The following is a 139,361-nucleotide window of genomic DNA, read 5'->3' as shown; positions in this document are numbered from 1 at the left end:
TTGAATAGTGGAAGATAGCTTGGTTTGATAAGTTGCTCGGTCAGTACAAAGTAGTGATGAAGTTTCCAGGACATCCGGGCAAACAAGCGACCCTATAACTTGACCTCTGTCTCTTTTGCTCTAAGTCCAGTAATAAGTTGATCCTCTGGGAGTCCATAGTCGTTGACCGTTTTCAAGAACTCCTGTACATTAATCATTTCGGTTTGCAGGGCGGTCTTGAGGACATCATGGCTTTTTAATGCCTCAGTTTTGTGATGCTGCAAACGTTCAATGAATTCTGTTCTGGAGACGGAATGACTTTTGTCAGAGTGCAACTGACTCGGGTCAACAGACTCTGGAATGGGAAAGCATTGTAGCATAGGCAGTTTATGCCAAACATTTCCCATATCATCAATCTCTGATAACGTCGGCCACATATTCATGTTCACATGATAATACAAGGGATGGGCTTCGGGGAGCAATGTTTTGTCCAGGAACCATTTGCGTCGCTTATCGAATTGAGTTTTTAGGACAAGAAGAGCATGGTCACTAGCCAAGAGTTCAGCATATGCCACATCGATGACTTTCTGTTCCTGGACCCGCTCTTGCAACTTTCGGAGACCCTCCTTGTACTGTAAGGACGGGTGGCCCCAATGTCGAAAAGGGCCGTAGAACAAAAGAACAGCGTCTGGGTCCTTTTGGGTCAAAATGATCTCAAACCACCGTGAACACTGGATTCCTTCCTCTGTGAGAGTGTTGCGGGACTCTGTCAAAAACTTTTCAAATTCGGTGGACACACGAATCTTTGGTCGATATGCCTGACACCGGTGGATTATTCGATGGTTACCATGGGGCTCAATCAACTTGACGGCTCCATAAAACTGATTACCAAAGACATCAACCGGTCTCCTTCGTGGTAGAATTTGTCTAGTTCTATCAACCGTCTCTTCAATATAGATTCGTCCATCCTTCCTAGTAAGGGCAGCTTGGAACACGCCCTAGCAGCATACAGGTCCTTGACCATCAAAGCCATGTTTCGATCCATCAGAACCTTTTCTTGAGGCAATGCGACGTAACCGAGGACACAGTACAATTTTCCTAGGTAAGGCGCCTCTCTGATAGAGATGAAGGAGCCCCCCTTTCGCTCTTTGATGTGCCACCCAAGGTTGGTACGGTTTTGGGTTACCAGGTTGGTCCGTTCTCTGGAATGTGAGCTCTTCATCATCAATGTGATTGTGTGGAAAGTCCAGAACATTTCATCGTCATGATAGATGCTCTCAGACACCCCAACTAGCTCCGGATCTCGCAAGCAGGAGAACTTCTTGAGCAAGTGATAATTAGGAATCCCGATCTTGGCGCAGTTCTTCATGAAGGTTGTTAGGACCTCACAGCAGGGATTCCCAATACGTGGCCGCTCCGGTCATAACTTGCATCTGGCTGTGGGGAATTGTTGGACGTGAGTACAGCATCTTCCCTACACAGTTGTGAAACTGAGTAGAGGGCAGGAAGAGCCTCCCATGCAAGGATATGCTTGAAAGTAGTGTTACTGCTTGAATGGTCTCTCATTTTGACCTGAACCGACTAGGTAGAGGATCACCAGATTTAAGACCAGTCAGGGTGGCATCCACCTCGTCTGAAATCAAGGGCGCATTTAGGTTGTAATCCACAGTGACTATCTCATCATAGTCTTTTTTCAACCGCGAGTAGTCTTCAGTCTTGGAGGTGTACTCGTCTCCTTCTAACGAGTCTTGGTCGGCATCTTGATTGTCAGAGTCCCATTCCAAAATTTCGTCGTCGGGGCACTCATAAAAATCAGACTCAACAAAAAAGCTTGCCATTGTTAGAGCACTAAAACACACACACAGCACGCACATTACACTTGGAAGATGCATGATGGTGGCCGAGGAGCATGGTGCGGCACTGCGTTGGCTGGTTGCGGGGATTTGGGTTACCAGTTTGTTCTCTGACAGGATGGAGTTTTTTTCATGCACAGTGAATTCCCGTCGTGGGATTATTACAGTAAAAATCTACACACAAACACGCATGAAATTAAGATCGTGACGTGCTCGCGGAGGCGGCCGTCGAGTCTGCGTCCGGGACCAACAATGCATCCCAGGTCTGCAAGAGGTCTTTCCAAGTTTCCTGGATTCCTTTGTAAGTCTCATCCGGAGGTATACAGGATTGAGGGTAGGTGGTTATTAGGCGAACCTCCACTGGATGTCTTCCAACGCTCCAGCTGCGGGAAACACAAGTTTCCAAATGGGATGAGTCCATCTCTGATCCACTCTTGATCTCCAATTGCCTTTCTCTATGTCCGTACTCTGCAGTCCACTCCATTTTCCCTTTGGGTAAACTTTGGAGTGGCTGATGTGGTGAAAGGCCCCTAGGGTTCCGTGCAGTGTGAGTTTGTACAATCTGTTGGACTGCGACAGCAGCAGGAGAAGATTGTTGGCTAAGGGTGCGAGCTGGTCTTTTGACACAAGGGAGTAGGGTCTTATAATATACAATCGACAAATAATGTCGATATAAGACGTTCCAGGGGGTGTTGCGTTCTCCGCAGTCATTTTCTACAGCGGGTTGGAAGTTCCCGAGGATCCTATGAATTTGAGTTAGTTTTTTTCATCATCCTGGGGAAGTGGGATGAGAAACACAAGAAGAGTTTTTACTTCTTGAGAAGCTCCATGATTTGTGACATGAAAGTGATGTCAGTGTTCACCAGAATGGAAGTCAGCCCCATTATGGTATACACCAAACCCTGTCGTGAAGCTGCGTCCCCCAATGGTAGGAACAGAGCCATTTTGGATGACAAGAGTTGGCAAATTGTGTCTGACGGTTTGTAAAGAGACAATACTTCCAGTGTTACCACTATGGACATGGGACCTGGCACACCTGTGGGAGGAAGTAGCTTGATCAGTTCCTTTTCTGTCAGAGCTTGACCCGCTCCAGGTCTGCTGTGGGGAGAAGGAGCGCTTTCAGAGCGTGCGGGGCTTTGTGCGGTTGTCTGTCAGTCCCGCTGAGGGGTGGTTTGACTGCTTGCTTGCTTGCTTGGCTTGTCTTTTCATGGGAGGACCAACCTCACTCTCTGATTCTTCACTGTCTTTGACCACTTCTTTTACCAATTTTCCCGACACTGCGGGGGATGCATCCGGTTCCTCCTCTTGCAGGGGCATAAGTGTCAACATTCTGGTTTTGGCATTGTATTCCACATCAGGGGGTGACAGTCCAAATGCAGAGGTGGTTTTCTTGATCACTCCCAGGTACAAGTCAATGGTATCTTTTAGATTAATTGGAATCAGTACGGGCACCTTCCCTTCAGGAGTGGGGAGCCTTGACCCGGAAAGGCGGTGGTCCCGGGTTCGAGTTCCGGAACAGGACGAATGTTTCTTCAATTCTGAAGCTTCCTTTCGAGGAACCCGTATGGGTTTCCTTTGTAGCAATTGCTTCGAACGGGTGGATTTCTGATTTTCAATTTATTCAAGGTTACATAACGTGGGGTTCGCAAGTGATGGTGCCAAGATGTGCTCAAAAGCCACCCCTAATGACGCTTCATGTCAACCACCTTAGAGTTGTGGCAATGAACACTGCAGCACGTGGGCAATTTTGGTGGTCATGCATCTGTTATAGTCCCAGTGCTGCTTTTAGACATAAAACGACACAGATCACAAACAGTAGTTAGGTAAATGTGACATTTTGCGTTTTATAAGTCAAGAGGGCCAACATGAACTATGCAGTGACATATTTTTATCTATCACGCACTTGAAACATAAGCGTATAGATTGAGCTGCAACTAAATTGCTTCTCTCAACATAAAAATGCATGCCACCAGAATAATTGCTTCAACCATAACTGTGTAGGCTTATTCTGACCCACCGTGATGAATCAGTAGCTACTTTTTGCTGTCGATCACAAAGTTGAAGGTTCAGCGCCTGTGCCCCATTTTCAACGGAGGAAGGTATGCGCAAACACCCTTATTGTATTTAGATTTATACTGTGTCCAAGTAGTTTCTAGCAGCAATGTGGAAGCTCCAGAACTAGTTAGCCAATAGGATGACCGAATGCCTCTCAAGACGTGTTCATCCGTGCCACGTCTGCTCATCTTGTGCTGTCTGTTCTGTCAAAAATATGTACGCTTAGGGAACAAATGTTTTGTTGCTGTAACCATAAGCCATATTCTAAACTCGGAACGCCCTTTCTACAAACCACACGGATATTATGTGTGTACACCTCGCACCTTTAACTGGGCTGTATAGTGGCAGCATGAAAGCAACCATCTACAAGGTTACAGTACATGAACAAGAATATATACACACGAACATTCACTCGCGAGTGCACAACATGGTGACATTGCTATCACTTCATCATCTAACAGTGCTTAACGCACGTGCCGCATTTCAGATACCGACACAACACTTCCTTCCTTATTAGATAAAAAATGGTCATAGCCCCAACACTCGGGAGGCTGCCTTTCCCAGCTGCTTCGTCCTAAGGGTATCAGTTCATCGTCGGTTGACAACTGGTCTGACGGTTGTGGTTCAACCTGAGACTGTGGGTGAACAACACGCAGTGGAGGAGAGCCGACCTCGGATGCGTGTGGCAGGCAAATTTCCCTGTTATCTGAGTTTCCGCCGTCAAGCACACAATGGCGTGAATGATCCTCACGTACAAAACGCACTTTGCAGTAACAACGAAATACCTGGTTGGACACTTAATCGTGTAACTTTTCCAGGAAACCACATCGACTGCCTTGCTTTGCGTTGAACGAACGAGCACACGGTCACCAGCTACAAAATATTGTGGTTTCACTCAGCGCTCACCTCCCGACTGTTTCACCCTTTCTGCTTTATCGGTCATGACACTTGTCAGCTTCGGTCTCAACAGAGACAATCTTGGTCTGCAATTTCCTTATAAGAACAATTCGCCGTTGTGTTTCCAGTGAATGTGTGCGGCGTTGATCGATAGCAAAATGTAAAGTGGTCTATTCTGTGCTACAGGGTTCTTCTGCTGCCATTTTCTCTGTCCTCCAGCAACTGCTTGGACAGTGGCGTCTTTGTAGTCTGTACAGCATTCCCCACTGCCTCGTTTGACTGTAGGTCGTACAGAGGCGTGGATGTTTGCTTAACACCATTAGCTTTCAGAAAACTTTGGAATTGATGGCACGGAATTGCGGCCCGTTGCCTGTTACAACTTCTAAAGGCAGACCGTGCACAGCAAACAAGAGATCTAACCACTATTATAGTGGTTAGATCTCTTATAGTGGCCATCGTCGTGCTGCACACTTTAACTTCTAACCACATGCTATAAACATCAATGGCTAAACGGAACATTTTCCCTTCTTTCTCGGCAAAATCAAAATTCACCCTTTCCCGTGGGTGTTCGCACATCTTCCACGAGGTCAGGGGCTTTGGTTGTGCTGCGGTTTGTACGCTTAACAAATGCTGCACTTCTGCGCCGTTTCCTCCAGTGCATCATCAATGCCTGGCCACCAGATCATTGATCTTGCGACCATTTTCATCCTTGCGATTCCCAGGTGTTCTTTGTGCATCCAGTTCAGTACAGCATTCTGCAAACATTCTGGAATGATCACTCTGTTCGTCCAAACAATGCAACCAGTTTCAACTAAAAATTCAAAACGTCGAACCCAGAAAGGTTGCGATTCCCCAGAAACAGACTTTAGCCAGCTATGCCATATGACGCAAATTAGGTTAGTAAATTGTCGTACGTTGTTTCATGCTCCATGTCCTTTGCTGTCAAAGGAAGGTCGTCAAGAGAGGAAAAATAAAAAAATTCTTCAGTTTTCTCTGCCTTTTCTGCCACTGGTAGTCTAGATAAGGATGGCCAATTGTCATATGGAGCTTCTGTGACATCCTATAGCTGTCGTTAGCTAAGAAAGCAAATCATTGGCGTACCCTAGCAGTGGCCACAGCACTGCTTTTCATTTTATGGTCGAAGAGCATGGTTAGGGGTTGATGTTCTGTTAATACATATAAAGCTTGACCATACAGGTGTTTGTGACATCGTTTCACACCGAACACAATGCTGATAGATTCTTTATCGATCTGTCCATATTTGCATTCAGCAGGTGACAGTGACTAGGACGTAGATGCACTTGGTTTGTCTTTTCCGTTCATGGCCTGCAACAAAACAGCACCAAGACAATATTCGGAGGCATCACATTGTTAGCTGTATCTTATTTTTTGACATCATACAGCTTGAGAACGTTTTCGTTGGTAAAGATGTCTTTACAAGCCCTGAATGCATCGTCACATCGACACGACCAATGCCATGCAGTTTCTCTGCTCAACAAGTCATGCAGCGGTTTTAGTTGCACTGTAGCTAGGTAAGACAAAAATTATTGGTAGAAATTAATCAAGCCCAAGAAGGCTTTCAGGTAAGTCACTTTTTTGGTTTTGGCACATGCTCGATGAGTGCTACTTCATCCACAGTGGAATGCCAGCCATTCTTATCACCCTCATGGCCCAAGTATCTTACCGTTGTTGGAACAACTTGCACTTGACAGTGTTGATCCTTATGCCATGTTCTCGTAGGCGTATGAGCATCTCCTCTAACCTGTCATGGCACTGCTTTCAATCTTCGCCAGCGATGACGACGTCATCTAAGTAACAGGCGGTGCCAGACAACCCGTGTAGGATTTGGTCGATCACTACTTGAAACACTGCCAGCGCGCAGACCATGCCGCATGGCAAGCGTTGGAGCCTGAACAGGCCTAAGTGTGTATTGACAGTGAGCAGTTCTTGGGCTCGCTCGTCCAAAAAAAGCTCCAAGTATGCCTTGGATAAATCCGGAATTGAAAAGACTGCTCCACCGTGTAAATTCGCAAAAATGTCCTCTAGCAGAGGGAGCCAATACTGGTCAACCTCAATTGCAGGGTTTACTGTGACACAGTAATCACTGTATAGGCGAAGCTGCTTGCCATTTTTCTTTGGCATAGTCACGAGAGGGTTTGCCCAGCGCTGTGGGGCACCCGGTATATAACTCCAACTCTTTTAAAGTTTGCCAGTTCCTAATCAACCTGTCTGCGCAAAGCATACGGAACTGATCGCGCCTTATAGAATACAGGTAAAGCATTCTCTTTAAGATCCGCTTGCCTTGAAACCTTTAATCACTCCATAACCAGGTTTAAACACTTCGCAATATTTGTCAGTCAAGGGCACTTCCTCTGTCAGTGCGTTCACTAGCATTACTTCATGAACTGTATTTTGACTTTACTGAGCCAGTTGCAGCCAAACAACGTAGGCATTAATGCAGAAAGTTGGGCTAGTTGGAGTTAATGCGTTTGCTTTTACATAGTAGCGTTAAAAAGGCTAACGGAAGAAAAGTTAAGACAGACAGATTGCTAGACTTCAAGTGCTAGACAAGTCTAGCGCTCTGTCCTGTCCCAACATTTCTTTTCGTTAGTCTTGCTAGCGCTAGTAACTATGTCACAGCAAATATAGGCATTCTGACTCCTTCAGTGTTTTTAGCAATTACAAGAGGCAAATGAAAACACTGCTCAGAGTAACTCACTTCAACATAAATTATTCCTTCGGTATCAACCGGCGTGTCATGTTTGATATCAGCTTGCCTGAGATTAGCACTACGTAAATGCTTCGCACATTCTCCCTCCAACATTACGAGAACTGCTGCTCCTTTGTTTAGTTCCATGGGTACCTCTACAATTCAACAATACATTTATTACAATGCCAGGACTGCCCGAACGGTTATCGGTGTGACATAGTTTAAGCAACTCTCTATGCAATGTTTCCGGCTCTAATTGGTGTACCACTCTCGTTTTGCAATTTTTGCGAGATGGCCTTTCTTTTGAAATTTATAACACGTGCTGTTCAAGAACGGACAGCTTACAGGTGCCACATCGATGACACATGGACTTAGCCCTTTGCGTCGAATTTTCAGGGCCATGGTTGCTGCAAGCCCCTGCTTCTGAGCCCGGTCGCAACGTCGACGAGTTGCTCTGCCAGTGGAATTCGCTGCTGCTGTGTGTCTGTTCAGTGCTTTTTTTCGCAACCATTTCCAATGCACCTCTCGCTGCCATCTCCGTCGCAGTAGCGATGTTGCAAACACAGTCCCATGTGAGCTCGGTGTCAATCATGGCCAGCAACCAACAACGTGCGGCCTCGGGATAAAGACCGGCTATCAGGCAGTCCAAAAGTTCTTGTTCCGGGAAGCAGCCGAAATCGCATGAGGCTGCCAGTTTCTTGAGCTGGAACACGAAGTTTGTGATACTTTCTTGAGGTGCTTGCTTCCTTTCATTGAAGTGGTATCTTGCGCTTACTATTGAACGCCTTGGCGAGTAGTGCTTTCGCAGCGTCAACACGACTTTCTTGTACGTCAATGTACGAAGCTTTCGATAAAAACGTCCAAGCTTACGCTGTCGGGATCAAATTCCGGTAGCTTGCCGACCACCGTTGCCATCTTCAGTCCTTGTTCGACCGCACCCTCATCGCCTGTTTGTTGCACCCGTAGAGAGAGGCGTAGACTTCAAGCAACGGCTGTATTGTCCGTGCTGCATACTGGCAGCATGGAAGCAACCATGTACAAGATTACAGTACATGAACAAGAATATATACACGCGAAGATACACTTTTGCGCGCACAACATGGTGACATCGCTATCACTTCGTCATCTAACAGCGGTAAGTGCACATGCGCATTCCAGATACCGACACAACAATGGCCACAAATTGCCAACTACATTTTGCCGTTGCTCTAATGGCATTTTGCCCCTGGCACATTGTACCTTATGCTTCTGCTTAGGGCATGGACTCGGTGCGCTTTTTTTTGTTGGTCGTCCAGCTGGGATCCGTCCTGAACCACTTGGCAAGCCAGGTCGACGCCTTACAAGGCTTGTTGGCTGCACTTTAATTTTTTTGCCGTGCCTCTTTGTTGCCATAGCAGAAGCCTTCAATCTTATCAGGAATTCGTGAATGGCACTTGTGGTGGCGATCTCATCCAAATGTGCGCTAACAGAGTACAGGAGTGCAGCATTATCAGGGTATCTTGCAGCTGCTGTGTAAATGTGCTGCAGGCTCTTGTTGAACGATGAGCGCTCGTACTGTTCGGCCAGGTCCTGCAAAGGATTGTTTTGTCAGCTATCGTCGATCCATTCTAGCACGAACCTGCTAGCTGTGAATTTGCGGTGTTCTTAAAAGAGTGGACACTCATAAGCAAGAACGCATCTTGCCTTTCTATAATATGGCATGCCCAAGAATTGGTCGTGATGGCAAATTTAATTTCTTTTGTATGTGTCCTAAGTTGTTGCAGATCTTAGAGAGCAGATGTCTGCTATTTGACCAATAAATTATACCTGAGTATTGGTCGCAAACAGCCTAGCACTTGCATGCACTTGTAAATGTGTGTGTGTGTGTGTGTGTGTGTGTGTGTGTGTGTGTGTGTGTGTGTGTGTGTGTGTGTGTGTGTGTGCGTGCGTGCGTGCGTGCGTGCGTGCGTGTGAAAGACACTAGAGGTAAAGGTACTAATTTAATCAGCTCTGTCCAGTCAACCAGAAACCAGAAAACCATCTTGCACCAGAAACCAGAAAAGTAATCTTGCAATACCAGCTATGCAGTGATGGGTAGCATGAGAAAACTGACATTGAAAAGACTAAAAATGAAAGAAAACATGGCATCTGTATAAGGTTATCAGCGTGCTGAAACATGGAATGTAACACACCTCGAGCTGTTGGCTGGAGCCAGCATGTGGCTCTTGTGGAATGCACAGTGGCTCAGTGTAGTTGGCACTTTGTTGTGCAGCTGGCTCACTGGCCCCAGGAGAAAGAGAAAGTGCCATGTCATCTTTCTGAGCAGTAAATGGCATGAAAAATTGCTCTGGGGGGCATTGATCCCCAAGTGCCAGATGAGCCAGCTCTCTGCAATCCCCTGGAGCTTCCAGCAGCTGCAGACTCCTATATCAGTCCTTACCTCATACGTCCCATTACCCAAAGAGTTGGGCACATTGGAAACATTCTCTTCAACTTGAACTATGAATTTTGGTGGGATTTCGTGCATTTTTGGAGGAGGTGCTGGAAATCAATTTTGTGTCAATCAATCAATTTGCATGACGAATGAATTTTTGTGGAAATCAATTTACATGACGCAGCAGTCGCGTTTCAAAATATTTCCCCCAATTAGTCATGACAAATTCAATTAGGGCTACTGCGTTGTAAGCTTTGGTCCGGCTGAGAATGACATCCTTGAGGATTCAGACAGATGCCTCAGAATAGTTGTTAGTATTCTGTCTTCGTGTGACAATTCCAGCACGGTACAGAAGCACCCACTCATATTCACGTTGAAGGAATGCCTCAACTCTTTTAGACGTAGCATGGATCAGGCAGGGCATGTAGATACGCTTTGGCTGCCTGAAGTTCACCATCTTTTGCGTAAAGGACCTGAAGCATATGAAACATCGATGTGTATCAGTTCGTTTCCAACATCCTCATTGTCTCCTAGTGGCGTTTTTCATATAGTTGATTGGGAATGTTAAGGAGCCCATTCTTGCCAGAAATTTTAGTATGCAAGAAATAAGTTAGGCCAAATTATTGCTGTATCTTGTGCACAAAGTCTTTGAATGTTACTTCTTTCGTTTTGGTTGAATAACTACATTATACAGTGACTGTCAATTTGTGGCAAATGTCACGCATTATAATTTGTTAGAATTGTTTCAAATAATTGTTCTCAAAACATTTCCTTCACTATGTGTATTATGCAATAGTAACATAGCTAGCTAGCATGATATGAACATTAATGAATGAAAAAAATGGCCATGACAAATGGCACTCACTCGCGCAGTGAAATAATCACTGTGCTAGCATTAAGGACCTGTGTTTGGCCTTGCTTTTTCGCATTCAGAATGGCCAGCAATTACTCATAACTGACATCACAGGGAATAAATCCGTGCATTTTAGAATGAGACCTTGATAAAAAATTCCAGACTTTGCAGTCGCAGTACTGAAGCTTTACTGCAGCTCTAGAAAGCACAAATGAGTAAAAGGAAGGTCAAATTGAAGCTTTTCTCTATCTGTTTTTGGACCGAATGGTACTACAGATATAGAAGAATTTTACGCCTCCAGACTAATCGATGAATCAGTTTTTTACCTGTGACATTCTTTGATGACTTCAAAACAATATATTTCACATATGGCCAGTGATTGCGAAAGCTTTGATGCTGCAGCATGACAGTGTCCCATGTCATGTGGCAATTTCTGTGGTGCAGTTTCTGACACCAAAAATAATATCAGTGACGACTATGGAACCAAGTCGTCGCTGGTCTGATTATCTGATCTGATCATGTGTAAATTTAGGAGAAAAGATACATATATCAAATATGTATACTTTTCCACCGCAAGTTGCAAATCGATTTAGTGAAATGGCATTTTTGAACCGTGGACAGCATCCTCTAGCTCATGATCGACCAAATGACCGACTCCAACAGAGGCTTTCCAGTGCTGCCATATACTGAGTAGATGGAGCAGCTCTGAAAGCATGTGGTTTTGGAAAGAGATTGTTTTTTAAAGGAAATATCGTTACATACATATTGCGTGTTTCTTGAAGGCAATGTACGCGGGCGCCGACAAGTGTGATAAGTCTTCAACTCAGTTACGTCATCATACCTTGCTGGTGAAGCAGCGCACTCACACGGACACAGTAAGGACACACAAGAAAAGACGACACTCGTCTTTTCTTGTGTTTCTTCACTGTCCGTGTCAGTGCGCTGCTTCACCAGCAAGGTATGATGATTAATCACCAACTAGCCCAACTTTCCACGTTACTCAACTCAGTTACAAAATAAGTTGCATTAAGTTTTAGCGCACCTTGTGTATATGTATTGTCCAAAGGTAAAGATTGTTACTAGTCTGCGTCATTTTTTCCCTTAGTCATTTTCTTTTCTTCATTTCGTGTTTCTCTTGGCGTGAAGAGCCTAGCGTGGAAGCTTAACATGAGCATATGCTAGCTAACTTTATTCCTCGCTTTATGTAACCCCTTTGCTCTTTACACCATCCCACTTTGTTGTGTGCTTGCATATGTCCTCAGTCGCTTGTATTCAATCAACATCCATCTGTAAATTGCTCTCTAGTGTGGTGTAATATCCCCAACATGCTGTTGTGTAGCGAGGCAAGTGAAAAAGACAACCAAGGTCATTCTGACCTGATGCGCCGCACCCATTCTTTTTTTGCAATTTTGTAGTTACACCCCTTGGCGGGTCGATGGGAATGCTGTCGCGTTCCACTCTTGAAGGCGAAGCTTAAGCGTCCTCCAATTTTTGCTGTAGTAAATGCATGATCCTTACTTGAAACCCTTTAGCCCACTGCTTGAAGTGTTGAAGCAGTGTTGGCAAGCATGTAGAACAGTAGCAGCGAACTGCAAAGCTTGTTGCATGCTGTATTTGCTGACCATTATCGCAGGTACTTTTTAGTGGATTTCTACGGCAATTGTCCTAACAAACAATACTCGGACGGAACGCTACATAACACAACAAAAAATTGAATCCTAATAGTAAAAACAGTCGCAAGCTATTTCTACTGTTCTAAGTAGGGACACCATCTCATCAGCTTTAACTGTTTCAAGTAATATTTGCCTTGATTTCTGTTATTTCGTTTTTCTGTCATTCTTAAATTTAGTGTAAGCACTTTAAACCTTTTCGTTACCTCCTGAAAGCTTGCCATGAGGTGCCGCAGGTCATCTTTCGGTATCTTGTTGTGCGCCACCAAAAGCCAGTGCCACTCAGCTTGGAGGACATGAAAGGTACACAGCACATGTGTTGCTAAGGGCCAGACGTCACACGGGGCATCCTTCTCCGCCCTGGAGTTGTCGGTCATGAATGCTGCCAGATCCTGCAGGTAAAAAAACAACTTAATGAATTAGCGCTTTAATGGATGAACCCTGCATTTCAATAATATATTACCATGCAATATAATATCATGCAAGAGCATGGTCTCATAAGCAAGGTACAAATGCATTATTTCATGCTATCTTTCGAAAAGAAATATGTAATCTTACGGACATAAAAGGCCTGTTCCTAATCTTTACATATATTTACTATGTATACTCGCATAATGATCTCACTTTTTTGTCAAAAAATGCCGCAAATTTAGGGGTGCGGTCATTCACGAGTTAAAGCGAAAACATTTTTTTCATCCCGAATTTGCTGCAGGATGACAACAGGTAAACAAATGGGTGATTGCCGCTGTTACAGTGTGGGATCCCAAAACAAAAATTGTGGCCGGCGGAGCAAGCCGAACCGGCTGAACGCGATTTTTTTTCTTTTCATGAATACATTACGCACATTGAAACAGTTTCTACCGTATCAGTAATGAATACTATCGTTAATATCGGCAAGTCTGCGGCAATAACGTAGTCATGTCCACTTTGAGGGGACAGAAACACAGATGGGCGTGCTTAGCTGCCAGTGACATAAAAACACATGGCGGGTATGCTGCGGAAACTGCGGCCTTTGTCTTCGCTACTATCCTAATACCACACGTTTCCGCTAAGGGTGGGCGAATATCTCAGCTGTTTTACAAGCATCGGCGTATGAATAGGGTACACTTCTAACGCATCAATGTAAACGTAGCCACTATCGTTGCCACTCGCGCTTTGTTGCAAGCCCACGAGTGCAGACGAGAAGAACCGAAAGGCGCCCTTTATGTTGTTGTTGACCAAAACCGTTACGAAGCCTACAAATTATAAAACCGAGGCAAGTTTGGTTGCAGCTTTTCTTTTTCATGGAAGTGCAGAAAGTGATGAAAAGAATGAAATAGGGCATCCGCTTAAGAATGTTTGGTGCGTGCAGACCGCTTGGTATGTCTTGAACAGTCGTTCGCGTAGCATTCGACAGCATTCAACAGATGGTAAGTGCGATGATCATTAGCCAGACTTGGCACATGATATATCGCTGCGGCAAGTTCGGGGAGCGATCATTACACTGAAATGAAAAAAAATCGAATTTTGACGACAAAATTCAGGGGTACGATCATTACACGAGTGCGATCATTATGCAAGTAAATTAGGCATATATATATATATATATATATATTCTTTTTCAGCCAAATGTTATGAAGGTTTATGGTCCTTTTTGTTAACTCTGTCATTCAGAGCACTGTTCACTGTTTCTGGCACGAAATTTGCTTCTTCCTATATTAATGTTCTTGCTTGTATTGCTTCGATTTTTCATTCACCTATTTTTCTGTACCTACGTATATCATCATATTTGTTGAAGTTCTTATCATTTTATACTCTCTGTGGCATGTGATTTCTGAAATGCCTGCCTGTGTTATTGGGGAGGAAAAACCGTAGCGCGAAGGAAGCAAGGACGAGACGAGTACACAGGACTGGCGCTTAATTCCAACTGAGGTTTACTGAAGGATTGTGATAACTGTAATTGCAGCACGAGACCCGCATAGGCTATCATATTCGTGATAAAACAGCAACATATCAAAGAGTCACCAAGAACACCCTCACTGCACAAAACAACCACATTGTAGCGATGCACCATGTGCAGAACCATGCGGCCCAATATACCACAGGTGTTAGCAGACAATAGATTATTGAACAGCTTCACTCTAAAGAATATGTGAACATAGGTGGAAGCACATTCTCTGACCCACCAACTAATAACGACCTAATACACCTTGAAATAAAGACCTAGAAAAACAAGACTGAAAAGCACATGCTGTGCTGGTAAGCGAGACCTGTAAGGAATACATACCAGAACAAAAAATAAATGAAAAAAATACCTAGGATATCTCACTAAAAACTTATATAAAGCTTGAACTACAATAAAAAATAACAATGTTTAAAGAAGGAGGTGCTGTGCCACTAAACAGGTACACTATACATATGATTCCAGGCAGGCGACCCCTTTGAAAATTAGGTGCTAAAGAAGGCATGTTAATGCACTTGTCACCTCCCTTCGCATATTTTGTTAGAGCCTAGTGTCATATTGTGCAATAATCTCTACTGTCTGTTATCCCCTCTGGTATATCGGGCCCCACTATGCCATCATGATGCATGGCTATGATGTGGTTGTTTTGGGGGCAAGGGTGACTCTTTGATATGTGGTTTTTTTATCATGTGACACCCCATGCTGGTCTCGTGCTCTACTTACAATTATCATATTTCTTCAGTAAACCTTAGTTGGAATTAGGTGCCAGTCCTGTGTACTCGTCTCCTCCTTGTCTCTTTCGTGTTATTGTTTTTCCTTCTCAATTCTGAAAGAATTCACCCAAGAAAATGTTTTACCTCCTCTTATGCAGTCGCTTCTTATATGATTCTTACCAGTGACGATTTTGCTAACAGCCCCAGTTCTAGCTACTAGGTATGGAGCTGCTGATGATGGGTATATTTCCACATTGTGCAACAGGTCAGTAAATGTAACTGAGAATCAAAGTGCTTGTGGCTGTTTTGAGAAAAGCATGGATATGTGTTTCCTGGCAGCCGTAATATACTAGGAAATTCCTGTTTTATAAAACTGGTAAGCCGTTTTAATATTCGTATTATTAAAATTATTGTTATTAAATTCTAGCATTATGAAGATGTCACTGGTTCCTTCAGCAACACTAATGCAGATTCTTTTACAACATGTTTTAATTGCAACATACAATTTGTACCTCTTTGTTGCCGAAGCATGATGGGTGCCTGTCCTTCAGCAGCTGAAAAGCAGCACGGTACCCCTCCCTTGTTTGGGAACTGTGCACAAGCACACCTACAGGCATGCTCCTGCTTTCGTGGCCGTGACCAGCACAGTGGCCGTGCTACCGTCTGCATGACATGGTGAAGTTGAGTCCACGAACACAATGTTTTGTGACGACTCCAAGCTGTGGGCGCGCTGCATAATGGGCGTCACAACAAGCAATGCCCAACAGTCACTGGACGTGCTCGCTGAGCAGACATCAGTGCCTGCATATTCACAGCGCAAAGTGTCAGCTTTTCTACATGAATTGTTGTGTTTCTATTAGTAAAAATTTCAGCATGTGCGGTACATGTGAAACAAGTCTCGCCATCAAGCATTGCAATATGTGTCGTTATTCTAATGGTGAGGACCGCCTTATTCTGGCTCAACGAACAAAGCTTTTTTTTTACATGAGACTACCGAAATGTGCATGGAGCCTTGCTTATCAGTAACAGCCGCATCCACTACTCATTTTTCATTGATGATAATACATGGGTCATGCCAGCCACTACAAAAGTGGAAAATTGTACCTGTATTTCTAGAGAGATACCTTGGAAGGATGCACGCATGCTCGCTCAAGGAGTCAGGTAAACATCACCAGAGCCGCGATAATGTAAAGCTTTTCCAATCTGTTTTAATTTGGACCCCACCATTAGCCCTTCATAATAAGTGAAATTGGCTCAAGCCCCGTCTATGTGGGCGTGGCGGCTGCCCACATAGGTAGTGACCGAGCCATTTTGACCTTTCAAAGGGGGTTAATGGTGCATTTCGGATAAAAACAGTACGAAACAGTTTTATATTATCCCTGTCTTGATTTGCCCTATGTAAAAGTGAGGTTTAGGCCATTCTAAATGCCTTGGTCATTTTAGAGCAAATACGACCTCCATGCCTGCCCTATCTGCCGCCGTCTTGCGATGTCAAGGGAATGCTATAATGCAACCTCCTTGTTAACAAGTTAGCAAATAATGTCAGAACGTTCACCACATAGTTGTTTGCCAAGTTATGCGTAAAGAAACCACAAGTGTGTCTTACAAAAGTTTTCTATTTTTGAAGAAAACTGCTTTGTCTTTGACGTTAGTAGGCTCTGGAAAGAGTATCCTTTACACTAGACCCTACTAGAAAGAAGCTGCATCTTCTTTCTCACATATGACCTCGTTCCTCTCTGAAGGTGGCATCAAAATGCGGCAAATGCCACAAGCTACAATACGTGAATGTCTGTTTCTACAAGGGGCCTGTACAGGGTCGCAAAACCACGAGTTGTTCCTTGAACTTGCAGTTCACAGCACTTAGGCATAGTCACTAATTCCATCACACTTAGAGCACTTCATCCTGAAAGGATCTGGTAAGAACACTGTTAAGCTTAACCCAGTTTATTCGAACAGGCCAGAACACCGCAGACACCTGACCTGCCAAAAGGTTGCTTGGTGAAACAAGTCACTGAGATTACTTAAATGGGTCCTGAAACGCTTTGTTACCTAATAATAAAATGGCCTCACTATGAAATGGCGCTGCCTCAGAAGTCTCACGCCGCAAAAGCTTTTAAAATCCTTCAAATATAGGTGAAGTTATTGCACCGATGCTCGGCTTTCTGTCTCTTCTCCGCTAGTGCACTGGAAGCTACACAGTGGAGAATCCAAGATGGCAAAGGCCCAGTTGAAAGTTTAGTGTCGTGGCAGCAAACGGGCTATTTGTGGCACCTCGTGGTGGCCGCGGTAGACTAACTACGCTACGCAGCATGCCACTGCCATCTTGGAGGCAATGTGCAGCAGACGCAACTACGTCCAGTGCAAGGACGAAATTATTTTGTGGTCTTTTTGAGCTCGCAGTATATATAGTTTACTTAACTCAAAATTAGAAATTATGTATTACTGAGAGTGCTCTCGCGATCACAAAATCAGCCAATGTTGGTGGGCCAACTCCTTTATGATGCCTTTATGATGCTGCTGCATGGTGGCACTGCCGAAGTGAGAGCAAGCAATTTTTCGCTGTTTCTGACATGACATTGCAAGTTCCCTACTTCTTATGTGCAGTAATATTTGACTCACATGTTCGAACAGCCTCTAACAGACCTGCAAATTTTTCTTGCTACGTTAAAGAGTGTCTCAGGGCCCATTTTAAGCCAACTAAATAAAATACTACATTATGTGCTCATGGCATCTATCCTCAACCGAAGGAAGTGGGGGGACAACAGAAGCCAGTAGTGATGTCAGTATTCTCAGTGCCCAGTAAGCATAGTCATCTGTGCACAGAAGTCAGTAGCGATTTCTTCCTTCTGTATGTTCCGACATAGAATGTAGGAGATCGCAAATGTTATTCTGGAAGTATGCACTGAGCTTTAAACCATTGACTTAATATGATTCACCTGCATATTGTTTCGACTGGGATTCCCGCCTTGACTTTAGAATGTGCAATATTGTGAGAATGCAGGGTCGCCTTGAACTGGAAGTATAATTGACACTTCACATGGTTTACTCAATGCTTCTCCACTAGTACACTCCTCCACTAGGTATCATTCAACTTAGGTTTCAGTAACTGTGTTTCAGGGAAATCGCCCTACCATGCCTGAGTCATAACAGCGTTTTCAGGGATATATAATGCCTCCATAAAGACTAAGCAGCAGAGGGAAGTCTTGGAAGTGATTACTTGCCTTCGAAGTCACTGAGAAGCGATATTTCATTGCAGTGAGTGCATATGTCAGGGACTGAGGCTAATTTCCACATCCAGAAATCTAGGTGCTGGCCGACTGTTGAGGAGCAGCTAATGTGCTACATATGCTGTTGCCTAAGAAAAAAACATGTCCATAGAAAACATTGTGCCTACAATGTGATGTTTTGGCCATTTCAATGTGCCAGTTATCTGAAAAGTATGAACTCAATCGCATTTTGTTCATATGTTTTACCTTTGTCAGCTGTTCCTTTGCAGTAATAAAATTATTGTTCATATTGAGCTCCTGTGCACTGCTATTTCTCTCGGATGTTGCTGTTATCTCTGCCGCTTCTCAGCCTCATTGTGAACCATGTTGGCTCACATCAAATATTACTGTAGCACAGAACTTGTCTGTAAAAGACAGTTTGTTATGTATTGTGTTTTTTTTCTCCCTCTCGTGAAAAGTGATTGCATTTCCTCGGTAAACTTCGTGTGTGTGACAAAAAAAAATAGCTACGTTTGCGCGTATGTCTTAATGTGGATGTCAAGTCACCTGCACTTTCCGACGCAAGCCAGTATGCATGGCCAGTAATAAGCATGTCAGCATCTTCTAAGGCTGCACTTTGGTAACTAGAGCTTCTACTGCTTCAGTACTGTCTCATCAGTGAAGCCTGGCATATCGTCTACCTCTGTATGACTACGCACTCTGTACTTAAAGAAATTGGGCTTTATCCATAAGATGTGTATACATCCCAAACGTATGTAACCAGATCCCAAAGCTTCTTTGTGCTAACACTTCGTTCCCTTTTATTTTATTTAGTTTTTTATTTACATCATACTGCATACTATGTGGCCCAAGCGGGAGGGGCAAGGTAACACAAAATATGCGTACAATGAATGAATGAATGTTTATTTTGACAGAAATAAAATACAAATAATCTCTGTCAAAGAGGCTGACAAAAAGGCACGAATGCCTGACTAAGTGTCAGTCCCCTTCCCCGACCCATTCCCAGAGCACAAAACACTCAAGCACGCAGGGTAAGCATGGTACACAAAGTGGATGCATACACAATAAAATGAAAAGTACATGAAATATGTAACATAAATAGTGAATTTGATTTGTGTACAAAAGAATGCACAGTCATACCTGAAGCGACAGCAAATACATGTTCACTTTTTTTTTTGAAAATGTTTAGGGACGGTGATTCATTTATTATAGTGAGTAAGCCAGGGTGATGATTCAAAAAATCTGCAACTATGAATGCCTGCTTTTGCATGCCGTAATTGGTACGGATCTTGCCTTTGGTGTAAGTTAATTGCCTTGTGTTGTATTTATGTTCGTTCGGAAGGTATTTTTAAAAAAAGGCGCTTTCATTGAGTCTTACCTCTTTAAATATTGCAATGGCTCTTTTTTGTTAATAAGGGTTTCTAATGTTAAAATACAATTTTTCTTGAAAAGAGGAGCGGAGTGGCTTCTATAGGGCGCATTCTCAATTACCCGAATCATGCGTTTCTGTAAGGTTAGTAAACTATGGATGTTAGTTGTCGTCGTGGTACACCACACAGATAAACAATATTGGAGGCGCGAATGCACTAGGCTATAGTATAATTGTTTTTTTAATCTAGAAGGTAATAGACGTTTTAATTTATTAATAACACCGATGGATCTTGCAATGCTGGTTTCAATGTTGCCGACATGACTGGACCAATTTAAGTTTTCTTCAAACGTAACACCAAGGAACCTCTGGCACGTAGAGCGTATAATGACTTCATCACGAAATTGTAAGAATAAGCTATCAGCAGTACCTTTGTTACGAGGCCGAAAAATAACGTATTTTGTCTTTTTAGTGTTTAATTCCAATTTATTTGCTCTAAGCCAGTCTGTAAGATTACTGAGCCAAATATTTGCTTCTTCCTCGAGAGTAAGCAAGTTTCCACCAGAAAAGAAGATATTAGTGTCATCAGCATACATGATTATGTCAGGTGTTAGAGGCACGTTTGTGATGTCATTAATGTATAATAAAAAAAGAAGTGGCCCTAGGATGGACCCCTGCGGAACACCGTATTTGATTTCACCCAATGCCGATTTGGAATGACAAATGTATGTGTACTGTAGTCGGTTGGTTAAATAATTTTTTATTAGGTTAAGAGCAGTTCCCCTAATGCCGTACTCACTTAACTTTTTTAACAAGATATCGTGTTTAATGGAATCGAAAGCCTTTTTAAAGTCAAGAAATATTCCTATAGTGTACAGCTTGTCCTCAAAGTTACTTATTATTTTTTCTTTGATCTTTAGCAGCGCCATTTCAGTACATTGGTGTTTTCGGAAACCGTATTGCTTTTCTGTTATAATATTATTTTGAGTACAGAAATTTAAAATTCTTTCGTTAATGACCTGCTCTACTATTTTGGAAAAGATTGGGAGAACTGAAATCGGTCTGTAGTTGTTCACGTCATTCCTGTCTCCCCCTTTAAAAATTACCGATACCCGTGCAATCTTTAATTCATCGGGAAATGCGCCAGTGCACAAAATTAAATTGCATATGTGTGACATCACTTTACAAATATGCAGCGCCACAGCTTTTATTGGTTCTGCCTTTATGTCATCTACACCACATGCTGTGGAATTCTTTAACTTTAGAAATAAGCTACTTATTTCAGCTTCATCTGTTGGTGCAAGAAATAGCGATCTGCTCATGCTACATGGAATATAAGACCTGTAACCTGGGCTATCAGCATCAAACGCATCAGACGCGCCACATTGTAAGAAATGCTGATTAAACTTATCGGCCAGCGCAGTCCCCGTGAAAGATACGCCTTTATCCATAATTTCAAAAACAGGATTACGGTCGCTGTGCGGAAGCAGATCATTAAATGTTTTCCAAAGTTTTTTGGGATCATTAAGAATATGAGTGAACTTATTCTCCTAGTACCTCTCTCTTGCCAGCTTTATATCACGGCCCAATTTATTCCTGATCTTCTTGTAGTTCGTTAAGTACTCTGGTTGCCTTGTCTTTATAAAAGTAGCGAATAGTCTATCACGTTCCTTTATGCGTTTTAGAAGGGTGGTGTCAACCCACGGTTTCCTGCATTTCTTGCTTCTTGTAGCTTCTCTTAGAGGGAAAGCTTTGTGATAAAGGTTTTTGATTACGCCGAGAAAGTGAGTGAATGCCTTGACAGGATCCGTCAATGCGTATAATTTGGACCATTCCACTTTGCTGACTGACGCTTCAAAATCAGCAATCGTGTTCTTGGTTATCAATCTGTACTGTGAGTGTGTGTTATTTTTGCGCTGTTGGTGCACTTTCGTCTCACGTGTAAAAAACAGGAAAATAGGCATGTGATCGCTTACATCAGAGATGAGGACACCCGACACTAATCCAATTAATCGCGTTGTAAAACACAAGTCAAGTAGGCTTTCGGAATTGTTCGTTACCCTGGTTGGAAAATTAATAACACTTTCATAGCCAAACGAAAAAAAAAAACATCCAGAAACGCTTGTTTGGATCGGTCCATTGAAAGCAGGTTAATATTAAAATCACCCATTACAATGAGGGGAGTGCCAAGCTGTGTACAAAGAGGCACAATTGCAAAATATAAAACGTAAGAAATGAAACAAGAATAGCACAAAACAGCAATGTTACTTAGGAACTTATTTTGAGGAGGGATCTAAGTTCTGCAAACAAGCTCAAGTATTTTGACAAAGTTATTGGCACCTTGTTACTCTCACAAGGGGTTATAAAAGGGGTTCGTTGATTGCACAATTTAGGCAAACGTAATCAACATTCAAAGGAAAGAGATAATTTGGGGCTATAGAAATATACTGTTGGGTCTGCATTGATTATTTTCTTTTCATATTCACACTTTCTGCTTTCTTGTCAACTTGTAAGTCTTGTAACCAGTGTGTGCAATTTTGTTTTATTTTCTTACATATCTTATCTTTGAACAAAGCCTGTTGCAACTAATTTCTTGTGTTATAATTCAACTAAGCACACCAGATTTACAGCCCTTGCTTCCACTTTACATTTTACAGTCTCTATGCTTTCTTCCCATGCTATTGCTTTTATTATCACCTAAAGTAAGCATAAAGCTTAAGATCCTTCCACCACCCCACTAATGGAGCATCTGCAGCCCACTTTTAACAATGAGAACTCTGTCCGACACTGTAATTTCCTTTCTATAGCCCCCATTGCTGTTACCCCTACCTGCCTAATTATGGTGCTCCATGCTCCAGAGCAGACAGAGCTGTGTGCTGTATAAAAAGGAGAATATCTGTGTTGACGAAAACGAGTCGTTATACTGAATTGTCGGCCCCAGGCTGTTTTCTTGTTTCCCATTTGTACTTCGTTGATTTATAAATACCAGCTGTGCAATATATGTATATACTTGTAGCTATACCTGCTATCCAAAAATTAATTTGATAAGTAGACGCCGCAGCGCCCAATTTCAGCCTGACCGAAGCCTCCCGGCGGATCTCCGAGGCACTCCAGTGCCGAGGCGAGGCATCAGCCTGAGGAGCACTACCACCGCCATCTTGTCGTGGCTGTTTAGGCATAGCTTTTATACCCTTCGGTTGCCCAGAGGAGGTACTCCCAGTCCCAGAGGCGCCAGCCCGTCCAGAGGTATTTTTATTAACTGATCCCCCATTAGCTCCCTTTATAGTGGAGTGAATCTTTTTACGACACTTCGCGAATTGGGCGTAGGCTGAGTGTGGCCTGGTGTACATTACTTGGGAGCAAGACGAGCACTTCCAATAAACGACGAGACCATGCTTTCCTTTATAATGCTCCTACGCGCTACTCGTGAGGAAACCAGCGCGAGACATTTTACATACTGATTCTTGACTGGCGGATACACCAAAACTATATCCTTATTACAAGCACCCAGAGTGGTATTACAATCGGGTCCTGATCCGGAAGTGGAGTCTTGCGATTTCATAGTGTCTGCAGAAAGGGCAACATTGACAGCTTCATTAAAGGATTCAGCTGAAGAATTCGACTTACGGGCACAATGCCAATGATGGGCAGCTGCGCTACGTGAGCTTCGAAAAATACATCCACAGGCCGAGCATTTCCAGTTGATAATTAGCCCGTGCTCCTGGTCATAGTGGCGTTCCAGGGCTGCCAGCCGACGTTCTATATGTAAACCGAGGTGACATTGTATAATCACCAGAGGCTATTATAAAACATGTACATTGCTGGCCAGGATAAAACTATTGGGGAAGCTGTTAAAAGATAAACAGAGGCATCCATACAAATAGCGCCCTCGTGCCAAGTACCACATCACAGCCGCAACGCCCAGTCGCCCACAAAAAAGGCTCTGAATGGCAGGCTACCTCCTGGTCTGCTTACATTTCCCCGCAGGATCTACCAGTTTACTTGTTCCTTCGCAGTGGAACCAGAAACGTTCCTTGGCTTTGGTATCTACGAGTGGAGGAGCTATTCGTGTGAAGAGCCCCAAGGCCATTTAATGTGAGCTTCGCGCAAGTTCGTCGCACTTCCAGCACATAACCGACGTCCGACAGTTTGGACGTGGGGGTAACCTCTGTTGTTCACCACACCAGGCCTATGCTCAGGATCTGCTGAAATGCACTAACTTTGCCACGCAGCCGTGAGCTCCTTCATCCCTCCATACCTAGCTTGCTGCAAGAGCCTGGTCCGCGGTGTGGACACAAGCTTAAGGCCACCAGAAATCCTAGAGATATTTTCTGCAGCAGGTGTAGTTTGGGTGTACCGCTGTACCAGGCTTGTATATGATAAGAGAGTTCCTACATAAGCAATCAGAGCAACATTTCCAGGCATGGTTCGCCCATAAGAGAGAAGGCGTGGCCGTTGATACACAGTGTATAACCCTTAGCACCACGATCACTGCAATGCCTCAAGTGCTGGCGGTACGAACACAGCGCTAATGACTGTCGATCAAGCACTCGTTGGCGTTTATACGGGGAAGGCCATCTTGCCAACGATTTCAAGTATCACGCTCAGTCATGCCGTTTGTGCAATGGAAATAATACTGCTGACTACTTCAACTGCCCTGCAAAGTCGAAAGAAATCCAAGTAATCGAAATAGTTGACAGGAGGTGGTACTCTCGTCAAGAAGCCCTTGCAGAAGTTCAGACCAGGACCCAAGAGTATGCCGGTGTAATAACTGTTCAATCACTTGGCATGGACTGGTCAATTTCTGAGACAATTGCAACAGTGATAGAAAAAGCGATGGAAAAAGCATTATCAAAGATTCTAGTAAGCTTATCTGGACCTTTGGCTACAGTATTCACGCATTTATATGGTATATCTCAGGCAATAACAAACAGCGTGCAAAATTCGGCCGCCTTATTTACCAAGTTACCTGGGTGTCAGACTGATGATTCCTCTAACAGTGTAGATTTAGCAAGACCGACTACAAAACAGGTTGATCAGGAATGCCATTCTGATGCAGACTATACAGGTAATCGAGATGTGGATATAGACGCTCGAGTTCTTAAACGCAAAGAATCGTCTAACAACAAACTGCCTAATTCTCCTAACTCTAAAGCAAAAAAGTGTGCGAAAGAATCGCTTACGGGGACGGACTTTCTAAAAGGCAATATTCTGGACCGAGCAGTTGCGGCCGCTTGTCTACCGTCAGCATATGGTGCCTAGGAATGCTCCAATGGAACTGCCGATCAGTGCTTTCTGCAGCTACAGATTTATTATATTTAATCTCCCAACAATCTCCAGACTTTATACTATTACAAGAAACTCGTTTGTCCTCTAAGACTTTCATTTAAACAACTACAAGTGTTTTCGATTGGATAGACCTTCCCGAGGTGGTGGATTACCTTTTTTCATTTCGTCTAAACCTTAATATTAGAAATAACTATTCCAGGTTGATCCCCCCTCTCTATACTTAAATCCTACGTTCCCGCCGGGCTACAAGACATACGCTCACTTGATGTCGCAGTGGCCTATTGCAAAAAGAACATGTGGTTTGCGGGAGATTTCAACTCACATCATGTGCCATGGGGATTCCGCACTGTCTCACCTGAAAGAAGGCTTATGGGATTGGACTAATGTCAATGATTTCGCATGTTTGAATTCTAAAGTTGCCACTTTCATGCGTTCGCAGTCGCGATCTGTCCTAGGTTTGACATTTCCTACTTCAGGCGTTTCCATCTCTTTTTGGGCTGCGGTCGATGCCGCCGCGGGTACTAACCGCCACCCGATTGTCGTGTATATTGTCACGAGCTCTCGTAATAAAGGGCAGAATGAGCGGGTATGACCAAAAGGCTGAGGGTGGAGAAAGTTGACGACGACGATCGGCGGGCTGCATTTGGACCGCTCCCTGAATAAATTCCAACCGTCTCCCTTTATATGCCTTGCATTTTTAAGTAAACGGTTGTCGCGTAACATGTGGTGGAGCTGTGCGGGGTAACTCCCACTACCAACAACGGAGCCGTCAGTACAAGACCTCCGTAGAAGCAGCCGCTTTGCCGGACATTTGCCTTCGGCCGACATCATGCCTCAATACGAAGATGCTCCCAGTACTGCATCAGCAGGACCAGCCCCGATTCAGCACTACCGAGAGCCACGTACGTTCTCCGCAAAGGCAGGGGAAGATGTCGAGTAGTGGTTCACCCATTATGAGCGAGTAAGCCAGTGCAATCACTGGAATTCTGCGTTCCAACTGAGGAACGTTGTTTTCTTTTTGACCGACACGGCGACGGTTTGGTATGACAACCACGCAGATGCACGAACTACCTGGGCCTGTTTCGTTGGGGAGATCAAGAAGTGTTTTGGCGATTCGGATGCTAAGAAGAAACGAGCGGAATTAGCGTTAGCTCAGAGGGCTCAAGTCCCCGGGCATTCATCGAGGAAGTTCTGAAACTGTGCAAGGCCGTAAACTCTCGAATGTCAGAAGAAGATAAGATGGGACACCTTTTAAAAGGAATCGCGGAAGACGTATATAACTTCCTCATTGAAAAAGACAATTTGGAAACCGTATCAGACGTGCCGTACCTTCGAAACACTGAAGACTCGTCGAATTACACCTCAATTTGAAAGGTAGCTAACATGACTTCTTACTGTGGCCAGTGTGGACGCGAGTTCTCCATCAGACTTATCATACACCTTTCGTCAGGTTGTCTGTGAGGAGCTTCTTTGACAGAAAGAACAAGCAGGTTGTGTGGCGCCACATTACAGTTCCTGCGCTTTCCGAGACGCAGTTTGTGCAACCCTCTCGACTCCTTGAAAGCACTCGATAAACGCTGCGGTATTGGCAGCTATAGAGACTACCCGCATTATGACTGCAGCGAACCATTTTATAACGATTCTTTTGACCGAAGCCTTGATCAGCGCCCACGCTACGTTCGTTCTCTACGACCAGCTCCTGCCTATGACTTACAAGGCGAGAATATTTCTTACTCTCCATGCACGACCGCGGTAGAGCATTGTCATCAGCATTCTGAAGTTCGCCTTATGCCAGTATACTACAGCTGTGGCACACAAGGTCACATGGCCAGGTTCTGTAACCAACGCCGACCATCGGGCTATTTCCAAACGATGCAGTCTACGTGGCACAGGAGTCGCAACTTGGACACACAGTGGCCAAGGAGCTCTGCTCTAGGAGGCCGCTTCCGATAAGACAGGCCACGTAATTACACCCTAGGAAGCTACTTGGAAGAAGGAAGAACCCGCAACCGTTCGCCTGCTTCCGATCGCACTCTGTCGCCACCACCAGCTTCCTGAGCGTACCGATCACCGTCTCCTCGGCGGCGCATTACGTCATCATCTCCACGGCGCCGCTTCACGTCACCCCCGCCGAAAAACTAGCCAGCGCGGCCGATGGAGGTGAGGTTGCTGGAAAACCTTTCCTGCCGACTGATATGCCTCCATCTATTTTTAAGCTGAATAGATTTCCTGTGCTTATTGACGGTGTCTCCACCATGGCCTTAGTCGACACAGGCGCAACCGCTTCCGTTATGTGTCTGCTGTTTAAAAGCCTTTTGGGACGCAAGGTTTTGTTTCGTTGGGACCAGATCACTAGTTATCGTGGAGTAAGCGGTGACTCGTTATACCCGGTAGGCGTTTGCAATGTGCATGTGTCCTTGAGCGGCCCAGTTTTTAAGAGTGAGTTTACTTTTCCTCCTCGTTCCACTGACGACGTCATTTTAGGGATAGACTTTTTGCAATTGTGTGGTGCCAATGTTGATTGCCGACAGGCCGAAGTCAGTGTGGGTGGGAGTGTTACATCCGTGATCTTGGAAGACTGGCCAAGCCAAGAAAGTGTGCTTTGTGTTTCCGAGGATGCAGTTGTGCCCGCTTTATCCGCGATCCGAGTTTCTGTTGTTTGTTCAACTTGCAAGCCATTTCATGCTGCAGTGGATACTGTACATGTGAACTGCCTAAAGAAAAATGTGTTGGTTCCGCATTGCACGGTAACGGTGGTGAATGGATGCACAGGGCTGTGGGTGATAAATTGTTCTACTGAAACGACGGTGCTGCCTCAAGGCTGAAAGCTTGCCACATTTCAAGAAGAGCCGCCGATGCCCATGGCAGTGCTTACAGAATTTGGGGACACAGGAGAAGCCGGTGAAATGCGCTCTTGGGACTCAAAGATCCTTTGCATGATCGCTAAACCACTCAGTGACCATAAGTGTGAGGCGTTGGTGGCCCTCCTAGCAAAACGCTCCTTAGTATTCGACTTCGCGCAGAATGACAGCCCGCCATCGGTCGCTGTGTCTAGAAATCGTCACTGCATCAACACAGGGTCTGCCCGACCGATTCGACAAAAACCCTATTGTGTGTCGCCCGCAGAGCGCAAGATAATCAGCGATCAAGTCGAAGAGATGCTAAGCAAAAGAGTCATCCAAAAACCATCTAGCCCTTGGGCAGCACCAGTGATATTGGTGAAAAAGAAAGACGGTACATGGCGATCCTGTGTTAATTACCAACGCCTAAACGCCATTACTAAAAAAAGCGTGCACCCGCTTCCCCGAATTGACGACGCGATCGATTGCCTTTTTGCGGCCTCTTACTGCTCTTCTGTTGATCTGCGGTTAGGTTACTGGCAAATTGCTATGCTCAGCGACGATAAGGAAAACAGCATTCGTAACGCCTGACGGATTATCTGCATTAACGTCATGCCTTTCGGGCTGTGCAACGCCCGCGCAATGTTCGAAAGGTACATGGACGCTATACTGCGCGGCTTGAAATGGGAAGTTTGCATGTACTACCTGGATGATGTTGTGATCTCCGGGCGAACATGTAGTAAGCATAACAAGCGTCAGGAGTTGGTGCTGAACTGCTTCGAGAAAGCCGGCCTTGTCCTGAATTCGAAGTGCCATTTTGGAGAATGACAAGCTCTTGTGCTGGGATAACAGGAAGATAAAGACGGCATATACCACCAGATCCACAAAAAAAACTGCGGCTGTCGAGGCATTTAATGAACCTCACGGTGCCAAGCAGCTACGAAGCTTTTTAGGCTTATGCTTCTACTTTCGCCGATTCATTCCTAGATTTGTCGACGTGGCCCATCCTCTTACGCGCCTTCTCCAGAAAGGCGTTCCTTTAGAGTGGACCACATATTGCGATTCTTCGTTTCGTCAATTAAAGTTCCTCTTAACGTCACAGCCTATTCTTCGCCACTTCGATCCCTCAGAACCAACAGACGTTCACACCGACGTGAGTGGTGTTGGCATCGGAGCTGTGCTTGTGCAGCGCATCGGCGGAAGTGAGCACGTGATCTCGTACGCTAGCCGCTCCTTGAGTCGCTCCGAGCGCAGTGACCGAGCAAGAGTGCTTGGCGTCATCTTCGCGATGCAACGGTTTCGTTCATACCTCTACGGGCGATCGTTCATACCTTCACAGCGATCGCGGATCATCATTCGGTGTGCTGGCTCGTGAATCTTCGCGACCCTTCTGATCGACTTGCGCTTTGCGTTCTACGTCTACAAGAGTACAATTTTATTGTTTCATAAAAGAGTGGTCAACGACGCGATGATGCTGATTGCCTCTCTCGGATGCCTCTTCCAACGATTGAATGCGATGCTGACAACTTCGATCAATATATCGCCTTTGTATCTCCCGAATTTCCTGATATGGGTACCTTCATATCCGAACAGCAGAAGGATCACAGTTTGCTACCACTCTTGGCGACCGCACACACTAAAGAGGTATTTATACACTTATGAATCTTCTTTGAGACAATCACAATTTGTACTTGTTAGTGACATTAAGGCATTTTTGATGAGCATTGGTCTCGCTTAAATAGACCTCAGGGTTAGTTTGTACAAGCTGAGCTAGATCGGCTAAACGTTTGTATACGCAAGATCATTTGCCCAAACAAGCCCATGCCTAATATAAAGATTGCATTTGATTATATATTGCCATCGAATGCCAAACTCCTGCCCACTGCATATTTCAATGGCATGCTACAAGATCATTTAACGCAATTGGGAATAGATCATATGATCGCGACTGATGCGTCGATGAGTGAGGCCAAACGGGTGTGGGTATTTTCTCCGAATCACTATCCTGGTCATATGCATTACGGCTTGCGGATTTCATACCCATATTTCTGGTTTAACTATCAGCCGTTATCTTAGCTTTTCAAAAACTTGCTTCAAATTATTTAACAGCGGTTATATTGACTGATTCACTGTTTGTGTGCACATCACTCCATCTTCAGGCAGTACTGTAGTCAATACATTTAAATCATTATCCCCTCAAACGTAAGCCTGGTGCGGTTGGTATGCGTTCCAGGCCATCGTGGTTCATTCTTAAATGAAATGACAGACACATTTGCGCGGATGTTTCTTGGTGGACCAGCTACGTCCGTTATGTCCATTTCGGCTTATGTCAGTGCGGCTAGGTTTAGAAAATTTTCTCTTTTGCAATATGCTACAAAATTGAACCAGAATTTAACACTTGTCCTTTTCATGGGACAATATGTGGTGTCCTACACGTAAATTAGAAATATCCATAACAAATTTACGATGCCGCATCCCACTAATAAATTTTTACCTATACAGGTCTGGTCTGGCACCGTACCCACTGTGTCCAACCTGCCAGGAAACCAAAAAGATTGATTACATTCTAGTAGTATGCCGTCGATTTAGAAATCAGAGGAATAAATTAAAAACTTCATTCCGAAAACTGGGTACTTTCTTAGCTACATCAAACTATCCTCTCCTTTAGCCACAAGAACATCTACGTGGCCATTTGCGACTATAACTGTGACACAAGAAGGCTGCCATGTTAATTCTTGAAGTCAATAATTGGATAAATCATTAAATCCCTGATTGTGTCTTCGAAGTTATTCTAATACCTGGCAAGAAAAATACAAAATTTGCTGTTTATATATTATTGCAAAAATATTTCTATATCTACCACGTAAATCTATCTTTTCATTAGCATGTCCGTTATACTTCATCCCGATTTAATTTTACGTTCAAGTTTTTCTCTCTCCGGTCCCCTATAACTTTTAACCTTTAACTCCTGGATTCTTGGCGAATCCCCGTAGTGGGTAAGCGCCACAATTGAGTAACAAGTAAGCAAGCAAACAAGCCCCGTGTGTCTCCTGACATGTAAGCTTTTGTTTAAATTCCACACAGGCTGATATCTGCAGAAATCAATTAAACTTGTGTTCGTGCTCTTAGCGTGCGCTGTAAATTGTGAGACTTCTTTTGATGTGATTTTAATACCACGCAGGTATACCAGTGCACATTCGGTAGCTGTGGGATGGCGCTCAAATTTACGTTTCTTTTTATGTGTTTTGCAGCAAATCAAGTCCTGCATGTGAGGCATTTAATCTGCAAGGTGCGTGGATACCACATGTGTCTGATGGTTAGAAATATTTGCTACTGCACACGATTTCGCGTGATTGCAGATATCTTTAACTTATGGACGTTTGCCGTCTCTCCAGTGTCCGGAATATTTTTTACCTTGTTATAAAAATAAGCATGCATGCGTGAAGGTAAACGGATCCAATCATTCAAGTTTTAGGTCGGCATCATGTGTAAGGAGAACTGACAAAGAATTTACAAGTCGAAACAACTTGCGAGATCAGTTTCTTTAGACACCTACACATCTACGAATACCAATTATGGGTGCGGCTTGAAACATATTTAAATTCAATTTTGAAGTATGTGCAAGCAGTCAACCGCAATGTGCAGCAGCCCGCGACATTGACATCAACGAAGGTCGTCCTAAATCTGAGGCGTAAACACTAACGACGTTACGTCCCGACTATTTTGCTGGAATTTAGCCTACGACGCACCACCAGACCAAGCTTGCGTTTTGCTCGCTACGGGACCGGGTCTCGCGTCACTACGGTGCTCCGCCGTTACGCATGCTGCCTGCCAGTCTTCCTCAGCTTTGACACGCGGCGAAACGCTGTCGTACTCGCGCGTTTATCATTTAAGAGCGTAGATAAAAAGTAGTTTTACGCTTACCTCTGCTTTGTCCTTGCTGACAAATTGAAGGAAGATTGGATGTTATTGTCCAGGTGGTTCAGTACACCACTTGACGCTCTTACTTGGCTGGCTATTGAGAAAAATAATTAGAACTTGCCTTCGCCTATGAGGGCGCAAGTTGTCCCCAAGGTGGCGCTAGCATGGACTTGTGTCACAGCCTATCGGTAGTTGCTGAAAGCAAAGAAGCCGTTCCGGCAAGGTTGCCACATGAGAATACCAGTTGGTATGAAGATACCTGCGACTGAAAGTAATCGGCCGCGTTTAGCATGGCGGTGACTCCCGCCTGCAGAAAATTGTCGCCGCTGGGCGACGAAATAAGGCAGTCCACACGGACGTTGAAGCCATAGCATAGAGCGCGTGTGCATAGATGGAGAAACATAACTGTTAACAAGGAATCTCGCTCACCGGCGTGCGCGTCACAGTTTTGTCTGTTCACGTGACCAGCTCTGCTTACGAAACCGCCGATAAATTTAAGCCCCTCTTGTTCCTATCCATATTGTTGCGCTCAGAATTTGAAAACTCTGCTCCAAATAAGGGACCAAATAAGTCACTCTCACCCGCTGAAGCAAACCAGGTGTCGTGGCGCGCTTACTTGGCCATTAGCTACTGCTCAAGCCAGATCAAAAATTTTTGTTTCAGTACTCCATTAAGGCAATAGAGATGGGGATTTGCACAAAAAAAGAACCCTGAAACATGAGAAGGTATGTCAGTGCACAAATCAGCGGAACAAAAAAAGAAAGAAATGTGAGAGGAAAGGACGTTAGGCGTGTTTTTGCGCAGGCGCGCTTCTTAGGCCTTGATTTGTTCATGGATAATTATAGTTATAACAAAATTAACGGCGAAATGTGCCTTTACTGTTTAATATTCTACCTTTTGTGCAGCTTCTTCAAAGCAGGCACTATCTGGTGTGTAAGTAGTACAAAGGGAAATCCACGCTGATTCTTCTAATGCCACCATCATACTTGTGAAATGGAACACCGGACTGTAGGCAGTCGATCTGACAAAGATATCATGTTTGACGTCTTGAATAGATGGCAGTAGAAGTTCACGGATTTTTGTAGCACTCTTCTTGGATGTATATGTCAGAGCGCTCTATATTTCCACAATGAATTCTCATCTAAAATAAATTTCTATCCACCGCGCGTTTTCGCGATCTTATGTAGGTTGTCTGTGGCTTTCTTGCGGGTCGCTGAAGGCTGGAGCGGCTGGTCTTATTTACGGTTCTACAGCTAATGTTAGCCAAGCTGTTTCGCGAAAAAAAATATTAACAAAAAACACGGCGCCAGATACGATCTCAAGACCTGCAGTGTTTGGTCTTCGCACCTCTGACGACCGAACGCAGTAGGTCTTATAACTGTGTTTTGCACCGCCTTTTTTGAAGCTTTGTTTGTTTGTTTCGTTGAACAGCTTGGCTAACGTTAGCAGGGACACACAATAGTTTTCCTTGTCCCTCAATATACTTGACCGAAAGTGTCATACGACTGCAATGCACGACGTCCGACCAGCTTTCTCAGCAGCAGAGTAGTGCTCAATTTGCTCAGTTTACTCAGTTTACTCGAATTGAATTGAAGTGAGACGACTAAATACAGTGGGTCACAAAATGTACGAGACATGACGTTCGTGAAAGAGCGTTGTGTAGGTAAAAAAAACTACTTTGGTTTAAAAATTCCAATGAAATGCTATTCGCCCTGACTTTGCAGGAGTTCAGCATTAGTGTCAATGAACTTTTGTGGCTGGCTGTACGGCGCAGATAACAAATTATGGCTTCTCTGCCGTCAAAACAAAGCAATACTAAAGAGAGGAGCTACTACGCCCCCCGCACAGCTTATAATATAAAGATCTGACAGAGATCTCCGTGTACTCCATTATTGCGCGTTGCGAAACTGATAGAATTAAGGCCGTCATTTGGGCAATATTGCGTGCAAGAATCTGTCGTTTTCAATTGTTTCCTTGTCAGATCATCCTTTTGTGTGTTGGCTGGCCTTCCCTGGTTGCTTCTCGCCTTTACTTCTTGATCATTGAGAGATAACTTGCAGTTCTTAATTTCACAACAGGTGATACATGCAAAAATTCGTAAGCAATATTCCACGCACAAATCAACTCGTCCTAACCAAGGTGGCCAGCCTCTCCATAGTAACACTGTTGAAGCTGACAAGTGCGTTTCTGAACCCACTTGCAGATATTTGATATCATCTACTGCCACAAAATCAGTGCGCATACAAAGAGGTGAAAGAACCGTAGTGGGGCAATGTTTCTATTAACACATATACAGAGGATCATGGCCTATAGATATATAGAGGCAGAACCAGATGCGATGAACAGGAAAGTTTACATAACAGGGCAGCTATCATGTTACACAGAACAGACCGGCCACATCCATCGTCACAATTGTTCTTTTTGACATAATATGATTCCATGGACAGTTAGCTGAAGTCTGGTTTATTTATTTATTTATTTATTTATTTACTTACTTACTTATTGAAGTACTGCTAACCCGACGTTCGGGTAAAAGCAAGTTGGCACAGATCATGTATCAAAGCAAGAATAAACTACATGAAAGCAAAATCCTCTGATTCAAACATTGCTATAAACTTGTGTTCAGCATTAATACGTAAGGACGTTTGTTCGCCAAGGTATCAACCATCGCAGAAGACCCTAGAATTCACCTAATTAGTTTTTCTCGACCACATGGCGTGCAGGGCCACTGTTAAAGAACACGTTCTGAAGCTAAATCTGTCCTAAGAACCTGTGCCAGAGAGTGAAAGGCAGCGATGGACATATTAGCGACTCTGGCAAGCCAATGACAAAGAGCACTTAAAGCGGCGCTGAAGCACTTTTCATCGAAACAGACAAAGTCATTTCAAATGAAAACAGGCTATTTCAGAGATACTTCGCCGCAAAAAGTGCTTCACTGTATTCAGCAGAAGCGGAGTCGCTGGCCATCAGACACGGCATCCGCTGTGCTGCCGTTCCTTCTTCAATGCCTTGCACCGAGAAGGCTACGGCGCAATGGGACGTGCCCACAACAGCTCCGCCTTCTACATGGCACTGTGGCGCACATTTCAAATTTCATTTTGGTTGTTAACGTAGACGGTATGACTTGCGCTCTTGGTGCCTACGACGCGCTGAACATCAGCCAAGCGCGGTTGTCCTCAGCGAGCCGCAGTGCGTTTAGCCAGTGGACTCGTGGTGGCACCCCGCGGCGGCCGCGGCATCTACGTCATGTAGCCGACCGCAGCTTGATGTCAGCTATCGGCCAATTGCAATTGTCTAAGGGAATGACGAAATAGTGCGTCCAGGGAAAAATTAGTGGGTTTAGAAGAGAGGGAGGACAGGGCCTGTTAAAAAGAGCGTTTGAGAGAAAGGTGACTGCGATCCGCTTGCGAGCTCCACGCCCCGCGTACGACAGCGAAACTAAGCTGAGATGTTCACAGCAGCGTATGCCGCCCGCGGAGTATGTTATTTCACTAACACAAGGGGGTGGTTCAGGACACCTGTAAGAACAAAAAAAAAACTCCAAATTTAGCTTCTGATTGCTTTTGTCATTCAATTAGGTTACGTTGAAGAAAGCACTACTACCAAAATGTTGTTTCTATATTTGAATGGCACTAAACTAAGGAAGTCACGTTGCCCGGCAGCATCACCAGAGAAAAACTGGACGTAGTCGGAAGTTATACCGCTAATACCCGTGCCACAAGGGCACAGAAAATGGCATTATCTTCTAATGCCTTACTATTTAATGTCATTTTTTGCGGGGTGCTACATGAGCAAATCAAATGTCATTCGCCTTAATGCCATTCGTTATTTAATGCGTTCGCCAGAACTCATTCAACTGAAAAACGCGTACTGTCGACGCCGTAGCTTCGCAAGCCAAGCGTCGAGAGTACGCGTTTCTCAGTGCAAGTAACGTATTTGAAACGTATTGAAACGTTAAACCTGTAAAAAAAGATTTATACGTAGCTTTAAAGTACAATCGGCACTTTTACGAGAAGAAACCAATTGATTTATTGTAAACGATCTTTGAGAACACAAGGATTGTTGCAGCTAGCGAAGCTGCACGAAAGGTTGGCAACCTGGGAAGCAGACGAAAGTTACGTGAGGATGGGTTGTATTTGTTGCACGGTAGTCTTTCGTCGTGTGCAGACCGTTCACGTGCAGTCCTGTGCAGTCTTTGTGTGTACGGAGTCCACGTGATAAGATAAAATGCAAATGGTTATTTGTATTTTCTACATCGTACTTGCTCGCTTCTTGTTATATTTGCTTTTTTAGTACATTGAATCCTCATGCAAGCCGAACGCGCTTAGGAGCAAGAGCCCCTGTCAGGCCATATGGCCTTTAGCTCTTGTTTCCTCTTTCTGTAATGAAGAAAGAAATAAACTTCAAACGTCTCGTTTTCCGCGCCGCTTGGACTGACGAGGAGACATATGTACAAATAAGGCTGTGGGAGGAGAACCTGGGCGGTGTTCGCGGCCAATAAAGACATGGGAAAATATCTGAAGCCATTACAGCCGCGTAAGCGAGCTGCGGAATTACGAAGACGCGAGCGCAAGTCCATTGTAAAATGGAAAACCTGCGGAACAAATGCAGGTATGTGTCTTTTTCTTCCGCGCTTATGTAGCAATGGGAGTTGCATAGTGCACGTGGCACAGGTGTGTGTTCGTCTATGCGAGGAGAGTGTCTGCTGTATATGTAGCCTGTTCAGGGGATGCTCGTTGAAATGTGGTACATTCAGGGAAACACAGTAAACATTTTGGAAAGCCCGCACACGCCTACACGGCGGATATGAAATACTACCAAAAATGTTCGTAGAGCAGCCATGAATTCGGACTTTGTGTCTGGTGGCTTTAAGTGCTGTTCTGAAGCAACGAAATGAAAACAGTGCTCGTCTATTATGTAGGCAATGGCAGTGCAGTTATGTTCCCCTCAGCGCACTGTTTTGGTAATGCGCATGTAATACAAGCGGTCTAGTCACGAAACTTTTGGCCATCGTGTGCGTCCGCTATTTTCAATAAATAGTTCGAAAGCGTGAGCGCCCATATAATGCCGTATGACAGCCAAAATTCTACAATGTCAGTGTGCACATGCACGTTTTATGGCGTCTGTCATTTTTTATCAATGTCGTTTTGATTTTTTTTCCGTACTAGATTGCACACGAAGAACCGAACAACAGGTTCCGGAGCCGTTCCATGGAAGTTTTGCTGTAAGATGCATAAATTCTTGGGATCATTGCCTCCTTAAGATGCCAGTCTGGCTGCTGAAAGCAGCTGTGGACAGTTCACAGTCTCCGAAGTAAGCATGCATGGACCTTTCAACACCCTAGGTTGAATTGTATTAAACTGTTCAAAGTGTCACCTAGGTTCTTACGACCATAAAATATACATTCAGTATCTCTGACTGGATCTCTTCATGTAAGCAATGCTTTTGCAACCTTTTACAGATTGTCGGAAGCGTGGACACAGCGGAGCCATGCGAGGAACGTGAGTTATGGACATACAACGCTCCATTAGACAGCCTGGTACCACCAGGAAATTACGAAAACAGCCCACCACCATGCGTTTTCTACGAGGCAGTGCCAACAGAGGTGGACGATGAGGTTGGCCAGCCGTCCACAGAACAGACATGCCCCAACCAGCCCACCCCAGGCCAGCCCGCCTCAGGCCAACGTTTCCCCAGCTGCTGTACCCCTCCGAGATAAGCTGCAAGCCAAAAAAAAGAAAAAAAAAAGAGGCAGGCACGGCCTGCTGGGGGAAGTTGTCCAGGAACAAAATAAGTTTCGGACAAGCTGGTATGACTTGAAAATGCAGGAGCTCGAACTTTATAAAATGCAGCTCACGTTCCAAGAAGAAGCTGCAAAGCGGGACACGCAACTAATTGATGTGTTGAAGGACTTTTTCCCTGTTAGAATATTCCGCGTGTATGTGCTTTTTTTTATTTTAATACCTTCAAGGGCCGAAGGGGTTGCAGAAAGTGTTCATTATTAGAAGGTTAATAAAATTCATAGTTCAAACCACTGAATTTTATTTCATTTTTGAGTCACGACGTCTCACGATGAAGCTTAACAATCAATAGTAGCATGACCAAGAATGAAATACAATGCAAATGTTATCTGCAATGAAATCGACATGTTCAAATATTAAACATTAGTACAGGAGTTCAAACTTTATTATAAGAATACGTGGTTTCATAATTGCCTACGACAATCTCTTATGTATGTAAGTTCTGCAATTGCGAGTAATGCACAATGGTGGCTCAAATCTACTAATTACAGTCCAAAACGAATGGAAGTTTGTCCGACAGCCTTGCCAAAGTATTCTGCACAAAACAGGAAATGCTTTGTTTGATTTTACAACAAAGGAGGCCACAACTAGGTACTTTGTCTATGTACAATGTTGCAGAAGCAATGGTATGACCTGAGCACTTTGTTAAGATAGAACCAGTCAGGTACAAACTTTGAAATCTGTTTCTGCATCTAAATAAATTTAAAGAAGCAATAAAGATGTGCTAAAAAATGGCTGCCTATCTATATACAAGTGAAGTGCCTGTCCTAGTATAGCACACATAAGGAGCTTTAGCAGGCCATTTTAGCCTAGATGGGCGGACTGCTGGCTTTTTGCAAAAAAAGGACTTTGCCAATGCCACCCTTATAGCTTAACCATTACTAGCACATTATTCCGAACTATGAGAAGGCTGTTCATGGGTGGCATCCTACATAGCTACTTCTTGCTCCCATTGCTGTTCTACTCGTTCTTTAAATTCCAAAACACAACACGGCCTAATAACTAATGTGGCAGTCTCGAGACTGCACTCCATGCGCTTCATAACAAAGCGAAATCTGGCTTTCATTCGGCCAAAAGCTTTTTCCACGATTCTTCTCTATTCCACAAGTTGTAATTAAATGTATATTCAGGTGTGTTGGGTAATGCATTGCGTATGGCTTTTGAAGATTACATGCCAGTAAAAACGCTTGATCGCATAAAATAATAGCAGGTACATGAACACCTTCAATTACAGCGTTGGATGTTGAAATAAATCGCTTTCAATTAGCTCCCTAAGTGTCGACCTGCCATAAACAAATGGATCATGGCACCGCCCAGGAGAGCCGACATTTGTGAAGCAGAATTGGTAATGGTGGTCGACCACTGCCAGCAGGATCATACTGTACCTGCAGGCAGAAAGAAATGAGTGTTTAAACAGCGATCAAAAGCAAAGAATTTCCAAGCATTCGAAATATGTTCATGATTGAAAGAAACCAAATTCTACGCTATTCAAGAAACTATGCAATAGTAAACAACCGTTGAGAGAACAAAATGCGTGATCAGGTTATTGCTCTCGGAGTATGAGGGCCTAGTAGAAAAAACCTCAACTCACCACCCCTTGTTGTGGTGCTCTGAAGCATATTCTTCCGGAGGCGACACCGGTAAATGGCATCCGTCAAGCGCACCAATGCCTTGTGAGAACTCAGTCGTGGCAAAAAATTCCCTCATGTGGTCTTCTGATATCTGCGGGTGCAGGCGTCTTGAGCCAGGCTTCTTCAAGGTATCGCAGAACAGCTGCACAGAACTCCTTATATATTTTGTTCACTGTCGAACGGCCAAGCGAAAATAACTCTGAAATCGTCCTGTCTTCCGCAGTTGAACACAAACGGTAGAGCGTGACGGCGACTCTTTTTTCCACAGAAATTGCCTCGGTCATTACAGTATCTACATGTTGCAGATCACTGCAACGTGTAGATACTCACGATACACTCCACTCCACGATATACCACCACGATACAACACTCCATGATATACCTGAACGTGGCTGGTGAAACACGAAAACACTTCTTGAAGTGCGCTTCTCCCAAATTAAGCAGGGTATCCTCAAACCACCGCTGGGTGCGTCATCGAGATCTAGCTGTTGTGCTCAGAATAGTAGCGACGGCAACAAAGTTGAACGTGTTCGAAAACATCTGAAGCTCTACGTCGCCGATCTGACGTCTCAGAGCTTCTCTTTGTTCTTGGAGCCTGCTATGTTCCGCACGATCTTTCGCGCGGAGGCATATCTATGCAGCGGTCAGGAGTTGTGCTCGACGAACTTCTTCAGGTCGGCGTTGCAATGGTCTGACTGCGGCAGGCGCAATTTTATTTCTGGGCTTCGGATTTGACATACATTGGCCACAGTTGCTATGGTCGATTCTAAAAGACACCAAGAAACTTAAACTAACCGTGCCATAGTATGCTTAGTTTTATATTTCACTGTTTATTACGGCAGTCTAAACTTGTAAATGCATGTTTTAACGCGAGAGCGTTAAGGAGCTCGTGTCGCAGAAAAGCCGGTGTCGTCGGCGGCGTTGGCCATGAGCGATAAATCCCAGCAGGCACTTCATGAATAAAAAACAACTTGCAAGATGGGCTGGGTGGGAATCGAACCAGGGTCTCCGGAGTGTGAGACGGAGACGCTACCACTGAGCTACAAGTTTTTTTCTTTATTGCCGGTCGTCGACGTATACATACGGCATAAACAGATACACTTCATAACGGTAAAAACAATGACCATCTTGGGCCCTTGCGAATAGTTAAAAACACTTGATTACCGCTAGTTCATCCAATATATGCATCCATTCGGGTGGTTCTGTTCTCGTTTTATAAGCTTCACGCAGATATAGCACGCTTTCAATGAAATGCTCTCTCGCAGGATGAATAACAAGCCTCTCATGACGCTCATCCATTGTTGTTTTCCACAGGCTATGTAAACATATTGCCATAAACATGTCACATGGCATATCTGCGTTCTCAGTTGGCAAGAAGCGGATGCCGTACGGTGTTATCGGTAATTCCTTTTTCAACGTTCTTTGTAGGATGTCCCACAAGAACATTGCATCTGAACAATCAAGAAAGATATGCTCAATCGTCTCTGGTCGCCAGCATCTTGAGCAGTTTACAGACCACGGCACAAAGATTCCCCTTTCTCTTAGCCATGGCTTCACTGGGAGCGTTCCATTGTGTAAATGGAAGAAAAAGGTTTTTGCGGATGACCGTATCGGCATCCGCTTCACTCGCTTGAGCACTTTTCTTCCTCTGGATTCAACGCGGTACATAGAACGATAGACAGGCACAGGCAATGATACATCAAGTAAATCTTTGTACAGTCTTTCCCGTTTAACAGATGCAAGGTAATTCAATGAAAAGCGCGTATGTAGGAAGTCAAAGGCCAATACGACTTCTCGCAGGAAGCCTCTGAGCCTAGGTCCTGTGCTGTAATCGGAGGACACAACGAATTGAGGCAACGCGTTCCTCAAACGTCTTTGCAGGACTGTGCACAAGAATGTATCTTCCTGATCACGTAGGAACAAAAATCTCGACACAACTTGTCTTAAAAAGAGATGAACCAACCGTAGGCCTCCACTTTTCACTGTTCTGAAGAAATTAGTGCGACTAGAGCGCTCCCATACGGAACCCCAAATGAAGATGGCAAACTGCCGGTGTATTCTTTGTATGCTGACTCTTGATGCGCACAATGCTTGTAAAACATACCAAATTTTGGCCACTAAAAACACATTACACACTGTTGCTTTTGTGAATATTGATAGTTCTCTCCCACCCATCCTTGCCGTTTTCACCTTAATTTCTGCGACCTCTCCTTGCCAATAATCTTTGGTGTGCTGGTGGTGTTGCAGAGGTACCCCAAGGTACTTGGTAGGCATATTCGTCCACTGCATTTTTTCAAAAAGTGAAGGCGTGTCTTCCCATTGTCCATACCATATCCCAATCCACTTGCCCCAATTAATCGCACTCCCCGTCAGTTTACAATACTTTGTCACAACATTAACCGTATTGCTTACACTTTGCTTGTCATCACAAAAAACAGCGACGTCATCCGCGTATGCTAACAATTTTACCTCACTGTAACCGACCCTAAAACCCCGGACATGGCTCTCTTTTACTATCTTTTGACACAGTGGCTCGAGATATAGGGCAAGCAGTAGAGGCGATAAACCACATCCCTGTCTTACGGAAGACCTGACGGCAATGCTGGGAGAGAGTGTTCTATCAACGATTACCTGTGTGGAAACGCCTGCATAGCACATTCTGATCCCTTCTGTTAAGATTGTTCCCACATTCACGTGCTCCAAAACATTGAACAGAATTGTGTGTGTCACTCTATCGAACGCTTCTTCTAGGTTCAATTGTAACATGGCCATTCTACCAGAAAAGCCGTCACAATGCTCAAGTACTGTTCTTGCTACGTGTACGTTTGTAGTTATTGACCCCCCCTTAATGCCACATGTTTGATGTGGCCCTATCAATCGTGTTATTATACTCTGTAGCCTTCTGCCCAAAACTTTAGTGTATATCTTATAGTCTGAGTTTGTTAAGCTGATTAGTCAGTAGGCTCGCACGGATAGGAGTGATGAGGGATCGGTAGTTTTGTGTATTAGGACAATATGACCCTCGCGAAACGACGGCGGCAGTACCCGCTTTTCATAGGCTTCTGTGATAACGTAATAAAGAGCTGCAGCTATATCTGTTTTGAAAGCTTTATAGAATGATACACTCAGTCCGTCAGGTCCTGGCGTTTTCCCAGGGCTCAGGTCATCTATAGCCTGCTCTATTTCCTTGATGCTTATTGGCATTTCTAATCTATTTCGTTGTCCATCATCTAGACTTGGCAAAAGGTGTAATAATTCATTTTCGAACCCCTGTTCCCATTGCGTTTCATGTCCTAAGAGTTCGCTGTAATATTCTACAAAGGCAAGTTGGATGGTTTTCTTATCACGTCCTATTTCATTACGGTATGTTATCGCATTTATCTCCTTTCGTGTGGCATAACTTTTTTCATCCGAAAACGAGCGCTTTGTAGGTTGTTCTCCGCACCATAGATGTTCTGCGCGTGCGCGAATGATTGCGCCCCGATATTTTTCCTTATCGGCAAGTTCCAACTGTGCTTTCGTTCGCTGTATTTCTTTAGCGAAACAACCAGGACGGATGCTTTCCATGTTTAGATAATAGTTGAGCTCAATTCTATTTCATTTCTTTTTTCTTGGTGGTGTAAAACGCTGGACCTTTCTATGGCTATTAAGTTTGTTTCTTGCTTAAAACACTCCCACCTTTCCGTGCAGTCACTGTGAACACCCGATAACAGCTCTTGAATGCTATCTTGAATTTTTTTTATAAATATTTCGTCCTGCAGCAATATTTCATTGAATTTCCAAAGACCCCAGTTGAAGCTTGACGGCTTCTTTGGACCAAGCGAAAAACGGACCAAACTGTGGTCGCTAAAATAAACATGTTTGACTTCATAATCACTGCACAATGGCAACGCTTCCCCAGAAACATAGACACGATCCAGTCTGGCATGGCTGTCCCCTTGAATATGAGTGAACCGAGGTGTATCATTATTGGCTAAAACGTCGCCTATAGCCTCTAAATTATGTTCTTCAACGAGTGCTGCCAAGAGGAGCGCACTGCCTTCGAGACGAGACAGATTACGGGCTCTGTCTTCCAGTTTGCAGACACAGTTGAAATCTCCCATCATGACCATGGTTCTCTCACGCTTCAAGTGACATTCCACGCTTTCAAAAAAAACCTTGCGCTCGGCTGTTCTATTCGGCGCGCAAACACAGATAGCGCGGAACTTGAGATTGCAAAACATAAAATCGCACATTATAATACTCCCGGAATCATCACTAAATACGTTTTCCACATTTATACCAATATTATTGCGTAGAAAGAGTACACAGCCCCCTGCTCTACCAACAGCATGAGAAACGCACACATAATATCTAGACATGAACGTTTGGACTAGGCGTTCGGTCCCTTCCTCAGTTTCTATCTTTGTCTCTTGTACAGCAATAATGTCCAGATTATTTTCGATGAACAGGCGATTAAGCTGGTACTGCTTCTTCTTTGCCGTAAGTCCCCGCACGTTAATCGTGCCTACGCGTAAGGGTGTTTCAATGCGTATCGCCATTTCTACGGTGAAGAAATCAAGGCCGATAGATACCAATAAATTTGCAGCTCTCGTCAGTGACGAAGGATCACTCACATTACCGTGGCGAGTCTGCGTTCAGCCTGCACTGTTGACTGGTCTTCCATCGGCAGATCAGAAGTAGCAGCATTTCCCCCCCCCCTCCCGACCCCCCCCCCCCGGTACGGGCAAAAACACGCGAACGCACGACCTGTTAAGTCCGCTGCGTCGCCGCCGCCTTTCTGTCCGGCGGTATGGTTGGCGTTGGTCTAAAGGTTGGCCTCCGACCAGTTGCTGTCTTCACAGGTGGTTCGCCCGCACTTTTGAGTGCTCGCATTCTGCTCTTCGCCGGTACTTTCTTCGTGCGTTCTTTCGGCCGCTGCCGCTGCTTTGCTAGTTTCCGTAGTGTCCACTACGCTTGAATCGTCCTCACTCGTTGCTACGGAGGGTTGCTTGCTTGTACTTGCGTCATTACTTGTTTCAGCGTCCTTAGCTGATGTAGTCTTGCCAGATGTCGGTATGGCTTCACTCGCAACCTGCTCTACATCTCGTTTCGTAGAATTTGTGGCTGGGTCTTTCTTTGAAAGTGGCGCCAGAGATGGTCTCGACGCACTGGCACTTTCCTCTGCGTCGACTTCGTCCATGAGGTGCTCGTTGACGACTTCCTCACTTCTCGATGGCCCCGCAACGTTTGCATACGTGCGCACGCACTGACTTTCTTCGTGGCCGAAGCGTTGACACACAGAGCAACGTGGCACGCGACACTCGAGACCGATGTGCCCCGTACGGTTGCACCGAAGACACAGTGGAGCATGACCTGGCACGACCACTAGCGCCATTATGCCTGCTACTCGTAGCTGATGCGGTAGATAGTCACGTGTCACGACTGGCTTCAGCTTGAGGGTCACTGTACGCATAGACGACCCCTTGTCCGTGATGCCTGGTACACGCCATTGCTCATTCTGGACGTCGTTGACTTTCCCGTATGAGCAAACGCCGCGTGTACGTCTTCGTCGTGCACATTGTGCAGCAACCAGTGGAGTTTAACCCGGACATCTCGGTTGTGTGGATCCACAACCAAGCATCGTCGTTCCTTGACTTGAACTTCCGTATACTTCAGCATTTTCTTTGTCGCCTTGTCACTTATCAGCAAAGATTTCTTTGCTGATAAGTAATGGCGTTGACCATCATCTCATAGTTCGCATGCCGAATGGTCATGCTAAACGTTATTACGAGTACTTTGTCCCAAAGACCAGCGTCGACTAGAATCACCCGCCTACCTCCGTCGTCTCCCTCCCAACCACCGTCATCCTTCAAGTCTACAAGTGAACGTGTTTTCTAATGAACTCTACATCCTCTTTTGCTTTTCTCGTCGTTGTTCACACCCACGTACTTCTGCGCATACGTCTCTCAGCGTTGAGAGCACGTGAATGGATGAATGAGTGAATGAATGAATGAATTTAATCGGAGTAAATCTAATTGATGAAAAAAAAATGTGACGATTGCATTTGCTTTGCGTGCACGTTGGCTAAAATATTTGGCTTGCTTGCCAAATTTATACTCCATAAGCTCTCTATGAATCGCCGAACTTAATCCCTTGTTGTAGCCCGGGGAGGAACAATGCAAGGGAACCAGACTGTTAATCGGATCTGTTCACGCTGCAGGTACATCGCCGAGGACCTCATTGGCATGGGCAGCCTTACGGTTGTCGGCATGTGTGGTCTAACACACTTCTTAGTATTCGCAGGTAGGTGTTCCACTGACAACGCATTTGCTACCGCCGGCTTGCGGTCAAGCTCGTTTCTTATACTGGTGAACATGAGAAGACGCATTTTCTTTGTAGTTCAAAAAAATGGCCAGTCTTAGCTTGGTTAAGCTAAGAATGCGTTGCATACTGCGCGGTCTTTTTTTTTTCTTGAGGGCGAGGTATCACGCGCCCGCGCAGCGCCCATAGCGGTAGGAGCGGGAGTCAGGTGGTGGCTGCGGCCGCGCGCGACCGCGCGAGTTGGGGCCCAGCTTGTTGAGGCCCAGCTTGTTGAGGCCCAGTGACGTGGATGGATGGAGAGATGTTATGGGCGTCCCCTTTGGAACGGGGCGGTGGGTTGCGCCACCAAGCTCTTGCTACTATGCTGCCTGATATCCTACCTAGGTTAACCAATGAAAAAAGAAAAGAAAAAAGAACACTATGAACTAACACGTCCCAATTTTCTGATCCCCTATGGGGAACCAGCGCTGGCCAGGAGGCGCTACGACATTTTTCATGCGTTACTAAAATATGCTGAAACCGTCCGATAGGGAGGCTACGAAGAAGGCACGACATATTTAGCGATAAGAAACGTGCGCTTGTATCAATGTTTGTCTAGCCCGATGCGGCCAGCCAAGTTCTGTCCATGGACATGCGCGCTGCGTAGAGCGCATGCGCTGCTACGTCCTAGCACATCGGTTCCCTGCCGTTTGAGGAGCCGTGGAAAGTGTGACTCAAGACAATCGGTGAATTTGCTGACACGAAATCACTGCGTGTGCTACTGGAAACTGTGTCTACCGCTCGCTAGGCTGTGTGTTACGGCGCTGCTGTCGGCACGCGAAGCTTCAGCGCTGGTTGCCCATTGCGAGCTGTGTTTTTGTACGTCTCCGTCTTTTGTCGTTTCCCTACTTTTCTTCCACCAATCCTCCAATCGCCTCTTACTAATGTCTATTGCGGACCTGTTTGCTTTACCACTGCTCCCGCTGAACCCAAGGGCTTCAAGGAGGCCAATGGTGCCTAAATCGACCGCTGGGTAGACGTCTTCACATTCTAATAAAATATGCACCGTCGTTTCCCTAGCTTTACCGCAGCAAGCACATGCTTCTTCCTTCTTATATCTCGCTTTATAGGTGCGTGTTCTAAGGCATCCCGATCTCGCTTCGAAAAGTAATCAGCTTCCCTTTGAGTTATCGTAAATGGTTCCTTTCCTGATTTCGTTTTTTCCACTTAAGTAGTTACTCACGGCAGGTTTCTTTTCCATTGCCGCCACCCATGAGATTAATTCAGCCTCTCTAACTTTCCGCTTGACCTTTGTTGCTGTGTTGCCCACCCCACAGGCCGCATACTTGCTGGTAAGCTTCCTAGTTCTTTTTCTCCACTGTGAATCAATGTTTTGCCTGTACAGATACCTGAACACTCTCCCAGCCCATTTACTTTCTTCCATATTCCTCAGCCGTTCTTCATACTCAATTTTACTGCGAGCTTCAATCCCTTCAAAACTAGTCCAGCCAATATCCCACTGCACAGCTTCATTTGTAGTCTTCCCGTGAGCGCCCAATGCGAGGCGACCCACTGACCTTTGGTTCCCGTCGAGCCCTGATTGTACCCCTGATTTAAAGCAAACAACCGCATTTCCAAAAGTAAGTCCTGGAACCATTACCCCTTTTCACATACCTCGTAGGACCTCGTACCTATTGTATCCCCATAGCGCTCTGTGCTTCATTATGGCTGCATTTCTCTCCCCCTTGACTGTTATGGTTTTTTCCTGTGCTTCCATATATCCATCGCCTTCGTTTATCCATATACCAAGGTATTTATATTCTGTTACCCGAGGTATTTCTTGGCCCTGTATCTCCACTGTCTGTTCAAGTCACGCGCCGGCGCAGCGCCCCTAGCGGGAGTCAGGTGGTGGCTGCGGCCGCGCGCGACCGCGCGAGTTGGGGCCCAGCTTTTCCTCCGGCTGTCGTGACGTCACATCACGTGGTTGCGCTCAAGGTCAATGGTGGCTGCCCGGGCGCGCCCAAGGGCTGAACTGAGCGATTGTAATATGCAACGCATAAAAACAAGCTAAAGAAGAATGGCTGCCAAGAAGGTGTGGCTTCGATAGCGCTTTGCTGTCAACGCGTGTTCCTGTAGAGGCTGCCATCACAAATGAAACTTTACTTTCTGAATGATTAGTTCTCAATGTCCATGTCTAAACTGTATTCTATGCTGCCATAAGGTAATGAAGTAAATACTGGGAAGGAGTCATGTTTGCAACTTTTCGCTCGCCGTTCGGTGACGGACGTTTCTTTGAAAAAGTAGCAGTTTCGCCTGAAAGGCGAAACATCGACTGCAATAGCAAATTAATCGACAGTTATACGAAGTAAGGACAGTAGTTTTAGCGGCCGTATAAACTTGGAATCATTCGCTTACTATCCAAATTAACAAGCATGGTACGAGCGCGCACAGGCAAACATGAATACGTCACAGTTGATGATCGCGGAACACTCGCTGTCGAAGCACTGGCGTGAGCAAGTGCGACAGAAGCAGCGGGCGAAGTGACCTTCGTGCTGTCTATCGGCTTCAACGCACACTGCGGCGAGAAAACAGCACGTGCATAGGTATGAGCCGTCTGCAGATCGCTTTCAAGTATAACGTGCAAAGAACGCAGTTGCTATCGGAGTAGCTAATTTTCATTAGGCACTAGAAGTTATAAAACGGCATCGAATGAGTGGTCTACATCAATGTGAAGGGCTCTAAATTTGAGAGAAGTGAACTGCACACGCCCCCACACACACAAACAAACGAAAGGAAAACATAGGTAAACATAGATTGCTGTCCTTGGACATTTGTACTGAAGCCACATGCTCAAACATTGCGCATTACGTGAAAACGCCGCACATCTTGCGTCATGTTGTGGGCAGGCTTCATTGAGAAGCCCTCAAGCTTCATTGAGAAGTGAATTTTAAGTGTTTAATTTTTTTTCAAAGTGCACATAGGTGGAATACGTTGCCCACATGAGCGCCGTAGCGTTTTGTATGCGCCGCGGTTTTATATTTCCTATGTCCCGCATGGTGAGGAGCCGTTTACATGCAAGTTTATTGAGGTTTCAGAGTTTTATTACTTGAGATGGCTTAGAATATTTTCTGAGAACTTCTGAGTCAGAACTTCTGAGAGAACTTCTAAAGAAATACTTCGTGCAGGTGCAATAATATTCACGCACAAACCAATATGACTTAATGGTAGTGTTATGATCAGTTGCCGAACTACTGCTTTGTCGGATTACCGGCGTGAGAAATCGAATTGCTGCCGTGATTTCTTATTCTTAAGTTGAACTTTATATTCTAAAGCTCCAGTGGCATCAGAAAGGTCTCTAGATACGACACTTTCTTCAACGGAACTCGCCACCAGAGTCGAGGAAAGCGCTGCCAACTACCCGCACAAGAAGCCCAGCTACGCCCAACAGGCTTCCAAGGTGTCAAAGCCAACATCTGCAGGTGAGGTGTGTCACATATGAAACAAAAAGTGACAATAGATCCATTATTTAGCGAAGTATCTGTATACCTTGCAGATATAGGCGCAACTGCAATAGAGGAGCTGCCGATATGAAATTACTTTGTTGATGTAACCTTTCTCGATGCACATGCTCTCGGAGAAACCTAATCTTGATCGGTGTTTAAAGCTTGCCTGTCTTTGTGAAACGTCCCGTATTTTGCTAACCATGGCAACTGCTGTGTGCTCCTGCCGTCTTTCCAAATAGTTCGCATACAGAGAAGCCCACACATTGTCACGCAGTTGTCAAACAATGGCTTGCCGAAGGATGGCTTCTTTTAATATTGACCGGCACTCGTAGAAAACCTTAAGCGCTCACTACCGCTAATGTATGGTATCAAGCGCATAATTACATTAGTAAAGCGCAACTTTCCTCACCTTCCTTCCCGAGGATTCGCGCTTCTGCTTGGTCGCCCAGTGAAATAGGCTGATCCCGGACACAGCTTAACCACAACAGCGTGGGTCACGTGGTGGAGGGGGCTCCGCGTCTTGCCGGGCAAGCTCGTAATCGCCTTGCTACATATAAAGCGGTGCGAAGAATAGTTACACTAGCGTTACCGCGAAGCCACATGGCACAAAACTGCCATATAAAAAGAATGTGAAGGGTTCCTTGCGCGCACTTGAAAATAAGGTGGCGCGCATCACGCACCTCTTTTCATAGCGTTTACCGAAACGCTTCAAGAAAGCTTCGCCTAACCTTGGCTAACACGGTAAAAGATCGGCGGCTGCTGCAGTGCCGACTCGTTCTCTGAGGCGATCGATACTCCCCAGTTTCGTGCTGCGGTGCACTGGTTCCGTCCCACCACCGCGCACGTCTTTTTTTGTTTCATTGATCAGGTCGGAAACGAGGTGCCAGAAGAACCTATCTATAGCTTATCTAAAGTGCCTGGTATGAGACGAGGAATGCTTCGCGGCGAAAGGAATCTATGGCGTGTGACGAAAGCATGAAGCATTAAGAAAGCGCGTGGGCTATGAAAGCACTGCAGAAAGTTAGCGCCCACAAATAGCGGAAACGTTAGGTTTCGCTGGCGCATTGCGAGTAAGCAAGTTAGTACTCCTGACCGTCTTCTTCCTTGCTAACAGCACTGCGAAAGGAAGAAATAAAGGGAATAACAGGAAGAAGTTCAATTAAGAAAGGAATAATAAATAAATAATAACGTGGAAGTACATATTCCTAATGAACAAAAAACATTTGTACATAAAGGTTATAAAGCTTCACGCCGGAACGTTCATCGGATCAACGCTATTAGATTATCCCGGACAAGGATCCCTTCAAATCCCTGGTGTATTGCCATGCCGTTCGTAGGACCAGCTCTATTGTGCGCCCTGCTGGCTCCAGGGCGGCTGCCCAGTGGATCCACCGACCAGAGCTGGGTGTCATGGAGAAAGCTTCCAGAGCCCAATATCTGCGACTACATCATCCTCGACATTGAAGCCAACCCGGACGGGTCATACAACGGTGCGCTTACTCATAGCCTTCTACATGCTGGTAGAAGGCAGAAAAGAATCGTATAAAGAACGCACAGTTAATATTGCTCCTGGCAGTAAATGTAATGCATTTACAAAACATTATGCCTTGCATTTGACTTGTTCTTTTGAGGGGGGGGGGTGCGATGGAGGAGGGGAGACAGGAGCCTAATGATCAGCTTATGAAAACCGTGACTTTCATTTTTTTTTTGTACAGCCGCGTAAGCTTGCTAACTAGATGTGTAGTTGGTGGCCGACAATCACCGTGAGATGACCTGGCTAATAGCAAAGTTTTTCTTGAAGTACTTATACTTGAGAATTACTTGTTATATATTGTATTACTTATATAAGTTATATTTGTTTTCAGACCGCGTGTGACATAAATAAAGTAGATAAAGCACATGCTTTTCGTATTACGAGGGAGGTGGCAACCATTTTTTGTGAGGAGTACATTGCTCGTAAGCGCATTCCCTACAAAAAAAAATAGTAGTACGCTACGCTATATACATAAGTATTATATGTAGGAAATAGAATATGTAAATAGAAATGTAAATGACGTGACGTGTGGTCAATGTGTTGTTGGAAGTTGTTTCATCCTACTATGTTACAGTTTACAATGAAAACTCGTCCAGTTTAGGCTTTTTCTGTGTCTGCAGTCAACTGTTTCATTTGGCGATTCGTTGTATCCTGCCTCGTGTGTAATGAACTTAATGTTTACAATGCGCTTGTTATAGGCCCAACTGTTACATCAAGTAAATAAAGGAAGCAAGGAAGGAATCCATTTATTTAAAACGAAACTACACAAAAGTAGACAACGCAACTGGAAACAAAAGGGCAACCCCGGATAGTTGATCGTGATTTATTTTCCAATAATTTTTTAAGACCCACGAAAGACACTGATAACATAAAAGCACATAGACACCGCTATGGGGAGTAGATGTTGGTTCTTTTTCAACATATTGGGTTTAAACGCTGTTTTTTTCTTTTTCTCGTTTCTCAGTCGTCGTCTTTCTTTGCGATGAAAGAAATTATTTGAAACACGTGTTAGAAAATAGTAATATTTGTCTCCGCCTTGAACTGCGTCTCAGCGTCAATAAAATGGCATTCTGAAAAACGAGTTTGCCTGGATGGACGCGGCTCCCAACTTTCACCGGATTGATCAAAGTTGTTAACACACGTGTAAGCGACATGATAGAATCTCGCTTTTAATACAATACCTGCCGTACCAGCCACTCGATTGGACAGCCGATGCCGCGATTTCGATATATTCAATGTTCAGTTCAATTCTACATCCAGACCGGTCAGTAAATTGTTTAGTACGTTCATGTATAAAGAATATTCCGCTTTATCCGGCTTCAAAGCATTTGGGTTTCATTGTATATAAACGAGAGATGAGATTAAGAACGCTACCCGCATGGAGCGAGCTATGCGAAAATGATGTGATCGGAGAGTTCCGGCGGAAAGCATTCTCTTGTGTAGTCGACTTGGTTATGTCGACTGAAATTGATGGACTCTACATGTAATATGTATCATTCAACCATGAGTAACTTGATATACTCTACCCAATTGTTGCCGCTGAACTATTATTTTGCGCGAAATTCTGCAAGAACAAAACGTAACACAGCAAAGTTGTTGATGAAGATGTCGCAGGCCCCGAGATGTAGGCACGCAATTGGTACTGAGTGGTACATTCCTGATTCCTTCTTCAATATATCCCATTTCTCTCCCGCAAAACACATACTTTCTTGAACACTAAGTTAGCACTTAATTTTGATTTATTGTTAACATTTGTGCAGGCAGTAAACGTTTCAGTGACGCTGTGTGGCACATAGCTGTTCGCGATATCAGAAGCTAAATTTAACCTTGGCTGTGATTACCGCCTAGTGGAAACGCTTCTGTGAACTATGTCTCCAATCTATCATTTTATTTAGGGTAAGTGAGGCTCACTCATAAGATAGAGGCCACAAGGTACTACTGCTGCATCAGCGCTCTTCAAAAGAGTACAAAAGTCTAAACGTCGCTAACGTCTCCAACAGGCTAACGAAATTATCCTTGTGTACTGGGCTAACGCTTGGTCAACCGAAGATAATTTACGCTCTGCTGACTTAACACTACTCTCCATCAACACCCGCTAAGGGCTCGTAAAAGCGGTGGCGTATTAAAATTGGCACATATTTGACATCTCCCGAGGCAATAATCTGCCTGCAGGCCGCATAAATGCATTTCTTCTTCCCGTTGTTCACAGAGTCCGAGTACAGCTTCTTGCTCAACTATAATACCACTGCGAGATTCTTGTTCACTTTTGGTTCGGAATCGTTCCTGGAAGCCAAGGCTGCGTTCCGAAGGACGTCCTTTCGCAAGAGCGCCACTCAGCTTTACAAGACTCCAGGCGTACGCGGCTTCGGTCTCCTAGACGGCGATACCGGCACCAACGGCTGGGCTCTGACCGACGCTGCCATCAGACGCGCGGTTCAACTATTCTCGGTGAGCATCGTCGCAACGTGTGCATACAGTGGTGTGCCATGCTGCACTTGCTCAGTATTGGTGATAGCAGCAGGAAGGGAGGACCCTAATGATGCCAAGTGCTGACGAGCGAAAATCGAAGCGTGTGGTGCCCGCAACCCTTCGCTTAAAGCTCCGGAGAGAGCCGCCGCAACGCTGGGAAACATCATAAGGTGCTTAGTCTTGTTGAAAACCAAGTGAGCTGCCTAATTAAATATGACGCTGACAAGTTTGGTGTGCTATTATTTCCTGCTTGTCCAATGACAGCATTCCGGAGAAAGTACTTGTGCGTTGAAACCGTTGTTGGAAGACCGCCGGTGTAGATAAGGTCGCTTAATAATTAGCTCACATTAGAGCTTATATCGAAAAATATAGCGTATGCGGTCAGCATTAATGGACAAAGACTATGCAGAAAGACGTCTTGGCCTGCTTTTTGCAAGAGTTGTTGAAGCGTTCGGGAAGCTGATGAGCATATTCAGGCTTTCTGAAGTATCGAAATGCCGGTAACTTTCATTGATCGTTGTATGCGAAAACCAATCTTATTAGTGATTTAAATCAACAGGTGCCTTGTATTAAGAAACCATGGAACTAGCCCTGCTGTCAGTGCCTAAAGCTGCGCACATTGACTCGTTAACGTGGAAAAGGAAAGTGTTCCAGAACAGTAAAACAACACATGGTAAAAAAATTACTTCATGCCTCGTCATTGCAGAGAAAGCTCCCTGGTAAATGAAATAAAAATGAAGACATGGTAACGACATTTTCAGGTGCGCTAGGTCACAATGCTTTCAGACAGTTTTTCAATAAACGTGTGTAGGTATAGAAGTTGACCAGATTTCTTTTACTCTTTTTATTGAGCAGACTCACTTTTTCCCAACTACTGTCGAGAAAATCTTATCCGATTTTCAAAAGCTATCAGGCAAATGGAGCTTTGTAGTTTTAAGGCGCAAATTTTTCTCAATCTCACACAGGTTTTACGAATGTCCGCACTGTGTTACCGAAGGCCTGGAGTCGTACAATACTCTATCCACTCGAAGACATTAGAACGCTGCCTTCACTAAGAAAGTGCAATTTCGTGTAGGCATCTAATGCGGCGTAGCTACGAGAACTAAGCCCCTCAAAAGGGATGTGTTGCCGAACATGGCACTGACACTAGTGGCAGGAAGTTTCCCGCAAAAGGCCGAGGGTGCTTAGCACACGAGGAAAGGTAAAAGCAAAAGTCAGAACTAGAGACCTACTTGAAGGATCTTACCTTGAAGCGCGTATAAGAGAGCACCAGTCTGCGTCCGCATGCGAGCACCAATTTGAGGAATTGCCGCTCTTAGACAAGAGTAAGAAGGCTGCACCACAGCGAGTACTTGAGCCTTGTCTTGATAAAGACATAGAGAGAATATCACCCCCCAGTGATACCTCTGCTTACTTGTATGATTCTGAAAGGCGATATCCTGGAGTATTCGTTTCCTTAAATAATTTTACTGTTAGCCTACTGCTGGTCCATTGCAGAAGTGAAACATACATAAAGTACACGTACTAAAGTACTTGTATCCAAAACTAAAAGTAAAAGCCTATATGAAGCACTTCATTTGTACAGCAAAAAAAAAAAAAAATTGGTCAGGAACATAGAGAAGGTCAAGCAGATTTACACATTATTTTACTTAAACATATTGTCACGGCTCACTGGAGACAAGAAAGGAGAGCGGTATTTATTCGAGAGAGTTAGGGCAAGCGCTCAGTCCAGGCTTCTTCTTCTCTAGCGCCTCGCTTGCACAGACGGGGTCGTCGTCTTTTTCGTCAACGTGGTTGGGCGCTGATGGCGTCGCGGCATTTGCCCTCCTCCAGAAAGAGCATCGTCCCGATGCTCGGCGGGTAGCATCTGGTGTCCAGCAGACCAGAGCGTGTCCATGTCATTCAGAAAAATACGGTTTCATGCGCACCACGTGCACAGTCTCAGGCAGGTCCTGACGGCGCCTCGGGCAGGATGGGCTGTCAGGAACGACTTCATAGTTGACGTCGCTAAGGCGTCGTAAAACCTTGTACGGTCCGAAGTATCGTCGCAGAAGTTTCTCCGCGAGGCCTCGGCGGCGTACTGGAGCCCAAACCCACACTCTTTGACCGGGCTGGTAGACGACGCATCGATGGTGTTCATTGTAACGTCGGGCATCACGGTCTTGCTGGCTAGCTATGCGAACGCGCGCGAGCTGTCTTGCTTCTTCAGCGCGCTCTGTAAAATCTGCGGCGTCAGTCTCGGAATCGCTGAAGTCATGAGGAAGCATAGCATCCAGCATTGTAGTCACTTCTCGACCGTGGAGGAGACTGAATGGCGTCATTCTTGTTGTTTCTTGCCGAGCCGTATTATAAGCAAACGTTACGTAGGGTAATATTTGGTCCCAGTTCTTGTGTTCCACATCGACATACATGCACAGCATGTCTGCGAGAGTCTTGTTGAGGCGCTCCGTAAGTCCATTGCTTTGCGGGTGATAGGCTGTCGTCCTTCTGTGTGCCGTGCCACTGAGGGTGAGTACAGTTCGCAAAAGTTCAGCCGTGAACGCGGTTCCCCTGTCGGTTACGATGACCGTTGAAGCACCGTGCCTCAGGACGACGTTTTCGATGAAGAACTGTGCGGCCTCGGCTGCTGTGCTGCTAGGAAGTGCCTTGGTTTCAGCATATCGCGTAAGGTAATCTGTCGCGACTATGATCCACTTATTTCCGGCAGCAGATAGTGGGAATGGGCCCAAAAGGTCCATCCCAATTTGTGCAAACGGTGTTGCAGGCACTGGAACGGGATGTAATAGTCCGGCAGGTTTCGTAGGTGGCACTTTTCGCCGCTGACAGTCAAGGCACGTTCGAACGTAGTGCTTCACCTGTGCTGCGAGCCTTGGCCAGTAATACTTCTTTTTGATCCGTGCTAATGTTCTTGTGTAGCCTAAGTGACCTGAGGTAGCTTCGTCGTGACAGGCCTGCAAAATGTCATTGCGGAGTGCTTTAGGGACGACTAGTAGATATTTCTTCCCTGTTGAAGAGAAGTTCCTCCTAAAAAGAACACTGTTGCGTAGGCAGAATGATGACAGGTGCCTCGAGAACAATCTGGGCTTGTTTGTGGTGCGGCCTTCTAAGAAATCAATTCGTGACGCGAGCTCCTGGTCCTCTTGCTGTTGTTGAGAGATGGTGGCCGCATCAACAACTCCCAAAAAGCCAGTGTATTCGTCATCATCTCCGCCTGACGACTCGATCGGCGATCTGGAAAGGCAATCAGCGTCTAAATGCTGCCTTCCCGATTTATAGACCACCGTCATGTCGTACTCTTGAAGCCGTAGGCTCCAGCGTGCCAAACGTGCAGATGGATCTTTCATGTTGGTCAACCAACAGAGAGAATGGTGGTCACTTATAACTTGAAATGGGCGGCCGTATATGTACGGACGGAACTTGGTAACTGCCCATACTACAGCTAAGCATTCCTTCTCTGTGGTGGAGTAGTTCGACTCGGCACGTGACAATGTTCTACTCGCGTAAGCGATGATTCGCTCAGCGCCGTCTTGCCGTTGAACAAGGACGGCGCCTAAACCTACGTTGCTGGCATCGGTGTGGATCATTGTCGGCGCATCCACGTCAAAGTGGGCAAGAACAGGCGGAGTTTGTAGACGGTGCCGCAACTCGTTAAATGCCGCCTCCTGCTCCTCGCCCCACACAAACGTGACATCATCTCTGGTTAAGCAGGTAAGCGGTGAGGCGATGCGTGCAAAACCCGCAATAAATCGCCGGTAATATGCGCATAGGCCCAGGAAGCGTCTGACTGCCTTTTTGTCTGTAGGCCTTGAAAACTTTGCGACGGCTGCGATTTTCTCAGGATCAGGTCTGACACCTGTGTGACTTACTACGTGGCCCAAAAACTGTAGTTCTTCATATCCAAAGTGGCACTTTTCAGGTTTTAAGGTAAGCCCAGCGGACCGTATGGCTTGAAGAACCGACCGTAGCCGTCATGATGATGTTCATCAAATGTGGCAGAATAAACAATGACATCATCTAGGTAGACTAAGCAAGTCTTCCACTTAAGGTCTGAGAGTACAGTATCCATTAGTCTTTGGAACGTGGCTGGGGCGGAACACAAACCAAAAGGGAGAACTTTGAATTCATAGAGCCCATCAGGCATTACAAATGCAGTCTTTTCGCGATCCCGCTCATCGACCTCTATTTGCCAGTATCCACTTTTTAAGTCCATCGATGAGAAGTACCGTGCATGCCGTAGCCTGTCGAGGGAATCGTCGATGCGTGGTAAGGGATACACATCTTTTTTTGTAATCCGATTGAGCTTGCGATAATCGATACAAAACCGCAGGCTACCATCCTTTTTCTTAACGAGTACCACGGGCGATGCCCAAGGGCTTCTTGACGGCTGGATGACATCATCTTCTAGCATTTTCTTGACTTGCTGCTGTATTGCTTCTCGCTCTTTCTCAGCCACGCGATACGGATGCTGTCGGATGGGTATTGCTGTTTCCTCCGTAATGATGCGGTGTTTCGTCAGTGGTGTTTGACGCACTCGGGACGTTGTAGAGAAGCAGTCCTTAAAATCGTCAAGCAGTTCCCTGAGACTTTGTTTCTCTTGCGGCGCTAAACCTGGGTCAACGTCGACGACGGGTGCATGTGGCATCGTATCGGTGGTCGATTCTTCTTTCACAGCAAAGCAGTGTTGAACGTGGTCAATTTCATCAAAGTATGCCACAGCGGTGCCTTTACTGATGTGCCGGCGTTCATTCGTAAAATTTGTCAGAAGTATCTCTGTGCGACCACCGATTAGGCTGACAATACCGCGAGCGATGGCAACACCTTGATGGAACAGAAGTGCAGTTAGTTGTTCGGCTACGCCGTCCTTGTCAAACTGTTCTCCGCAACTGACGGAGACAAGACTGCATGATAGTGGTGGTATGCAGACGTCGTCGGCGGCGACACGTAACGATGTACGTTGGCGCTCTTCGTCGTTGCTCGTCTCTGTACTAGTTGACAAGGTTATCTCGCCATCCCGTATGTTAACGACGGCACCGTACTCCCTCAAGAAGTCCATTCCAAGGATGAGTGATCTGCAGCACTCTTTTAAGATCATAAAAGTGGCGACAAAAGCTGTATTTCCTATCTGGAGTCGTGCAGTACATTTTCCTGTAGGTGTCATTATCTGGCCCCCGGCATTTCGAATATAAGGGCCCGTCCATTGCATTTTGACTTTCTTAAGCCGGTCTGCCAACTGCTCACTCATTATCGAAAAGTCTGCGCCAGTATCAACTAAAGCTATCACATCGTGCCCATCAATCGTTAAAAGTAGGTCGGAACTCACAAATTCGTCGGCGTTCCGATTCTCCGGGCTGCTCTGCACGTTTCTCTGTAATGTTGGGGGACTTTCGGCGGTTCGACGACTTGCAACCTTCCCCCCGGAGGTCGCCGATTTCAGTTTCCCCGCCGTGGGCTTGGAGAGCGGCCTCTTACCACGTCGGCGAAACTGCGACGGTTCGGCGAAGAATAACGCAACGGAGACGGCGAACGCGACCGGAGATTAGCTGAGCTGCCTTGTTCCCGAGTGACACTGTCGTCGAAGCGTCGATGTCTCTCAGGAAATTGTCGTGGAGTGGCAGGTGGCATTTCCTGGATGGCACCCTGGCGATGAGGGCAAAAACGATAAATGTGCCCTGGTTCGCCACATTGAAAACACAATGGTCGGCGATCAGCAGTGCGCCATACATCGGTCCTTCGAAGCTGGGGTCGCCTGAAATGCTCCCTCTGTATCCAGGCAGCAATAGGTGGCCGCTGGTGGTACTGCTGTACTGGCTCGGTAGAAAGAGGGCGTCGAACAGCGTCCGCGTAGCTGTATGCGCGCGGCTCTAATGTGGTTCGCGACACGGTTGAGGGAGTGGCTCAGGTGATGCAAATGCTTGCCGGATTTCTTGGCGGATAACTTCAGCGACCGAAGCAACAGTGAACTCCTTCGGTGTCGCAGTTTGCTTCGCAATCTCCTCGCGCACAATGTCTCTTATTAGTTCACGGAGCGAGGTCTCGTCTGTCGCTGTCAATACTGCGGCTCCTGCAGGCGCATCGTTAGTCAGGCGTTCGTATTGCCGGCAACGCTGCTGCAGCGCCCGCTCGATTGCTGTGGCTTCCTTAATGAACTCTTCTACAGTTGTAGGCGGGTTACGCACGAGACCAGCGAATAGCTGTTCTTTGACGCCGCGCATGAGATGGCTCAGCTTCTTAGAATCAGGCATGTTGGGATCCGCGCGGCGAAACAAACGAGACATGTCCTCGGCAAACATCGAAACACTTTCGTTTGGCTTCTGAATGCGCAACTCGAGAAGGCGTTGTGCATTATCTCGGCGATCAGTGCTTCCGAAGGTGTCAAGCAGCCGACGGCAAAATTCGTCGCACGTTGTCAAATGTGCCTCGCGGTTTTGGAACCACGTCCTTGCGCTACCTTCAAGAGCGAAGTACACATTGGAAAGCTTCTGGTCCGGACGCCACTGATTGACCTTAGCGACGCGTTCGTACTGGTCCAGCCAGTCTTCGGCGTCTTCATACGTGTCACCGTGGAAGCTAGTGGGGACTAGATTGTTTTGAACAGTCACCTGTGTAGGACTTGCAAGCGCCATTTCCTGAGTCGGTGAAGTCGCTGACAACGTTCCTTGGAAGAGGCCGAATTCCGGGCACAGACCTTGCAGGCGGCGGCTTGCGCGGTGCACAGGTGTCTCGACGCGTGGATGATGTCTTGAAGGGCTGGATGCAGGGCTACTCGCAGGAGTCGTCCCTATCATTAGGTGATGATGCGATACCCAGCACGTCCACCAGTGTCACGGCTCACTGGAGACAAGAAAGGAGAGCGGTATTTATTCGAGAGAGTTAGGGCAAGCGCTCAGTCCAGGCTTCTTCTTCTCTAGCGCCTCGCTTGCACAGACGGGGTCGTCGTCTTTTTCGTCAACGTGGTTGGGCGCTGATGGCGTCGCGGCAATATACACTACCAAATTATATTGCGGAGACTACGCATTATGGGCTGCGCTGACCGCATTATAAAAATTAATAATGAAGATGAAGATTGCGCTTGTAGGCTTGTTGCTATGCGTACGTAATATTCATCGTACAATGTTAATAGTTGATAGTGTCCTTCCCGGGTAGCTTTAATTGTGTGTTTTACTTTGCGCTAAGCTTCACGAGACAATAATGCTGGCTGTCAGTGTAAAAGCAGCTTACACGTAACTTTTCTGAGCGTGGGTTGATACCGAATTCTTGTAGTAACTTGCTTGTCTGTACGTGATTGGTGTATTTGCTGCGTGCGAGTTCATTACATTATGCTGTTCAGAATGAAAGGACACTGAATGGCCGCCTGTTTATTATGTGCCGCAGGGACATCCCCTGAACGTTTATTTGCTGAAACGTTTCAGCATCAGGAAGTGCAAGCCTATCGATCTTTGCTTACTTTCCTTGCGCGCAGCATGTATGAATCTGGGCAACAGTGTTTGCAGAAAGTCGGCTTCCACTTGTCTTGGAAGAGGGAGAAAGTGGAGCGAAAAACGACTGTGGCAATGCATTGTTCTCAGCAATTGATGAACATCTCTAAAAAAACTTCGCCGACGATTAGTATACTCCGTAATGCGAAATTTCACCGCAGCTCTATAGTGTTTGCATATTGCGATATATTGGCTGGCGTGGACAAATGACCTCGTGCGGCAGGGTGCAAACGGAGCGAAGTGTGGCGCCCTTGTCTCGCTAACCTGTAGATCGCGAGAGCCAGCTCGTGGGGCCAGCGCGTGGGTGACGCTTGGGCGCGATTCAGAGAAGCCGCCGCCGACAAACCTCCCAGACGCCGCGCGCTACTCTGGCGCCATCGCGTAGCCAGCGTCACGGTACTACGTTTTTCTTCTCACACTTTCGCCATACCCTTCTCCGCTTTCCGCCTCGTGGTTCCGCTTCACCCTCCTGTCCGCTTTCCTCCTCGCGTCGCTCCTCTCGTGGCGTTTCTTTTTTTTTTTTTTTCATCCCTCACTGCGCGCCGCGTTGGCTCTCGTCTTTCGCTGTGCTCGTTCGCTCCGTTAGGCCGGGAACGCCAATTCTCGCCGCATGAACGGGCGCCTAAGAGTAGCGCTCTGAAAAGGAATCGCCTGTGTGTAACGATTCGGCAAGTTCGGATCCTTGTTGAGTGGTAGAAGTACAGATCAGCCTGCGACTCTTAATCTAGGAGGAACCATTTTAGATCGGCATTTTTTCTGTACATGAATGTGTTCTTATTGAGGGGGGTTGAAATAAAATGGAAACAAATGACTGAGGTCGGAACTTCTAAAAATACAAAATGTTAAGTTTGATGCACTGTATTCGGCGATTATTTCTTCCTAACATCTGCATTTGTGGACTTGCCTAGTTTAAGTTTTACTGTCGTATTACCACATCTGTTTTGTTTTTTTACAACCCACTCCTACCTGAAGCCTCGTGTGAGAGGCCGGCACTACTCCTGAAATAAATAAATAATTAAATAAATAAGTAAACCATAGTATTGTCGAATAACCAAACTTCCCAATAGGAAGAAGAGTCGTTTACTTGCTAATAGTCCATAGTGCAATACTGTGCTGTACCGCGCATTGTTTTAAAAGGACTCAAATATGGTGCGATTGTACCAATACTAAATAGCTTTGCCTAAATCGAGAAAACATTCGTAGGCTGCGTAAGACGAGGCGTGCTCGTATACAAAGCGATCATCTTTAAGTTTTGTGGAATGCTTTAAGATAGCCTGTTCTAGGTAACATAATTGTAGTCCTTGATCTGGATTATTCAGAGATGCGTACATTACTTCCATGAGAAATCGAAACACATCATGAAAGAATTAACAAAAATCCACTAAATATATTTAATTATTTGCTCTAGGGCACATATCGTAATTTGCGATTTGTAGCCGGCCAGTTTGCAAGGTGTATTCACTTGGATTTAACTCCCAGAATGATACCAGTTTGGAAATATGCGCCATAAAACTTGGCGTAAAAATGCACTGTTCCACTTCGTATTTTAACAGAACACTATTTTATGCATTCAAGCACAAATGTAACTGGAACGTCCATATACAGTGCTCCACAGTTTGAGAAATAAATAATATCTCGAAACTTGTGTCATTCTGGAAATTAAGCGGATACGTCTTATAACCTCACCGGCTACAATTCGTAAATTGCTATATGTGCCATAAATTAATTAATCAGTAAGTTATTTAGTTATTTTTCGTTATTATTTAAATATAGGTTTCAATTTCTTGTGCCTCTAAAGTCCGCCTTTTGAGTAATCTTGCTCATGTACAAGAATTATGCTATCTGCCACGGACTACATTTAATAATACCATCAAACTTAAAAACGATAACCCTGTATAGGCTCCACTGCCGGCTATTCTGCAGAAGTCATATACTCCATTCGTTCACTCAGAAACTGGCTCGTGTGCGCGGCTAATACAGTTCTCCCGCTGCAAAATCGTCCGCAAGGAACTCTCCTTGCATCGGTGCTGTTCCCTGTAGACTGCAACAATATCAGAAACGATCGATCGACAACTTCGATTCTTGAATCCACCAATCAATCGGAGAGGAAGAGGATTCGTTATCAAAATTATCACTACTCTGACACCTCTACCACAACAAAGAAATAAAGTGAATGTGCAGATTTATTACTTTTATTACGCGTTGTGCCGCAGTTATTGCATTGCACCAGATGAGTGCAGAAGGAAACAAATTAAAAGACAAGGATAATTTTTTTTCGTCACCATACCATTTCTGAAAGGCAGCTCGAATGATTCAAGAAATTGTGCTATCATAAATAAAGGGGGGATATGTACACAAGAACTCCTATAATATGATTCCCGGCAACTGGCTCTTCAGTTTTTTTCTCAATTGTGCTTCTCCTTGTTACATTTACTAGCAACTCACCCGAGGCCTCGTCGCTGCCGGATACAAAAAGTCCGTGATCAGCAATTTCCTGGGCCTGCGGCCTGTCGGCTTGCGCGGCCACCTCAAGAGCTTCAGCAGTCTCCTAGCGGCACTCGATGGGTGAGAGGCTTGTATAGTGAAAACAGTCGTGGGAATGACCAACAGTGTCTTGTAGCTGATATTTACACATTACAATATTTGCTCCGTTCAGTGTGCTGGGGTGTACCACATGGCTAACACTCTTATCTTTGAGTCCCTTTAACGATTTTGTAGAAACGTACTGAGTCGTTAAAATAGGACTTTCTCATTAATAATTGACGTGTTCTATTAACTGACGTGTTATAAGTCTTCCGCGTAAAGCGTCTAATTTATTATAAGTTTTAAAAAATGAACATCGCTACCGACCGCAGCACGCCACTCCCTTGAGAGAGAGAAAAAAACTTTATTTTCATGTTCGGTGGTAACGTGGAAAGGCCCTCAGTCCAGAGCCTCGCTTGCGGCATTCTTCAGTGCAGCACTGGTAAACGCCGCAAGGTACCGTTGGTCGTCGGCGCTGGCTGCTTCTGTCAGCCACCCGGCATGGGGTTTAGGGGGAAAGATTTCTGGGGGAAGGAAGGGGAGGTGGGGGTGGTCCACAGGACCAGAGGATATGCGATGTGTTCGGGTGTTCGCCACAGTATCGGCAGGGTGGGGGATCATCAGGTAAGAGGCCGCGGAGGAGGTGCATTCGCGCTGGTGTAGGGAGTGTTTCAGTCTGGGCCTGACGAATCAGTACACCCTGTTCACGGGTGAGCACTTTGCTGAGTTTGGGGAACTTGCGTCTTGCCTCTTGATATGGCCGCAGAAGCAGGGGAGCCCACCTTTTCGTCTGGGCTGGTCGCGGAATGCAGGGTGCCTGGTTCAAAGTCTCGCAGGCGAGCTGATTAGCTCTTTCATTTCCCGGCAGTCCGTCATGACCAGGTATCCAGATGATTTCCAGAGGACCCTGAAGGTGCTCTTGAATAAATGTCGAAGTGTGGGCAGGGAGATCGTTGTGCAACAATTTCCTGCAAGCCGCCATGGCGTCGGTAAATATGATTCTTGGGTAGGCTGAGTTACTAGGGGGCATGTGTTTGATCGCAGTTGCGATGGCTGTCAGTTCCGCTAAGGTCGGATCTGTCTCCGAGAGTACCTCCGTATGCACAGTTTGGAGGTCGTTATTCACGACTGCTATAGCGGAGCCCCGTGCACCAACGCTAGCATCAGCGTACAAGTATATGCCGTCAGGGTGTCTTGTCGTGTACCTCTTGAAGTAGGCCACTCGCTGTCGTCGCCACTCCTTGCCTCGTACTGGATTCATGTGGCGTGGCAGTGGAGCTATGGTTAGAAGTTCGCGTTGTTTCGGGGGCAGTGGGCGCGTGTTCAGAAGGGGCGCAGCTTCTGGATGATGGCCGATGCTGTGGAGGATGTGTGTACCTTGACACGTGCGCTGCAAACGCAGTTCTTGGCGACGACGATGAATGCTGACTAGTTCCGCCACCGTGTTATGACAACCGATGTCAAGTAGGAGCTTAGTGCTGGCACTAAACGGGATGCCGATGGCCAGCTTTGTCACCTTCCTGATGAGCGCATCAAGGCGATTGATATCTTGCTTGCGGAGATTGGTATAGGGCAGGTGATAGCGCAGGCGCGACATAATTAGTGCGTTTCTTAGTTGAAGCATATCCGCCTCTTTCACTCCATTTGCTCGGTTGGAGACCCTACGCATCATGTGCAGCACCTGTTCTCCTTGTCTGAGCAGGTGATGCACCGTCGCAGCGGGACCTCCATCTTTCTGGATGTGGAGACCGATTACCTTAATACATTTTGGTTGGGAAATGGGCACGCCTTCGTTTACAATTTGTATGGTGGGCGGTCTCCATCTTTTGCGATGGACCAGTAGCAACTCAGATTTTTCCGGCGCACATCGAAGGCCAATAGTTTGAGCAGCCTCATGCACCCTGTTCATAGCCTGTTGGAGAGCTTCTTGGATATGCCCTGGCGAACCCGTGTTGATCCTGATGGTGATATCATCTGCGTAGATCGAATATTTGATGTCGGGGATGTCTCGTAGCGCTCTATGGACTACGCACATGGCAAGATTAAAGAGAGTGGGCCAGATCACGGAACCCTGCGGGATACCTCTCTGCGGATGGGGATACTGTTGTGAGGTGATGTCGCCTACTCGTAGCGTGTACGTGCGACTCCGTATGAAGTCCCTAATATAGTTATAAAGCTTGGTTCCGCAGCCAGTAGCTTCGAGCTCTTGCAGCATAGCATCGTGGTTAACATAGTCAAAAGCTTTCTTGAGGTCTATGGCAAGAATAGCTTTAAGTTGAGCGCTGCTTGTTTCCTTCGTGATTTTTTCGTGTAGCTGCAGCAGAACGTCTTGAGTAGATAAGTGATGTCTATATCCAATCAAATTATGGGGTAGGTTTTGTGATTGCTCAAGGTGAATTAGAAGTCTGTTAAGCACGATGCGCTCCATTAGCTTGCCGACGCATGATGTTAGCGATATTGGACGCAGATTCGCTATGGCTTGGGGCTTGCCAGGCTTCGGAATGAAAATGATGCTGGCTGTCTTCCACTCTTCTGGCAAGCTGCCCGTGTCCCACACATTGTTAATTTCCTGAAGTAGGAATGCATGATCGGCCTCTGTAAGGTTGCGGAGCTGTGTTGTCGTAATTTGGTCTGGTCCTGGTGCTTTATTCGGCTTTGCTTCTGTTAAGGCAAGCTGTAGTTCCGCTAATGTGATTGGGCCGGTGAGACCCTCATTTTCTGGCTCTGCGCTTTTGTAGTCGGCATACTGTGGTTGCGCTGGATCCGCAATGTGTGTTGTTATAAGCTCGTTGAATAGGTCATCGGTATGCTCAAATGTTTCGAGCAGCTTTCGGTGCTTATGGGACGTTTCCGTCTTTGTCTGGGTTGGGTCAATGAGTGATCGGATGAGATTCCACGTGGAGCTCATATTCAATGTGTCATTGAGCTTGTTGCACGTATCGTACCACTGCTCACGAGTGAGATGTTCAGTGTAGTGGACGATCTGCTCGTTGAGCGTGTTGATGCGTGAGCGCAGTTTTCGATTGAGCTTATTTCTTTTCCATCTCTTAATGAGGGCATGCCGTGCCTCCCAGAGATGAAGAAGATGCCTGTCCGTGCTTGGTTGCTCCCACTTCTCTATTATTTCCTTCGTGTGTGACTGGATTCGTTGCCTGACCATCTCTACCCAATCTTTCAAGTGCATGTTTTGGAAGTCTCCTACATGTGTCTTTCGGAACTCATTCCAATCCGTCAGGCGATGCTTGCGCTGGCGTTTTGGGAATCCTTTGATTTGCAGAAACATCTGTATGACAGTGTGGTCACTCGTTAAAGTATCGTGCGTGTTAACCCATTGCGCTGACAGTCGTCCTTTAATGAAGGCGAGATCAGGCGTGGTATCTCTTTCTACGGAGTTTCCGTGCCCCGTCGGGGAGTCGGTCTCGTTAAGGAGAGTTAGCTGGGCCTGTTGCATATGGTATAGTAGTGCGGATCCTTTGGAGGAGTTTTTTGTGTATCCCCATGAAGTGTGTGGCGCGTTGAAGTCGCCTGCTATTAGATGATCAAAATACTTCGTTGGCCGCAGATTCGCAAGCTCCTTGAAGAAGTCTACTTTCTGTTTTGGCGGGCTATAAACATTCATGAATAAGTGGGGCTGTGCCTTGCTCTTGACAATTTTAGTTGGAAAGACACGTACAGTGAGGCTCTGTTCCGTGCTGTGGACAACATTTGCCGCTATATCTTTACGAATAAGAATGGCCAGTGCAGAATTATGGCTATACGCCGTATAGCCTGCAAGATGAGGTGTTTGGTTAGTTTCCTGGAGTAGGAGAATGTCGGGTCGACGATCTTGAGTGGCAATGTACTGCGTGAGAAGGCCCCGTTTTCGAGCAATCCCTCTACAGTTCCACTGCCACACCACCAGATTAGTCGCCATTGTTCTACTGATGATTTTGCGGAGCGCCCGCTGTAGGGTAAGGAGTGGGTCGCGTTACGCTGGTAGATCGACGTGCTCTGGGTCGTTCGCGCTCTTCCTGGCGCGGTAATGCGGCCATCGCAGCCTGCACTTGTGTAGAGACCATCGCCTCTGCCTGGCTCCTGAGGAGCTCGTTGAACAGGGAGCGCATTTGGCTCATTATTTGTTGAGTGTATGTTTTTAGCGCCTCCTCAACTTGAGCAGCAACTTGTTGAGCTATCTTGGCCTCTAGACTGGTTTGCATTTCTTTCATTTCGTCCCTTAGTTGCTTAAAATCTGCTTCAAGGTGTTGTAGGGCTGTTGTGTGGTATCTTGCCTTTTTCATTGCAGGTTGCAATGACGCTGGTTCTGCTTCCTGAGCTAAGGGTTGCTCTATGTCACCCAATGGTGTAACTTCAGGTGCGTGTGCCTCTGCTTGCATGTCCATGCCTTCGGTAGGCTCTAGTGATTGTGACGATAGTGTTGACATTTCATTAGGTCTGCGGGTTTGAAGTAGAGCGTTCTTATAATCTTTGGCTACTTTTTGAGCTCGTGTTTGAACTTGAGATGCCTTGGTAACGGGGGGGAAAGGGGAGGTGCCGGGTGACTGACTCACGTTTCGCTGGTTTGCGGGTTGCTCGTCTTGTTGACCTCGGGAATGGTTGTGATCCGGAGACTGGCTGCCACCTCCGAGCCGGTTGCAGTCCCCGGACCAGCCGCCGCTCCCGGACTGGCCACTGCTGCCGGACTGGCTTTGGTCCCCGAAGTGGTCCCGGCCCCTGGAATGGCAGCGTCCCCTAGATCGGCTGCGGCCCCTGGATCGGCTCCTGGACTGTTGACGGCTTCTGGAGCGACTTCTGTCTCTCGATGTGTTGTCGGAGTTGCGTTTTGGGCTTGGGCTTCGGCTTGCGATGGTGACTGTTTTCATTTGCTTGTCGTCCTTTCGTTGTTTCAAACGCTTCAGGTAGGCCGCTTCTCTGACCGCTTTATCAGCGGCTCGTCGCACTTCACAAGTTGGGTCATCTGCCTTGTGGTCCTTGCCACAATTAGGGCAGCCTGGTTTGCAGTCATGATCCCCTACAGGATCTCCGACAGACTTTCCACATGTTCTGCATCTTTGTTTTCCATTGTTGCGACAGACGTCTGATCGGTCTCCTATAGCAAAGCATGTTGAGCAATATTGCGCCTTGGGTCGGTGAGCGACGCAGCGGTATACACCTCCGCCGAAGATGACCTGGCGAGGTACATGTGAGCCCTTGAAAGTTACGATTGCAGTGGCTGTTCTACCCATCATACGAGCCGCAATAATCTCATAATTTGGGGCTCGGAGTTCACGCATCAATTCTTCGGTTGGGGTGTTCATTTCCACGTTGTGAATCACACCTCTGCACGAGTTATGGGGTGAAGCGATATAGATGTGGACAGGGTAAGTTTTGCCATTAAGAGTGGTTTCATTAATGCGCTGGAGCTTTTCTGTCGCCGAGGGGTCATCACTGGTTATTATAGCCAAGTTCTTTTCTTTTTTGATGTCTACTGTAGCGGCGCGAGCCTCTGCAGCAGTCAGAGCTGCTGAGACGTTTAGCGCGTCGTGAAGCGTTCGTGGGCTCCACTGAGGTAGGAAAAGGCCAATTGGCGGACGCAAAATGAGCGTTGCAACGTGCTGCGTACCTTGGGAACGTTTTGATACTCGAGTGGTCCATCCATCAGAGTCGGTGACGAACTTCGGGGCCATTGTTGTTGAAGGAGTGCGGGCCGTTGGCGTACTTGACGGTAGGCCTACTCACCTAGCCGTTAGGGCTAGCTGAGCGCCCTGCCAGGTCCGTGACAAAAGCACAGAAACTCACAGTACGTTGGTCCGATCACAGCAGAAGTTGGCCAAAATGTTCGGATGATGTTCTAGAGGAGCCGAGCCGTGTCTGAGGACTGGTCCTTGTTGAATAACTTGGCATTAGGGTCTTTCCAGTGGAGCGATGCGAAGGCACGTATGCTCGGACAGGAGCGACGCTCGCGTCCCCCTCGCAGGAGAGGAAGAACCGACACTCCCGACTCCCTTGAGTTTTCAGCCGCCCCTGACGAAGTGATGCGAGGTAGACGGTAGTGCGACGGTAGGGCGAGCTGTCCCATTGGCTGCCCAGGGCGCGTCATCGATAATCTTTCCAACTTTATGGTGCAGAAATGTTCGTAATAGTTGAATTGTTAGTTAATTTGTTTCTCTAAAAAGAAAGTAACAGAAAGAGAATGCACAGGGACAATTTAGCACTACACTGAAGCACTTCCGGCACACAGCGAGCGTGGTCTGCTTGTGCTGCAGCGGGCTCCGCGTCGACGAGAGCAGCGCGGTGAGTGTTAGTCTCGATATTTCTTTTAGCAAGCACCATGGTTCGCTCTTGTTGCGTTGTGTACTGCAAACGCAGCAAGTGACAGCATACGGGCGTAGAAGCTGCAGCGGCTCGGACTGTGGGTATTCGATCGGCGCTAGAATCCACGCATTTGCAGCCATCACTTCATGGCGGAGGATTACTACCACAATAGAGTTTAGCGCGAACGGCATTCGAATAAGCACAGTGGACTGGGCGTTTCACGGGATGAGCAGAGGTGCAAGCGTGAACTGCCTGCACGGTGCAGTCACCTCGTGGCACACAGCTCAACCAAACACAGAGCTAATACAGCAGAAACCAAGTGTATTTTAATTTGCTGCTGGTGTAAATTTTCGGCAGGAGCGTAATATTGAACATGTTGTCTTTTTTAACGTGAGAGCCTTAAGGGCCCCGTGTCGCAGAAATACCGGCGCTGGCGTCCCGCGTCCTGCGTCAGATGTCGCTTCGTCGACAATTATTCCGAACCAAATTTCTAACCACGCGTACCCAACCACTCTTCTACCACCAAAGCTGCTCATACCTCGTCTTTCATTCTTTACAAAGTTATTCCTCGGAATTTTGAGAACGGCAGTCGCAAAACAAATGTAATGAGAAAAGAAACCATTAGCGCACATCCTTTTGTTAGCTCTTCTTAGACTGAAATCATAAAAGTTCGAAACAATAACAGGAGCGCGACCCACTCAAGAGGCCGCGGTTCTACCAGATAGGTTGCATTCGTGCATAGAGTTCGCTGTCGGCATTTCACGGTAAAATTTATGTTTCAAAAGTTTTCAGCTTGGCTACAGCTAAAGTGTAGTTATGTATTAGCTCTGGCTGGTTAAGGTCTGCGCTACCAGGTGGCTGGATCGTGCAGGCCGATCAGGCCGCTCACGTACGTCTACGCTAAAGCACTTTCATCACAGCGGTAGTAGTATGGAAGGGCTTTACGCCTCCGCCCATCCGTGAAGATGCATAGATCGGCTGTGGGGACCGGAACACTGGACACGCTCGGCGCAGTGACAGAACGCTCGAAACACATGCAGCTTGAATAGTCCTCGCTGGGGATCGACGGCCAGGCGGCTAGCGGAGAGGTTGGAGGGGCTTCGCACACTGACTCCAAGACAACCGAAAGTAGACGACACAACGTCACATCATAACGTAAAGCCTCGCCCCAATCACTCGGCGAACGAGTTGTGTAGGAAAAAGCATGGCTAGGTAGGAGAGTAACTTGTAATCATCCGCGGAAATCTTAATATGAGGCGCTTCACTTAAACTGTTACGCGAAAATGTTAGTTTAGCTGTACCCTACGCGTCTACAGAATTCGTCCGAACTGTTTCAGGGGCCGTTTAACGATATAGTTTTTAATATTTTACTGCGCACGCCAGTGAGCTCGAACTACAACTGCGATGAGTTAATCCATAGTTTGAAGCTCTCTACTAAATCTAACTATCTGGTGCGCCACCAAATAGCTGTCGCCAGCGTTTGGATGTAGTAGCTGTGAAAGTGTACATCATCAGATTTTATGTCATCCGTTTACGGTTTCATGTGGTGTTCGTGTCACGTTTACAAAAATATCCCCCCCAAAAAAAGCTTCACTTGTTGTCATCAACGATTCGACCTTAACTGTAAGGGCGTCAGCCGTGAAGCATACCAGCATCTTTAAAGGTGCAGCAGTTTTTACTTTTTAGCAGGTTAGATTGCACTTGTATGTGCTGCCTTCCCTTTCGTAGCAAGCATCTGCACAAATGAAAATTCTCTGATGTGTTTTTATACATACTGGGTGATCACATTTAAGTGTTACGGAAATTTTAAGGGTCTCTTGAGGCAGACAGCAGAATTTGGAAGTGTAAGAATGATTTCTTTCAGTCTTCTGTAGTGCGAGGACGCATAAGGCGCAAATTTCTCTAAGTGTCATGGTGTCTGAAAGAGATTCGTGGCAAAAACCTCCTTGCCTTATTTTTGCAAGACAAGCTAAATATCTTTGAGGTAGATGACCCTTTACCAATAAAAAAAGTCTGAAGAAGTCTTGAACGTCGTGCCCTCCCAATCCGACGACGGTGTTTGCGTCCTCTCTGTAGTCATAAAGCACCTGTGCTACCCTTTGCCCCACGACGCATTGCTTCTATGCTTAAAGAACGCCTTAGGACAGTTTGGTGGAAAAATTTTTAAGAAGCATCGCATATTTCGTCCAGGCATGTTTTGGGACGTTTAACCGTGTGCGTGGGCTCGACGTACGTCCAATGGAATGGGAAACCTTTTACTGAAAAGCAAGGCGTTGCACTGGATCTTGTATCGCGCCTAGCCTTAGCGATTTGTTTTTCTCCAGTCTTGACAAAGTCCTCTTGGCGCGTCTTACAGGCACAAACATTTTTAAATGATTTGTATGCGTGGATGACTACCTGTTTTTACTTCAGTGTGACAAAGGTTCCTTCGAATCTGAAGCCTCTAACATACTAACATTTACTGGATAATTTCTGCTGTCCTTGAAACTCACGCATGAAATTCCGGACGACGACGGTTCTGTGTGGTTCCTAGATATACGTTTTCATTTTCACGCGAACGCATGTGCTGGTCTTATGAACCTAGGGGAATAAAAATAAACCATTGTTGCCGCTCAGATCCTCCCACACGAAATTAGTGAAGAGGAGAATGGTCAGACACTGCCTTGATAATGCTCTCAAAAAGTTCTCTTCCCATCTAGTATGGACCAGCATTGATAGCAAAAGGCTCCGCTCACGCAAGCAGGTTATTCCTACCAACGTTAAAAGACTAGCTTCAGTTGCAAAATTCTCCGCCCGCGGGCTTACAGCCGCTGTCGCCACTTCTGGGACAGCCGCCAGATGGCAGCGCCGTTCCATCGAGCTCCACTGCAGGCGCCTCGCCGCAGCCTTGAGCTCGGGTGGACGGGCAGTTTGCGCATGTTTGACGCTCGCTGGCGTTCTCCCTTGTCCGAATTAGTGATACCGTGAGAACGCGGCATCCACCTACAGCAATAAGATTTATCGGGCCAGTTTGTTCATACTGAATGAAGGGTAAACTGCACGAAAGGAAGAAACGCATGCAGCGAAGCGCAGAAGCTGCGTTTCTAAATGTCGTGTGTTTCTTCCTGCCGTCTTTAACGTGTCGCGAAGTTTAGGATCAGGAGCCTGAAGACCAGCCAAAGTGCGTAATAGTCCAAAGTGCGTGATTGTAGGATGATCTTCATCACCACCGAAACTTGTCACGACGCCAAAGAAGCCCTACAAAAAGGAAGATGAGGCTAGTCTTTGAAAACAGAAGCCACAAAAAAAAAAATCATCGGCTCTTCCATTCCGTGAAGATGGCTCAACAGCGAAGCTGAAACGTGCGGCCCCTGTATTTATCACTGGCTTAATCCCGGGGGTTCATTAAGTATTTCTCAATTATGAGGTTACACACCCAACCGGCTGCGACGGAGAGAACGAAATCACTGCCCCCAGTCCGCCGTTGTCGCTTGCGTTCGATGTCTCGAGTTTGCTCGGCGGCGTGGTTAGCCCGCCATTTGCCGCTCGTGATTCTTCGTAATGAAATCTGTCCGTTACGCAAGACAATGAGTGGCTCATACTCACTTAAGCAATGGCTTATACCCCCTTAAGCGCGGTCTCCCCATTACGATGACAGAAGAGAAGTGAAATTCTACGCTGGAATGATGAGCGGCAACGCAGCCAGCTGTGGAAGACGACGACGAACGCGCGAGCAATGGCACGAGCGCGTGCTGTGGATTTCGCAGAGAGTTCCCGGTCGGCACGAGGAATCGCTCTGTTCCACACCGAGCGAAGCGTCGCATTGCTGCGAGCACAGAAAAAGTGGTGCGCCGAACTGTCGACATCTTTCCGATAGCCGCCTGTGCAGCCAGGTACGCAGCACGTCGGCATCGTCTGCTGATATTCTTAACAAACTCGGCGAAGGCTACAGTTTCGCGGATGACATGTTTGCAGAAATTCGCCGTCAACAACGAACCACAGAATACACCAACGCTGCACAGCGTGCTTAGACCGGCCCGCCCGCGTAGCCGGGTAGTGAGAAAGTGAAGCTGGGTGCGACTGCAGCGCCACGAAGGCGCGGGCGGGTGGCGGTTCCGCGCAACGGCGCCGAGTTTGAAAACTGAAGCTAGTCTAGTAACGTTGATTCCTACCACATTCTGGTATGGGTTGTGGAAGGACTTCTCAGGAAACGAACTTTCAGCTGTCAGGCCTACAAAACAGGTCTCTCAGATAGCCGATGAAGTTTGCCACTGTACCATACTTGCACAAAATATCCCACAACATAAAGCGGGTGGGTGCTCGAGCGTGTTTTTTCACGGCCCCGAACAAGCTGAATAAACTGTGCAAGAGCAGCAACACATTTGCTGATAAAATGGTAGGATGTGATAAGAAGCACAGAACACAGTTGGTATGCTGCAAAGAAGGCGTCGTATACTAGATATCAGTATCGTGTGGTAAATACTACGTCGGTCAAACCTGGAATCATAATCTCACAGTGCACTGCAACGATGTAAAGAAAGGTGGTGACGGCTGGTTAGCAGCCCACTGCTGCACGTGTGCTTGCTCGGCTCTTTTCCAAGAAGGTATCGTTGTGCACAAACACAAAAAAGAAATAACCTGAGTAGTAATTGAAAGTGCATTGAATGGCTAGACCAAGTTTCTTTTAGCACGTTTTCACTATCTCTAAGAAGCAAAGAATTATCGTATCTGAGTTCATCTCTTGTTGCGCATGTCTGAGTTGTTGCGTGCTATATACCCGTGTATTAAATATTGATCCGGTTTCCAATGACCATTCTGTTGAATTTAAGCGCTTGTATGTGTCACTTCTTGTGTCCGTGAAAAATAATTCGCGCTAAAACACCTTATCAAACACGCAAGCAAAAGGGCCAGAAGTCGCCTCATCAATGATGACGGTAAGGGCAATTAGCTGAATCACTACTGCTGTTTTTTTTTTCGACAGCAGGTGCGCAGGCCATGCCTTAAATGCCATGTCAGACACCGTACCGCTTCCGAGATTTACGTCACTCGTACGCGTGTTTCTAGCGGGGGCGCTACGGGGATCACCAAATAATCGAGCAGGTTCGAAAGATCAAGTGGTAACTCGATCAGTCGAGGACTGTATCAATAAAGAGCCAATTCCCCGGCTGCTTAATAAGCAATACTGACCTTATCAAGAAGAGCGAAATTGCCGAATAGGAATAAGAATACTGGCCTTATCAAGAAGAGCGAAATTTCAGAATATGAATCAGTATGCACACAAGTGCGTTCATAAAGACGACAGTTGCGAACGTCTATATAGAATGAATGGCTAGGGTAAATGCACCATATTTCGAGCTGCCACTTCCGTTGACCGCTGCTCGCCTTAGCGCAGCTTTGGCTCAGTTTATCTCATTTGTATCATAGTCATAGAGTTTTTAAGGAAATGTTGCAGATTGGTTAATGTACAGTTTATCACGGTCATAGAAATGGCGCTCAATTCGTGCCAATCACCACATTCTCATGCCCACATTGCTTTTTGCTGATGACCTGCTTTCCACCCAATTAGCACAGTTATCCAGTTTTCGCTCTGCGCAATACTTGCCACAATTCCTTTAATGCAGCTCGGTAATGAAATCGGTTTAGCGGACTCAAATGTAACTTAGCTTATGCTGCGAGGGTTGCTGTTGCGCCAGGCACTTTGTGGTGAAAGTGAACATAAAAAGTCAGGTATACACAGATTGCGCTCGCGACGAGGAGCGGCTTGCCAATTCTGGAATTTACACGAGCGCCACCGATTACTTTAAAATGTACAGCGATATATGAGTAACAGCGGGCGCACCTGATTTGTGGGTCACATCGATGAGCAATGACTGCGCTCGCTGCTATTGTTGTGATTTCATTGTTGCTTCTTTTTCTGGGTACCATTCCGCCTTGTAAAATATCGAATTCTTACTTTTAACAGTGACCGGTTCATCACCGCCACCTCCACGTGGCAAAACTCCACTTATTCATTAATTGAGTGACCATTAATATCCATTAGTAACGTACTTTCAAGGAGAAAATGATAACAGACAGGTATTTTCGTCTTGTTGAACCACGCCAGAATAAAAGACGGACAAATAAAGATCAAAACACTTTATCTCATACCACTTGCAATGCTCAACAGGGTTGTTGACTTCCTCATCCTGCTGTCGATATCGGCTCCACGGCCTACATGCTTCGTGGAAGGGTTGTCTGCCTGGAATCACCGGGACTGCTTCATGAACGACGACGTGCAGCCTACCTTCGTAAGTGATTCGCCACAGCTTCTTAGTGGTCATTGCGTACTGTAGTGAGGTCGTGGGTTCGATTGTCGGCTCAAGCGCCCGCGCTCGAATAGGGGCCACGTAGGTGCTTCCGCACCCTGATTCGGGAGCATGTTAAGACATTCCAGGTACGTGGCTGCAACACAGCGACTAAAGACGGAGTCTAAGCAATGGGAAGGCACTATGTCGCACGATGTTAACTGTTAAATGAAGTTCATAGTAGGTAAACTAGCGTAATGAAAGCGGCCACTGCGCTGAAGAGCGTTAATTTCTTTAGCATCTACAATGATTCACTCAGCGCTTACAGCACGCCAGGAAAGTTTGTAAGAAGCCGTACATTTACGAAGGGAGTTCATTTCCATTCATCGTCTATGCACAATCATGGAGCGGCATAGTCAGCATCGTTAGAATGATCCTGCGGACAACAATGCGCACAATAGTACAGCGACACAAGTTACATCTGACCCTCTCCCTTCAAAACCCATCAATGCAATTTAGAGCCAGAATTCACTCATCTATTGGGACACACGTGCCTTAATCCCTCCGTGTGTCTGCTCTCTTTTTCGTTATTTTTCTCGGACGAAAAAAAATATCCTAATAAAGAAACAGGCTGGGGAGGCCCTTACACCTTCCTTCACATGGGCCTGGCCCTCAACACTTAAAGGCCCAGTGAACTATCCAAAGCATTCTGCTCCAGCAGTGGGCATTCACAACCTGCTGCGGATCTGCCTATGAACAAGGGCTACTTGAAACAGGTTCTCAGAAATTCCAAGGTACAAATACAGCAGTCTGATAATGCCGTTGGCTCATGGACAATAAGTTAGATAGGCTACTACTGCAATTTCTGTACGGGAAGGGGCTCAGCGATTTGATTTAAATAAACGTTCATGCGACGAAAAATAATACTACGATAAAACGCGTATGCCACGCGGTCTGAAGCCCCTGAACTATCAAAAGGATCCCCCAAGTGAGAGAAATCACAGCAAATAAGTGTCACGTGTTTTCACCTTTGTGCGGTTTTAAATTGAGGCGTGTGTTTTGACAGCGATTTTATGTATATGCGGAAGGAGTGGAGAACACATGATACTTGGTCTTTTTATATGTTCGTTTTCCTGCAATCGAGTTCACACTATAGTGAGCGTCCTGTGGTATGCTCTGCTTTTTTGTTTTTTGTTTTTTGTCCCAGTATTGCAGCCGTGCACCTACACCAACTTGCCCAGTTTTCCATCCTCTGTGAACAGCAACTAGATTCACTGAACGATGACGTCAATTCAACATCGCTCTATGAAGACTGACCAATATATGCGCAAGTAACGCTCTTTTAGTGAACATGCATCCTGAACTCCCCTCCCTTGGTAGGCTTTGGCGTCACAAAGCAGACACTGAAGAAATGCATCACAGAAAAGCAGCGCAACTTTATCAAGAACGAAGAATCAATAGACACACAGTGGCGCTACGCCAATTTTCCGAAGTGTCAGCTTTCGTAAGTAAAGATACAGCGTAGTCTATATTGCGAGCAATGATGTTCAAGAGTTTCAGATGTCTTTGTAAACGGAGACGTCACGACAAATGCGCCATTACTATCTCTAAGCACACACTTGATAACCCAAAAATTTGACAAATAATTGCAATAATATAGGAGGGGAAAAATAATCTTGGCGTGGTATTACTTTGTTAGCAATAATAAAGGAAGCCTTTCTTGAAGTGTAAAGAAGACCTCATCAACCGCCGACAAATGTAATCTTCCCCGCATGTCTCCAAGGTTGTCTTCTTAGGTGGCACACTGGGTTACAGTGGAGCCGAACTGTAACGAAATCGGAGAAAGCGAATTATTCCCTATATCGAACATATATTCAGCGATACAAATGCAAAATAATTCCGGCATAATTAACTCGACACTGGATATATTCTAGTCAGCGAGTCCGCTTCCGAGTGTTGCTGCTTGTGTAGCAAGCAGTACATTTGATTTGCTATCCTGTCGAGTCGCTTATAGTGAATTCCAATGTGGCCGACGAACTCCTCCACGCACTCCACTACGGCGGAAGACAACATGATGAATTCTGCGACTGAAACACAGGCACTACCGCCATAGCAATTGGCAAGGGACACTAGCGCACATGCGCTTCTGAAAGCGCCCAGCGTTCTTTGCATTTTCCTCGTTTTTGGCTTATGTCGGGCACATCGGAGACGCAGCGAAGCGCGAGATCAGTTCGCTGGTAACACATCCAGATAGCCGGAAGGGCCGTCGGGGACTGCATTTCATCAACAAAAGTAAAGGCTGTTGAAATGCGAACTTCCAAAAAGAAGTTGCCTCTTCATCCGAATACTGGCGAACGACGTCGTCGACGGAACGCGGAACTTTTGGTCTCTTCGCCGGCCGCCGGAACATGATGTCGAAAGCTTGCTTGAATACACTATAGTTTCCGAAGCTTCATCGTCACTTGAGTGACGATGAAGTGGATTCGGAAGTTCAGTTAGATGAAGTACCGCTCTACACAATCAGTAAAGGCGCAAGTTAAGGATGCGAAGCACCACTCATTGCTTCGGAGAGACCATGAATCACGTTCACGGGCACGCGCATGCCATAGTGGTACGTTGGCTCACGCGACATTACACGCGTGTAGAGAACTGTGATCAAATCCCCACCTGCATTTAGGGAATCTTGTGCGTCGAGCACGTCATTCTTAGGGACACTGAGAAACAGTACAGGACATATAACAGCAAGACTTACTATGGCCTAATAAGGATAGTTATGTTTTCAGTAAGTTTATTCGTTCCTCCTTGATGTTTTTCTTCACTAGAGGTACCAAATCCATATGTGTAACAAACACATCACTAAAATGTTTAAATGTTCCATTTTGGCGAATATGCGTGTATTGAATTGCTTGTATATCGAGTGATCTCGCGAGCACTTGAATGGCGAGGTGAAGGGGGCTGGATAAGGGTCATACTAACAGAAATATTGGGGGGTGGGATACGTGGTATGCCACCCCCTTATTACGCCACTGTGCAGCGCAGACTGAATGCACACTAAACCATTCAACGCCTTCAAGAGTGTTTCCCAATTTACAGCTTTCATACACCCATTTAGCACCAATTTTACTTAAAATACCCTATGCTAAGGGGTTGTACGAAAAAAACAACAACAATTAAGAATGAACACACTATGGAAAGAATGAACATCCTGTACGAAAGATGTTCGTACGCATACATGCAGCACGTTCGCTACCGTTGAAAACTGTCCTTGCAGCTAAAGGAATGTTTGTTTCAATCGCAGCGAGCACATTTTCTGTGATGCAAGATGTGTTATTGTGCAAGGGTTCTCATTAAATGAAGCAGTTTGAGTTTCTGGGCAATTTACACGTATGAATACGAATATTTGAAGAACTGAAACGTCGCTCTCGCGTGGCACAGTGGTTAAGCTGCCTAGTTTCCAGGTGAAGTTCCTGGGTTCGAATCCTTTTCATGAATTTCTTTCGCAGCCTATTTAAGGATGAATGATTTTTATTTGATTCTGTGCGTGTAGTGGTGCTAGTAAACAGTGAAAAGTATAAGAAGCTGAGGGCGAGACTTTTCATTCATTTGGCTCGTACTTCAGTCAAACAGCCTTGCTTAAGGCTGTTAATCAAATGGGGGTGCTTTTATTGTAAAACCATAAGTATACGAGTCTGGTGACAAACTGATTTTGCACCCTCAAATGTGTTAGAGTGGTTAGTGTGTGGATAAATGAAATGCATACGTACACTGCCTCTGCAGCTTTCGCCAAAGTCTTGTATCGTCTACCCACCCACTGATTACCCTTGTGGCCGAAATAGCAGCTAGCAGCTGTCTAAGCCGTGCTGGCGGCCGCCATTGTAAGCAAGCGAGCAAACACCGATCAGAACGTGCTCAATGGCGGGCGCTGTCGCATGAGCCAATATGGCGGCGCCCATCGGTTCAATGCTGTAGAAACTCTATAGCCGGGTTCGACTGCATTGCTGACTTTATAGGAGTTAATCAAAGTTTAAATAATAGTTGAAGAAAATAGTATTTGGGCAACTCCCGAAATATGAGCAGTGAACGCAGCATGTTCTACGTCCTAACAGAAGGGAACTGTTACTATCACTACAGGCGTTAATGTATAGTTGCGTCGCGAGGCGGCGCGTTAAAAAAGAAATACGCGAGCACTCCGTACCGATGGTTAACCAGCGAAGCTGAAACGTGCGGCCCCGGTGTTTACTACTTGGTTAATCCCGATGTACATTAAAGGTCTTTCTCAATTATTGGTTACGTCTTTATGTTTCTTAATTAGGTTAGGCACACGTTCGGCTGCGACGGAGAAAAGGACGTCAGTGACGGTACGCCCGCAGTCCGCAGTTGTCGCTTGCGTCCGATGTCTCGAGTTTGCTCGGCGGCGTGGTTAGCAGCATCCGTCCGCCATTCACGCTTGCGATTATTCAAAGTTAAATTGCTTCAAAATTAAACTTTCCGTCACGTGAGACAATGAATGGCTCGTACCCCCTTAAGCAATGGCTCGTGCCCCTGTAAACGCGGCCTTCCCATTACGATGACAGAAGAACAGGCAAATGCTACGCTGGAATGATGTGCGGCATCGGAACCAGCTGTGGAAGAAGACGACGACGCTCGAGCCATTGCTGATGATTACAGTTCTCTGTACACAGGCGCGGAAGGACGGATTCTTCGCCTAGCCACAGAAATCTTCGCTTTGAAAGGTGCTTAGGCTGCGTTTTAAACAACCCGTAGTAACGTTTTACTCTTGAACGATCTACACGTTTAGTTAGTAGATTCAAGTGCCAAGCCTCAGCCACAGTGGTTCAGCCTGTGTCATGGCAAAACTAAACGCCATTTAATCAGCGCAGTTTCTTTGGTGATGCCGAGGAAAAGGCCGGGGCATCTCTTCGAAGCAAATACTTGTGTAAGCAAGCGGTTTCGCAAACATAATACATGACCTACATTCACAACAGTCTCTATTTGAGCGGAAGGCCTAAGATATCACTGCGTTGATTGGTGTCCCTGATATCACAACTGTAAAAGCGATGCACGGCACGAGCACCATCCTGTAATGTTGCGCTCTGGTTGCGAAAATTGATTGGTGAGCTGGCTAGCTCGCCGTAATAAAAAGCCACTGCTGTAAGACGGGACAAGGCAGCGCGGAGCTCAGCGTAGAGGCTGTGTGCTCCTTAATATTTTCTGCGGTCTTTTAGGGCTGCTTTGTTGTGCGACCTTACCCGTCTTTGCAGTGATATTGCAAGGGGACGCATTTTGAAAACTTAACCTGTGTTTCGTTTAGTCACGCCTGCTTTGGTGATATGAAAAGTAGCAAAGTATACAGGTACTTGATACCAGCTTCGTGTTGTAACAAAGTCGATGCAGTGATCACAGCGAAGTACTTATATAACCAACTTTAAAAATGTTAGATACGCGTTGCTAAGAAACTAGCAATGTAGGTCCACGGGGATTTAATAACTTAATGTTAATAATTTCTAGGACAAGGTTAGGTTCATTCTAAGTCCGAGACATACTCTGTGCTTTGTTGCTTAGCAACGTATGAAACCACGCCATTACTTGAGGTGTGACAAAAACTTCGCCAAGAAGTTTTCTTCCAAGTTCCTATGTTTAACGAGCGCATAGACTACACTGATGGTGTTTGTTCCCGCAGGAATTGTGCTTGGAGCTCATTTTCAGCGTGGACACGACGGTGTCGCGGTTTGTCCTGACGCTGAGCCTCAGAATTGACGCCTTCGTAGATGTGGACGAGTCCTCTGGTGCTGGTCGGTCGTTCTTCAAAAACAAGGCCGCCGGCAAGCAATGTTACGCGCGCGTTCACCGATTTGTTCGGCGTGGGGTAAGATATAAGCGGACACTGGTCACTGGCTTCGAATGTGCCGCGCATATTCGATGAGCAGGACGGCGCCTTTATGTTTATAGCGCCTTTTTCCTGGTCCGCTTACAGCGCAATTAAGGCTTCCATATCTTCGTAGTGTGCAGGCAGACACGCCTGGAACCCCTTAATGCAATTGATGGAATAAGGGATCAACATGGCACATGTTGACTCCTTATTGCGTGAACTGTTATTCGTATAAAACATTTAGACAATCGTTTCATTGGGGCAGAGAGGAGACTTTCAGACCTAAAGTTGTCGCTTATAACATATGATACGTCATCCATGCAGTTACGGGCATATTTCATGGCAATACGCAAATGCAAACGAAACTGTAAAAAACTAATTTCAGCCAATGAAAAAAATTCAGCGACAATTACAATACCACCTAATATGGAATTTGAGCGCAGCTATATACGTGTTTTCATTTCGCGATATATTGGCTGGCTGGCGCGGATAATCTCTATCGTGCAACACGTTGTAAACGGAGCGATGAGCGGCATGACTGCCTCGCTAATCGGGAGACTGCGAGAGGCGACGCGTGGGTGACGCGCGGGTGCGATTCACAGCAGCCGCCCCAGACAGAGCTACGCTCATGCAGCGCTTCGTTTCCATACAGACGCCGCGCGCTGCACTGGCGCCATCTCATAGCCGTCGTCGCCGCGAAGCCCGTGTTGCGCGGCACTACGCTTTTCTTCTCACGCTCTCGCCATGCCCTCCTCCACTTTCCTCCTTTTGCTCTCTTCGATACCACAGTCTTAATCTCCCGCTGCGTTCCATGTTCGCTTTCATCCTTCGTTGTGTTCGTTCGCTCGGTTAGCAGGGCCAACGCCGACGCTTGCCGCAGGAACGGTAGCCTAGGAGCTGCGCTTTTGAACTGGAATCGCTGCTCTTTAACGTGGAGCGCATTTTTGTACCGTTCATCTACAACTTTCCTTACAATTTCATGACACTTCATCCTGGATGCACATATCTGTAGCCTGAATATCTCGGTCAATGCTTTTAGAGCGCGTTTCTCAAAAGTTGTTATTTGCGCAGGTCTCAAGAGACCGACACAAGCTAGAATACCTTCTCCTTGTTCCTGCCAGATTTCTTTATTACTGCTGTTATCATAAGCTTTTCAAAGACATTGGGCACTTCGATATGCTTATCGTAACGACACCTAGCACTATCATTTTCTGACGTAATTATCATCATTAACTATAAGAGTGGCCTATATTTTACATCCACTACTGAACGAAGACCGAAGACCTCTTCTATCGATCTCCAATTAGCCCTGCCGTCTGCCAGCTGCACCCCTTCTTATCTCCTCAAATTCCCTAATTTCGTCACGCCTGACATAATCGTGACATATTTGCTTGCTGATATCTATGAGAATAATGGCGGCAAGAGACAGTATAGCGTGGGAAACTTTATATTTTGCCCCCAAATTCATTCATACGTGTGTATATATATATATATATATATATATATATATATATATATATATATATATATATATATATATATATATATATATATATATATCCTGAAACTTTATATTTTGCCCCCAAATTCATTCATACGTATATATATATATATATATATATATATATATATATATATATATATATATATATATATATATATATATATATATATATATATATATTCTGAAGACCCTCGAGGGTTCTTTATGTATACAAGGATTAAACAAAAGGTTCTTTGGGCAGAAAAAGTGTAATTGTTACTGGTATTTCGCGTGAAGGAGAACTTGTTACTCTTTGAACCTTGTTGGGCAGGTTATAGCAGCGTTGTTGTGGAAAAGACCATTACAGTATTTGGCTGCTCTGAGAAAGACGGGGATTATAATATGTTTTAGTATGGACACGTCGGTGAGTAACTTACAGTACGTGAAGGCGGCCCCGCAAATACCCAACCCCACACCCGAGCAGTGGGAGGCCGTGCTGACTAGTTCGGACCCTCGTAACCAGCAGCAACTGGTGCGGCGGGCCCGGGAGACAGCAAGAGCCGCAGGAGCCCTGGACTAAGGGCGCCTCCCGCACAAGCAGAAAGACACCTGCTTGTCCTTTCATTTTTTTTTAATAAATGTTTCTCCTCCTCCTCCTCCTCCTCCTTCTCCTCCTGCAGTGCGTGGCTTGTTCGTTGCGATATGTGGCTGCTGCGATGATGTAAATCGCACGATTAAACGTAGAGTGAAACAAATTTTTAGGGCGACGGAGACCAGGCTATCTCCTCGCGAGCAAACGAGTCACCGCTCTTCTCGAAAAAGCAAGCCATAATTGTGTGCTCTATCATATATGATACAGCGAATACTGGCTGCTTCACAAAACTGCCTGAATGACTGTCTCGTTCGAAACATCAGAGTAGGCTGATAAACAGTAAGCACCTCGATAATTTTGTGTGCCGGTTCCGTGTATAAAAACTTTCAAATACCACGGTGTTTTACAAAGGTTAGCGTGGTTTGTGGCTAGCTGCCGCCATTCACTCACGGAAAAAAGAATTCTGGAATTCTAGAATACCAAAGTTATTTCCCCCTCAGATGAAAAAAAGAAATGCTAACGTTTTGTAGTGCGCTGAATACGTCGTGGCCTTGAAAAAGGTACGGCTCTGTTTGTCTATACAGCAGCCGCTGGTCTTCGCTGGTCGGCAAGGAGCTGCTCGGAGCATGTTGCGGATTCGTTTGCCGATTGAGGTGAAATGTCTTGGTAGATCACACGCATTGTTAAATAGGGTTTTCTGGTAGCTTTTTTGAGGAATCTTCCACATTCGTCGATAAGCTTAGGTCAGGGGAAACGCGGCACCAGTGCCTACAGAGTCAATTGCAGGTATTGCGGTGTGTCATCAAGCTAACTAACACAGGGCCGTGACTTACAAACATTCATCGCATCGTAGCACAGTTTGCTTTCAGACGATTTTCCGGGTGGTTATAATGAGGTGACATTTCGTGTTCAACGTATCATGTTAACCACATTTATTTCTAATTGGCAAGTTGATGCACCTCTTCGCAAAAAACAAAAGTCAGAGCCAAATTGAAAAGACCAGGGAACGACAGAAGCTGCAATAAAGGCATTACAACGGGGGTGTTTGCCTAGCAGCACTAGTTCCGGGTTGTAGCGGTAGGCTTAAACAGGTCGGTACTACGGCGAAACGGGGAAGCAAGCAATTCTCGTCGTCTTCTCTTTCACCAGCACTATGCCCACTGCCCAGTGCCTTCAGTACAGCATGAATGCACGTGATAAACAAGAAAGAAATCGTCAGGCCATTCATTATGTTGCAGATGATGTAGATAAATAGTATAGAAAGCCAAATGAGAAAACACCACAGTTATCGCTGGTTGTGCATGTAACTTTTACATTTGGCTTCGAAACAGTGTCAATGTAAATAAAACATACTATCTGCAATCGACAATGCAATTTCACTCTAAACGGGGTTTGCTCGTGGATCCTTGATTTCCGTTTCCTTTGTGAGGCAAGCCTTGTCGATGTGTCGAGTATTTAACAGAACTGACACAAAGTGAGTCGTGCCAGCTCTCACATAAGGGTATCTAGTCATCAGAATGTTCTTAAGCTAGAACTGTTCGTAGGAGCAAATGCTGTGCTGCCGTGATGTAGCGTAGATTGTTAAGAAGCGTTCGTGCATGAATGTGCCGACAATGCAGCCGCAGCTCGCAGTACGAACACCGTGTAAAACTTTCGAAGAGTAGGCTTTTGCGACAGTCGATGAAGCACAGTACACGCGACCAGAAGGAGACGAGGTGGATGGCGCAATCGCTACTCAAGCCAAACCCGCGGCTTTAGCATGCCCGCATTTCTGGACGAGGAATTTTTAAAAATAAAGCGTTATTATTAATAACTGTGTGACTACTGTGACTGTTGCTAGCAGTGCTTGTCCAGTGCACTTCGTGTGATTTGGTCCCATGTGGTGTGCCTCACCGTTTGTCAAAAGATAACGCGGTAGAGAATCAAGCGCAACGCGAGCTGTTCGTCGGCCGTACCATTTTCACAGCCTTGTATAAATTGTAAATTACACTCTTTTATTTTCTCCGACTCACGTGTGATCTACGTTACTAAATTATTAGCGAAAGTGACTGGCCAATACTGAACAGCACTTGAGAACAAACAGCTCCGAGAATTCGGCCCCAGTGACATAGGTAGGTCAGTCGACGGGGTAGCGGTGTCGTGTCGTATACGTGCATGTGTGACGACTGACAAACTGCAGCTGTGCTTCATGCTGCATTCTGTGTTCGCTGCTTTTTATGCGTGCTATAGAACTTGCAGTGTATTGTTCTAAACCCTTTTGAAGGTTGTCTTGTGTACTATTTATCGTCTTAATCTCATGCACGATAATAATGACAATATGAATGATCATTTTCTTCATTCTGACGAAGTGTTTTATGTTTGTGACTACCTTCCGTTCCCAACGAATTCAGGTGTGCCCTCCTGTGGAGAAAGACGAAGGCAACGTCATGTCCACCGGTTCACCTGGACTCTGCAACTTTGATGCAAGCCGTTCGCAGAACGAATGGCTAGTGTATACCTTTGAGACCCGGGCCAGCATTGAGAAGACGGTGCGTATGGACGGTTACTTCATTACAGGCTCGTAATCGTCAGAAGGTGTTAGAGCGCTCATTTGGCGGCGGCTCAACTGTAGGTGCTACCGATAGAGCCATTATACCGCAGAAACACTCACAACTGCGCAATTCGATACAAAGGCATCACCGCACCCATAGAAAAGATTCCAGTGAGCCAGATGCAGCAAATTATTTGCGGCAGGTTATCATCATCATCAGCCTGGTTACGCCCACTGCAGGGCAAAGGCCTCTCCCATACTTCTCCAAGAACCCTCGTCATGTACTAATTGTGGTCATGTCGTCCCTGCGAACTTCTTAATCTCATCCGCCCACCTAACTTTCTGCCGCCCCCTGCTACGCTTCCCTTCCCTTGGAATCCAGTCCGTAACCCTTAATGACCGTCGGTTATCTTGCCTCCTCATTACATGTCCTGCCCATGCCGATTTCTTTTTCTTGATTTCAACTAAGATGTCAATAACTCGCGTTTGTTCCCTCACCCAATCTCCTCTTTTCTTATCCCTTAAGGTTACACCTATCATTCTTCTTTCCATAGCTCGTTGCTTCGTCATCAATTTAAGTAGAACCCTTTCCGTAAGCCTCCAAGTTTCTGCCCCGTACGTGAGTACTGGTAAGACACAGCTGTTATAAACTTTTCTCTTGAGGGATAGTGGTAACCTGCCGTTCATGATCTGAGAATGCCTGCCAAACGCACCCCAGCCCATTCTTATTCTTCTGATTATTTCATTCCCGTGATCCGGATCCGCAGTCACTACCTGTCCTGAGTAGATGTATTCCCTCACCACTTCCAGTGCCTCGCTACCTATTTTAAATTGCTGTTCTCATCCGAGACTGTCAAACATTACTTTAGTTTTCTGCAGATTAATTTTTTGACCCACTCTTCTGCTTTGCCTCTTCAGATCAGTGAGCATGCATTGGTCCCCTGAGTTACTAAGCAAGGCAATATCATCAGCGAATCGCAAGTTACTAAGGTATTCTTCATTAACTTTTATCCCCAATTCTTCCCAATCCAGGTCTCTGAATACCTCCTGTAAACACGCTGTGAATAGCATTGGAGAGATCGTTTCTCCCTGCCTGACGCCTTTCTTTATTGGGATTTTGTTGCTTTCCAATAAAGAATGGTAGGTAATGCGGCAGGTAATGCGCAGCAATTAGGTTTGTAATAAATACAATAAGCCTACTGCTTAACTATGTCGACTTTTGACCGGTTGTTTTCGGCAGGCAGTTCGAATGTTTGCAAACAGCATTGTACAGAAACAAAAAGAAACAAACAGGTTCAAAAGACTTTAGGAACAAATACAACGTGACTATGTCTTGAAATACCAAGAATTTATGAAAGCTGACGCAACGCACGACTTACACCCCTGTCACACAGGCGCTCGCGAACTCCTTTTATCTCCGTCGTCTTTATCTCGAAGGAGATGCACTCGATGTCACATGGTCGCCCTTACGCTAAGCGAGTTTAACGGAGCGTTTGGTTAAGGGAGATCGGCGATCTCATTCGGCGGCTGCAGGGTGTACTCTCGTGCCCATACTTGCTATTTTAATGCTGACAATTTAATTATTGTTTGCATTAAAATCAATGTTTCGTGTGTTTAGAACGTTTCTATTGCGCCAAGTGGCCTAAGTCGAGAGTATTGTGCAGCAGCAAGCAGAGCTCTCGTTGAATTGTGTTTGAAGTTTTATTGAACGTTTCTATTGAATTCAATAAAAGTTCAGGCACAATTCAGCGACAGTTCTGCTCGCCCCTGCACAATACTCTCGACTTAGGACGCTTGGTGCAATGTTTTTCTTGTCTTTGAGGACGTTTGCACGAATGCTACAGAATCGGGTCGAGTCGGCTTGTCGGGCTGGGGTATGCCTGACGAGTTTGTGTAAACGCTAGCCCGTCGGCCTTAACAAGCGTCGAGTCGGGCTGAATCAGAGCGACTGCATGGAGTACAGGTTGACCCAGCTCGCGACCCGTTTGCAGCGTGCACGTAAACACGGACGGGTCCGGCCCGCTAGCGCCGAGGTTTGCGCAGGAACGCTGGGACGTGGCGATTTATGCGCCGCTAGCGGGATCAGCATCAGGACAAGGCCAAGACAAGACACCGTTCAGTATAGTCTCGTCGTAGCGATAAGACCCATCAAACAGGGCTATTGTAGACGGCAGTGGGAACCACAAACCCAGTTCGAATGCGTTAATGTCCTGCTCGACGCTGTGTATCCTGGTTGTCCAGACTCGTCCGAAGCGAGTTCAAGTAAACGCGGTCACGTCGAGCTCGGTCAACTCGATTCCTGGCTCCACCTACACACGTCGGGTTTATGTACGCGTAACCGTTGTCGTGCTAGTCGTGCGGCGGTCGGTGTGGTCACTCGTGACTGCCACCGGCACAGAGTACAAAATAAAAGGAAAGGCCACAAGGCTACCGTGCCAAATGTTGGTCCTTGTGAACGCAGAGCCTATATACTCGCCACCCTATGGTGGCTAGCCACGCCGACGCCGCAAAGGAAAGCACGCAAAAGCCGAGAGTTGCTGCGTCGCTGTCAGGACTGCTATGTTTAGCGAGTGCACTTTGATTCTCAATGAGCTGTATGTCTTTCGCATCAAACATATTGAATAATATGCTTACGGTAGGAGCCTTAATTATAATAGCTACGAGCATAATTAGAGGTTACACACTTGAACTTGTACAAAAACCAAACACCTCTGAATGCGCCCCTTGCGGCTACGTTTAAAAACTTGTTATTGGCCATGTGACAGGACCGCAACATCGTTGAGGTCGAACGCCTTCAGGAAGTATCGTGCTCCCTTGTCCTAAAAGAGTTCGTGATTGCCCGTGTCACACAGGCATTATACATTTTGGAATTCTGGACGAGAAATACAAATAATAAATTCTTGACAATGAAATATGAAGGCATTGAGGATCGCTGATATATCACAGTCTAAAATTATAAGTGTACCTGTGACGTCAATTAATTTTTACACGCAAGTTTTCAATTGTAACATGTCAGGTGGAGCTATTACTTTTTAACAGCTATAGCATTAATTTAGGTATCCGGACCTTTTCTTAAGGCTAATGAAATTATGTGGCGAGAAGCACCGCGTTAGCTTTAGTATTTTTCGAATATGTTTTCACATTGGATAAGCAATAAATATAACGCTAATCAGTCGGAGAACGCTCAATCGTGCTAGTTGGTATTCGTTAAATTTCACATCATATATTGGTCCATTCGTGTCTTTCCTTTGTCTTCACATGTCGCAATACAGGGATATTGAACTAATGAGTAACGGAAATGAGGTTAAAAAAAGCCCCGCTACCCCTCTACGCCGCAAACCTATCTACGCGTTTAACGATGTGTACTGTTTTATAACTCGCGCCCTTACATGGTGACTGTTATCGAACAATATGCGCCTTTAACCTTCCAAAAATTTACCCGCCGTGCTTGCTCAATGGCTATGGTGTTGGGCTGCTGAGCACGAGGTCGCGGGATCGAATCCCGGCCACGGCGGCCACATTTCAATGGGGGCGAAATGCGAAAACACCCATGTACTTAGATTTAGGTGCACGTTAAAGAACCCCAGGTGCTCGAAATTTCCGGAGGACTCCACTACAGCGTGCCTCATAATCAGAAAGTGGTTTTGGCACGAAAAACCCCCATAATTTAATTTTTTTACCTTCCCTGAATGGCCTAAATCAGCTTACAGTGTAACCAGGCGCATTGCTCCTCTTTCTTGTTTTTGCTGCTACACGAGGAAGGCTTGTCGCTCCCGGATGATATATGAGTCTGCAAATTCTCCGTGCATGCAGATGGTGACAGTGCACGAAAGGTTGGCAGCGAAGAACGTCAGTACACTCAGCTGGCTCATCTACAACGTCACTTCATACGTGGCCGACGACTCCTGCCCCGCCGGCACATCTCGTATGCACAGAGCCTGGGAGGTTGCCAAACGGTTTCGCCAGTGACGTCCACAAATAATCCGACCAAACATTCCCTGCAACTTAACTATGATACACCGCGCCCAACAGTTGAATGCATGCGCATTTTTCTAACTTTTCTCGCATTGCGCCTTTACGTTCGTAGACTTGTGCCTCGCGTTAGCTGGAACTTGTTCCAATGGAATATGTCCGACCACCGCTGATGTTATATGCCAACTGCGGGAACCTCCGGGCGTATATATTAGGGTATGCCATGAATCTGCAAGGTTCCGTATTTATTATTCTAGGAATTAATTTTAAAACTACAAATGAAAGTTAGTTCCACCATCGGGCCATGTGTATATTACGTACATACTCTTTACGAAGCAGATGCCTTTTTTTCATTGTTGCCTTTGTTTTCCTGCACTTGGATGCCGTGTTTGCATTTAGTTGCCTTAGCATTATCTACGCAGAAAAGAAAGATGAACGGACATTGCTTCCGAGCGTAAATGAGTGTGTTTTTGTCATTGTCCTTTCACAACAAATCTGTCATTGTTGCACCGTATTAAGTCCTAGGATGATTGCGTTCGTATCTGAAGAAAATCTTATGGGAAATAAAAGTGAGACCTCAGACTGACAATAACGCACCACGTTCTATTATTGCCTGTGATGAATTAATGGATGAACGCTTCACTGCATCTGTGTGTCCGTGCAAATTGTGAACTGCTCTCCTCCTCTTCGTCTTTCAGTGGCCTTTCGAAAACCCTCCGCAATTGCAAAGTAGCCTACCGATCTCAACCTGGTTAACCTCCAAGTCTTTTCATTATGTCGTCTCTCTCTCTCTCTCTTGAAGTAATAATTATTGCCGTTGGATGAGGTATGACGGGAAGAGCATTCCAGTGAAACGCTGACGTCAGCAATTAGTATGTGTGCATAGGAATACGAACAAGTTGGGCTTCGAACTTGTTTGCGCATGAAACAGTGGATGCTAAAACGCACGAGTAAAAAGAAAACCGTCAGACAGCATAATGTACTGGAATTTCCTGTAACGTAGGAAACAGGCTACCCTAAACACCGGATAGAAAATGTGCACTAATAGAAATACAATTGCAAATTCGCCAGTGTGTCGCCATCGATTGTTAGCCTTCTGGCCATGCCTTGCAGCTGTTAGTTTACTGAAACCAAAATAGATATTGCACGATACACGGAAATGGCCTGCTATTCCCCAATTACATGAGCCCGCACTTATTTAAATGTCGCAGCTTCCCTCTAGAGGCCAAGCGTTGAAAGCGATTGCAAATAATTAGACTAGCACACAAAGTAAAGTTTATAGCTTTGTTGGGCCTATAAAGTGCAGTAAGAATTCGCTTGGTAATTAAATTGACAAACATGGTGTCACTCGCGCACAAGAAAACATGCACAAATCCTAGTTAATGACTACGAACGCAGTCTGTCACAACACTGAGGTCATGAAGAGCGCCGGTCCTGGGCAGCGAAACTTTCGTGCTGCCTCTCACTTCGACGCGTTTCAGATACTTGAGCTTACGCCCCTTAAGAGTAAGCGCGCGGAAACACAAAGCGCATCAAGGCGCCAGCCATCTGTCTTTCCTTCTGAAGGGATCCCTAACGGGTTCATAATGGTTTTGTTCGCATGAAAAAATTTTCGAAGCAGAGTAACCATGAAAACACTATTTCTTGTTCTCAGAAATATTTGAATTACGGATTCTAACTTATGGGATGGAATTCACGTGCCGAAACCACGATCGTATTCTATGTGGCACACCGTAGGAGGGGACTCCGGAAATTTTGACCACCAGGGGTTCCTTAACCTGCACCTAAATCTAAGTACACGAGTGTTTTCGCATTTCGCCCCCATCGAAATGCGGCCACCGTGGCCAAGATTCGATTCCGCACTCTCTTGCTTAGCAGCCGAACACCATAGCGACCAAGGAAACACGGCGGGTTGAATAATGAATTCTGAGATCACGCTGAATGGCTGGAGTCAAGGCACTCAACTTGGGGTGCGATCGGAGATGGTTGTTCGGCGCGTTCGTTCGGTTACCGGCGCGCGCGATTGGCCTACTCCGCGCCGACGTCGCCTGCCGCGGGGCGTGGCCAAGTTTTTGGTGAGGTCATAATGACGACACGCTCCTCTCTATCAACCTCCCACCGAGCATTTCGTCTGCTAGGCGCCGAATCCTACGGGAGCAGGGAAGTTTGGAGCGATCATGCGGCTTCGCATGGCGCGTCTGGTGGATTGGATTGGATCCAACCGGCGGCTGCGGCATGGCACGTTTGGATCCAATCCATAGTTTAATTCGAGGAAATGGCGCTTCCGTTGGGAACTTAGGTTGTTGCTCTGGCGTTTCTAGACAAAGGAGGAGAGCGGGTGGCGGTGCGAAACGCGTTGGAAAAAATGACAGAAAGTTAATTCCGGCGTCGTTTTTATTTCTCGAAACAAATAATTCGATGGTTGTACAGTGAAATTGACCCCATCCTCGGTGCCAGCGAGCCACTGCAATGTTGTCGCAGCCTCTTGAAGAGTGCGGCACTCTTCCCATCGTTTTCTTTTTCTTTTTTCTTCTCACTGTGCGCGACACCACCTATAGATGACGCGAGGAAACTAATAGTTATAAATTGCAGTAGTCACACGTACTACTATTTGAAGACGTGTTTGTGCTTGAGAAGAAAAATCCAGTTCTTTAGATAAAGATTTCATTCATTTGGAAGACGAGAAACATTTAGTTTTGTGGTATACAGTCTGCAAGCAGACGACAAACGACGGAAGTAAACTTCCGGGGAGGTCACCGCTTCGTGCTTTGCTGGTGAGGAGTTCGGGAGATAGAAGGAACTACAAAGGGCCTATTTTATATATATACAGGATGATTTAAAGCATCTATATTTTTACACTATTATTAAGGAGCCCACTCGATCTCTTCTTCAGTCAAAGTCTTCAGTCGCTCAATATTCCTTCATTAATACCAATCGGCTTCTCTAGATTCCATTACAGGTTAACTTGGTGAAGTGATGTACGGCCAATCAAATAATCTACAGCCGTCGCACGGTTTTTCCATCGTGGAGGTGGAGTTAGCACAACACCGCGTGGGCATCTTCATAACGCGAAACGGACAAGGGAAGGTGAGAAAACGAGACCCGTTGTCCTAGAAATGACAGGGAAATACAGGAAGGTTTGCCAGTTCACTCAATGTTCGCACTGGGGAGTTGTTGTGACGTATACCGATCTCGCGCGCAAGAGCGTGGTTGCTCAGCATCTGGGTCTCCTATGAAGCGCTAGGCTTCACTGTTGCTGACAGGTGAAGAAGATGCGTCCGATTGGGTCATCGAAAAGCTGCGTAGTTGATTTCTTGCGATTAGCATCCTAAGTCGCTTAAGAGAACTTCTTGCTGCGCAAGTTGGTATTGGTTGATTACACCTATATTCAATAGCGATCTATCCCGTCGTCCTCATTTGTGTGCTGTGTGTTGTTTTTTGGCGCCTTAAAAAAAAATGGCTGTGGCTTAGGTAAGGTTAAGCCCAGGATGCGAAGCATACTAGCCTTTATTTTAGTTGTTGAACCACTGTTTAGCTTGGTGAACTGCTGTTGCTTGGCTGTATTTGGTTCGGCTAGACGAAGAAACAACTCATGCGTAACTCTACTTCGCCTTGGACGCCCCGCATTGGACGCGGTGAGCGTCGAGCAACGCAGCGTTCGGCGCGGCAACGAAATGTGTGCCTGAGCAAGCGACGCACGCCTGAGCCTTAGAAACAGCTCGTTTCTAAGGCAACACCGCATTCACTAGAGGCGCTTTTGTACCGCTTTGAAGCATCGTACTCGTGGCTCAGTGGTAGCGTCTCCGTCTCACACTCCGGAGACCCTGGTTCGATTCCCACCCAGCCCATCTTGCAAGAGTTGAGCCAAAGCCACTTCTCCTCTGTCGTGACGTCACGGTGTCACGTGGTTTCAAGGCGACAACGCCGCGCCTGAGGAGCTGGGTTGAGCTCTCGTAATATGCTTCGCATAATAGGTTTAATGAGTCCTAAGTGGCCCTCGCTGTCGAGACGAACCAGCACCTGTTCAGTTCGTCGTCTAACATATGGTGAAGCGATAAAATGAGGAAACAAATAGTGATCCTCTGAGTTTGCCCCCTTGAACCTGTGCATTCGCGAGCCTGCTGCGTGGCACTTTCTTCGACATTCTACTGCAGTTTTTTGTCAAATTCAAAAGCTGTTATCAAAGCTGCGTAACTGGTCGCAGCTTGCCTCGTCAATGATGTGACGGGTTACATGTAATTGGTGGCTGAAAAAGGTAATTTAAGTACAGTGACCGTTACAGAGTAAACAAAGTAATTGTTAAATTACAAGATGCTAGAATAGCAGCTGCGGCGACTGCCTCATCATCTGCGGCCTAAATCTTTTATTTACGCAAAGCCTTATATAAAAAAAGGTGTAAGGAGACGTAAAATGTTAAGGAAATCTTTAATGACATGCGGAACTGACGTCGGGCAGTTATGTGCTTGGACGTTGGCCTACTGAATGATGGAAATAATGAAATTAAATGACTGTTTTGCACAGCACAAGCAAAACAAAATACGATGCCCCAGAATTATCTGAATCAAACATATCTGAGCCCTAATATGTGCAACCACCGTGAGCAAAAAACAAAACAAGAAATTTCTAACGTAAGCCTTCGTCAAACAACTGCATATAAAAGGTTCTAGAAAGGTATTAATTTTATTACATAAATATAGCCTAATTAAACCGAGGGAGTCTGAGCGTGCTAAAGCCTGTCCGTATACACAGATGGATTTCTGTGTCACAGATAGGAAGCTGCACACATGATAAAAAAACAAAAAGTAAGAACACATCTAATCCGTATTATTATTTCGGTTCTATGACACAATTATGGTTAGCTTTCAATTGTTACAATAAAATTTACCAATTCTTACTTTAGATTATACCTTTCTATACATACACCGCACCCTTACGCCTTGTAACCCGCTCTATAACGGCTTTGCTTTCTGCCGTTTCTTGTGGCGCATTAACGCAATTGTTTAAATATGAATGCTAAACTTCTTTCTTAACCAATTCACCATGACTTGATTTGATAATCACTTGAGGTATCTTCAGACCAACGCTTTAATTGCGGCAGATGCCCCGCAGGGTAATGAAAAAAACAGGTGTAGCATTTTTTTCCTCGCTAGATTGGCGCTTTTCAGCCCAACGTCCTGATTTTTCACCTGTACACCTAACAGAACTTGTAGCTGTACTTGTAACACTGCGCGAGTTGAACCTCGCTCTTTGCCGGGTAGCTATTCACCGACTCACCGTCTTGATGGTCTTCTCTTACAACGTTTAGAGACTCAAAAAATTTGCAAACTCTATATGTACTGTCTTTGTCTCATTTGCATTTTCTTCATTTCATTTGGGTGCCTGGGTCCAAGGAAGGAAGAAAATTGTGGACAAGGAAAGGCAGGGAGCTTAATTAGTTTATCTCAACCGGTTTGCTACCCTACACAAGGGATCGGGATGTCGGGGGATGAAATATGGGGAGGAAAAAGAGGGAGAGCACATAGCACTGCACACACATCGTCAACTACAGTCTGCGTGCACTCTTGCGTGGTATGTGACATCACTGCCACAGCCGCTTGTCCAAGCCCGTCTCAGCTGCGCTGTCTTCTGTCGGCGACATGGGAAAATCTGACAACTGACAATGGTGTATTGTCAAGGTGCGCTAGAACGGCTGCCAGGGACGCCAAGTTTTGCATATGAATCAGTGTGCCGACTCATTGGCAAAAGATTCACTGGGTGGCCCGTCGTTCTTGCCATTCTACCGACCGCATGTATCCCTGCTGCTATGTTTTGGAGATTAACAGTGATGAGCGAATTTAGCCTGGCCTCACGTTCTAAGTACCACTATCTACAATACCCCTGGAGCTGCAAATTATTTCCAACGCACAATTACATTTTACATTCACGAGGCTACGCTGCCGCGTCCAGGCACTAAATTGCTGCATACACAGGGCTCTTTTGGTGGCATCTCCTTATCGTATATGGCGCGGTGAACAGAAACAATTGGCTACATTCTTCCTGCTTCTCGGTTATTTTTCTTAGTAAGGAGAACGTTGCTTGAGGTCCATATAAGTAATGTTGCGCTCAACATTAACGTCTCCGTCTTGCTTTACTTTTGGAGCTTCCACGTTGGGGTACAGCCCTCGGTATATTTGCAGTGCGATTAAAGGATTTATTCTTTGCACCTACGAATTGCCTTTCCAAAAACAACATTTATTATGATTATTTATCCCTTTCTCTATTCACTCTAGTACGTTACCGTTGCACTTTGCACAACGTGCAACAATAAATCTTGTACCAGGAAAACTATTTTTTTCTCTGAAATTATTTCGCTCATTTTATACAAACCGCTCAATTCCCGGCTTATCTTCCACGATGGGTATGTACCACTTGTGCAAAGGAACAACAGAAACCACAACAATGCTGCTATTCTCCACGATCTTCACTACAGTGCTGGTCTTCACCAGTAAATGAGTTCAGAGTCAAATAAATGTCTGACGTCCGAACTCTTAGCTTTATTTTCTGACTGAAACGTAAAGCTTTGTTGCAGGTTTGTTTGCTGAAAAATAGCGTTTTATTTTTCTGTTTTCCCTTTCTAGAAACGAAATTTTCGGAATTACTGGTTATTCTCTGGTTATTCAGCATTTCACCAAACACTGGTCTAGGCAGGAAACGTTTCAATGAACTTTTTTGAATCACATGCTTGCCAAAGGCAGAAATTTGTACTAAAATGTTAAGTAACATGTTTTCACGTGACGATCGGTATTATTATCCTACTTGGTTCTTAAATGATGGGCGATGCGTTTTATTCAAAGAGTGGTGCCAAGCTAATAGCGGAAAAAAGTGCAAATGGATCTGTGTTTCATAAATTTGTGGAAATATGGAAAGTATGCGAATCTCCTACAGAATTATGCAGGCTTGGCTCCCATCTATTAAAATTTTATGAATTGTTGCATGCGCAGCAACTGCATTTTTTGCGTAAAGTTGTCCCTGTGTTATTTTTTTTTTAATTACAGCACTTTAGAGCAGAAACAGAAAAAAAAACACATTGGTACTAGCTGGAAATTGAATGAGAACAAGCTTTTACTAAGACAGAAAGGTTGCCCCGAGTTTTGTTGGCACATTCACGAGTAATTAGTGCGAACAGTTCAACTTATCCTAGCGAGCACGCGCTGCGAGAGAAGAAGAAGTAACACGCCATCTTGTACGTGTCAAGCGTCAACGCAATGGACACGCCAGCGGATCCTCAACAATTGAAGAACCCAACGTCGTCACGGCAACGTCTCGGTGTGCGATGGCCGGCTAGTGAACGCATCGCCAGGGACCGGAATCTTTCCGCTGTGCAACTCCTACGCGAATCACTGGGCTTCCCGGATGATGCCTGCCACGAGAGCTACAAAGGAGGGACGGGGAAGGCTCCTGCTCGGGTAACGCGTCCCCTCAGCAAGTCTACATCTGTAGCAACTACCCAGCCGACTCAGGTGATTTCTTACCTTGTTTCGCATCTCTCAAACATAGTTTTCACGACTGCGCATGTTTTCTCGTTCTGTGCACTAAAGCTGGCTTTGTTAGCATGTCTCCTGTAGTGGCTGAGCTAATTCGCACTCCTACCGTTCACCCTCTGAGCCAGTTCCTCAATTCTGGTGCCTGTTACGCACATGCCATTATCTACATGCACTCAATATAAACTGTCCCAGCACGCAGCTAGAAAAAACACGTACTAATCGCTTCTGCAAAAATAATTTATCACGCGGCCTCTTGTTACCTTTGTGCAGGAGCATCACAGATCTACGTTGCACAATAGCGGTGCAGCTTGCGCTGGTATGATGCAGCTACATACTTTGAAATGTAGTGGTGCGCCTTCTCGCATCGGCTTTTCATTTTCTTCTAATCTGGGTTCATATTGCACCTCGTATGTGCGCAAACTATTGCAAGATCACTCGTGTTTTCTACATGCAGGCTAATTTATATAATATGAATGATAACGAGAGCACGGGATTGTTTAAGCAAATCAGATCATCTTTAAGGTCACGAGTGATAAGTAATGCCCAGATTTGTTACAATTTCCGTTCAGGATTTTGTAAGCATTTATACAATGACGGAGCACATTCAGGAGACGGCTTTATACTATGTACCTTTTTGTATTTATTTACCTATCGGAACTTTTTTTTGTGCGAACCAGATTGCAAGGCTATATTTGATGCTAATGTCTTTCTTTTTGATCTACCTCATAGACTTATTACGTGCATGCCTTTTCAATGTCATAGTACCAAATCAATTTGTTTTGTTGCTGCAATGTTATTTTTATTTTTTGGCGTTCTATTTATCGGTTACGTGCACGTATCAGTACTGCCTGCCGACTGCCCAGCCCCGCGCACAAGCAACGTTGCTTATGTGGGCTGGATATGTAAGGGTGATGGGAATGAATTTAATAAAGATTATTATTATTATTATTATTATTATTATTATTATTATTATTATTATTATTATTATTATTATTACGAAGACTGCGAAGGAAAATGTTGAGCAACTTGCGTCTGCATACTGCGACAAATGAAAGCGGTGTAGTCTGATTGTAACACTGGATAAACTCTGCGGTTGCCTCCAGTCATTTTTCAACCTTTAACAAGTAATGCACATTCCACAAAAGCCGTAGCTAAAGCAAGCGCTTCGTATGCTTCGTATTTTATGTGAAATTTAAAGAGCATCTCAAGTGCCTCTTTTAATTTGAGCTCTGATAACCCTTTAGTTATTGCATCGCTCACTGTTGCCTTAGAACAAAAATTATATTTTACTGTGCCACGCTGAGCGACAGCAACATATTTTAAATTTTATTTAACCCTCAAGGCCATCAATTATACAGGGCGGAGCGGCTAGGAACAACAGGAAATTGCTGTGTGAGTGGCACAAAAAGCAAAAAAAGTATGCTGAGCGCAAGCACTGTGGGAATCAATGTTATGCGAAACACTTTGCTGCAAGCTGACTATCCGGCATCGTTTGGGCTTCCGCAAAGCGTTACCGAGTGGACCGACGTGTTTGTGTAAGGTTAGCAGTTGTGTTTGTGACGCGAGCGCAAATGTGACGACAGCAGAGAGATGGTGACAACGATGACGACCGTCGTGTAGATTACGTCTACGGCAATATTTCAAATTGGCCGCTTGGACGCAAGATTACGACGCGTCAATTTTTTCTATTCAACTCGGACATAATGCTGGATGGGCATATGAGACAGAAATACACATTGTGTCGTCATCTGTTGCTCAGCGGTATACAATCGTACCTACTTATATCTATGTCACGTGGTCTAGGCGAACTCCACGACGGTATTTGTACTCTGGCGACGAAGCGTTAAACCCTGTTCCACCTGGGCCGATCATGAAGGCTTGACAATGTCACACACCTTCTACGTAACATGAGCTGCTGCGAGGGTAGGACTGTGAAATGTGGGCCGATCCTGAAGGCGGTACAGTCACGGGGTCTTAAACCGGTAGCCGTCACGAGGGGGGAAAGAAAATTGCCAGTGGCTTAGCTCGGCTATGCCAGGATATACGTAGCGAAAACTAAGGCATAGCATGGTTAGCCTTGGTTAATCTTGATTGCAAGTCCAGGGTAGTTTGGTTGTCTAACTATGTTGCGGTGTTTAGCCAGTCTTTCGGCGCGCTGTTCGTCTGTTTCTTGGGCGATTAGTTTCCTCTTCATCTCATTCCGATGGCGATTCCAGGCCTCCTCCTGCTTATCACAATTGTCGCCGTCCATACTGCCGCCTCAACTGTGGTTGCGGCGCACGCGAGCTCTCCTTCTCAATCCTCCGACATGTTATCAGAAATGCGACGCAGCTGGCGAAACGAGCGGAGGAGAGCGCAACGACGAGGAACGTGGTGTGACGTCATACCAAACGGCTGCGGCGGAAAGGCGCGGCGCTGCGCAGCGGCGGAACACCTGTGGCTCGGTGCTACTAGTGGCACATGCGCAGTAATGACTAGGGAGCGAGAGAGAGAGAGAGAAATATCCGCGGCGAGGCGCGCGTTGTGACGTCATGTGCCTCTCGGAGCACCGCCACGGCTAAATCGCAAGTTCGCGGCCAGTAAAGCTTTCGCTTTAAAAACTGCCATTTTATGCGCCTACTAAACATCTCTAAAAACTATTTGGCTTTAAGCACGAGAAAAACATCCTGGCAATCGCCGGCTGAATGGCAGCAAAGGAAAAATAATGACCAAATCGATGCACTGCTCATGCATTCAAGTTTTCTTTTAGAGCGCAGCTCTTATGCGCCCGTTTCTGCGTCGATCGTTGGCGCTCCCGGCGTAACCGAGTGAACGGTTCCAGCGAAGGATGAAAGGGCAAACGCGGAGTGCAGCGGGGAATGAAAAAAAAAAAGAACGGCTTGGGCGAAGGGAGCGCAAGAAGGAAAGCGGAGGAGAAGGGTGTTGCGAAAGGGAAAGAAGAAAAGCGAATTGCTGCGCAAGCCGCGCACTGCGACGACGATGACTGCGAGATGGCTTTAGAGATGGCGCCATAGTAGCGCATGTCGTCCGGGAGGTCTGTTTTAAAGCCGTAGATGTACCATAGAATAAAGAACAACTTTAGAGAAGGGAAACTGTACCTTTGGCAGTGGTTCGAAAATAAGCAGCGGCAGCGCATGGAACTAACTTTCGGGGACGCCAGATAACGTTGCTCAATCCGGAAGCGGAAGTGCAAACTTTTTTTTTTTTAACGCAAAATTCAATATGGCCGTTTTTTGCTGGTCGCGTACGCTGGTACGTGCCGTGCTTGCCCTGCAGGCTATGCGGCATGCCTCAATGCCTTCGCTGCCGCTTAGCTGGTGCGTTCTAATTGCCAAGAGCCTCTACTGACGCCCATACAAACAAGCCACAAGTGAGTGAACAGAACGCGCGACTTTATTGGCAGAAGACAAGCAGTGTACATTCTCGTGCAATAGCAGAAATAAAATTTGCATGTCGAGATACGCTGGAATCATTGACGCGAGCTCGTAAACGGCTCACCGTCGTCGTCGCACGTGGTGGTCAGGTTAACGAGCAAGAACCAGCAGCGGAAACATATTGGACAGAGTGTGCCACTTATTTGCAGCGACAGTCGCCGTTAAAAATGCCCAAATTGCATTGCGAAGCAATCGGGAGACGCAGGCATCTGCTGCCGCAGCCTACACAGCGACATGGGCTACCCCAGATTTTAGCCGTTCACTCCTTTCCAACCTGCACGTTTCTTTTCTTTCGGGGACCGCTAATGTGTGGCTCACACTTGGTGTCTCACATTGTCTCGCTATGGACAAGTCGCTTTCGTGGGCATCGCCTCCATCAGCTACTTTTGCGGGCCTTTCCACCGTTCACTTTTAGCCGTTCACTCCTTTCCAACCTGCACGTTTCTTTTCTTTCGGGGGCCGCTAATGTGTGGCTCACACTTGGTGTCTCACATTGTCTCGCTATGGACAAGTCGCTTTCGTGGGCATCGCCTCCATCAGCTACTTTTGCGGGCCTTTCCACCCATGTAGCTATCAACTTCATACGCATCGGACTATGTAAGCACGTATGCTGGTCTCCGTTCATGCCTAATCGCGGCCGAGAAAGGCCAGAGGCACAATTTGCCCATGGCTGCAGCAGGAAAGGGTGAATGGGGAGCACGAATCACGGTGTGCGTAAATTGGCAGTCTATGTCGCTGTACAGACTGCAGGATCAAATTCTTACTTCGAGAGGCTGCTTCCCAGTTCAACCGACCAGGCCGCAATATTCGAAAAACGTAACACTGCGACCATAATCAAGTGACATAACAGCAAAATTAAACAGCAATCAGTCACCGCATGAGGTTCAGACAATACATCATACATTGGCGACGAACCATATGGCAACAGTGAGCATTCACATACACGGGTCTCTTAGGGTACATTGAGCTGCCTACCTAAAGGCGTAGTGCCAGACTTCGTCGCACGTGGTGGTCTACTAACGAGCAACAACCAGCAGCAGAAACAGATTGGACAGAGTGTCCCACCTGTTTGCGGCGACAGTCGCTGTTAAAGATGAGCAACTTGCAGTGCAAAGCAGTCGGGTGACGCAGGCATCTGCTGCCGCAGCCTACACAGCGACATGGACTACCCATCAGTTTAGCATTGACTCCTTTCCAGCCTGCATGTTTCGTTTCTTTTGGAGGCCGCTAATGTGTGGCTCACACTTGGTGTCCCACATTGTCTCAATATGGACAAGTCGCTTTCGTGGGCATCACCTTCATCGCCCACTTTTGCGGGCCTTTCCACCCAACTTCATACACGTCCGACCATGTAAGCACTTATGCTGGTCTCCGTTCATGCCTAATCGCGGCCGAGAAAGGCCAGAGGCACAATTTGCCCATGGCTGCAGCAGGAAAGGGTGAATGGGGAGCACGAATCACGGTGTGCATAAATTGGGAGTCTATGTCGCTGTGCAGACTGCAGGATCAAATTCTTACTTCGAGAGGCTGCTTCCCAGTTCAACCGACCAGGCCGCAATATTCGGAAAACATAACACTGCGACCATAATCAAGTGACATAACAGCAAAATTAAACAGCAATCAGTCACCGCATGAGGTTCAGACAATACATCATACATTGGCGACGAACCATATGGCAACAGTGAGCATTCACATACACGGGTCTCTTAGGGTACATTGAGCTGCCTACCTACAGGCGTAGTGCCCGACTTCGTCGCACGTGGTGGTCTACTAACGAGCAACAACCAGCAGCAGAAACAGATTGGACAGAGTGTCCCACCTCTTTGCGGCGACAGTCGCTGTTAAAGATGAGCAACTTGCAGTGCAAAGCAGTCGGGTGACGCAGGCATCTGCTGCCGCAGCCTACACAGCGACATGGACTACCGATCATTTTAGCATTGACTCCTTTCCAGCCTGCATGTTTCTTTTCTTTTGGAGGCCGCTAATGTGTGGCTCACACTTGGTGTTCCACATTGTCTCAATATGGACAAGTCGCTTTCGTGGGCATCACCTTCATCGGCCACTTTTGCGGGCCTTTCCACCCAACTTCATACACGTCCGACCATGTAAGCACTTATGCTGGTCTCCGTTCATGCCTAATCGCGGCCGAGAAAGGCCAGAGGCACAATTTGCCCATGGCTGCAGCAGGAAAGGGTGAACGGGGAGCACGAATCACGGTGTGCATAAATTGGGAGTCTATGTCGCTGTGCAGACTGCAGGATCAAATTCTTACTTCGAGAGGCTGCTTCCCAGTGCAACCGACCAGGCAGCAATATTCGAAAAACATAAACTGCGACCGTAACCAAGTGACATAACAGCAAAATTAAACGGCAATCAGTCACCGCTTGAGGTTCAGACAATACATTATACATTGGCTACGAACCATCTTACAGGCATAATGCTTGCCTTTGTCACATGTGGTGGTCTGGTAACGAGCGACAACCTGCGGTACAAACAGATTGGACAGAGCCTTGCACCTGTTTGAACCAACAGTTGCCGTTGAAGATGAGCAACTTCCATTGCGAAGCAATCAGGTGACGCAGGCATCTGCTGCCGCAACCAACACAGCGACATGGACTACCCGGCATTTTAGCGTTAACTCCTTTCCAACCTGCACATTTATTTTCTTTCGGGGGCCGCTATGTGTGGCTCACACTTTGTGTCCCACTTTGTCGCAATGTGGACAAGTCGCTTTTGTGGGCATCACCTTCGGCAGCCATTCTTGCGGGCCTTTCCACCCATACGGCTATCAACTTCATACACTTCGAACCATGTAAGCACATATGCTGGTCTCCGTTTTGAGCAAATCATGGCCGAGGTAGGCCACAAGCACAATTTGCCCATGGCTGCAGCAGGCCAGAACGAACGGGGCGCACCAGTTACGGTGTGTGTATACTGGGAGTCTATGTCGCTTTGCGGACTGCAGGAGCAAATGCTTACCTCGAGGGACTGCTTACCAATGCAACTGACCAGGCCCCCACATCTGTAACACAGTTACCACTACCAAGTGTGGCAGCTAAACCAGATTCTGCAATCAATCACTTCACTGTAGCTTGCACAAAGACCCAGGCTATCAAGGAAGAGGAGCAATCATCAACGAGACTAGGAATATGGAAAATGAGAAAGCTTGCATTCAAGAGAGAAGCCACTCTGCTCTGCAAGCATTGAAGGCTAAAAACACCAAGAAAAGTAAAATGGTGCATAGCACATGTGCATAGGTTAATGCAAGACGCATGCGGATGCTGCATCAGCTATTTCAGGAGAGTAATTGCGCATGACAACATACACTAGAAGATACTGCTACAGATATGTTAGGCTGCTAGACAGTGACTGGTATTAAGTATCAGCGAAATATCCAAATATAAAGGTTGACCTTTATATTTGGATGAGGATGAATAACCTCTAACAAAAAGGGGCAATGAGAAAGCTTGCATTTATAGAAGAAAAATTACACTTCGCACAAACGGAATTAACATGGCTTGGAAGCTGATTAAGGACGAACTGATGAAACTCAATCTTTTGGCCAGCGTCGTCCGTGCTTGGTCAGATGTTGCAGGTGCATCTGAAGACGAAGAATTTCTAGAAAGTCCTTTTTGAGTTACTTGGATGACTCAGCCAAATGTCCGTGCTGGTGGAATGGTGGCTGAAGCTCTTTGCAGTCTTAACACAGTCCTTTGCAGACTTGATATCTCATCCATATTCTTGTGCATGTGCTTCTTTGTTCTTGGTGTAAAAGCCTTGCAAATTCGGCTCCAGCCCCTTCCTGTTGGTGCAGATAGGAGCTCCTGTGATGACCAAGATGTGCTTGGCATAGACTCTGTTGGGGCAAAACGGTGACACGTGAGATACAGCACAGATTAGCCAAATTTATGTGGGTTTTATATGTTCGAACCAATTATACTGAACCATATATATGAACAAACATTCATATCTGCTGCAAACAGCAAGCCAATACAGCATAGATCAAACATATTTATTTCTGAACCATATGTTGTTTACCTTGTAGTAGTAGCCAATGTCCACACAATGACCTTGTCGTAGCAGGCAGCAGCTTCTGTTTAGTGCGTGGAGTGTGTTGCTTTATACTGGTGCCGTCCTCATTACTGCATGTCTGGAACAGAAATTTCGACTGAATCAGAAATTGAAAAAGCAAAGTTTTGCAATATGAAATGCAAAAAGGTGTGACATATATGTTGTAATGATTTGCGACTACAGAACACATGCAAATGTACACTGTCTATTCTAGGGTGCTTAAGCAGCATGTTAAATAAATATTGCTATTGCCCATAAAATTGATGTCTGCCTAACTACAATGCATGTCAACAGCGCAAGTACTATTAAGATCACAAATGAGAACATTTGTGGGTTCATTTATGCTCTAGAAGTGATCACACTGCTAGTTACTCAAGCAAATGCATGAAAGTCATGAAGCTATTAGAACTGATGCATTATTTTTCTCCACGAACGTGATGTACCGCTTCACTACTGCAAAAATAAATGCCCTACGGTAAACCAATCTGAACAGCAAGAACATTTGGAACCAACAAGTACGAAATATGGGTGAATTATCATGCTTGCAACTGTTTAATACATTAAATTCTGTACTTTCACTTCATTTTACCAAAGGATTATTCGGTTTTGTGGACGAAAGACGTTGCCGGCCGACTCGAAAAAAAAGTTTAATATGTATATTGATATGGCTACTCAGTCACCTACAACCACGGCTACAATAACATGAAAAATGAGACGCGCGTTCCGATATCGCTCTTTCTTTCCTGGTTGTGTGTGTAAACCAAACGACAGCCTCGCAAGTAAAGGTTTATTTAGGAAACAGCAACTGAGATCCTCACTGCCCATATGTAATGCAGGATCTAGTTCGTTAACTTGTGCCCGCCTGGAAGGTAATGAGACGGATATTATATAACGATTGAAGCAGCGGTGTTAAACGACTCACCGTTATTGCCGTTGTCAGCCGCAGCAAAATCCAGCTCCCGTTTCGATGCAGACCTGTTCCGAATGGCTCACGACCGAAACCCAACTGCCGGGCTTACATGTCCGCTTGCAAACACGTAACTTCACCCCAAGTTACATAGAAGCGCAAGAAACTAGTTTTAGAAACAAAGAAGCAACCAGTCTTGAGTGTACGAACGAATGAATCCGTGCCGCCGTGCACTCGGAAATACCGGTAAAAATTTTAAATCCAGGCCAGAGGTCACGTGAAAGATCGATGATGCTGAACGCTATTTGCGTTCATAATGGCGAAGAAACAATAAACTTACTAACAAAGAGTACAATATCTAATTAGCAATGATAATTTTGCCCTGTTTTTATGTAAAAGAAAATGCTTCGGTAATTGTAAGAGAAAGTTTGTAAGATAAAATTGCGCTTATTACGACGCCTCTACCGGGAAATGTTGGAACTAACGAACGCATCCCGAGGTGATGCTACTAGGTTGGCTTTGTTAGCAGCGGCGCGCGGTCGATTTTTTCCCCCTCTGTGGCCATTAGTTGAACTTGAGAGTGTACGGGGCCTGGATGTACTCCGACGTAACGAGTGTGCGCGCGCACGTCAGACTGCTCGACGTCATAGTGGCGAACAATTGGCGTCTATTTACCAACGACACGTCGGAACCGGCGTGTGTGGCGCCGTCGGGCGCGTTCCAACGTTGCTGGCGCTTTCGCCCACGGCGCCGAACCACGTCGACTACGCATCCCAGCATAGCTCGCGCGGCGCGGGCAGAAAGGCAATCATGAAGGAAGGAAGAAGATAGGAGGGAGCATTACGTCACGCAGCGAGCGACCCGTGAAGCCACTGTGGTGGCCCAACACGTGAACTCTTGTGTCGAGATCACAGATCAAGAACGAAGATTTGCTGAGACGTTTGGTGGGTTTTGTTTTCAGTAGCCCTGCCGTGGCTCTGACTGCCATAGAGTTAATATAACCAACTGCAACGTGCAGAGCGGGAAGACTAAAACCAACCGCGCAATCCGACGTGCGATCATGCGTTGGGTCACCAGGTTTGGCTTCAATCACGTTGCGGCATGCTCCCTCTTGTCTTTTTCCTTCCCCATAGCCGCAATGGCGGCCTGCAGCGAAAGCCGGGTCCGCCGCCGCGGCTCTCTGCGCATGTGCGACGCGTTTGCACAGCAACGCGAAACGTCTGCCCAGTTACCGCCGTTTGTAGTATGGAGTGTCGAACGTTTGCCCAGTTCACCTTCGCCGATGAGACGTAGCTATAGCTTCGGCCGACATGGAGCGTGCGATGCGCCGAAAACGCTGCAGTATGTCGGGCGCTTTAGCGACGCGTGCTGTGAATCGCACCCACACGGCACCCACGTGCTGCTTCTCGCAATCTCCCTACTAGCGAGGCAGTCGCGTTACACTCCGGTCTGTTTGCAAAGGGCTGCACGAGATAGATTATCCGCGCTCACCAATATATCGCGAAATGAAAACACCTATAGGGCTGCGCTCGAATTTTGCATTTAGGGATTATCGTACTCGTCGGTGAATTTTTTTATCCCACGTACTATTAGTGAACGAAATAAACTCGACTCTCATGAATTGTGAGGTTGCAAGTGCCAAAATCACGATTTCATTATGAGGAAGGCGGTAGTGGGGGACTCCGGTTTAATTTTGGCCACCAGGGAATCGTTAACCTGTCCCCAATGCACGGGACACGCGCATAATTGCATTTAATCCCCATCGAAATGCGGCCGCGATTTCATCGCGCCACCTCGTGCTTACCAGTACAACACCATAGCTTCAGGGCCACGTCGTTTATTATACATATATAGTTGTGAATTCTGGTAATTATGGTACGGCGCTGGGCGCTACCATTTATGGCGACAGGAAAGACGTGAGGTTGCAAAAAACCTTTTGAGTAGTGTGACGCTCGCTCTGGAGATTGTGATCGTTGGGAATCAGTTGTGTAACGTTACTTGGAAAAATGTCAGGCAGTTCAATGACCACGATGAAGTAGGAATCCCAAACAGATGCCATACGTTTCATTTTACGGCAAACTATATATTTCTACAAAAGTAACTTCACGACACAGGCAGCCGCAGAAAAGTTTCGTCGAAGGCAACCTAACAGGGTATCGTTGTTGATGCGATACTAAAGGCAAATGTCAATTGAATCTAAAGTAATAGATTAGTGCTCGAGAACGTCTAAGGCATCAATATTATTGCCAACAGAGATTTAATAATCGAGAGATCGAGGTAAATACAGGACAAGAATAGGGACTCCTTCGGGACATTGAAGTATCAGCCCGATGTCGAAGGCACTCCTCATTATACTACTGTCACCAGTACTGAACGACTCCTACTGAAAAGATCATTGTATTGCATTATAAGACGAAAGAAAGGGCTGCTTATCCAGTTCTATTTCATTAAAAAAAAACTCGTTTACCTACCGTTTACGCTACCCTTGGCAATAATGCGGGCGGTCGATCGAAAGGTTTTGTTTTCTCAACTCTGCGCCGCCCGCACTAGCGCATTTCAGTAGTTTCGTTATAGCGTAGTGCTGCGCTGGTTCTGCTGGCTTGCGTAACTGAAACAAATAGAAGTTAGCAGATAACGCCGCGTCCATGCCATGTCGTGGTATTCCCTAACGGTACTCGCCACTTGACCGTGCGCAGCTGCAGCGGCGAATCCTACACTCCGTCTTGGCTCGGCTCCTCCATGACCATGCGTTTGCGTTTTGCGCATAAAATCGTAGCGCCGTCTGTCGGGCGCCGTTTTACTCAATGAGGACACTAAAAGGTGGTGATGGTGTATTCAACATCATCACGGCCGCCTCCGGTGCAGGCGATTGGAATTGCGCTAAAGGTATGCGGACCCTTCAGACACAAGTTTTGCGTTAACTAAGTCTTTCCTTGGCACGAAGTGTTAACTAAGTCTTTCCTTGGCACGAAGCAAGCGCTCCGACTCTTATGCAGTGGTATTTTCACTTAGACGAGTGTGGGTGTAGGCCAGTTGCTGAATCAAGATTTCGTTCCGTGTGTTCTTTGCAGTAACTTCACAAATCACGGTGTTTTCACAGTGCACATTGACCTAGTATTTGCCTTTAGTGTCCCTTTAATTACGCTACTAATAGTGCAGACAAAGAAAGTGTCCAGGTTATATGAGCACCTATAAGTGTAAGATGGCGCAGACGCTAGACTACTATTGTTAATATGGTAGGATGTAGCAGAAGATACAAATAGGATAGCATACATACGCTTGCATTAAGATGTGTAAAAATTGCATGAACATCATCTTGCAGGATAATACACTCTAAGAAAAGTTTACACCCTTTGAGTCGTATCTTGCCACACAACAATAAACTGTCATCGGTCTTGTCCGCATTTCCTTCCTTTAACGCTGCGAGCCCAGTACTTCCCAGTAACGAACGACATTCGCGTTATCAGCATGACATAGCATTATCGACAGGAAAGTAGCGGGCGAGGCGTTTTCAAGAAACGAAACGCGAGCAAGGCACATGACGATTATCGTTGTGTGGCAGAGATGCACCCCAAAGGGTGTAAGGTTTTTTAGACTGTAACGTTCGATTCATCGCTAATTTTTCAAAACTAACGCAGTAGTCGGGAAAAGGTATAGAACGTTGGAAGAAACATGGTTAGGCAAACCAGTATTGAATATCAGAAAAATAAAATGGCCTAATACTCATCCCTGGGGGCACCAGAGTTCACCAGAGTAGGGGAGAAACGTGATTCTTAGATACAACGAACTGGGCAAGGTTAATAAGCAAATGCTCGAGCCATGAGAATAGGTTAGGATCAAGATTTAAATTGCTGAGCTAAGAAGTAACCTGTCTCTTAATTAAACGTGAATAAAAATCGCATCGCGCGCGATGCATTAGTCTAGAGAACGTGGACGACAAAATAATCAAAAAATTCAATTGACACAATTTCAATTAGCTGCTTCACGGTAATGGAGCGGTTGTTGTAGCTCTTGGCAGTGACACAATTTCAATTAGCTGCTTCACGGTAATGGAGCGGTTGTTGTAGCTCTTGGCAGTTTTATTGCTTTCTTACACTGATTCAACTCGCCGCCATCGATGACGCCATTTTTGTTGAAAACGTTGATGAAAAGTCGGCGAAGACTTTACCAGAATGCGCTTCTTCTTTGAGCAGTACGAGTACCGCGCACAAGGAGGGTGTGCGAAAGACTCTTCTTGTCCTTTATAGGACACGCAAGATCTCGGCTCAAGCGGTCCCCTCCACGATGGCCAGAGGTACGACGACCGAGGAAGACTCGCCATCATAGCTATACTCGCGCTTACCCTGGTGCTCGCCTGCACGATCCTGTCCTTCTTCTTGCCTGAAACCAAGCTGCTCGGGGCGCTGTCGGGGTGGTGCGACACCAGTGAGTGTCGCCGCCATGCGACGCTACTCACGCATGGCCTGAACCGGAGCATTGACCCGTGCGAAGACTTCCACGACTACGTCTGCTCCACGTGGGAACCCAACCCCCGGTTCGCGTCGGTTCTCCGCACTGCGCTCGACGACCTCAGCATTCGATGGCTGAACGACCTGGAGGAACTGCTGCACGAAAGCGTTTTCCACATGCCCGTGGCGGAGAAACCGTTGGACATGTACCGAGCCTGCGTCAACAACAGCGGAGCAAGTGCAGAAGACTGGAACCTGTTCCGGCGGTTTCTCTCGGACTGCGGATTGTCGTGGCCCGAACCGCCGCCGAACTACATTAGTGCCTCGAGCGTGATAGTCAACTTGGCGCTCCACTGGCAGATGTCGCTGTGGTTGCGCATCCGTGTTCTGAAGCACCCTTTCGTGCCCGGCGGCCGTCGGTTCCTGCTACTGCCGGGTCGTAAGAGCGAGGCGAGACTGTTCGTCGCGATGCACGAATACGTCATGGCGACTGACCAGTATCCGAGGTACACTAATACTTCATTTCCATCATTCTCTTTGCATCGCACAGTGATATTACAAATAATCAATCAACCAATCAATCTTATTAACATGCCCAGAAACAACCTACTCATCTTGGTACTGGCGCACGTTAAAAATGAGTATAATGTATGCGTACACAGCCAGTAAAACGCCAATCGCGCAATATTTGCCGAGTTACATGAATTTCTCCACCTTCCTCTCTTTAAAACTTTTTATCTCTCTCTGGGCACATGAACTAGCATCGTTCGATCGAAGCAACTGCGGCTTATTCCGGGCAAGGATAGGCATACACTAGGAAGATACACAACAAAGCAGTATTCTAAGTTCCCTCGTAATACCAGGCTAGGTGAACGTCAAATGCAACAGAAAGTTGTATCGGGAGCTTTTCATGTGGCTCTACAAATTTCTCATTGACACTTTTCAACTAACTATATTATTATACGAAGGTGATTAATTAATTGAGCCTAATTATTTGATTAGGCCGGATGCAAAATAGTATCTATCTTTAAGCAAAGGCAAACAACATTACATCGGTCCTGTTCAGCTGTGGCATTTGCATATTTTTAAACTTTGACTCCTGTTACGTGGGACATCCGGTGTACGTCAATAGATATGAATAAAATGTACTCGTTTTATACGATAGCGGTGTCCAGTACAATATTCGAAAATAACATTGATTGTAACGCCTGCGAAAAAGTTATAAAACAGAGTCGAGTGCTGCTTCAAAAGCGGGCAAGTGTCTGTGAGAATCCTGCCCGAAGGATTCCTTGAGACACTAGAAGTAGTACGAGGGAAAGTCTAGTCATCATAGTTAAATTATGGGGTTTTACGTGCCAAAACCACTTTCTGATTATGAGGCACGCCGTAGTGGAGGACTCCGGAAATTTCGACCTCCTGGGGTTCTTTAATGTGCTAGACATCATAGTTATGTTGCGCGTAATTGTTATAGTAATATAATTTAATATTTCTTCACAATCAATGAAACCATTTAGAAGCTTGAATGAGGAGGTCAAGTCAGCTTTGATGCGTCTGCAGTCCCGGTTTTCAGACCGAACATGGACTCAGAGCAAGGCTGTTGTTCACGGCCAACCTGCCTCGATCACCGATATCGCTGTGTGGAGGCAAAATTATTCTCAACTCTGTCCACACGATCTTTGTTAGATTGGCAAGTGCTGTTCCAGGCGACAGCGATCTCTTCTAGCAATGGCCAGGCATAGGAATGTGTACAACTTAAGAAGTACGCCTGCATTTCTGAATTCCCTTGAGATTCGATTTGCTTCCCACGGTGCGCAAGCCGCGCTTAGTGATATATGTGGGGCGAGAAGGTGAAGTTGGAATAATGATAATAATAACCATTATCGCGAGTTCTTAGGCACGTGTATTTTTCTGCCACGTCTTCCGAAGCCTTCCGAGTACTTGTATTGCAAAGACCTGACAGTCGCGGAAAAATCAAATTGACATGTTCTAGAGCATAACTAATGCTTCAAAATATAAAGTAAACCTCACCACCATTTTGAATAGCACGTACAAAGACAAACTACAAGGAAACGCACAAATTAAAGCGACAAAGTGGCAACATGTCATGGTCAAACAAAACGCGCCACACTAGTACACGAATGGACAGTGAATATGCAAACGTAATTATGGAAATCCACGAACTGAATGTAGCTAATAAAAATAGTTATACTAATAACAGTAATAATCATCATGATGATTATTTTTTGAAAGTGTGACATGATATTACGCACACACTTTGTTGTCATGGATTTGTGCATTTGTGTAAAAATTGTCGTTTGTTCGTGCATTCTGATATTCCTCATTGTGTGTGTTCATATGCTTGTACTGTTTGCCTTCTTTTCTAAATGTCATGCATTTGTATCGGGGAGGCGACAGCCCGTCAAGCTGGAAACCTAGCTTTTTCTCTCGGCCTCTCACATCCTTGGGATGGAAAATAAAGGCGCTATTATTATTATTATTATTATTATTATTATTATTATTATTATTATTATTATTATTATTATTATTATTCAAAGATGCGTTTTGGTGTGATGGAGGACGACGAAATGCACCATTACGAAAGGCCACAATCTATGGCAAGGCATATAGCGTCAACTAAATCTTCGCTGTCTGCTTTCAGAAGATCCACAGATCCTAATCCAATACCTTGAATACACTCAGCTGAATGCTTGGCATGATTATTAGGCCTCTGATGTGCGGTTTCAGAGAAAGAGACACACAAGAGAGGAAAGGCAACAAGGATAACAAGACGCACGTTTGGTTCGCTACCCTAATCTGGCGAAAGGCTATACAGGGATGATAAGAGGGAGACGCGAGAGAGACAGCAGTTTTGCGCACCGAGTCTATAGATGGTCGCCAAGACCTGTCGGATTGAGGTAGTGCAATAACACTTTCTGGGCTTATGCGCCATCGACGCGTACGGCCATAGCCCAAGGATCTTCACTTTCGAAAATCAGCTGGAGTCTAGCATGTTCAATGATATCCAAAGTTCACTCTCTGCATTTGGCCAGCCAGCCAAACGCAGCTCACCCGTGGTACAAGAAACGCTGGCCGCCGTGCGGTTCGATCAAAGCCTTCGAATCGCTGAGCACTGTACGAGCACTTCAAGGTTACGCGATGCCGCGGGTAAAACACAATTGAGGCCACTTTGGCGCTAATGCCGACTCTATCATTTTGAGGCAGATCTCGTTCAGAATCTCAAAATCGGGTTGGGTAAGGGAACATGTCGACCTGTTTCTTAATTTCGAGAGTACTTTACCATGCTTACACACTACGCAAGTAATGTAGTCGAAAAAAAATCATAAAGCGCTCTTCGAGTCCTGGGCCAGTGTAAGGTACGGATTCATTTCGCTCAATTCGATACCTTATCATCAACCGTTCACGACTCGCCAGTGTTGGTTATTATTAATGGGTCTGAACTACCAATTTTAACCGCATTGATCACCACCAGACATAAGGTTTCCAGCTTATAACACATTTATCAAACCCACCATGGATTATGTCAGCAAGTCCGATAAATGCGTTGCAGCATAGCAACGTTGTATGTTGTGGTGATAACTGTGTTTCATATTGGGAGCTGAGTACTAGCAGTGACTATATTTTACGCAGTAATGCTACTTTGCCGTTACCAACAGCAGATATACCAAGGTAGTCAGTGCTATGCCAACTAGATAGTGACTACAACGACCTTTTTAGAGCGCAGCTCCTAGGCGCCCGTTCCCGCGGCGAGCACCGGCGTCACTTTGTAACCGAGCGACCGAGCACAGCGAAACATGAAAGCGAACGCGGTGCGCAGTGGGGGATGAAAAAAATCTGCGAAGCAAAGAGGGGCGAGAAGGAAAGTGGAGGGGAGGGTGCAGCAGAACCGTGAGGCGGAATGCGGAGGAGGTTACGGCGAACAGGTGAGGAGGTAGCGGACCGTCGGCGGCATGAAGGAAAACTGAGGAGGGGCCCTGACATCACTCACTAATGCCATCTTCGACTGGTCGTTTCTGAGCGCTCTGGAGCGCTCTCGCGAGCGGCGTTGTCTTCGGCTGGTTGAAAGAGGGTGCTCGCCCTGCGTTCGGCTGGTTCTTCTCGATTGCTCTCCTCCACCTTCGAGCGCTCTGAGGCGCTCCGAGCCCTGTCGTCGGAGCAGTCGTCGAAATTGAAACGTCATCGCAGAGCCGCGTTGCTGCTGTTGGCGACGGCCCACGTAAACCTAGGCAACCTAGGCCACTGCGACGCACGCTCGTCCCGCCGGCGCGTCCGCCGGTTTTCCCGGCAGCGCCGGGAGCTTTCGACAAGCGAAACATCGGACGTTGGTAGTAGTCACGTGGTTTAGCATCTGCCATTGCCTCCTCCGAGAGCGAGTCGCACGTTTGGCTTGCGCGCTCGTCCTCTACCTCTGAGCTCGGGGAACGCCGGATCTGCCCGACTCTGCTTCGGGGGATGGAAGCGACCAGCCGAAGATAGCATAAGTGAAGCCGGAAGCTGGCATTACGTCACCATCGTACCTAAAGCGCCTTAAACTTCGTATAGTAGTACCATGCTTTGAAGAATGCCGCCTCATCCTCGCGCGCTCTGACCGAGGCCGACGCTGCGTCGCTATTGGCCTAAAGGCCCGTTCACACTACACGAAATATCCGGCGAGCGAAGCGGATTCGGCCGCTTTTGACGTCGAGGAGGGCGGAAAGTGGCGCGGTGAAGGCAATCGGTCCAGGACCAATTTTTACCGCTTTCGCCGCCGCCGGAAGTGGCGTTTTTGACGTCACAACCCTTCTAATATCAGCATGGCGGCCAGCATGTCTGAGCGACCGGCCTTCTCCGTGGAAATGCTCGTCGATGCAATTAAACAGCACCCCATATTGTACGACAAAAGACACTTCAATTTCAAGGACATTGCCTACAAAGAGAAGCTATGGGACGCAGTCGCGAAACTAAAAAAGAAACTGCCGCGCGATCTCGCTGTCGTCGCGGAAAACCCAGAAGCGGCAGCGGTGGATCCGCCGATGCACGCGTCAACAGATGAGAACACGCTCTCTTTTTTCCGGCGAGCGAATCCCCTTCGCTCGCCGAAGTTTTGTAGTAGTGTGAACAGGCCTTAATAGCATCACGTCGGCCCTCGCGCCGTGCATTAGCACCATTTTTGCTCGAGAAGCGTTTACGGAGTGGCGTGGAGCGCATGTTGGCGCCGTTGCTATGCTCGAGCAGTGTAGGCGGCGCCACGGTCGTGGAGAGGGCGTGAAAGAGAAGAGAAAAGAGGAGTGAGGGCGGAAGAGGAAAGCGTCGCTACTTTACGAAGTTTAAGGGGTTTTAATCGTACCGGCAAGTTCTCTCTGGTTTACATTGCTCGCGAAGCCACGCCGCGCTGCGCGCAACCGGGCTGCTCAGACGCGCTCGCTCCGCAGCAATCCTAAACCAAAGGATGTAATCACGATGCCTCATCGCATTACCATCGCCGAAGTTATCCTGAAATAAGTTCGTGACGAACTTGGCAAATTGGGCCGTGAGGTGGAATGGGCCACTCTGACCGGCTTTTATGAAAATAAACATGCTTTATAAGGCCTCTCAGTGGCTATGGTGTTGGGCTGCTGAGCACTAGGTCGCGGGATCGAATCCCGGCCACGGCGGCCGCATTTCGATGGGGGCGTAATACGAAAACACCCGTGTGCTTAGATTTAGGTGCACGTTAAAGAACCCCAGGTGGTCAAAATTTCCGGAGTCCTCCACTACGGCGTGCCTCATAATCAGAAAGTGGTTTTGGCACGTAAAACCCCAAATATTATATTATTATTTATAAGGCCACCCAACTGAGCTGTTCTCATCAACCACAGGTACAGGCCGCTGCCAAGTTCTTCCGTATTTTTTTTTAAAGGTCACCTTTATCGCTGCCTTCTACTTACTTTTCTCTGCTTGGGCTTCCTGGGGCTCTCAGAAGGTCTTGCGAGCCAGGCGTCTGGTGATAGGAAAGGAATGTACGCATTCTCATTGCACTGCAACAGTGCACTGCAGACGCGTACGACACATCGACCCATTTGCGATCCATGTGTATATGAGCACAAGCACATATTCTCGCTTTGGTGTGAGGAATAGTCGTGCTTTATTGAACAAATTTCGGGTGGTCGCGCATCACTATGACAGCGCGTCGGCGAGGAGGCAGAATGTAATTTCTGACTCCGCGTTTAGATTCATTGACTGCGACCTGATGTGCTTTCTTCCCACGGTAAGTGCAGCTTCACGGAACCAAAGTGTTGCGATCGCCGGCGCATGGCGCAGAGCAGTGCGCGCGTAACACCGTCCTACGTGTGACCATGGAACAACCGTTTGATGTGTTCGCAGGCGTACGTTGTGTCGAGCCTTGTTCACTCTTTCAGCTCATCCGCAAACCTTCACTTCCCTGCGCTTCTCGTGCGCACAGATAAGATACGCCTGCGGTAGGGAGGATTCGTTCCTGAAGTCAAAGCAGCCGCTTCTATCCCATCTTTCAGGATGAAGCGTCGGCTGGCAGGCGCACGGTGCCGAGGGCAGCAAAATGCACAAATTCTGCGTAACGCTCTATCAGCGCTTGTATTGTGGTACACCTGCGCAGGTGTGCATGAACCTCGAACGCGCTCTGCTTAAAAGACTTCGTGCTGTCGCAAGTATCGCGAGGAACAAGCAACAGTTGAGCAACATGTGTTTTAATGCCTGCACAAAAGCAAGTTGTTACTGAACACGAATGCTCTAAAACCAGGACTATGCATTCTTGCGTAACGTACGCCCTACGTGCGGCAAATGCACCATGCGCTGTCAAAAGCAGGAATCACTGACCTCCAAGGCGTTCATTGTGCAGATTCTGAGACGCATCGGTTTCGGCCTGCGATGGGGCGTTATCATGATTCCGCGGAGGAGGGCAAAATTTCCCGCCGATATTCCTTCGTCCGTTGTCATTGCCGTGGCGCGCTACATTGCTTGCAGCGTTGCATGCGCGTTCATTTCACGAGCTTTAGTTCCTCCTGTCCTACCTGGCCGCAGCAATGTCTGGGAGAGTACGATCCAGATAAGAGAGCGCAACATCCTACGGAGCAACACGTGTGAGCGCACAAAATAAGCAGAACCATAATAAAGCCGCCATTGTGGCCCGAAAGCATGGCCGCTACAGCTAAACGAAAAAAAAACAGCAAAAAAGAAGAAAACCTACTGCGGTATTTCCTCCACACTTTTCTCCTAGGGCGTGGATGGGATAGGGCTCCTTCCTCCATGGTCGGCGGCGACCAAGCGTGCGGCCAGCGTGGAAACTAGATAGTCAAGTACATTCTAGTGTAAACAAAGCACTGCATGTGCTTCGAACCCACCGCGCGCGCACTTCGCCTGCGGTGCCGCCGCCGGCGCCGCTAAAGAATGCGCGCCGCGCGGGTCCCGCGTTCCCGTGTTCAATGCTTCGCCTGCCGCTGCTGCTGAAGGAGCTTCCCAAGCACAGGCTCAGCGCCGCCGCTTTCGTTCAGAATCAAAATCTTTGCCACAACATATCGCTATTGAAAGGACCTAAACAGCTGTGCCCAAAATTTTTGTCGGTGAATATCGCAATCGTCGCCAAAATTTTTTTCCACGGTGTAAAATTAAATTATGGGGTTTTACGTGCCAAAACCACTTTCTGATTACGAGGCATGCCGCAGTGGAGTATTCCGGAAATTTCGACCACCTGGCTTTCTTTAACGTGCCCTTAAATCTAAGTACCACGGGTGTCTTCGCATTTCGCCGTCATCGAAATGCAGCCGCCGTGGCCGCGATTCGATCCCGCGACCTCGTGCTCAGCAGCCCAACACCATAGCCACTGAGCAACCATGGCGGGTTGTTTCGACAGTGTAGTTCTTAATATTCTATTCAATTAAATTTTGCTAAAACAACATTTATACTGGGTAAAATATATTATTTATACGTAAAGAAAATAGCTTCCAGTGCGCTATACACTCTTAAAATGGTTGCACCCTTTGGGGTGTATATTTGTCCCACAACAATAATTGTCATCTGCCTTGCGTTTCCTTTCTGGAAACACGGCGCTCGCTACTTTCCTGTCGAGAATGCTGCGTCACACTGATAAGGCGCATGCCGTTCGTGACTGGGAAGTACCGGGCTCGCAGCGTTAAAGAAAGGAAACGCGGGCAGCACGGATGACGATTATTGTTGTGGGACAAGATACGCCCCAAAGGGTGTAAATTTTTTCTAAGATTGTGCCTTTACTTTAAGAGCCTTTGTACACAATGTATGCCTAGGTATCGACACGTCTGCTTGCTTATCTTTATCGGGCGATCACGTTTCACCGCCTAGCAAATGTTATTAGCAGTGCCGGACGCGCCTGCATGTATCGGAAGTTTCTGGAATGTTATCGATGGTTCCAACCGCTGTCTGTCCCCGAAGCTTGTGTAATCTGAGTGCATGTATGCGCGACGCGAATGCTGTAGAACTTTGTGGAAGGCACGCGGGTCCCAGCGATTGTTCTGGAAAATTCGACGACTGATGTATAAAAGCCGACGTGCTTGACCCGCTGATCGGATTTTCGACGTTAGCCCACCGTGTTCGCCGCTAAAATTGTGCTTTAACGGTAACGTGCTTGTTAGGGCACAGGTTCGCTCGATAAAACGCTAGTATCGCCAATCACAGTTCTGCTGTTTTCTTCACCGTCACCACCACGTGACGGTATGAACAAGAACGCACAGCTTCTTAAACTTTTCGTTTATATGACGGAACTTCATTGTCTTGCATTCGCCGAAACGGTACGGCGTTGCGCAGCTAAGCACGGTGTCGTAGCGTCGGTACAGGCCGCGGCGACCGTACTGCAGTGAGGGCGAGATGCAATATTGCCCATGTGCCATTCATTATGGCCACATTAAGGACCCCGCAGAGATGGTCGAAATTCATCCGGAGCCCCTCCGCAGTGCCGTGCCTCATAATTAGATCGCGGTTATGGCACGCAAGACCCTAGAATTTCTTTTATTGCGAAAACAATACTGCTCGCACTTTCGGCCCATCGGTGGTCGTGGCGCCTCCTTACACAGCTGCGCGTCACGTGACCGTGTGACGTCACGCCAGACCGGGAGACGGGGCCCCAGCTCGCGGCATCGATGGCGGAGGCGAAGCCTTCCGCGCCGCTGCTGCGGCGCTACCGAGAGAGGGCGCTCGCTGGTGTGACGTCACGCCAGACCGAGAGACCGGGCCCCAGCTCGCGGCATCGATGGTGGAGGCGAAGCCTTGCGCGCCGCTGCTGCGGGGCTACCGAGAGAGGGCGCTCGCTGGTGTGATGTCACGCCAGACCGAGAGACGGGGCCCCAGCTCGCGGCATCGATGGCGGAGGCGAAGCCTAGCGCGCCACTGTGAATCCATGTATAGCTATGCATAACATAGATAAGTTATAAGTGTACCACGGATATCAATAGCAGAAACCAAGCAAAACAATGTATAGCCATAAGTTTAACAAAGGGCAACCATGTCCACACTATCAGCCGAACCAAGGCGCAGCCAAGGGTATTGCTTTCGCAATCTTCCAGGCTTAACCAAGCTAAGCCTTCAGCCAATTTCTTTATATTTTTCCCACCGATAATTATCTACCGTATACTACGGTCTAAAGCCGTGTTTCATCGGGAGAAGTAAATCTGCAGCCTCTGACATTGCCGTGTATGGTAATGTGAAAAGTAGTTCGAAAGTTTCTGCAGTTGGATGCATAACTCGTGTCTAAAGTATTTGGTACAATTTAGGCTCCGTTGTTGTAGTTATGTCTTGGTCACACCAAGAATTAATGCAGTGACACTTAACTCACTCGCAGGTACTGGCGTCTCATCTACTCCTTCGTTAAGGGCCAGCAGCCACGCCATGACGTCTCAGATCTCATCAAATCGAGCGCCGAAGCGCAAGGCAACAGCGTCGCCATGCTTTTTAGATTTATATTCACTGGTTACGTGACGCCGTCGATATTCCGCATTTCAAACATCAGCGAACAGACATGGAACGAGAGAGGAGGTCATTGGGTGAAAAGTCTCAGCGAGAACCTCTTCCCTCTGGAGCCATTGTCGCCTTTGGACGACGTACTGATCGCAAACACAGACCTCTTAGATGTGCTCAGAACGTTCATCCCGGGCAGTGGCGACGAAAAAGTGCTAGCGGACATATCATGGCAGGTCGTTCAAATGTACTCATTGATGCTCGACAGGACGCTTCTCGAAGACATTTTGAGGGACAAGCAGCAGGCATCGTCTGTTATCACTCTGCTGTGCGCGAGAGAACTCGACGCTGTCTACAACCCTATCCTGGCAGCTCTCTACGTTCGTTCGCGTCTCACGTCGATGGGCAGGAAACATGTCAGCGCGCTCTTCCAGACTGTGACGCAAGGCGCTGTGGATGCCGTCAACCAGCTGTCGTGGCTCGACCTCGAGAGCAGGCAGTTTTTCGCACAGCGGCTCGAATCTACCGTGGTTCGCCTGTGGCCAGCTGATCTGTTCGATGACGCCCAAAAGGTCGAAACCCTCTACATTCACTGTCCTCGAAGCGAAGCATCTTTTATGCGGCTCTGGTTGGCAGTGCGTGAGTGTCTGAGTGACCTCCTGATGGGAGAGCACCGACGATACTTGTCTGCAATGGCCCCAAACTTCACCCCATACCCTTTTACGTATGACTCGTTCGAACCCTCTGCCGAACTTGTCATGGCGGTGCTCGCGAACCCTGTGTATTCGACACGCGGTACACCAGGCATGCTCTTCGGAGGTCTGGGCTCACTGTTCGCTACTCTCCTTCTCCGTGCATTTGACAAGCCTAAGCAGCCTGTCCATTCTAACGGCAGTGTAAAAGAAACCGGGTCATGGCTTTCTGTAGCGTCCATGAAGGCGCTCATCGAAAAACAGAAGTGCATTGGTTCATCATTGCTATCTACAGTGGCGGGCCTAGAGATCGCGCACTCACTCTTCCTGCAGCGCCTTGAGAATAGTTTTCACCGTAACCTCAGCAGTGAACTAACAGATGAAAAAGTCTTTTTTATGACCTTTTGCCGTTTGTTATGCTCGAAGAACTCCGGGTGGGATCATATGAATTGCAATTCGATTGCGAAACACGTGGGAGGGTTTTCAGCAGCCTTTCACTGCAGTTCAAGCTCACCACTGACGCCGCGCGAGAAGTGCCAACCTTTTTTGACGCGTCGAAACTCTTCTTTTGCGACAATAAAACATGTTCGCTGATACATAGCGCACCTGTCGGAAGTTCGCAATCGTTTATCATAGATCAGTATAGTGCCTTCCGTATTTCCCCCACTTGTTTCATATCCTTCTCAGGCACTGTATGCACAGTTGTTCATGCCAAAGGATTGCATCAAAAGGAAAAAGGTTGAAGAAAGTGATATTTAACACATGTCACATATATTTTGAGTACTTCTGGTTGAACCTGCGCTAGTTTCAATACGCGTGGTACATTTCAGTAAAGGTAGACGGTGGGGGTGATTTCTTGCCGTGCCAGTATGTCGTCATTATAGAGTTCACTTTGTTTTATTGCGATGGCAATTACGTGGACACCTCAAGCGCATTTCTGCCGTCGCCGTGAGTTTCGGCGTGAAGTCCAAGGGCGATACAATGGTTGCCGCGCGCCGTGTACTGTATCTGCAAGTGAAAGCGTGCGAGCATGAGCCGGCGATCTCAACCTAATCTTGCGCATACAAGCGAGGAAAGCGGGGAGGAGGCGCGCCGTCTAACGTCGCATGTAAGGTCCCGCGCGACGGGAGGGGGGCGCGTTCTGCTCCGGGCGGCCTGGGCGGCCGCGCGCGCCCGCCCGGGCCGCTGCATCTTGAACGCAATCTGCGACGGGGACAGAGTGCACCATGCACTCTGTTTTATGTTACTTTGCTACTGTTGTGCCGTGCAGTGCGTTGGAGTGTTCCTGTACATACATGAGTGTTTCTTTTGCATGCTCACTGTCATGAATGTGTTGAGCTTTCGCCCTTTTCTTTTGTCGCTGTGAGAAAATTGTTTTTTCTCCGTGGTCCTTTCAGTTAATTTTCCTGTTCCTTACGGACTCCGCAGCACCCGTGTTGGGCAGCGTATGTCAATTTTCTTTGACGACGGAACCTTCAGAGCCTGAATCTTATGATACAGCGCCCTTTGGCTCTTGTAGTATAGCTGGGAACATTGTAAGCCCAGTATACTCTTTAGGAGGGACGTGTAAGGTCGCTCTGATTGTTCGGGTTCTTAAGTCTCACGAATCGGCCTCGTGCTTTGTGTATAGAGAGGGGGTTCACTTCCCCCCATGTCAGCGGGGCGACAGTTGCTGTGTTATGTGGGGTCACAGGCAATGCGCAGGGTTAGGTGACGCGTCGCGGCAGGTGCCAGGCGGGCGAGTGCCGATTCCTGGAAGTCGGTATTGTGCGCACGATGTTGGCAGTCCGCCGACGGGTCACACAGACCAGCCTTGAAACGAACCGCTGTACAAAAGGTATTGTGGGTCTGGCGCCCGAGTCCCTGACTAATTGGAGGCGCCGCCGAGGTTAAGAAGGACTTAGCAACTCTGACTCCGTGCCGCATGCAGTGAGCATGGACCTAATCCTCTACGCGTCCGGAACGTAATCGCCAGCTTTGTTGTTGGGTGCGACTGCCTGCGTGGTGTCGAAGACCAGCTTACCGTGCACGCTGTAGGAATGCGGTGCACACGTAAAGAGTGAATTCGCACGACGGCGTCTTGGAAACACGCACTCAAAGAACTTTGTCTTGTAGACAATAAGTTTGAAGGACAAGGAGGGTCATCCGTCTCCCAGACGGCCAAACTTTTAGTACAGCGGCACTTCGTGGTGCCGGTGCCCCTGCTTCCGAGACATTTGGAGCCTAGACGCCGTTGGGATTTGAAACGGTCTAGCGATAACTTGTTCGGGCCTGGCGTGTTTTGCTGAGCCGGTCACTCACTACGGAGAAATGAGAGGGCAACGGAGTTTTGGCGAAGAAGGAAAAGAGCTTTGTTTTCCAATATGTTTATTTTTAAGAGTAAGCCCATCCCTGTGGGTTGTGGCTTAACAAACGGTTGACTCTGATTGGCAACTGAACCTGTGGGACGGGCCAACGGCCCTACCGCCTTTTTTCTTTGTATATTTGGGCTATAAAAATCGGGACGACATGCTGTCCCTGAGACTTGGCTGAAATCAGGATTGCTGATAGATCAGTGAGCCTCCGTACTATGTACGTTAAAACGAGTCTGGGCTCTAACAGTTATTGAGACAGTAGAAGAGTGAGACTGTTTCTCAATTGTTCAAGTTTGTAATGTATTTGTTTTACCTGCCATGTATATAGAAAAGTTTGCCTATAAATATTTCTTGTACATCTGACCTCATCGTTTCCTGCCTGCGTTTGACCAACAACTGCCGATCATCGTCCGATAAGCTTCAAGTTCCAACGGTGAAGCGAGGACGGAGAACGAACGAAACTTTACTGGCGCAGCACGACAGGATCGGCAAGCCCCACAACGAGCAACGAGCAGCGAGCCAGGCGCACGGAATCAGAGGGCCACCAGCGAATTCCGCAAGGGGTGCAATTCATCTGGACAAGGACGTCAGGCGGCGCCCCCAGCAGCAACGGGTGAGCGGGATTCCTTGCGTTTTGTCTAGGTTGGCATGGCTGTTGTTCAGTGAGGTTAATGGTGTTCACGCGCAGAACAGCAAATGCGAGTGAGGCTAACGTAAACATTGATACGGCATCTGAACAAAGAGAGGGTCAGAGACGGCAGGAACTACAACGCGTCGTAGAGACCGAGTCTGAGACGTCGGATACTGAAATGGATAGTGAGGCGCAAGGCGCTGCGCAGGCTCCGAGCACGATGGATCCAGAAGCCATGGCGGTGAGACGCCTGGAGCTGGAGCTGGAAAAGGTGCGCCTACAGCTAGAGTGCGAGCGCATTGCTCTACGGAGAGTGGAGCTCGAGCAGTCGGGCAGGCCGCCTTCGGTGTCGGAAGGAAGCGATCGGCGCGGTGCCATCACGGATGGAATAGCACAATGTGCTAAAGTGCTTAAGGCATACCGATTGCCGTGTGACGCTGACGTTCCGATATGGTTTGATGAGGTCGAAAAGTTGTTTTCATCTTTTCAAGTACCAGAACACAGCCGTGTACATTTGATCATGCCGGCGCTGGCCGAGCGGGTTCGTTATCTGTTGCGTGGCCTCAATGACGAGGAATGTACAGATTATGAGACTGTAAAGAAGGCAGTATTAGATGAACTTAAGCTCACGCCAGCTAAATACTTGGAGAGGTTTGAGAAGGCATCTAAACGAAAGGAGGAAACTTGGGCTCTGTTCGCGTCCCGCGCTAGAACCTATTTGGCCTATTACCTTCAGTCTCGCACTGCAAACACCAAAGAAGCTATGACGGAGCTTATGGTCGCTGACCGTATGAAACTAGTCTAAGCTCAGAAGCCCTAGAATATGTTCTTTTGCGGGAAGGCGAAGATTGGTTTAAGCCAGTGGAGGTGGCAAAAGTACTCGAGACTTTCGAGCAAGCTAAAGGGAAAGGACGAGCAACTAAGCCAGCCGCAACAGCCTCATTACCGCAGCGCGCAAAACTAGCTGGCCCGCAGAGGACAAATTTAAGATGCCACGTGTGTCATATACAGGGTCACCTAGCCAGAGAGTGCCCAAAAGCTTCAGATAAAGAACCGCAGGGGAAGCCACTGACTGTGCAAAAACAAAGGGTACAGAAGGTTGCTGTTGTAAGTGAAGAACCTCCACCAGAGCAAGAAAGGGTGCTAAGCGCTAGAGTACATGTCGTAGCTCAAAATGCTAGCTCGGGGAGGTCGAAGCTGGACCTAATCCCTATCATGTGCGGGGATATAGCAACGGAAGCTGTGTTGGACACAGGTAGTGAGATAACGGTAGTCCGTAAAAGTATGTTGCCCATCGATTTACAGGAGCCATCACGAACAGTAAGACTTGAGTCGGCATTCGGAAACACCATTCGAGCTAAGCTAGCTACGCTGCCCGTAGGCATGCATCGCCCGGGGGCTGTGATACAACCGCAGAGGGTCGATCTGGTGTGCGCGGTTACCGACGAACTTGCAAACGGGGTTGACTGCCTGCTGTCAAAGGAAGATTGGGAACTACTACGGGCGCAGGAAAAAGAGGAGTTTGGAGAGGAAAATATTCCGCGGGCAGGGGTCCAATCAGTCGAAATGGTCGATAACACTGAGCCGGACTGCGGTCTAAGTTTCGAGGAAACGACAGAGCAAATGCCTAAGTTGCAAGAGAATAGTTTCATACAAGATGTCACTGGGGTGCCCAGTCAGCGGGAGCTAGAACTAGCCGAGAGTGTAGCTGAGTTGACAGGCACCGAGTGCCAGAGCAAACATGCTCTAGTTTACAATAGGAGGGCACGGACTAAAGAATTTAATGTCGGGGACCAAGTACTCCTCTTTGACACAGGTTGGGCAACCAAGATAGCTGCCATAGAAGGTCTTGTGCCACCTCACACAAAGAAAGAGTTGCGAAGTCTGTTGGGGCTTTGTGGGCATTATCGGGACTATGTCCCAAACTACGCCGACGTGGCGAGCCCGCTTACAGCTTTGACAAGGCGAGGGGTTCCTAATTCAATTCCATGGTCGGAAGAAGCGCAGTGCGCGTTCGAAAGTCTGAAATTAGCTCTCTGTCAGGCTGTCGCCATGAACACGCCTGAGCCTCATCAGCCGTACTGGCTATTCACTGATGCGTCAGCGACGGCGGCCGGTGCCTGTTTAGCTCAAATGTCAGCGGACAGAGAAGAAAAGCCGATCGCTTTTGCTAGCCACCGCTTTAACCCGACACAGGCGCGCTGGTCGACTATAGAGAGAGAAGCCTTTGCCATTATTTGGGCACTCAAGAAATTTGACTACTGGCTTTTCGGAGCAGTGGTGAATGTTGTCTCTGATCATAACCCATTGTCATATTTGACAACTAGCACCCCGCAAGGGGCCAAGTTAGCAAGATGGGCGCTTTCACTACAGCGCTACAATGTAACGGTGCGTCACCGGAAAGGAACATGTAACGCCAATGCCGATGCATTGTCAAGGCTTTCGAATCGTTCATGGGAGCCAATCGAGTAAAGAGCGGAAAAGAAAGGATAGACAGAAACAGCCATGCCAGCTGGGACAGGCGTGAATGTTCCCGTTCACCCGAAGGATGTGCGCGTGGGACAGTTCAGCCTTGGTGGAACTTTCTGTGGCTGTTGTCGTCTATGTGTATGAGGGTTATAAGACTATGGACATACTATGTATATAACCTGCATATGTTACTTTGCTACTGTTGTGCCGTGCAGTGCGTTGGAGTGTTCCTGTACATACATGAGTGTTTCTTTTGCATGCTCACTGTCATGAATGTGTTGAGCTTTCGCCCTTTTCTTTTGTCGCTGTGAGAAAATTGTTTTTTCTCCGTGGTCCTTTCAGTTAATTTTCCTGTTCCTTACGGACTCCGCAGCACCCGTGTTGGGCAGCGTATGTCAATTTTCTTTGACGACGGAACCTTCAGAGCCTGAATCTTATGATACAGCGCCCTTTGGCTCTTGTAGTATAGCTGGGAACATTGTAAGCCCAGTATACTCTTTAGGAGGGACGTGTAAGGTCGCTCTGATTGTTCGGGTTCTTAAGTCTCACGAATCGGCCTCGTGCTTTGTGTATAGAGAGGGGGTTCACTTCCCCCCATGTCAGCGGGGCGACAGTTGCTGTGTTATGTGGGGTCACAGGCAATGCGCAGGGTTAGGTGACGCGTCGCGGCAGGTGCCAGGCGGGCGAGTGCCGATTCCTGGAAGTCGGTATTGTGCGCACGATGTTGGCAGTCCGCCGACGGGTCACACAGACCAGCCTTGAAACGAACCGCTGTACAAAAGGTATTGTGGGTCTGGCCCCCGAGTCCCTGACTAATTGGAGGCGCCGCCGAGGTTAAGAAGGACTTAGCAACTCTGACTCCGTGCCGCATGCAGTGAGCATGGACCTAATCCTCTACGCGTCCGGAACGTAATCGCCAGCTTTGTTGTTGGGTGCGACTGCCTGCGTGGTGTCGAAGACCAGCTTACCGTGCACGCTGTAGGAATGCGGTGCACACGTAAAGAGTGCATTCGCACGACGGCGTCTTGGAAACACGCACTCAAAGAACTTTGTCTTGTAGACAATAAGTTTGAAGGACAAGGAGGGTCATCCGTCTCCCAGACGGCCAAACTTTGAGTACAGCGGCACTTCGTGGTGCCGGTGCCCCTGCTTCCGAGACATTTGGAGCCTAGACGCCGTTGGGATTTGAAACGGTCTAGCGATAACTTGTTCGGGCCTGGCGTGTTTTGCTGAGCCGGTCACTCACTACGGAGAAATGAGAGGGCAACGGAGTTTTGGCGAAGAAGGAAAAGAGCTTTGTTTTCCAATATGTTTATTTTTAAGAGTAAGCCCATCCCTGTGGGTTGTGGCTTAACAAACGGTTGACTCTGATTGGCAACTGAACCTGTGGGACGGGCCAACGGCCCTACCGCCTTTTTTCTTTGTATATTTGGGCTATAAAAATCGGGACGACATGCTGTCCCTGAGACTTGGCTGAAATCAGGATTGCTGATAGATCAGTGAGCCTCCGTACTATGTACGTTAAAACGAGTCTGGGCTCTAACAGTCATTGAGACAGTAGAAGAGTGAGACTGTTTCTCAATTGTTCAAGTTTGTAATGTATTTGTTTTACCTGCCATGTATATAGAAAAGTTTGCCTATAAATATTTCTTGTACATCTGACCTCATCGTTTCCTGCCTGCGTTTGACCAACAACTGCCGATCATCGTCCGATAAGCTTCAAGTTCCAACGGTGAAGCGAGGACGGAGAACGAACGAAACTTTACTATGGGCTTCAACTTAAATTGCATGTCTGAATACGGGGGTTAGTTCCCGTTGACGTGAGACGCAGCAGGAAGGTCAGTTCGCTCACTGCTGCTGCCGAGCTTCCTAACTCCAGCACTCTGACGGCGAGTTTCCGCAGTCATCGAGTGAGATGTGCTTGTGATATTTCTTCGTGCGCGCGTTATACAATCTTTGATAGTTTAGTTAGTATGCCTATGTTTACAACCTTATACGGTAGATAAATCTACTATCCTTAGTTATTATCCACTTAGATCGTGTCCACTATTTTGCTATCGCAATCGATGCTTCGCTATTATGGCGAAACTGCGACTCTTTTCCCCCAATGTTCCACCCGCCGTGGTTGCTCAGTGGCTATGGTGTTGGGGTGCTGAGCACGAGGTCGCGGCATCGAATCCCGGCTACGGCGGCCGCATTTCGATGGGGGCGAAATGCGAAAACACCCGTGTACTTAGATTTAGGTGCACGTTAAAGAACCCCAGGTGGTCGAAATTTCCGGTGTCCCCCACTACGGCGTGCCTCATTTTCAGAAAGTGGTTTTGGCGCGTAAAACCCCATAATTTAATTTTTAATTTCTTTCCCCCAATGTTGTACATCAGGCAATTGTTCATGTGGCAAGATAAGTTCCTTCCACGTATACCAGACATGAATGAGTTTCTGCTACTTGACATTCCTGTAGAGAGTTCTCATGCGAAGTTAATTACACTCTGTGAACTTGATGAAACACACTGAAGTTCGGAAAACTGAATTAGTTCTGAAGCTCTACGCTTTTCATGATTCTGAAGATGCAAGAAATGTGGTAAAGAGGGTGTCGCACTCAACCCGTACGATAACAGAAAACGTACCTCCACCGAAATTTTGACCGTAACTGAACCCGAAGCAGTATTCTCGTAACGTACCTGAGTGCGAACCGAGCCTGAACCGAAAAATAATTGCCAGTTACAGGTACGGCACAAAGCAGTTTGGGCGGCGACAACGGGTGCTGATAGACTGCACAATTCTTCGAATAACTACTTCAGTCGGCGTCCGCCACTAGCTGGTATAGACCAGAATGAACACGCTACGTGCTTCACTACCACCTGCCATTTTTTATTCCGTATACGTAGATGATATACAAATAGGCTTCAAATCCTGCAACCTTACAGTATGCGAAAGACAGGTACAGCAGGGCTTGAACAAGGTTTCCAAGTGGGCAGACGAAAACGGATTTAAGGTCAACCCCCACAAAAGTGCTTGTGTTCTCTTCACAAGAAAGAGAGGCCTGGTCCTAGATCCTTGTGTAGAACTGGGCGGACACCAAATTCCTGTCAGCAAAGAACACAAATTCCTTGGTGTTATTCTTGACTCTAGGCTCACTTTCATTCCTCACATAAAACATGTTAAAGAAAAATGTCTAAAAACAATGAACCTACTTAAAATCCTATCATACACAACATGGGGTAGTGACAGGCAGTGCCTGTTGAATCTTTACAGGAGCCTAGTTCGGTCGCGAATAGACTATGGAGCCGCAGTGTATCACTCTGCCGCCCCGAGCGCGCTAAAGATGTTAGACCCCGTACACCATCTGGGAATCCGTCTGGCCACTGGGGCATTTAGAACAAGCCCTGTTGAAAGTTTGTATGTTGAGTCCGATGAGTGGTCACTCCATTTTCGGAGAACTTACATCAGCTTCAACTATTTTCTGAAAGTGCGCTCTAATAAGGAACATCCGTGTTTCACAACCGTTAACGACTTGACATGTGAAACACTTTTTCATAACAGACCCTCTGTGAGACGTCCTTTCTCACTGCGTGCAAGAGAACTTAGCACGGAAATGGATGTCCCAGTTCTCGACCAACGCCTAATGCCTCCAGCTAAGCTAGTACCACCCTGGGAGTGGCAGCTGATAGAATGTGACACATCCTTTGTACAGGTCACTAAACATGCGTCAGAGACACATATCAAAATGCACTTCTTAGAGCTCCAGTACAAGTACTCGTGCACAGAGTTTTATGCGGACGCTTCTAAGTCGCATGCCGGGGTGTCCTACGCAGCCATTGGCCCATCCTTCTCGGAATCCGGTGTACTGCACCCTGAAACAAGCATATTTACGGCTGAGGCCTATGCACTACTGTCGGCTATGAAACATATCAGAAAATCAAATGTTCAAAAAACAATTTTATTTACAGACTCCTTAAGCGTGGTAAAAGCCTTGAAGTCACACTGTAAACACAGAAACCCCGTAATTATTGAGCTCTATTCCGTCCTCTGTAGAGCGTATATGTCTAACCAGCATGTCATTATATGCTGGGTGCCTGGACATAGGGGCATCGAGGGTAACGTTCTAGCAGACCAGATGGCCACATCAATTTCATTGCATACAGTCAGTCCTACTGCTTCGGTCCCTGTCACGGACCTGAAGCCTTTCTTAAGAAGGAAACTGCGAAACCACTGGCAACGTAAGTGGGACGTAGAAGTAAATAACAAACTGCACGTGATAAAGCCACAGTTAGGTTCTTGGCCCTCCGTAACAAAATCACGGCGAACAGATGTCCTATTCTGTCGCCTCAGAATAGGACACACATTTGGTACACACAACTTCTTACTCACTGAAAATGATCCTCCAACTTGCGGTAGATGCGGGGAGAGGCTGACCGTCCTCCATGTCCTCCTGGAGTGTCGGAAAGCCGAATCTGACAGAAAGAAACATTTTCCGTTAGCATACCGGCAGCATATTCCCCTTCATCCTGTAATGTTACTCGGCCCAGAACCGCTCTTCGACACTAACGCAGTCCTAAGTTATCTGAAAGATGTTGTGTTGCATGTTGTTAGCCCAACATGTTCGTAGCGTCTCCTCTCTTCAGAGGATGGCGCTGCGATAGTTCTTTCGTGTAGCACGTGCCTCTAGGCCCTTGTGTTTGAAGGGCTCTGGCGAGGCAACAGTGCTCCAGGCATTTTTACCATCTCATATATTTTCTATTCTGCATCATTCTTTCACGATGGATTTTAGTGTTCATAGTATTCGTCATCTGTCATCGCCATAATTTTATAACAAGTTAATTTTACGCACTCTACAGCGAATATTTTTAGGCCACTTTACAGCCAAGTCACATCTTCCATAATACATCGTCAACATTACAACTTGTCATGGCGCTCTTTGGCCAAACCTGGCCCTTGCGCCACAAAAAACCACACATCATCATCATCAACCAGAATTTCCAGCGCCCGCAGGCCGGCCTGTTTTAACAGCGGATCTGTTTAAACCTTTAGTTCCGCCGTGGAGCGTTACCAGAAAACTCAGCCCACCTGTGCGCCACCTCGCGTTGCATAGCAACCATCTCCGAGAGCACCGAGCCACGTAACCTCCTCGCACCCCACGCGCGTTGGGCCAAAGCCACCTAGAAAAAACTATATTTTGTTCTAGATGGCTTTGGTTGGGCGGAGTCGGGACCTCACAGGCGAGCAAAAGCTCGGAACAGCCGGCGCGGCAACACACCTCTCGCCTCCTCCACTCCGTGCGTACATGCTGCTGCCATGGGAAGACCGAAGTCCGGATGCCCGAAGAAGAAGCGGCTTACTAGGAAGAGCGCCGTACTGCCAAGCGAGAAGCGATGCGTCGCCGCCGAGCTGATCCGCAACACCGCGCCGAAGCTGCGGCTGAGAAGAGGTGACGCCGAATGGAGGGTCCCGAGTTTCAGCCCAGGGAAAGCCAGGGTCAGCGCCTGAACGCTCGACGTCACCGAGAAAGCGATCCCGGCCTGCGACTGCTCGAAAACTTCCAGCGTCAAGCCCGCCGAGACACGGGACGTGCGAACGGCCGATTCCAGCGCGAATTTCCGGGCATAGAAATTGGGCATAGCTGTCACGCCTGTGACATACAAAGAAGCGCGTCGCGCGGCTCAGCGGGACTATACGATCCACGAAGGATCCTGCCCATCGCGCCGAGGCCGCCGCCGACAAACGGTGTTACCGAGTCGAGGATCCCGAGTTTCGGGCCAGAGACAACGAACGCTGCCGACTGAATGCTCGGCGCCGCCGCGAACCGGTTCCAGGCCTGCGCGTCACCGAGAATTTCCAACGCCGTGCCCGAAAATCTATGGAAGGTGCGAACGGCCGCTTCCAGTGCGCATTCTTCGGTACACAGTTCGGGCACAGCTGCCGCCTCTGTGACCGGCTCTGGTTCGACGTGAATCTCTCCGCGGTGAGCTCGGCGCGGAACTTTGAACAGAAGAGTTCTGCCTTGCAAGTTTGCAAGTGTTTCGCGAAGCCTTCCCCAATGCCAACGACCACGACGACGGTCAGACGTCGAGGATGAGGACCGGATCGACGATGATGACGACTGGTACTGAAGCATGACGTGCGAAGGTGCTTTGTCCAAGAAACACACAAAACCTACACGGTCGAACTTTCTCACGCAGTATGCCATTTTCCGTAAAGACCGTGACCACGCTTCTGCCTTGTCCTGAATCGTAGCTATAAGTCTGTTGCTTGCCAGCAGTTTGCCCTTCGGACGCCCTTAAAGATTCTATCTGTGCGAGCAGTTTTGTTTAACCAGCTGATAACCGTTTGCTCCATTTACATTCTGCCCAAATATCAACTCAGTAAAACGAAATTTAACAGCCGCCAATTCACCAGCTCCCAGATCCTTTCATTATCTCCAGTGTCGTTAACGCCCATAACAACCTCTGAGGACACTCGCGGTGCCACACGAGGTACGGAATAGTTGAAAACCTTCTAGTAACATCAGGTGCGTGCCTCTTTATTAAGAAAGAGCAATTGATGCAGCGTCTATCATGATTAATATTCTTCAACAGATTTAGCAATTGGCTATGCGGTCCTTCTACCTTATTTAGAATGGAGTGTAATGAGAAATTGTTTTGCAGATGACCACTCTCGGGTAATGTTAAACTTAATACGGCAACACGAATTTCCTCCACGTGCTCCAAGGTGCAAACTAGCCTCCGCCGATTGGGATCACTTTAAAGAATCAACTTCCTTATCACGAGATCTTATAGCGATATTACTATAGATGATGCACTAACTTCTTTTACCGCTTTTATTATTGACGTAGCAGAAAAGTTCAATTCTCAAACGAAAGGTTGTTCAAGTGGAAGACAAATTCCCTGGTGGAAAGGTTTTTGCAGGTAAGCTGGAAAAAAAGAAAAAGCATGGGGCATGCTGCGCCGATACGCAGCTGCAAAAAACCTTGCTGAATTCAAGCCCGCCCGCTCACAGGGAAGGCGCATGTTGGGGTGGGTTAAGTGAGCAAGCTGTGAGATTTTTGTTTCAAGAATCAATTCATATACCCAGAAAACAAAAGTGTGGAATGCGCACAGACGGATAAAGGGGGCAGCAACAGCATCCGCTGCCCTCGCGTAACAATCAAGGAAACGGGCTTCTGCGTCCTCCAGAAAAGCTCATGCGTCCTCTTTACATGTATGAGTAACCTTGTCCCAGAGCTGAGTATCCAGCTCCATGGTCAGCGCTCACCTTTGAACAAACAGCAGAAAATTCTAGGTGTCATGCTTTACTTTAAATTTACATTCATTGCACATATTAAGTATCTGAAAGCCAAATGTTCAAAAACAATGACAATTAACATTTATGCGCACACGACATGAGGCAGTGACAGCGGTTGCTTAATGAACCTGTGCAGGAGCCTCGTACGGTCACTTCTGTATTATGGTTCCGCGCTGTGCATGACTCGATCGCTGCGATTGGATTGAAGATTTTGGATTCCGTTCACGATATAAGTGCTTGCCTGGCCACAGATGCCTTAAGCAGAAGTCCTACGCAGACTTGTACGTAGCACTCCATCAGTGGTCACTCCACCTGCGAAGAACATATACAAGCTTCAAATATTTCCGCAAAGTGCACTAAAATCTTGAACACCGATGTTATACAACATTATTTCAAAATTGACGTTGAATCAGAAAGCTTTTCTGACTACATGTGAGGAAGTCGAGCGAAAAAATGAATGTACCACTTCAGGTACATCTACTGATGGCCCCAAGGCTGTTGTCACCATTGCTGTCATTTGTCGAAGTCACTAAGCAGGGCCCTAGATATGCACACCCGTATGCACTTTCTGGAACTCCAGTCGAATTTTATACCGACCATCAAACTCACATAATGGCTCATCTTGCGCGGTGGTCGGGCCATCCTTTTGAGAAAGCAATTTTCTGCATGCAGAGACGAACACCTTTAATGCAGAGGCTTATGCATTAGTCTCGGTGTAAAGCACATGAATACATGAAAACTACAAAAGTTTGTTATATTTACATATTCTCTAAGCGTAGTAAGAGCTTTACTGTCTCTATGGAAACATAAGTATCCAGTACTCAGTGACCTGTGTACTGTGTATGCGTGTAATCAACATATTGCAGCACGTTTGGGGCCAGGAAACAGAGGTATAGGAGGCTTGCAGAAAAACTCGCAACGTCCATAAAAACTGGAGCCTGTAACTCTACCGTAGCTCCCAAAGATTTGAATCCTTTCTTGCTCAAACAGCTGAGAAACTTTTGGCAATCCATCTAGGACGCTAAAACCTCGAATAAATTGCAATCAATCCGTATCTGCGAAATTGGCATTCGATAACAAGAGCGTGACAAGCTGACGTCATGTTCTGTCGACGGAGAATAGGACATGCATGCGGTACTCATTACCCTGCTCACTGGTCGCGTACGTTGCCTCTTTGGTAATGCGTGGTCGTTTTGAAGCATGATAAAGACCCATCCTTGGTATCAAGCTACCAACCGATAGCGCTCACAAGCTGCATATGTGAGGTTTTTGAGAAAATGATACATGGCAGTCTTTTGTATTTCCCACAGTCAAAGTGCCTGATACCTGCCACTTTGGTGTCCATTACCTGCAGACTGGTGGTACGCGACCCCTCTGTGGTATATGTGAAAGGCTGCCTCTTGGTGGAGTGTCGGGAAGGAGCAGCTGAAGAAAAACAAGTTTCTTGTAGTACATTCCTACTATATTCCCCTTTATCCGGTATTGTTTCTTGGACTAGAACCATTTTTAAGCGTAAATCACAAAAGATGTTCCTTTAGTGCGCGTCATAAGCCCCCCGTGAGATTCTTAGCACGTCCTCTCAGCAGAGGCTGCTGGTGCGAAAGTAGCGACTTGCACGGCACGTGCCCCAGTTCCATGTGCCATATATACACGTTGTGAACGACCTTCAGCCCCGGCGTGCAAGAAAGCGATAGCAGCAGCAGCGGAAAAGTCGAAGGAAGGGGAAAGGAAAGCTTCGTTTTAGAAAAATTACGGCAGGTTGCACTAATCACAGAATGCTAATTAAAATTATGCAGATCCTACGTACAGTGGCAACCAATGTGCGCAAACCTGTGTGTCAGGCACGTGCCCAGGGGGGCGGGGGTGTCGGCCCCCTCCCACCTGTCCCCGCCCACGTCACCACTCCTCACACACATTCCTAAAGCGCCGACAAATCAATGTATTCGGCGGTAAACATTTTGAGGCACTTTACAGCGAAAGTTGTGTATGACTAACCTACCGTAGTTTTTTCGGCGTCCGTCAACAGAAAAATATCATGTGGGCCGCTACCGGTGATAGTGCTGAAAGGGTCTACGCTCAATGCGAAATTCACCTGTAGAATCAGGAACCTGTAACGCGTCCTTCGGGATCTTCGGGATGGACCCACGTGTGAGGAGCGCTTAACGCCTGCTTCATCTCCGTCGCAGGTGTGCCCGCTATTGCACTATCTTCGGGATCGGCCCACATATGAGGAGTGCTTAACGCCTCCTTCACCATTGCCGTGGGTTGGCCCGACATCGCACAACCGTCGGGATCGGCCCAGATATTGGGAGTGTTTTACGCCTGCTTCACCTTCACCGGGGGTCGGCCTGGTGTCCCATCTTCGGGCCGACCCCGGCGGAGGTGAAACACTTTGCTTTTCGCTTGAGAGCTTTGACTGTAGTCAGTTTTCGTTGTCATTTTGTGTTCACAGAGTGGAATGGTTGTCAATTTTTTCACTTCTTTTGGATGGCGGTGGTTATCGGCATCTCCTGGGGTGTGAAGGCCAGTTTTCTCGTCGATTCGGTTCCCGCGTGATTATCTCGAGATGAGTTCAGTTGTCACCATCTATTCAACGACCACGCGCATCACTGTTGCTTCGTCAGTTCAATCTTCTATGTTTAGACTGATCCAGGGAACAGGAAAGGGATTCGGTTCGTAGTCAGCTAGTCTGTATGCTCGTGGAACGAGTTGCGGCCGGAGAAAACGCCAGTTGCGTTTAACTTTTCATTTTGCTTCATTACTTCCTCGAGTGACGGCTCGCCGCGACGCTGGAAGATCCTCGAAACCGTATACCCATGATATGGTTTAGATAAGGTGGAAAATAAAATAATGCGAAACAGCGTCCATCATCAGACCCAGCAATACCCGTTAAACCCATAAGCAATATGACTGTCACCTGTTACCTCGTCTGGCTTTCCCCTAATTGCACAACTCTTTTCGTGCAAAATTGACAACTGGAAACAAGAGTCGCAAGGAGTTGAAAAAAACTAGGCGATCTGCAGAGAGCCAAGGCAACAGATAAACAGGGAGGAAAAGTGAAAATTAACAAACTTAACCGTTGTTTTTTGAAAATATTTATCGATCAACATCTTTTCATTTAAATAGAAAGAAGAGGAAACACCGCCGGAAGAGGAGAATAATTCTGCGTATCTTGAATGGCGCTTCTCACAGTTATCAGTCGAGCGTCCTGATGTAGCTACTTCTCTGCTGTGCTAATGTGGTTGTTTACCTAACTTCCGCGGCAGGCGCAGTATGTCTAGAACCGCAGCGTCCTGCTCTCTACGTGGTTGTACGGGACTGCTGACCACGCATCATTACGCAACTTCCCAAATAATAACGCGAGTCGGTTTTGCCACTTGGTAGAGCAGTAAATGAGGGATCCAAAAGCACTGTAATTGTTCCACAAGTATATATTTTTCTATTCTTCCACAGCTAATTAAAAAAGCGCTACCAGAAATACTTATTTTACACTTTAGCTTGTTTACTTGTTCTTGGTAGTGCTCCTCCTACGTTTCTTTCATGCAGGAGTCCATTTGATGTGGTTTCTTGTTTGGCAAGTAAAAGGGAGTATATCTCACAGTCCTACCTGTGAGGTACACCTCATTTCAATTCTCTTTCGCGGGTTTACGGGTCTTTATGGTGAATGGGTGGGCGTTATTCACATTTGTGCTAGTAAAAGTACCTCCTCCACCCCCCTCATTTGCATGGAAAGTTACCTTGATTTGCCCCCCCCCCCCCAAATAAAAATCCTGGGTACGTGCCTGCTGTATCTGTATTTCGTTGGCGACATTTAGCTGTGATGTTGACGGCATAAGAAAGTCGCGATGTGATTTTAAATGCTCCCTTGCGAGCATCACTTTTTTTAAAGATCTACGTAGTAATTAGAACACACGGTGAGGTGTGCTTCTTTTTGCGAGCCGTTGCTGTGCGCCACTTCTCATAGCCTGCGAGAATATTAGCACCGTCGTTCTCTAACACAACACGTCGCATTTTGGCTTAAATGTGGATTGCTGTGCGACAGCTTGCGTTGTTAAGAATGCCCAGCTGCCGTGCAGGATTGCCAGCCACTTACGACAATGACGGCAACCTCCCGGCGCTGTTAAGAATGGCTGGCTGCAGTGCAAGATTGCCACCCGCTTACGACTATGACGGCCAACATACCGGGAGGCGTATTTGGAATATCCAGAAAGTACAACGCATGGCAACCGCAGCACCACGCTATTGGCTTACGAGCCTGCGGGACGCCGTGATGTCACTCCTAGCAACGGCGCCAAGCGATAACTCTCGTTCCCGGTGCACTCCTGTTGACTAGACCTGACTAGACTACACCGTGTTCCAGACGTCGCAGGCTTGCATGCGTCTAATTGTCGTACAAAAAGCCCTCACGTGACCTGATCCTAGGTGCCTACGGATAGGATCGTTTAGGGATTTTTGAGAAGGCATGATGGTGGCGCAGAGCGACGCCGTGCCGTGTTCGTTCTCGGCGTGATCGTTCTCTGGCTCGCGCGGACCGCGCGTTGTTCAAGTTTGCTTATGTGATCGTGCTTGCGTTGCTTGTGTGTTGGTGGTAGGTTCTGTGTTACTTGGCGGAAAGCCGCGAGTAGTAGTGATGCGGCAGTGCGACTTTCGCATCGGTGAGCTCTGGCAGTAAAGATTCTGCGTTGTGTGACTCGTGCTTCCTTCCTTGACAATTGAAATGTCGAACTGGCCTAGCGCCTCGGCAGCGAAGTTCTGCGAAACGCTATGTGGCGTCGCCGTGTCCGACTTTGCTTAACGGATATCGAGGGATGTGCTGCTCGCTAAAGGTCTTGTAAATGCGACTGCGTCGACCGCCCATGCACTGTTCAGCGCTGAATGTGTGTTAGGTGTGCTATGCTTGAAACGAGTGGTGCAGCCGTGCAGTGGGGGGTGGTGGAGGAGCAGAGTGGCTTAGGGGTCTCCATTTGCACGTTCACAGATATGCGCTCCAGTTTTGGTCTCATTAGCGGCTGTCGCGGGATTGTGGTGTGCTCCTTGCCTAGTATGAAGTTTACGATGCTAACACACAGCATGTTCACGTTTTTCCGTGCTATATGTTATTTGCATGACGACCGAGTTGAAAAAAATGCATATGTCTGTGTTGTTTGAATTTGTGTGTTGTAAATTACTTCCTATTGTGGAAGTTCTGGCAGTCTTATTACGCAAGGAGTACGAACGTAAACATATAAACATATTTCTGTGTGTCTGAAATTTTGAATTTCCCATAATAGCCTTTACGACTGATAAGCGGGCTACACAGCTTGTGTGAATCGGCTACCTTTTGTTGCGACGCTCTACCATGTGGTAGACTGATGCATGGTGCGCGTTTATTTCTGTACTGTTGTAAAAACCATTTGTTTATTCACCCAATACAAATGTACTGCTTCTTCGCCGCAGTACATTTTAGTTACGCGCTGAAGGATACTAAAAGTGGGAGGGGACCGCTATCACCCAGCATAGTATGTCCATTCAGGCGACCTGAGAGGCGGCGGTTGCGCGAGCGTATAATTAAAGAACTCTTTTTATGTTCAGTGACAGTTGCCCCTTTCCACTTTTAGTATGCTTCACCGCAGTACAGAAGTGTATTGCGAAAAAGGTAATTTTAAAAAGCTCAATTATGCAACGTT

At 46.7% G+C, this 139,361-nt stretch overlaps 2 protein-coding genes and 1 pseudogene across 2 annotated transcripts; all 3 read left to right on the top strand.

The window, feature by feature from the left end:
• Positions 1-30,837: 30,837 nt before the first annotated feature.
• On the top strand, positions 30,838-90,494 carry LOC135899208 (uncharacterized). The gene is made up of 12 exons (XM_065428463.1): positions 30,838-30,867; positions 31,062-31,099; positions 32,637-32,664; positions 45,366-45,448; positions 48,778-48,924; positions 50,286-50,438; positions 52,692-52,930; positions 62,864-62,991; positions 75,386-75,506; positions 81,184-81,369; positions 85,838-85,975; positions 89,791-90,494. The coding sequence occupies exons 4-12, from the start codon at positions 45,391-45,393 to the stop codon at positions 89,944-89,946; spliced, it is 1,326 nt and encodes a 441-aa protein (XP_065284535.1). The 5' UTR covers positions 30,838-30,867; positions 31,062-31,099; positions 32,637-32,664; positions 45,366-45,390; the 3' UTR covers positions 89,947-90,494.
• Positions 90,495-97,131: 6,637 nt separating this feature from the next.
• LOC135899157 (neprilysin-1-like) lies at positions 97,132-121,556 on the top strand. The gene is made up of 3 exons (XM_065428415.2): positions 97,132-97,448; positions 110,132-110,838; positions 120,153-121,556. The coding sequence occupies exons 1-3, from the start codon at positions 97,194-97,196 to the stop codon at positions 121,552-121,554; spliced, it is 2,364 nt and encodes a 787-aa protein (XP_065284487.1). The 5' UTR covers positions 97,132-97,193; the 3' UTR covers positions 121,555-121,556.
• A 112-nt stretch (positions 121,557-121,668) lies between these two features.
• LOC139060282 (uncharacterized) lies at positions 121,669-131,901 on the top strand (annotated as a pseudogene).
• Positions 131,902-139,361: the final 7,460 nt, after the last annotated feature.

The sequence above is a fragment of the Dermacentor albipictus genome, chromosome 5 (genome assembly GCF_038994185.2).
Source record: "Dermacentor albipictus isolate Rhodes 1998 colony chromosome 5, USDA_Dalb.pri_finalv2, whole genome shotgun sequence".
Lineage (NCBI taxonomy): Eukaryota > Metazoa > Arthropoda > Arachnida > Ixodida > Ixodidae > Dermacentor > Dermacentor albipictus.
Note: the sequence above shows the minus strand (reverse complement) of the source record. Positions and strands in the feature narration are given on the sequence as shown.

Excerpts from the sequence above, each read along its gene's own strand:
- LOC135899208 (XM_065428463.1), top strand. The coding sequence starts at position 45,391 with ATGGGCAGCCTTACGGTTGTCGGCATGTGTGGTCTAACACACTTCTTA. Across the intron at positions 50,439-52,691 it reads CCCGGACGGGTCATACAACG|AGTCCGAGTACAGCTTCTTG; the intron begins GTGCGCTTACTC and ends CGTTGTTCACAG. Across the intron at positions 62,992-75,385 it reads CTCCTAGCGGCACTCGATGG|GGTTGTTGACTTCCTCATCC; the intron begins GTGAGAGGCTTG and ends AATGCTCAACAG.
- LOC135899157 (XM_065428415.2), top strand. The coding sequence starts at position 97,194 with ATGGACACGCCAGCGGATCCTCAACAATTGAAGAACCCAACGTCGTCA. Across the intron at positions 97,449-110,131 it reads CAACTACCCAGCCGACTCAG|GACACGCAAGATCTCGGCTC; the intron begins GTGATTTCTTAC and ends TGTCCTTTATAG. Across the intron at positions 110,839-120,152 it reads GCGACTGACCAGTATCCGAG|GTACTGGCGTCTCATCTACT; the intron begins GTACACTAATAC and ends ACTCACTCGCAG.